This window comes from Lissotriton vulgaris, assembly GCF_964263255.1.
Source record: "Lissotriton vulgaris chromosome 12 unlocalized genomic scaffold, aLisVul1.2 SUPER_12_unloc_1, whole genome shotgun sequence".
Taxonomy (NCBI): Eukaryota; Metazoa; Chordata; class Amphibia; order Caudata; family Salamandridae; genus Lissotriton; species Lissotriton vulgaris.
This window is the reverse complement of record NW_028240611.1, coordinates 1,168,201-1,312,379: the sequence shown is the minus strand read 5'-3', so window position 1 is coordinate 1,312,379 and position 144,179 is coordinate 1,168,201. Positions and strand designations below refer to the sequence as shown.

At 51.9% G+C, this 144,179-nt stretch overlaps 1 protein-coding gene across 1 annotated transcript; it reads left to right on the top strand.

Annotated features, from left to right (window-relative positions):
• Nucleotides 1–25,421: 25,421 nt before the first annotated feature.
• Nucleotides 25,422–106,764, top strand: DIRAS1 (DIRAS family GTPase 1). Its single transcript, XM_086947831.1, has 2 exons — nucleotides 25,422–26,433; nucleotides 106,081–106,764. Exon 2 carries the CDS (start codon nucleotides 106,103–106,105, stop codon nucleotides 106,697–106,699), a length of 597 nt encoding a protein of 198 aa, XP_086803957.1. The 5' UTR covers nucleotides 25,422–26,433; nucleotides 106,081–106,102; the 3' UTR covers nucleotides 106,700–106,764.
• Nucleotides 106,765–144,179: the final 37,415 nt, after the last annotated feature.

Genomic DNA, 144,179 nt, shown 5'->3' with positions numbered 1-144,179 from the left:
CAGACTGATGGGACCTCCTTTCGAACCTCTCCACTCTTGTGAGATACAGTTCCTCACTTGGAAGGTTGCCTTCTTAGTAGCGATCACGTCGCTGAGACGGGTTAGCAAGCTGCAAGCCCTAACCATTTAAGAACCTTTTATACAGGTTCATGCAAATAGGGTGGTGCTCCGCACTAACCCTAAATTCATGCCCAAGGTAGTTTCTCAGTTCCACATTAATCAAACTATTGAACTGCTGGTTTTCTTCCCTAATCCAGACTCAGTAGCAGAAAGATCACTGCACACTTTAGACGTCAAACAAGCTCTCCTGTACTATATAGACAGGACGAGGGATTTCAGGAAGACTAAACAACTCTTTGTTGCTTTTTCACCGCAGCACAAGGGCAAACCCATTTCCAAATCAGGTATAGCCAGATGGATTGTTAAGTGTATTCAGATTTGTTATCAGAAGGCTAAACGCACACTAACAGTTCCCCCAAGAGCGCATTCCACATGCAAGCTAGGGGCATCCATGGCTTTCCTGGGGAACATTCCATTAGAGGACATATGTAGAGCAGCCACATGGAACAACATACATTCATTACCAATATGCATCTGTTCTTGGCATGTAGGGCCGCTAACATTCATATCGCCCACCCATCCTCCCCGGTGCCTGTCGCAGCTGTAGTAGTCAGAATTATTTGTAAGCATGGTCATCTTGTATTGTATTGGACTCCATCTCTGCCACAATGGCGAAAAACAATCTGAGGATGGAGAGGATGCCCATGCGCACTGTAGTCCAGGGGAGGAGCCACCTATCTCGTGATACTTCAAAAGACTCTTCCAGGACAACAAGGTGCAATCATCCGGACCCAACACTAGGCGGCGATCTATGCACAAGATATGAATGTTAGCGGCCCTACATGCCAAGAACAGATGCATACTGGTAAGTAGCATATTCCATCCTCTCCTTCTACTCCTTCCGGTACCTTAAGCACCCGGAGATTACATCTACGTTGGTTATTTTCTAGGGATTCTATTTTATCTTTCAATTGCTGCTCATTGCCCCTGTGGTCCCTTATCTCCTTTGTATTTACTGCAACCTGAGATGCCAAATCTGTCAATCCGATCTCCAGTTGTTCAGTTCTATCAGCTACATCATTCAGTTTCTGACCTAAGCTCTCACAGACAGTCCTAATTTCTCTCTGATTCAGCTCAGAAGTTTCAAACCTATTTATAACCTCAACTGTCAGTAGGTGTATCAACTCCGATACTGATTGCACCTGAGCTTGTGGCTGAGTCTGTATTGATGGTGAAGGTTGCACCTGACCCTGGGCTGACAGTTGAGGCAGTATTTGCGGTTGAAGATCATTTCCATTTTCAACTTGAACGACATCAGTTTCACCCTTTTTAGCTGCTCCATTAGGAGGCGGATCATTAGGGGGTCTAGACACAGTCACCGGGGCAGCGACCTGTGGTTGGGCTTGTACACAAGGTTGTACCGGTTGAGCCTCCATTTTCCACTACTGGGGTGTTTGGGTTCTAGCAAGTCCGGAAGTCCTGCCAGAACCTGTTGCTGTTCACTGTATCAGCCTCACTCAGTGTATCTATTTTCGGAGAACCTGTGGTGGGGTTCTTTAAAAGCAATGTTGTTGAAGCTACCTTAAAGAAAGTTCTCAAAGAAGGAGTGATTTTTAGATTCAATGTTTGCACGTCTCTATTCACTTTGGATTTCCTCCTCCTCTTTGGCGTTACCCACTCTCCTAAAGCTGTAGCTGTACACCCTTGTTGTAATAGAGGTGGAGATTTTACTTCGTTATTTAAATTTCAAGATCCCTGCCCCCCTTCATATGGGTTTTACTCAACCCACTTCTCAAGTGATAGCGGTTTTGTTCCGTTTTCACTACCACTTGCTAAGTTAAACGGGGCCCAGTTGTCTTTACCCTCTCCCCTAATCCTCTTCTTCGCCAAGAAAAGCTTGAAGTGCTTAAAACCACTTATAGGGCAGTTTGGGCTACAGAATCACCCCCTCCAACACCTCTCACAACTGAGACTGCTGTACCCTTAACCAGTACCTGCTCAACACCACCCTGTACATCGTTGCTTCTGCCAGCACTAGCTAGCTCCAAGGAGGATCTATCCTTCACCTCTGCTCCTGCGCCTGAAATGACACTTGCCCTGCTCGACCTCAAATTGTGAATATCTCTGTTTTAAGGTCTCGCACCTGGTGACGCAGCGCGAAGCACTGTCGCGAGTGAGACCTATAGTCGTCGACTGTGCTTTCAAGGGCAACAGGAGATGAGCACGCGCAGGCTCGGTGAACGTGCGCGTCCAGTTACGCGCTGTGCCCATCTCCTGTCTCCCTTGCAAACCTCCTACAGTTATTTTCACTTTCCCTCCCCCTCGGTTTCACGGCCCGTCAACGCGCCCCAAGGGCTCACCCACCCCACCGCCCCCCAGCACCCAGATCTGTCCCATCGCAGGGTCGCATCACCCACCCTATCGCACCCCAGCACCCAGATCTGTCCCATCCGCAGGGTTGCATCACCCACGCCACCCCACCGCCCCCCAGGACCAAGATCTGTCCCATCCACAGGGTCGCATCACCCACCCCACCGCCCCCCAGCACCCAGATCTGTCCCATCCGCAGGGGTCACAGCTCTCCTTACCTGTGTAGGTCTCGCCTTCCCACACCGCAGCCACAAGTCAAAGTAAAGTCCAGAGGATCGCAGCTAGTTCCTGCGCCATGGCTGCTGGCGGCAGCGGGAGGCGCCCCTGCATCCCGTTCTACCCGCGCGCCCTCCTGAGATTCCGGCTCCCTCTCGGCTGCCCGCGTGCCCCCCCCCCCCCCGCACACCTCCTTGGTCCGCCAGCAACTCTTTGCCCGCACGCCCGTCTCGCATTCCAATAGCCTCCAAGCCCAGGCGGCCGCGCTGCTGACGTCAGCCGCGCAGAAGCTCTTCTCCCACACCGGGCTACGAGAGGGCGCGTGCCAGCAACAACAGATGAAGGCAGGGCGAGCTCCCGCTGGGTACTGAGCGCGCGCGATCAAGTGGGAAAGAATAGACTGGAACTGGTTTAACCTGCTGTCCAATTACCTTCGCGGTAAATCCATCGTTTCTTTTGTTCTGCGAATTTGAAATGTACTTCTTTCATATTGACCAGGCTGCGTTTTTAATGCAAGGAGCCACATGTGAAAGACACCCCACCCTAAGCCAAGTCAAAGCACCATCTCACATTCACCATTCCCGGCTTTTAGAGGTAAGTTGATGGATATAGCACGTTATTTTTGCTTTCTTGCCCTGTTAATTAATGCTCTGTTCTCTGGGAAGCATGGGAAAGAGTATTAATTGGATCAGCAATATTTGTGCTCATATTTATATGTTATGCATTGTATAATTGCAAAAGGAATTTTGATATCCTTTTGTACTGGATGCAGTTAAGTCCACAATATGCTCAACAGAAATATAAATAAAAAGTTCTGTTTGAGCTCGCTGCATCTTCTCATAGTGGTTTTCTCACTCTTTTCTGACTATTGCTCAACTTGTTTTCCGCAGCACACATTAGTTGCTGGTGGCAGTGGTGGAAAAAAATAAAACAGCTGAAAATTCCCTTGCAGGGTGAATACAGCAGAGTTCACTGTACACCATATGAAAATGGCCAGCCATGTTTGTCTTGTGTAAACTATTCTCCATACATACACTCCAAATACCACCCAGTGCCACATAATTACACGCCACATAATTACACTGCACTCAATGCAACATACACTCTAAATACCACTCAGTGCCACATAATTACACACCGCATAATTACACTGCACTCAATGCAACATACACTCTAAATACCACTCAGTACCACATAATTACACGCCACATAATTACACTCTACTGAATGCAACACACACTCCAAACAATACCATTCAGTGCCACATAATTATATGCTACATAATTACACTGCGCTCAACGCAACATACTCCAAATACCACTCACTGCCACATAATTACACGCCACATAATTACACTGCGCTCAACGCAACATACACTCCAAATACCACTCAGTGCCACATAATTACACACCACATAATTACTCTACTGAATGTAACACACTCCACACAATACCACTCAGTGCCACATAATTACACACCACACAATTATATGCTACATATTTACAATGCGCTTAGCGCAACATACACTCCAAATACCACTCAGTGCCACATAATTACACGCCACATAATTACACTGCACTCAATGCAACGTAAATACACTCCCCATAATACCACGCAGTGCCATATAATTACACACCTCATTCTTACTCTACTCAATGCAACATAAATACACTCTGTCTATCTATTGCCCTCACTCTATCGCCATCTCTATCTATCGATCGCCCCCACTCTATCTATCTGTCTATCTATCACCCAGACTCTATCTGTCGCCCTCCCTCTATCCATCGCCCTCACGATATCTATCTATCGAACTCACTCTATCGCATCACCACTTTCTTACGCTTGTCTTCTCTCGTAGGTCAATCCATCTTTAGAGGTCAAAACATACGTTTGCCAAGCGTGGGTTATTCTGTATTACATCCACATATTCTTCCCCATTGAACAGGAGCCTCCGCGACCGCGAGTTAAGCGGCTGCCATGTTCCCCTCTCTCCTCGTACTTAACACCCTTTACAAGCCACTCCGTCGTAGAAGACCCTTTGCAAAGCTGGAATGTTCATGTGTTACATATTGCTAAATGTGGGTGTTAAATTGGTACTAATGGCGCACAAACCTCTCTTCTTTCTGTGCCTCTCTTGCCTCTCTGAATTTCTCTTGGATCTTTCTGCACTTCACTGTCTTGTTTCTGCATTTCACTGTCTTGTTTCTGCACTTCACTTGCTTCGTTCTGCACGTTGCTTGCCTCTTTCAGCACCTCTGTTGCTTTTTTCTGCAGATCTCTTGCCTCTTTCTGCAGATCTCTTGCCTCTTTCTGCACTTCTCTTGCTTCTCTGTACACCTCTTGCCTCTTTGTGCATTTCTCTTGCCTCTTTGTGCATTTTTCTTGCCTCTTTGTGCATTTCTCTTGCCTCTTTCTGCACTTCCCTTGCCTCTTTCTGCACTTCCCTTGCCTCTTTCTGTATCTCTCTTGCCTCTTTCTGTATCTTTCTTGCCTCTTTCTGTATCTCTCTTGCCTCTTTCTGCTTCTCCCTTGCCTCTTTCTGCTTCTCCCTTGCCTCTTTCTGCACCTCATTATCTTCCTTCTGCACTTCCCTTGCCTTTTTCTGTATTTCTCTTGCCTTTTTGCACTTCTTGACCCTCTTTCTGCGAGCCAGGATACTCTGTAGTAGCAGAGCGCGTAATAAAATGTTTTATAACATAACATAACATAACTTATATTGCCTCTTTCTATACCTCTTGCGTCTTTCTCTACCTCACTCTCTTCTTTCTGCACCTCTTGCCTCGTGTTGCGCCTCTCTTGTCTCTTCCTGCAACTCTGTTGCTTCTTTCTGCACCCTTCTTGTCTCTTTCAGCACCTCTGTTGCTTCTTTCTGCACCTCAAGTGCCTCTTTCTGTTCCCGTCTTGCCTCTGTGTGCACCCTCTTGCTTCTTTCTTCACCTCTGTTACTTCTTACTGCACTGCTCTTGCTTCTTTCTGTACCTCTTTTGCAAATGTCTACATCCCCTGTGCCTCTTTCTGTACCCCTCTTCCTGCACCCCTCTTGCCTCTGCACACTTACCTTTTCTGCACCCCTTTTGCCTGTTTCTGCAACTCTCTTGCCTGTTTCTGCAGTTCTCTTGCCTCTTGCACCTCACTTGCCTCTTTCTGCAGCCTCCTGCCTCTTTCTGCCACTTTCTGTACTTGTCTTGCCTCTTTCTGCACCTCTCCTACCTTTTATGCACCCCTCTTGCCTCTTTTTGTACCTCGCGAAAAAGGGGAACAAGGGGACCCTACTCACAACGGAACCAGGGCAATAGGTTTATCCAAAGAACAATGGTTCCTGTGGCATATTTATTTTACACAATATTCAATATAACCGCTTAAATAAGCACTATTGACTTATAACAGAAAGGGGTTTGGCAAGGAAAGAAGCATACATATATACCAATTTTTAAGAAATTACTTCTTGTATTTCAACTTAAGACACTCAGTCTAATACTTATGACAGCGACATATATACAAAAAAGGTGCAATGTGTCCCCAGTGATTTGTGAACAAAAAACAGAACATGAAACATTAAGTGGTCTGTACAATTTTGTTGTTATGGATATTTACAGAGAGAAAATGACCAAGCACAATAATAAAGCAATTCTTATCAGTGACTATCTACAATCATAGAACACTGTGCTTGAAAAGGTTCATTCCCTATGGCGTCGACGGCGTTTCGACCTGCTTGATAAAGGTCTCGTCAGGACTAAACAGTGAGGGACATCTCGTGGTGTCTTTAATTAATGCAACCCATGCGTGATAGAATAATGGAATTGACTTACAGTATACCCAGCCGGGCACACTGTTGATAGAATACGTGGTTATCCTAAGTATAGAGCTGACATTCAATATGTAGCAGCGGAAGACAGGAAAATGCCTGCTCGCAGAACTCGGAACGCACGGTCGCGTTTCCCCGGTCGTCTGTGCAATAACAGAGTATTGCACCTCACTTGCCTCTTTCTGCAGCCTCCTGCCTCTTTCTGCCTCTTTCTGTACTTGTCTTGCCTCTTTCTGCACCTCTCCTACCTTTTATGCACCCCTCTTGCCTCTTTTTGTACCTCTGCTGGTTCTTTCTGCACTGCTCTTGCTTCTTTCTGCATTGCCCTTGCCTCTTTCTGCACTTCTCTTGCTTCTTTCAACACCTCTGTTGCTTCTTTCAGCAATTCTTTTGCCTCTTTCTGCACTTCTCTTACTTGTTTCTGCAGCCTGTTGTCTCTTTCTGCACCCCTCTTGCCTCTTTCTGAACCTGTTAGTTCTTTCTGCAATGTTCTTGCTTCTTTCTTCACCTCTTTTGCAAATGTCTGCATCCCTCATGCCTCTTTTTGCACCCCTCCTCCCTATTTCTCCAACTCCCTTGCTTCTTTCTGCACTTCTTACTTTTTTCTGCACTGCTATTGCTTCTTTCTCTACCTCTTGCAAATTTCTGTATCCTTCTTACCTCTTTCTGCACCCCTGCCCCTCTTTCTGTATTTTTCTTACCTGTTTGTGCACCTCTCCTACCTCTTACGGCACCTCTGTTGCTTGTTCTGCACTTCTCTTGCTTCTTTCGGCACCCCCCTTGCTTCTTTCCGCACTGCCCTTGCCTCTTTCTGCACTTCTCTTGCTTCTTTCAACACCTCTGTTGCTTCTTTCAGCAATTCGTTTGCCTCTTTCTGCACTTCTCTTACTTGTTTCTGCAGCTCTGTTGCCTCTTTCTGCACCCCTCTTGCCTCTTTCTGTACCCCCCTTGCCTCTTTCTGAACCTGTTAGTTCTTTCTGCAATGCTCTTGCTTCCTTCTGCACCTCTTTTGCAAATGTCTGCATCCCTCATGCCTCTTTCTGCACCCCTCTTCCCTATTTCTCCAACTCCCTTGCTTCTTTCTGCACTTCTCTTACTTTTTTCTGCACTGCTCTTGCTTCTTTCTCTACCTCTTGCAAATTTCTGTATCCTTCTTACCTCTTTCTGCACCCCTGCCCCTCTTTCTGTATTTTTCTTACCTGTTTGTGCACCTCTCCTACCTCTTTCGGCACCTCTGTTGCTAATTCTGCACTTCTCTTGCTTCTTTCGGCACCCCTCTTGCTTCTTTCTGTACCCCTATTGCCTCTGTGCGCCTCTCCTGCACCCCTCTTGCCTCTTTTTGTACCTCTTCTGGTTCTTTCTACACTGCCCTTGCTTCTTTCTGCACTGCCCTTGCTTCTTTCTGCACTGCCCTTGCCTCTTTCTGCACTTCTCCTGCCTCTTTCTGCACTTCTCTTACTTCTTTCTGCACCTCTTTTGCAAATGTCTGCATCCCTCATGCCTCTTTCTGCACCCCTCTTCCCTATTTCTCCACCTCCCTTGCTTCTTTCTGCACCTCTTACATTTTTCTGCACTGCTCTTGCTTCTTTCTGTACCTCTTGCAAATGTCTGTATCCTTCTTAACTCTTTTTGCACCCCTGCCCCTCTTTCTGTATTTTTCTTGCGTGTTTGTGCACCTCTCCTACCTCTTTCGGCACCTCTGTTGCTTGTTCTGCACTTCTCTTGCTTCTTTCTGCACCTCTCTTGCATCTTTCTGTACCCCTATTGCCTCTTTCTGTACCCCTATTGCCTCTGTGTGCCTCTCCTGCACCTCTCTTGCCGTTTCCTGCAGTTCTCTTGCCTCTTTCTGCACCTCTTTTGCTTATTTCTGCACTTTTCTTGTCTTTCTGTACACCTCTTGCCTCTTTCTGCACCTCTGTTGGTTTTTTCTATACCTCTATCCCTTCTTCCTGCACTTCTCTTGCCTCTTTTTGCACCCCTCTTGCTTCTTTCTGTACCCCTTTTGGCTTCTTTGTGCACTTCACCTGCCTCTGTGCACTTCTCCTACCTCTTTCTGCATCCCGCTAGCCTCTTTTTGTTCCTCTGTTGGTTCTCTCTGCACTGATCTTGCTTCTTTCTGCACTTCGCTTGCTTCTTTCTACACCTCTGTTGCTTCTTTCAGTAATTCTTTTGCTTTTTTCTTTTTTCTGCACTTCTCTTGCATGTTTCTGCACTTCTTGCCTTTTTCTGCACCTCTGACACTTTCTACACCTCACGTGCTTCTTTCTGCACCCCTCTTGCCTATTTATGCACCCCTCTTGCCTATTTCTGCACCCCTCTTTCCTATTTCTGCACCCCTCTTTCCGCACCTCTCGCCTCTTTTTGCACCCCTGTTCCCTCTTCATGCACCTTTCCTGCCTGTTTCTGCACATTTCTTATTTCCTTACCTTTGTTGCTTCTTTCTGCGCCTCTCTCCTCTCTGTACCTCTCTTGCCAATCTGTGCATCTCTCCTACCTCTTTCTGCACCTCTCTTGCCTCACCTCTGTTGCTTCTTTCTGCACTTCTCTTGCCTCTTTCTGCACCTCTGACTTGGAGGTAGTTTTAATCCCCTGCCCTATTATATACTAGGGCCTTACAGGGGAGGTCATGTCAATCACAGTGGTACCCCAACCCATAGTGTACCCTAGTGTATGTAGGTGTTCTGACTGTATTCTAGGTAGGGTGTTAAAATATCGATTACAAAAATATAGCTGACATAAATATCGTTGCAAAAATATCGTTTACAAAAATATCGACACCCTATACTTAAACAGGTAAGTACATAAATATTGACTCCAAAATATTGTTGTAATTAATATAGATGTAAAAAATATCGACTTTTTAAAATAATTAAAATTACATTAAATAATAAATAAATATAAGTACTATTAACAAAATACATTACATTACTTTTATTTTTTAACTATTTCAAAAAAAATTACTACACTTTTTAATTGTAAACTTAATAAATGTGGACATATAAATTGATTTTACACATTACTTTATATAACAACAATAATACATACATATAATTAAAATACCCCTTTACCCAAAAACCCCAAACTGACCCTGAACCCTAAAAATACCCCTTTACCCAAAAACATTTTCACTAAAAAAATCCTGTACACACACCTAAAATTAATAAAAAAATTAACATAATTAATTACATAATTATTATTCAATTAACTAATTGAAATTAATTAACTATTATTTATTCCACTATTTATATTCATTTAAAACATTAATTAATCTATTATTTCATTATATTTAAATACCCCTTTACCCAAAAACTGAAAACTGACCCTGAACCCAAAAAATACCCCTTTACCCAAGAACTGAAAACTGACCCTGAACCCTAAAAATACCCCTTTACCCAAAAACTGAAAACTGACCCTGAACCCTAAAAATACCCCTTTACCCAAAAACTGAAAACTGACCCTGAACCCTAAAAATACCCCTTTACCCAAAAACTGAAAACTGACCCTGAACCCTAAAAATACCCCTTTACCCAAAAACTGAAAACTGACCCTGAACCCTAAAAATACCCCTTTACCTAAACACTGAAAACTGACCCTGAACCCAAAAAATACCCCTTTACCCAAAAACTGAAAACTGACCCTGAACCCTAAAATACCCCTTTACCCAAAAACTGAAAACTGACCCTGAACCCAAAAAATACCCCTTTACCCAAAAACTGAAAACTGACCCTGAACCCTAAAAATACCCCTTTACCCAAAAACATTTTCACTAAAAAAATCCTGTACACACACCTAAAAATAATTTAAAAATTAACATAATTAATTACATAATTATTATTCAATTAACTAATTGAAATTAATTAACTATTATTTATTACACTATTTATATTTATTTCAAACATTAATTAATGTATTATTTCATTATATTTAAATTACTTCCCACCCTACTCCCCTATAAACCCACAACCCGCTACGGAACTATTAATACTTAATTCAACTGAAAATACATTATTAAATAATAATATACTACTAAAAATACTACTTTGACTAAAAATATTCATTAAAAACACTACATTACTTATAATTATTTAAAAAACGATATTATTGTAAACTATGTTTTTGTAAACGATATTTATTACAACTATATTAATGTTAACGATATTACTTACCTGTCTGTCGATATTCTGGTCAGACGATATTTTTGTCATCGATATTTCTTCCTGTAGATATTTTTGCAGCGATATTTAGGTTAGTCGATATTTTTACGACGATATTCCTGCTCTGTACCTGTATTCTAAGTGTCTTTCATCGTAGCACCAGCTCCGGGCCTGGTTAGTCAGTCAGTTACCACCAGTACCAGTAAGCAAAAAGTTGATGGGCACAGAATGACTTTGCAACTAGGCCACTTTCTGCACCTCTGCTGCTTCTTTCTGCATGTCTATTGTTTCTTTCAGCACCTTTCTTCCTCTTTCTGCACATCTCCTAACTCTGTAGGCATAGTTAGAAATTAGCATTTAATAAACCTTTGAAATTCACTGAAAAAAACACAGGTTTCGCGGACGCTATAGTTAGTTGGGCATTTCACTCATACAAAACCAGAGAAATTCGGCTGTTCTAGTTATTTGAGGTAATTATAACTTGCGCCCCTGCAATGTACTGCTGATGACCTACCATATTACATCACTCATAACATGGTCGGTGACATCTCAAATTACATCACTGATGACATCTCAAATGACATCACTGATAACCTCATCCTCATGCTAATCTGATGCACCTCCTCGCACCCTAATATAACCTTAGATACACCCACTATAAAATTCAGACTATCAATTTCGAAACCAAAGACACACCAATACCAGTTAGTACATACCCACTCACTGATTCCTAGGTCTACACACACCTACTCATTCACCCATCCAGTCATTCATATATGCAGTTACTCATCAATACAGCACTATCATATCCACTCATACACCTATACAGACACTCGCCATAGAGTTACTCACACACATAGGCAGTCATGCAAAGAATCAATCACACTCCCATTTACTCATCTACACAATTATACACACACCCCCTCACTTATTCATACAGACACTAACACATACTGACTCTTATACAGTCATTGTCACAAGCACACACTCATCCATACAGGCACTCTCACAATCACTCACTCTCGTATATAGTCATTTATATACTCCAACACTCCCATATACTGCCTTTCACATATGTAGTTACTCACACATGTGCCATTGAGACATCTAAACACTAACCAACACCCCCCACCCATACTACCCTTCACAGATGCACTCTTGAACCCAGACACCCAAAGAAATACCCACCCACTCACACATCTATGCACAAAATCACACATTCCCCACCCACCCACCCAGACACTCGGGCACCCATAGAGATCTTATCTTAGGTGCAATTTATAAAGCGCACTGACACCGAAGCTTCCTGGCGCTCAGACAACCAATCAATAACCCATATAGACACCCATATAGCTACTCACCAACCCATCAGCTGCTTACACACCAACAGACAGACTGATACAGACATTCACACAGTTTAGTCATTAAACCATGCATTCAGTTAGACCTGTTTAATCACTCACTTATAGAGTCAGTCACGCATCTACGAAATCATCCATTCAGACAGTCCTACATCCACTCATTTTTAGGTCTCGCCTATTAATCCCGCAAGGGACAATAGACGAGAGTATAGAGGGCAAACCACAGTCTGAAACCATCGCGGATTTCGGACAGTTTGTGTGGTGCACTCGTGCGGAAAGCGCGTCCACATCAAAGCCATCAGCCTCCCTCCCACAGGCATCTGAAGCATCCACCAGCGTGCGCTCGGCCTCAGGCATTTCTCCTCCCCCCCCTAATTATTCACCCCTGCTGTTGCTGCCCACGGCTGTACTTTCACTTTCACGGCCGTCCGGCCGTGTCTCTTTCAACATCCTCCCCCCTCCCAGTGTTAGACTCTTTTATTTTTTTATTTTTGGTGCCTTTCTGCCCTCTGTTAGACTCGTTTTTTGTGCCTCGTTTTTTGTGCCTTTCTGCCCTCTTAGACTCGTTTTTTGTGCCTTTCTGTCCCGTTAGACTCGTTTTTGTGACCTTCTGCCCTCTTCATCACCACATCATCATCACTCAGCGCTACCCCAGCATCACTCAGCACCACCACATTATCACTCAGCACCACCATATTATCACTCAGCACCACAACAGCACCACTCAGCACCACCACAACATCACTCAGCACCACCACATTATCACTCAGCACCACCCCATTATCACTCAGCACCAGCACATTATCACTCAGCACCAGCACATTATCACTCAGCACCAGCACATTATCACTCAGCACCAGCACATTATCACTCCGCATCACCCCATTATCACTCAGCACCACCCCATTATCACTCAGCACCACCCCATTATCACTCAGCACCACCACATTATCACTCGGCACCACCACAGCATCACTCGGCACCACCACAGCATCACTCAGCACCACAACAGCATCACTCGGCACCACCACAGCACCACTCAGCACCACCACAGCACCACTCAGCACCACCACAGCACCACCCAGCACCACCACAGCATCACTCAGCACCACCACAGCATCACTCAGCACCCCCACAGCATCACTCAGCACCCCCACAGCATCACTCAGCACCACCACAGCATCACTCAGCACCACCACATCATCATTCAGCACCACCACATCATCATTCAGCACCACCACAGCATCATTCAGCACCACCACAGCATCATTCAGCGCCACCACAGCATCATTCAGCACCACTACAGCACCACTCAGCACCACTCAAGCACCACTCAGCACCACCACATAGCACCACCACAGCATCACTCGGCACCACCACAGCATCACTCGGCACCACCACAGCATCACTCGGCACCACCACAGCATCACTCGGCACCACCACAGCATCATTTGGCACTACCACAGCATCACTCGGCACCACTCAGCACCACTCATCACCACCACAGCATCATTCAGCACCACCACAGCATCATTCAGCACCACCACAGCAGCATTCAGCACCACCACAGCACCACTCAGCACCACCACATTATCACTCAGCACCACCACATCACTCAGCAGCACCACTCAGCACCACCACATTATCACTCGACACTACCACATTATCACCCGACACTACCACATTATCACTCTGCACCACCACAGCATCACTCTGCACCACCACAGCATCACCTGGCACCACCACAGCATCACTCGGCGCCACTCAGCACCACCACAGCACCCCTCCACACCACCACAGCACCACTCCGCACCACCACAGCACCACTCCGCACCACCACAGCACCACTCCGCACCACCACAGCACCACTCCGCACCACCACAGCACCACTCCGAACCACCACAGCACCACTCCACACCACCACAGCACCACTCTGCAGCACCACTCTGCAGCACCACAGCACCACTATGCAGCACCACAGCACCACTCTACAGCACCACTCCGCAGCACCACAGCATCACTCAGCACCACCACAGCATCACTCAGCACCACCACAGCATCACTCAGCACCACCACAGCACCACTCATCGTCACCACATTATCACTCAGCACCACCACATTATCACTCAGCACCACCACAGAACCACCCAGCACCACCACAGCACCACTCAGCACCACCACAGCACCACTCAGCACCACCACAGCACCACTCAGCACCACCACAGCACCACCACAGCACCACCCAGCACCACCACAGCACCACCCAGCACCACCAAGCACCACCAAGCACCACCACAGCATCACTCTGCACCACCACAGCACCACCACAGCATCACCACAGCACCACCACATTCTCACTCAGCACCACCACATTCTCACTCAGCACCACAACATTCTCACTCAGCAACACCACCACAGCACCACCACAGCATCACTCAGCACCACGACAGCACCACCACAGCACCACCACAGCATCACTCAGCGCAACCACAGCATCACTCAGCGCAACCACAGCATCACTCAGCGCCACTACAGCTTCACTGGTTCAAATATGTTCTCTCAATGTTTCAAGCTTTATTACAAATGTCACAAAAAGATGTTAATATTTCACTTCTGCTCTTGGATTTTAATCACAATAAAATACACTGAACATAATCTTCACAAAAGTTATTTACAAAAGTTTAAGCTATTGCCATTAGAAATTACAATCACTTTTTTTTAATATTAATTATTTTAAAAAAAATAAGCCAGTTATTTGTATTAGCAATACATGTAAGTCACGTAAATACAACACCTATTGCATTACAAATGCTATAGGTGTCACATTTGCGAAAGTTATAACTAGTGGCATTGTAAATGACAAAGCTATTAATTTCGCAATTTTCAAAACCAACACATAAATAAAAAAATTGTTATTTACAAGACCAATAGCTCAAACTTTCCTAATGCGAGACCTATTGCATTACAAATGCTTGTTTAATACACCTTGGCATATATAAAACATATTTAAACTTTACAGAAACACAGTCACTGGTTGATGTCATCAGTGATGTCAAAAGTGATGTAATTTGAGATGTCATCGGTGATGTCACTGACCATGTCATGAGTGATGTAATATATGACATCGTCAGCAGTGCTTTGCGGGGGCTCGAGTTATAGTTTGCTGAACTAACTATAACGGACGAATTTCTCTGGTTTTGTACGAGTGAAATGTCCGACCAACTGTAACGTCCCTGAAACCAGTGTTTTTTCTCAGTGAATATATATATATATATATATATATATATTACCTACTGGCGATAGCCAGTAGGTATATATAGTTAGGATTTTTTCCCTATGGGATTTTTGAAAATTCTATGTCTAATAACTTTGGCGTTTGTGGACGGAATTGGCTGAAATTTTCAGGAAAATGGCACATTTTGTTTCTGAGCAGCTCTTGGAAATTTGGGGGGGTTCGTCAAGGGGGGGCCGAGAAAAAAGGGGGGTCCCAAAACGCGTTTTTCCCATGTTAATTTCCATAGGGCGGTTGGACTCACTTTTAGCCCGAACGGCTGAATGGATTTCCACGAAAGTTGGCAAAATTGTAGGGACTGTTAGCCCGATGTGCCTTTGCTAGGTCTCAATATATGTGCTTCAGTGAATTTTGAGAAATTAACGTTTAAAACAAGATATATATCTGTAACAGCGCTCCGGGCAGCGCTCCGGTTCGCGTACTTTTCGCGTATCGGAACTTTGCGAAGCGAAGCTGATTGGCTCTCCGGTGTCTGTCAACATTCTAAACAGTCCGGTGCGGCCGCCATCTTGTCTCTCGGTAGGATCGAGAGACAAGAGGAGGCCAAAACAAAGGGGGAAATGAAGGAAAGGGGGCAAGGTAGACCCCTTCTGACCCCCTAGGATTGATGAGGGGATATTATAGAGCCACGCTGGGCCCAAAAAAAATTCCGCTTTTTTTCGCCGTAGAGACGCGTCTTGGTACGCGAACCGGGCAGCTAACCGGGAAGCTAACCGGCAGTGTAACGGGAGTCTGACGAGTAGCTGATTGGCTGTCAACATTGTAAACAGTCCGGAGCGGCCGCCATCTTGTCTCTCAGTAGGATCGAGAGGCAAGAGGAGGCCAAAACAAAGGGGGAAATGAAGGAAAGAGGGCAAGGTAGACCCCTTCTGACCCCCTAGGATTGATGAGGGGATATTATAGAGCCACGCTGGGCCCAAAAAAAATTCCGATTTTTTCGCCGTAGAGACGCGTCTTAGTACGCGAACCGGGCAGCTAACCGGGAAGCTAACCGGCAGTGTAACGGGAGTCTGAGGCGAAGCTGATTGGCTGTTATCATTGTAAACAGTCTGGAGCGGCCGCCATCTTGTCTCTCTGTGGGATCGAGAGACAAGAGGTGGAAAAAAAAAAAGGTGTAAATGAATAAAAGGGGTAAGGCAAACCCCTCCTGAACCCCTAGGATTGATGAGGGGGCTATTAAAGTTCCCTGGGGGGTGAAAAAAAAAAATTGCGATTTTTCGCGTTAAAGGTGCTTCCTGGTACGTTAACCGGGCAGCTAACCGGCAGCGTAACGGGAGTCCGACATATTGTGTTTTTTGAACGTTTGTGATATGTGCACGTGTGGATTTTGTCTAATTAAGGTTAAAAAAATATATATATATCTTTAAGCGTGTTCTGGCGCGCTTACGTTTTGGGTTTGGTTTGCGCTGCAGAGACGATACGTCACGGTTATGCGATGCATCATTAGTCGTCTCACGGGCAACGTGATACGTCACTTAATAAAGAATATATTTTACAGCTATAGATATTAGCTTTTAAAAAACCAATGAAATTCACAGAAAAAAACATAGGTTACAGACCATATATAGTTAGGAATTTGCATTTACAAAACCTTGAAAATTCACTGAAAAAACCATAGGTTATAGACCATATATAGTTAGGGATTAGCATTTAAAAAACCTTATTTTATTTGCACAAAACCATTGAAATTCCATATATAGTTAGTTGCACTAACTATATATCGCGGACCCGCAATCCACTGCTAATGATGTCACATATTACATCATTCATGACATGGTCAGTGACATCACTGATGACATCTCAAATGACATCACTGATGACATCTCAAATGACATCACTGATGACATCACTGACATCTCATTTGACATTACTGATTACATCACTGATGATATCATTTATGTGATAATACATCTTCAGACTCTAATATAACCTTAGATACACTCAGTGTAAACAGGCACTCACAGACTGTCACACATCCATGGAGTTACCCACACACCTAGTCAGTCATGCAAAGAATCAATCACACCTCCATTTCCTCAACTATACAGTTATACACACCTTACTTATTCAAACATATACTAACACATATTTACTCTCTTATACAATCCTTGATACAAGTTCACAATGATTCATACAGCCACTCACACATTCACTGGCTCTTATGTTCAGTTATTTATATATGTCAACTCTCACATGGAGTGTGTTTTACATATGTACTTACTTTGACATGTAGAACTGAGATATCCATTCACTCACCAATATACTCATGCACACAGTCAACTGTCCATACAGCTGTTTCTACATGCACTTTTGAACCCATACACCTAGGGAATCAACTGCTCACACATCTATGCACAGAGTTATACACCTCCCAGCCACCCACACACATACTCAGTCTCCCATACAAATACTTGGGCAACCATTCAATAACCCATATAGTTACTGATATAGCTACTGATTTAAACATGCAGCAGTTTACAGAAGAACATAAATAATGATTGCCAAATTAAGACACTTTAATCACTAACCCATGCACTCAGTGAGACACATTTAATCATTCTCTCATACAGTCAGTCATGCACCTACTAAATCCTTCATCCAGACACTTATACATCCACTCATTCTTCAATATGTAAGACATATTTTAACTTTACAGAAACATACAGTCACTGGGTGTTGTCATCAGTGATGTCATTTGAGATGTCATCAGTGATGTCATCAGTGATGTCACTGACCATGTCATGAATGATGTAATATGTGACATCATTAGCAGTGGATTGCGGGTCCGCGATATATAGTTAGTGCAACTAACTATATATGGAATTTCAATGGTTTTGTGCAAATAAAATAAGGTTTTTTAAATGCTAATCCCTAACTATATATGGTCTATAACCTATGGTTTTTTCAGTGAATATATATATATATGTGTGTATGTGTGTGTGTGTTATTTTTCTAATTTGGTCTCAGATTTATTATTGGCTTGTGTGTCTCATTGCCTCTGTGAGACAGACAACATACGCTTAGCACTACTCTCTGATAAGCCTGACTGCTCGTCCGCGCTATCACAAAGTGCGTTTGTGTTATCTACTTTACCCTCTAAGCCAATTGGTGACCCGCTGGACGCTGCACAGTGTACTTTCTTTTGGTACAGTATAAAGAGAGTCGGCTTTCTACAAGTTAACAAAGTGCATATCCATTTACAAAGTTCTTGGTGTTAAAATAAATATAACAATACACATTTTTCTAAATTGTTCTTTTGTTTCTTCTTGACTCTGCCTCGTTTATTGACTGATTGTGTGAGTTCAACACATGTATTAACACTCCCTTCTTCAGCCTAAACTGCTCGCCCACACCACCACAAAAGAGGGCATTTAAAAACAAAGCCCCCCACACCACCACAAAAGAGGGCATTTAAAAACAAAGCCCCCCACACCACCACAAAGAGGGCATTTAAAAACAAAGCCCCCCACACCACCACAAAGAGGGCATTTAAAAACAAAGCCCCCCACACCACCACAAAGAGGGCATTTAAAAACAAAGCCCCCCACACCACCACAAAGAGGGCATTTAAAAACAAAGCCCCCCACAACACCACAAAGAGGGCATTTAAAAACAAAGCCCTCAAATGGACAAGCGCCAAAAGAAATTGTGTGGAATTCTGCTGATTAATAATCAAGGAGCTGTGTCCGTTTGGGGTGTTTTAGACAAATCTCCTCCTTTCTTGACCCTACCTTGAGTTACCCGAAGTCTGCGTGTATCTCGAATCAAATCCCAGGACCAATGATCAGGGTCTCTGTGGGCCTTTAAACAGCCTTCTAAAGCAACAGTCCTTTATTTTCGAAACTTTACACCCATCTCTGAGATGGGGTATTAGCCGTGACCCTTCACCTTCTCCCTGCGCAGCAATGTACTCTTGACCTGAGCCCAAGCCAACATGGAGAGACCTCACTCGGAGGTGCCGCTTTCATTTCCTTGTAATCCAGTGTTTCACCAGAGATATGGGCCGGGTCAGCGACTTGCATTATCGCTCTGTGCCTTATGGTGCTTCGGTTCAGTCCCAGGAGACCGGCCTCCCAGGGGTGAGGGAGGACAGCTCCAGCGCAAAGGGTGCTGTGATATCATGCCAGTATGTGGCGAAGGAGGGAAGTCAGAGCGGGGCAAATGAAAGAGTAAAACCAGGAGAAGAGATAGGGCAGAAGAAGAGAAGAGGCAGGAGAGATGAAAACTAAGAGCGGGGCAAATGAAAGAGTAAAACCAGGAGAAGAGAGAGGACAGCAGAAGAGAAGAGGCAGGAGAGATGAAAACTAAGAGCGGGGCAAATGAAAGAGTAAAACCAGGAGAAGAGAGAGGACAGTAGAAGAGAAGAGGCAGGAGAGATGAAAACTAAGAGCGGGGCAAATGAAAGAGTAAAACCAGGAGAAGAGATAGGGCAGAAGAAGAGAAGAGGCAGGAGAGATGAAAACTAAGAGCGGGGCAAATGAAAGAGTAAAACCAGGAGAAGAGAGAGGACAGCAGAAGAGAAGAGGCAGGAGAGATGAAAACTAAGAGCGGGGCAAATGAAAGAGTAAAACCAGGAGAAGAGATAGGGCAGCAGAAGAGAAGAGGCAGGAGAGACGAAAACTAAGAGCGGGGCAAATGAAAGAGTAAAACCAGGAGAAGAGAAAGGACAGCAGAAGAGAAGAGGCAGGAGAGATGAAAACTAAGAGCGGGGCAAATGAAAGAGTAAAACCAGGAGAAGAGAAAGGACAGCAGAAGAGAAGAGGCAGGAGAGATGAAAGCTAAGAGCGGGGCAAATGAAAGAGTAAAACCAGGAGAAGAGAAAGGACAGCAGAAGAGAAGAGGCAGGAGAGATGAAAACTAAGAGCGGGGCAAATGAAAGAGTAAAACCAGGAGAAGAGATAGGGCAGAAGAAGAGAAGAGGCAGGAGAGATGAAAACTAAGAGCGGGGCAAATGAAGAGAGATGAAAAGTAAGAGTGGGAGAAATGAAAGGAGGAGAGGGTAAAACCAGGAGAAGAGAGAGAGGACAGCAGAAGAGAAGAGGCGGGAGAGATGAAAAGTAAGAGTGGGAGAAACGAAAGAATGAGGGTAAAACCAGGAGAAGAGAGAGGACAGCAGAAGAGAAGAGGCAGGAGAGATGAAAACTAAGAGCGGGGCAAATGAAAGAGTAAAACCAGGAGAAGAGAGAGGACAGCAGAAGAGAAGAGGCAGGAGAGATGAAAAGTAAAAGGGGGCAAATGAGGGTAAAACCAGGAGAAGAGAAGAGGCAGGAGAGAAGAGAAGTAAGAGTGGGAGAAATGAAAGGAGAGGGTAAAACCAGGAGAAGAGCGAGGACAGCAGAAAAGAAGAGGCGGGAGAGATGAAAACTAAGAGCGGGGCAAATGAAAGAGTAAAACCAGGAGAAGAGAAAGGACAGTAGAAGAGAAGAGGCAGGAGAGATGAAAAGTAAAAGGGGGGCAAATGAAGAGAGATGAAAAGTAAGAGTGGGAGAAATGAAAGGAGGGGAGGGTAAAACCAGGAGAAGAGAGAGAGGACAGCAGAAGAGAAGAGGCGGGAGAGATGAAAAGTAAGAGTGGGAGAAACGAAAGAATGAGGGTAAAACCAGGAGAAGAGAGAGAGGACAGCAGAAGAGAAGAGGCGGGAGAGATGAAAAGTAAGAGTGGGAGAAATGAAAGGAGGAGAGGGTAAAACCAGGAGAAGAGAGAGGACAGCAGAAGACAAGAGGCGGGAGAGATGAAAAGTAAGAGTGGGAGAAATGAAAGGAGGAGAGGGTTAAACCAGGAGAAGAGAGGGGACAGCAGAAGAGAAGAGGCAGGAGAGATGAAAAGTAAGAGCGGGAGAAATGAAAGGAGGAGAGGGTAAAACCAGGAGAAGAGAGAGGACAGCAGAAGAGAAGAGGCAGGAGAGATGAAAAGTAAGAGTGGGAGAAATGAAAGGAGAGGGTAAAACCAGGAGAAGAGAGAGGACAGCAGAAGAGAAGAGGCAGGAGAGATGAAAAGTAAGAGTGGGAGAAACGAAAGAATGAGGGTAAAAACAGGAGAAGAGAGAGGACAGCAGAAGAGAAGAGGCAGGAGAGATGAAAAGTAAGAGTGGGAGAAATGAAAGGAGGAGATGGTAAAACTAGGAGAAGAGAGAGGATGGCAGAAGAGGCAGGAGAGATGAAAAGTAAGAGTGGGAGAAATGAAAGAAGGAGAGGGTAAAACCAGGGAAAGAGAGAGGACAGCTGAAGAGAAGAGGCAGGAGAGATTAAAAGAGTGGGAGAAATGAAAGGAGAGGGTAAAACTAGGAGAAGAGAGGACAGCAGAAGAGAAGAGGCAGGAGAGAGGAAAAGTAAGAGTGGGAGAAATGAAAGAAGGAGAGGGTAAAACCAGTAGAAGAGAGACGACAGCAGAAGAGAAGAGGCAGGAGAGATGAAAAGTAAGAGTGGGAGAATTGAAAGAAGGAGAGGGTAAAACCAGGAGAAGAGAGAGGACAGCAGAAGAGAAGAGGCAGGAGAGATGAAAAGTAAGAGTGGGAGAAATGAAAGGAGAGGGTAAAACCAGGAGAAGAGAGAGGACAGCAGAAGAGAAGAGGCAGGAGAGATGAAAAGTAAGAGTGGGAGAAACGAAAGAATGAGGGTAAAACCAGGAGAAGAGAGAGGACAGCAGAAGAGAAGAGGCAGGAGAGATGAAAAGTAAGAGTGGGAGAAATGAAAGGAGGAGAGGGTAAAACCAGGAGAAGAGAGAGGACAGCAGAAGAGAAGAGGCGGGAGAGATGAAAAGTAAGAGTGGGAGAAATGAAAGGAGGAGTGGGTAAAACTAGGAGAAGAGAGAGAATGGCAGAAGAGAAGAGGCAGGAGAGATGAAAAGTAAGAGTGGGAGAAATGAAAGAAGGAGAGGGTAAAACTAGGAGAAGAGAGAGGACAGCAGAAGAGAAGAGGCAGGAGAGATGAAAAGTAAGAGTGGGAGAAATGAAAGGAGGAGAGGGTAAAACTAGGAGAAGAGAGAGGACAGCTGAAGAGAAGAGGCGGGAGAGATGAAAAGTAAGAGTGGGAGAAATGAAAGAAGGAGAGGGTAAAACCAGGAGAAGAGAGAGGACAGTAGAAGAGAAGAGGCAGGAGAGATGAAAAGTAAGAGTGGGAGAAATGAAAGGAGGAGAGGGTAAAACCAGGGGAAGAGAGAGGACAGCTGAAGAGAAGAGGCAGGAGAGATGAAAAGTAAGAGTGGGAGAAATGAAAGGAGGAGAGGGTAAAACTAGGAGAAGAGAGAGGACAGCTGAAGAGAAGAGGCGGGAGAGATGAAAAGTAAGAGTGGGAGAAATGAAAGAAGGAGAGGGTAAAACCAGGGGAAGAGAGAGGACAGCTGAAGAGAAGAGGCGGGAGAGATGAAAAGTAAGAGTGGGAGAAATGAAAGAAGGAGAGGGTAAAACCAGGAGAAGAGAGAGGACAGCAGAAGAGAAGAGGCAGGAGAGATTAAAAGAGTGGGAGAAATGAAAGGAGGAGAGGGTAAAACTAGGAGAAGAGAGGACAGCAGAAGAGAAGAGGCAGGAGAGAGGAAAAGTAAGAGTGGGAGAAATGAAAGAAGGAGAGGGTAAAACCAGGAGAAGAGAGAGGACAGCGGAAGAGAAGAGGCAGGAGAGATAAAAAGTAAGAGTGGGAGAAATGAAAGAAGGAGAGGGTAAAACCAGGAGAAGAGAGAGGACAGCAGAAGAGAAGAGGCAGGAGAGATGAAAAGTAAGAGTGGGAGAAATGAAAGGAGTAGAGGGGAAAACCAGGAGAAGAGAGGACAGCAGAAGAGAAGAGGCAGGAGAGAGGAAAAGTAAGAGTGGGAGAAATGAAAGAAGGAGAGGGTAAAACCAGGAGAAGAGAGAGGACAGCAGAAGATAAGAGGCGGGAGAGATGAAAAGTAAGAGTGGGAGAAATGAAAGGAGGAGAGGGTAAAACCAGGAGAAGAGAGAGGACAGCAGAAGAGAAGAGGCAGGAGAGATGAAAAGTAAGAGTGGGAGAAACGAAAGAATGAGGGTAAAACCAGGAGAAGAGAGTGGACAGCAGAAGAGAAGAGGCAGGAGAGATGAACAGTAAGAGTGGGAGAAATGAAAGGAGGAGAGGGTAAAACCAGGAGAAGAGAGAGGACAGCAGAAGAGAAGAGGCGGGAGAGATGAAAAGTAAGAGTGGGAGAAATGAAAGGAGGAGTGGGTAAAACTAGGAGAAGAGAGAGAATGGCAGAAGAGAAGAGGCAGGAGAGATGAAAAGTAAGAGTGGGAGAAATGAAAGAAGGAGAGGGTAAAACTAGGAGAAGAGAGAGGACAGCAGAAGAGAAGAGGCAGGAGAGATGAACAGTAAGAGTGGGAGAAATGAAAGGAGGAGTGGGTAAAACTAGGAGAAGAGAGAGAATGGCAGAAGAGAAGAGGCAGGAGAGATGAAAAGTAAGAGTGGGAGAAATGAAAGAAGGAGAGGGTAAAACTAGGAGAAGAGAGAGGACAGCAGAAGAGAAGAGGCAGGAGAGATGAAAAGTAAGAGTGGGAGAAATGAAAGGAGTAGAGGGGAAAACCAGGAGAAGAGAGGACAGCAGAAGAGAAGAGGCAGGAGAGAGGAAAAGTAAGAGTGGGAGAAATGAAAGAAGGAGAGGGTAAAACCAGGAGAAGAGAGAGGACAGCTGAAGAGAAGAGGCAGGAGAGATGAAAAGTAAGAGTGGGAGAAATGAAAGAAGGAGAGGGTAAAACCAGGAGAAGAGAGAGGACAGCAGAAGAGAAGAGGCAGGAGAGATGAAAAGTAAGAGTGGGAGAAATGAAAGAAGGAGAGGGTAAAACCAGGAGAAGAGAGAGGACAGCAGAAGAGAAGAGGCAGGAGAGATTAAAAGAGTGGGAGAAATGAAAGAAGGGGAGGGTAAAACCAGGAGAAGAGAGAGGACAGCAGAAGAGAAGAGGCAGGAGAGATGAAAAGTAAGAGTGGGAGAAATGAAAGAAGGAGAGGGTAAAATCAGGAGAAGAGAGAGGACAGCAGAAGAGAAGAGGCAGGAGAGATTAAAAGAGTGGGAGAAATGAAAGAATGGGAGGGTAAAACCAGGAGAAGAGAGAGGACAGCAGAAGAGAAGAGGCAGGAGAGATTAAAAGAGTGGGAGAAATGAAAGAATGGGAGGGTAAAACCAGGAGAAGAGAGAGGACAGCAGAAGAGAAGAGGCAGGAGAGATGAAAAGTAAGAGTGGGAGAAATGAAAGGAGGAGAGGGTAAAACTAGGAGAAGAGAGAGGACAGTAGAAGAGAAGAGGCAGGAGAGATGAAAAGTAAGAGTGGGAGAAATGAAAGGAGGAGAGGGTAAAACCAGGAGAAGAGAGAGGACAGCAGAAGAGAAGAGGCAGGAGAGATGAAAAGTAAGAGTGGGAGAAATTAAAGGAGGAGAGGGTAAAACCAGGAGAAGAGAGAGGACAGTAGAAGAGAAGAGGCAGGAGAGATGAAAAGTAAGAGTGGGAGAAATGAAAGGAGGAGAGGGTAAAACCAGGAGAAGAGAGAGGACAGTAGAAGAGAAGAGGCAGGAGAGATGAAAAGTAAGAGTGGGAGAAATGAAAGAAGGAGAGGGTAAAACCAGGAGAGAGGACAGCAGGAGACGTGGGAAAGGGAGTTGATGGAGAGGGGAAGCGCAGATAGGGACAGAAGAGGGGGGTTAAAGCGTGAGGGGATGGAGAGGGCGGTATGAGAGACCAGGGGAGAAGAGGGGGAGAAGGGGCAGAGGGGCAATAGAGCACGGAGATCAGAGGGGAGGGCAGAGGGGGGCGATGAGAAGAGGAGACGGAGAGGGACGGATGAGACCCGGGGATGGAAATTAGGGGGGTGGGGGGGCGGGATGGAAGAAGGGTACAGGATCAGATGGGGAGGGTCACAGACTTGGGGGGGGGGAGTGGGGAGTGAGAGGGTTCAGGGCGGGGGCCGGGGCTGCACCCACTGATGCATCTCTGAGAGCACCTAGAGAGAGAGAGAGAGAGAGGAGGGGCGAGCTGCAGCAGAGACTGCGGTGAATGAGAAGCAGCTGTGGGGGGGAGGGGGAGGTTTGCAGACACCAGGGGGGAGAGGCAGAGACTGCAGGAGGAAGAGACAGTAGGGAGGGAGAGACTGCAGAATCCGGGGGGAGAGACGGCGGGGACCAGAGGAGGTAGAGACGGGAGGGGGAGAGACAGAGACTGCAGCACGGAGGGAGAGCCTTCAGGAGGAAGAGACTGAAGGAGGGAGAGCCTGCAGGAGGAAGAGACTGCTGGAGGAGAGGCTGCAGGATCCGGGGCGGAGAGACAGGAGAGAGCTGGAGGAAGAGACAGGAGTGGAGAGGTCTGCAGACACCAGGGGGGAGAGGCAGAGACTGCAGGAGGAGAGGCTGCAGGAGAAGTGGCTGCAAGAAGGAAGAGACAGCCAGGGAGGGAGAGATTGCAGGAGGCCGAGACTGCAGCAGGTAGAGACTGCAGGATCCGGGGCGAAGAGACAGCTGGAGGAAGGGACAGCAGGGAGGGAGAGAGAGACAGCAGGGAGGGACAGACAGCCAGGTACGGAGACCCAGCTAGGGAGGGAGAGACAGCAGGAGTCCGTGGCAGACGAGCTACTACAGACCGGCAAAGGTGACAGCTAAGGTGAGGCGCGCAGAAAACGCAAAAGACCGCAGAGAAGGGGTGGTTGAGACTGCTTAGTCCAGAGTAGAACGTTTACAGAGACATCCAGACACCAGGAGAGAAGAGACCGCAGCGAGCAGAGGAGCCGCAGTAGAGACACACACAGGGAGGTGCCGGAGAGAGGCGAGGGTCCCATGCACCAGAAGAGACCGCAGCGAGCAGAGGACCCGCAGTAGAGACGCACACAGGGAGGTGCCGGAGAGAGGCGAGGGTCCCATGCACCAGAAGAGACCGCAGCGAGCAGAGGACCCGCAGTAGAGACACACACAGGGAGGTGCCGGAGAGAGGCGAGGGTCCCATGCACCAGAAGAGACCGCAGCGAGCAGAGGACCCGCAGTAGAGACGCACACAGGGAGGTGCCGGAGAGAGGCGAGGGTCCCATGCACCAGAAGAGACCGCAGCGAGCAGAGGACCCGCAGTAGAGACACACACAGGGAGGTGCCGGAGAGAGGCGAGGGTCCCATGCACCAGAAGAGACCGCAGCGAGCAGAGGACCCGCAGTAGAGACACACACAGGGAGGTCCCATGCACCAGAAGAGGACCAGGAGAGGTAAGGGGCGGGATGGGGCGGGTGGGCTTCGGCCCCTACACCTTCAAGCCTCTCCTCCTGGGGGGGTTGGACGCCCCACCTCATGGACACCCCACCTGCCCCCCCAACACCCTAGGACCTTTCTTACGGCTGCGTTCCTGCCCTGGGAGGGGGATAAACCACCTTGAAGGCAGTCCCACTCTCGGGGTCTTTTTTTGGGGGGGTCCCATGCCCCTGGGGCGGTTCCATGTCCCTGGTGGCGTCCCATGTCCCTGGGGGGGTCCCATGTCCCTGGGGACGACACTCCCCCAGGGGCCTTTTACTCTGATACTCCTCTTACTCCAGGCACCCCAAGCCTTGGATGCTACTCATTGCTTGGGGCCCTCTTACCCTGTGGCCCTTCATACTGTAAGTGCTCAAAGACCATGGGAAGCAGTCCTTCTCCAGGGGCCATTTTACTCTGGGGTCCCTTAGACTCTAGGGGTCCCAATACCCTTGGAGGCAGCCCTTCCACAGGGGCCCTTTTACTCTGGGGTCCCTTAGACTCTATGGGTCCCAAGACCCTGGGAGGCAGTCCTTCCACAGGGGCCCTTTTACTCTGGGGTCCCTTAGACTCTAGGGGTCCCAAGACCCTGGGAGGCAGTCCTTCCACAGGGGCCCTTTTACTCTGAGGTCCCTTAGACTCTAGGGGTCCCAATACCCTTGGAGGCAGCCCTTCCACAGGGGCCCTTTTACTCTGGGGTCCCTTAGACTCTATGGGTCCCAAGACCCTGGGAGGCAGTCCTTCCCCCGGGGGCCCTTTTACTCTGGCGTCCCTTATACTCTAGGGGTCCTAAGACCCTGGGAGGCAGCCCTTTCCCAGGGGCCCTTTTACTCTGGGGTCCCTTAGACTCTAGGGGTCCCAAGACCCTTGGAGGCAGTCCTTCCCCAGGGGCCCTTTTACTCTGGGGTCCCTTAGACTCTAGGGGTCCCAAGACCCTGGGAGGCAGTCCTTCCCAGGGGCCCTTTTACTCTGGGGTCCCTTAGACTCTGCGGGTCCCAAGACCCTGGGAGGCAGTCCTTCCCCAGGGGCCCTTTTACTCCGAGGTCCCTTAGACTCTAGGGGTCCCAAGACCCTGGGAGGCAGTCCTTCCACAGGGGCCCTTTTACTCTGGGGTCCCTTAGACTCCAGGGGTCCCAAGACCCTGGGAGGCAGTATTTCCCCAGGGGCCCTTTTACTCTGGGGTCCCTTAGACTCTAGGGGTCCCAAAACCCTGGGAGGCAGTCCTTCCCCAGGGGCCCTTTTACTCTGGGGTCCCTTAGACTCCAGGGGTCCCAAGACCCTGGGAGGCCGTCCTTCCCCAGGGGCCCTTTTACTCTGGAGTCCCTTATACTCCAAGGGTCCCAAGACCCTGGGAGGCAGTCCTTCCCAGGGGCCCTTATACTCTTGGGTCCCTTAGACTCTAGGGGTCCCAAGAACCTGGGAGGCAGTCCTTCCCCCGGGGGCCCTTTTACTCTGGCGTCCCTTATACTCTAGGGGTCCTAAGACCCTGGGAGGCAGTCCTTCCCCAGGGGCCCTTTTACTCTGGGGTCCCTTAGACTTCAGGGGTCCCAAGACCCTGGGAGGCAGTCCTTCCCCATGGGCCCTTTTACTCTGGGGTCCCTTGGACTCTAGGGGTCCTAAGACCCTGGGAGGCAGTCCTTCCCCAGGGGCCCTTTAACTCTGGGGTCCCTTATACTCTAGGGGTCCCAAGACCCTCGGAGGCAGTCCTTCCCCAGGGGCCCTTTTACTCTGGCGTCCCTTAAACTTCAGGGGTCCCAAGACCCTGGTAGGCAGTCCTTCCCCAGGGGCCCTTTTACTCTGGGGTCCCTTGGACTCTAGGGGTCCTAAGACCCTGGGAGGCAGTCCTTCCCCAGGGGCCCTTTAACTCTGGGGTCCCTTATATTCTAGGGGTCCCAAGACCCTGGGAGGCAGTCCTTCCCCAGGGGCCCTTTTACTCTGGGGTCCCTTACACACTAGGGGTCCCAAGACCCTGGCAGGCAATCCTTCCTCAGGGGCCCTTTTACTCTGGGGTCCCCTAGACTCTAGGGGTCCCAAGATCCTGGGAGGCAGTCCTTCCCTAGGGGCCCTTTTTCTCTGGGGTCCCTTAGACTCTACCGGTCCCAAGACCCTTGGAGGCAACCCTTCCCCCGGGGCCCTTTTACTCTGGGGTCCCTTATACTCTAGGGGTCCCAAGACCCTGGGAGGCAGTCCTTCCCCAGGGGCCCTTTTACTCTGGGGTCCCATAGACTCTAGGGGTCCCAAGACCCTGGGAGGCTGTCCTTCCCCCGGGGCCCTTTTACTCTGGGGTCCTTACACTCTAGGGGTCCCAAGACCCTGGGAGGCAGTCCTTCCCCCGGGGCCCTTTTCCTCTGGGGTCCCTTAGACTCTAGGGGTCCCAAGACCCTGGGAGGCAGTCCTTCCCCAGGGGCCCTTTTACTCTGGGGTCCCTTATACTCTATTGGTCCCAAGACCCTGGGAGGCAGTCCTTCCCCCGGGGGCCCTTTTACTCTGGCGTCCCTTATACTCTAGGGGTCCTAAGACCCTGGGAGGCAGTCCTTCCCCAGGGGCCCTTTTACTCTGGGGTCCCTTAGACTCTACCGGTCCCAAGACCCTTGGAGGCAACCCTTCCCCCGGGGCCCTTTTACTCTGGGGTCCCTTATACTCTAGGGGTCCCAAGACCCTGGGAGGCAGTCCTTCCCCAGGGGCCCTTTTACTCTGGGGTCCCTTAGACTCTAGGGGTCCCAAGACCCTGGGAGGCAGTCCTTCCCCAGGGGCCCTTTTACTCTGGGGTCCCTTGGACTCTATGGGGTCCTAAGACCCTGGGAGGCAGTCCTTCCCAGGGGCCCTTTTACTCTGGGGTCCCTTAGACTCTAGGGGTCCCAAGACCCTGGGAGGCAGTCCTCCCCCAGGGGCCCTTTCACTCTGGGGTCCCTTAGACTCTAGGGGTCCCAAGACCCTGGGAGGCAGTCCTCCCCCAGGGGCCCTTTCACTCTGGGGTCCCTTAGACTCTAGGGGTCCCAAGACCCTGGGAGGCAGTCCTTCCCCAGGGGCCCTTTTACTCTGGGGTTCCTTATACACTGCGGGTCCGAAGACCCTGGGAGGCAGTCCTTCCCCAGGGGCCCTTTTACTCTGGGGTTCCTTATACTCTAAGCGTCCCAAGACCCTGGGAGGCAGTGTTCCTCAGGGGCCCTTTTACTCTGGGGGCCCTTATACTCTAGGGGTCCCAAGACCCTGGGAGGCAGTCCTTCCCCAGGGGCCCTTTTACTCTGGGGTCCCTTACACTCTAGGGGTCACAAGACCCTGGGAGGCAGTCCTTCCCCAGGGGCCCTTTTACTCTGGGGTCCCTTATACACTGCGGGTCCGAAGACCCTGGGAGGCAGTCCTTCCCCAGGGGCCCTTTTACTCTGGGGTCCCTTAGACTTCAGGGGTCCCAAGACCCTGGGAGGCAGTCCTTCCCCCAGGGCCCTTTTACTCTGGGGTCCCTTAGACTCTAGGGGTCCCAAGACCCTGGGAGGCAGTCCTTCCCTAGGGGCCCTTTTACTCTGGGGTCCCTTAGACTCTAGGGGTTCCAAGATCCTGGGAGGCAGTCCTTCCCCAGGGGCCCTTTTCCTCTGGGGTCCCTTAGACTCTAGGGGTCCCAAGACCCTGGGAGGCAGTCCTTCCCCAGGGGCCCTTTTACTCTGGGGTCCCTTATACTCTAGGGGTCCTAAGACCCTGGGAGGCAGTCCTTCCCCAGGGGCCCTTTTACTCTGGGGTCCCTTATACTCTAGGGGTCCCAAGACCCTGGGAGGCAGTCCTTCCCCAGGGGCCCTTTTACTCTGGGGTCCCTTGGACTCTAGGGGTCCTAAGACCCTGGGAGGCAGTCCTTCCCAGGGGCCCTTTTACTCTGGGGTCCCTTAGACTCTAGGGGTCCCAAGACCTTGGGAGGCAGTCCTCCCCCAGGGGCCCTTTCACTCTGGGGTCCCTTAGACTCTAGGGGTCCCAAGACCCTGGGAGGCATTCCTCCCCCAGGGGCCCTTTCACTCTGGGGTCCCTTAGACTCTAGGGGTCCCAAGACCCTGGGAGGCAGTCCTTCCCCAGGAGCCCTTTTACTCTGGGGTTCCTTATACACTGCGGGTCCGAAGACCCTGGGAGGCAGTCCTTTCCCCGGGGCCCTTTACTCTGGGGTCCCTTAGACTCTGCGGGTCCCAAGACCCTGGGAGGCAGTCCTTCCCCAGGGGCCCTTTTACTCTGGGGGCCCTTATACACTGCGGGTCCGAAGACCCTGGGAGGCAGTCCTTCCCCAGGGGCCCTTTTACTCTGGGGTTCCTTATACTCTAAGCGTCCCAAGACCCTGGGAGGCAGTCCTTCCTCAGGGGCCCTTTTACTCTGGGGGCCCTTATACACTGCGGGTCCGAAGACCCTGGGAGGCAGTCCTTCCCCAGGGGCCCTTTTACTCTGGGGTCCCTTAGACTCTAGGGGTCCCAAGACCCTGGGAGGCAGTCCTTCCCCAGGTACACACTAGGGGTCCCAAGACCCTGGGAGGCAGTATTTCCCCAGGGGCCCTTTTACTCTGGGGTCCCTTAGACTCTAGGGTCCCAAGACCCTGGGAGGCAGTCCTTCCCCAGGGGCCCTTTTACTCTGGGGTCCCTTAGACTTCAGGGGTCCCAAGACCCTGGGAGGCAGTCCTTTCCCTGGGGCCCTTTTACTCTGGGATCCCTTAGACTTCAGGGGTCCCAAGACCCTGGGAGGCAGTCCTTCCCCCGGGGCCCTTTTACTCTGGGGTCCCTTAGATTCTAGGGGTCCCAAGACCCTGGGAGGCAGTCCTTCCCCAGGGGCCCTTTTCCACTGGGGTCCCTTAGACTCTAGGGGTTCCAAGACCCTGGGAGGCAGTCCTCCCCCAGGGGCCCTTTTACTCTGGGGTCCCTTATACACTGCGGGTCTGAAGACCCTGGGAGGCAGTCCTTCCCCAGGGGCCCTTTTACTCTGGGGGCCCTTATACACTGCGGCTCCCAAGACCCTGGAAGGCAGTCCTTCCCAGGGGCCTTTTTACTCTGGGCTTCCTTATACTCTAGGGGTCCCAAGACCCTGGGAGGCACTCCTTCCCCAGGGGCCCTTATACTCTGGGGCCCCTTAGACTCTAGGGGTCCCAAGACCCTGGGAGGCACTCGTTCCCTAGGGGCCCTTTTACTCGGGGGTCCCTTGGACTCTAGGGGTCCCAAGACCCTGGGAGGCAGTCCTTCCCCCGGGGCCCTTTTACTCTGGGGTCCCTTACACACTAGGGGTCCCAAGACCCTGGGAGGCAGTCCTTCCCCAGGGGCCCTTTTACTCTGGGGTCCCTTAGACTCTAGGGGTCCCAAGACCCTGGGAGGCAGTCCTTCCCCAGGGTCCCTTTTACTCTGGGGTCCCTTACACACTAGGGGTCCCAAGACCCTGGGAGGCACTCCTTCCCCAGGGGCCCTTTTACTCTGGGGTCCCTTACACACTAGGGGTCCCAAGACCCTGGGAGGCACTCCTTCCCCAGGGGCCCTTATACTCTGGGGTCCCTTAGACTCTAGGGGTCCCAAGACCCTGGGAGGCAGTCCTTCCCCAGGGGCCCTTTTACTCTGGGGTCCCTTAGACTCTAGGGGTCCCAAGACCCTGGGAGGCAGTCCTTCCCCAGGGGCCCTTTTACTCTGGGGTCCCTTAGACTCTAGGGGTCCCAAGACCCTATGAGGCAGTCCTTCCCAGGGGCCCTTTTACTCTGGGGTCCCTTATACTCTAGGGGTCCTAAGACCCTGGGAGGCAGTCCTTCCCCAGGGGCCCTTTTACTCTGGGGTTCCTTAGACTCTAGGGGTCCAAAGACCCTGGGAGGCAGTCCTTCCCAGGGGCCCTTTTACTCTGGGGTTCCTTAGACTCTATGGATCCCAAGACCCTGGGAGGCAGTCCTCCCCCAGGGGCCCTTTTACTCTGGGGTCCCTTAGACTCTAGGGGTCCTAAGACACTGGGAGGCAGTCCTTTCCCAGGGGCCCTTTAACTCTGGGGTCCCTTAGACTGTAGGGGTCCCAAGACCCTGGGAGGCAGTCCTTCCCTAGGGGCCCTTTTTCTCTGGGGTCCCTTAGACTCTACCGGTCCCAAGACCCTTGTAGGCAGCCCTTCCCCCGGGGCCCTTTTACTCTGGGGTCCCTTATACTCTAGGGGTCCTAAGACCCTGGGAGGCAGTCCTTCCCCAGGGGCCCTTTTACTCTGGGGTTCCTTAGACTCTAGGGGTCCTAAGACTCTGGGAGGCAGTCCTTCCCAGGGGCCCTTTTACTCTGGGGTCCCTTATACTCTAGGTGTCCCAAGACCCTGGGAGGCAGTCCTTCCCCCGGGACCCTTTTTCTCTGGGGTCCCTTAGACTCTACCGGTCCCAAGACCCTTGGAGGCAGCCCTTCCCCAGGGGCCCTTTTACTCTGGGGCCCCTTAGACTCCAAGACCCTGGGAGGCAGTCCTTCCCCCGGGCCCTTTTACTCTGGGGTCCCTTGTACTCTACGGGTTCCAAGACCCTGGGAGGCAGTCCTTCCCCAGGGGCTCTTTTCCTCTGGGGTCCCTTAGACTCTAGGGGTCCCAAGACCCTGGGAGGCAGTCCTTCCTCAGGGGCCCTTTTACTCTGGGGTCCCTTAGACTCTAGGGGTCCCAAGACCCTTGGAGGCAGTCCTTCCCCAGTGGCCCTTTTACTCTGGGGTCCCTTGGACTCTAGGGGTCCCAAGACCCTTGGAGGCAGTCCTTCCCCAGGGGCCCTTTTCCTCTGGGGTCCCTTAGACTCTAGGGGTCCTAAGACCCTGGGAGGCAGTCCTTCCCTAGGGGCCCTTTTACTCTGGGGTCCCTTAGACTCTAGGGGTCCCAAGACCCTGGGAGGCAGTCCTTCCCCAGGGGCCCTTTTACTCTGGGGTCCCATAGACTCTAGGGGTCCCAAGACCCTGGGAGGCAGTCCTTCCCCAGGGGCCCTTTTACTCTGGGGTCCCTTGGACTCTATGGGTCCCAAGACCCTGGGAGGCAGTCCTTCCCCAGGGGCCCTTTTACTCTGGGGTCCCTTAGACTCTAGGGGTCCTAAGACCCTGTGAGGCAGTCCTTCCCCAGGGGCCCTTTTACTCTGGGGTCCCTTAGACTCTAGGGGTCCCAAGACCCTGGGAGGCAGTCCTTCCCCAGGGGCCCTTTTACTCTGGGGTCCCTTAGACTCTAGGGGTCCTAAGACCCTGGGAGGCAGTCCTTCCCCAGGGGCCCTTTTACTCTGGGGTTCCTTAGACTCTAGGGGTCCCAAGACCCTGGGAGGCAGTCCTCCCCCAGGGGCCCTTTCACTCTGGGGTCCCTTAGACTCTAGGGGTCCCAAGACCCTGGGAGGCAGTCCTCCCCCAGGGGCCCTTTCACTCTGGGGTCCCTTAGACTCTAGGGGTCCCAAGACCCTGGGAGGCAGTCCTTCCCCAGGGGCCCTTTTACTCTGGGGTTCCTTATACTCTAAGCGTCCCAAGACCCTGGGAGGCAGTCTTTCCCCCGGGGCCCTTTTACTCTGGGGTTCCTTATACTCTAAGCGTCCCAAGACCCTGAGAGGCAGTCCTTCCCCAGGGGCCCTTTTACTCTGGGGTCCCTTTGACTCTAGGGGTCCCAAGACCCTGGGAGGCAGTCCTTTCCCAGGGGCCCTTTTACTCTGGGGTCCCTTGGACTCTAGGGGTCCCAAGACCCTGGGAGGCAGTCCTTCCCCAGGGGCCCTTTTACTCTGGGGTCCCTTGGACTCTAGGGGTCCCAAGACCCTGGGAGGCAGTCCTTTCCCAGGGGCCCTTTTACTCTGGGGTCCCTTGGACTCTAGGGGTCCCAAGACCCTGGGTGGCAGTCCTTCCCCAGGGGCCCTTTTACTCTGGGGTCCCTTAGACTCTAGGGGTCCCAAGACCCTGGGAGGCAGTCCTTCCCCAGGGGCCCTTTTACTCTGGGGTCCCTTAGACTCTATGGGTCCCAAGACCCTGGGAGGCAGTCCTTCCCCAGGGGCCCTTTTACTCTGGGGTCCCTTAGACTCTAGGGGTCCCAAGACCCTGGGAGGCAGTCTTTCCCACGGGGGCCCTTTTCCTCTGGGGTCCCTTAGACTCTAGGGGTCCAAGACCCTGGGAGGCAGTCCTTCCCCAGGGGCCCTTTTACTCTGGGGTCCCTTAGACTCTATGGGTCCCAAGACCCTGGGAGGCAGTCCTTCCCCAGGGGCCCTTTTACTCTGGCGTCCCTTATACTCTAGGGGTCCTAAGACCCTGGGAGGCAGTCCTTCCCCAGGGGCCCTTTTACTCTGGGGTCCCTTAGACTCTATGGGTCCCAAGACCCTGGGAGGCAGTCCTTCCCCAGGGGCCCTTTTACTCTGGGGTCCCTTAGACTCTAGGGGTCCTAAGACACTGGGAGGCAGTCCTTTCCCAGGGGCCCTTTAACTCTGGGGTCCCTTAGACTGTAGGGGTCCCAAGACCCTGGGAGGCAGTCCTTCCCTAGGGGCCCTTTTTCTCTGGGGTCCCTTAGACTCTACCGGTCCCAAGACCCTTGTAGGCAGCCCTTCCCCCGGGGCCCTTTTACTCTGGGGTCCCTTATACTCTAGGGGTCCTAAGACCCTGGGAGGCAGTCCTTCCCCAGGGGCCCTTTTACTCTGGGGTTCCTTAGACTCTAGGGGTCCTAAGACTCTGGGAGGCAGTCCTTCCCAGGGGCCCTTTTACTCTGGGGTCCCTTATACTCTAGGTGTCCCAAGACCCTGGGAGGCAGTCCTTCCCCCGGGACCCTTTTTCTCTGGGGTCCCTTAGACTCTACCGGTCCCAAGACCCTTGGAGGCAGCCCTTCCCCAGGGGCCCTTTTACTCTGGGGCCCCTTAGACTCCAAGACCCTGGGAGGCAGTCCTTCCCCCGGGCCCTTTTACTCTGGGGTCCCTTGTACTCTACGGGTTCCAAGACCCTGGGAGGCAGTCCTTCCCCAGGGGCTCTTTTCCTCTGGGGTCCCTTAGACTCTAGGGGTCCCAAGACCCTGGGAGGCAGTCCTTCCTCAGGGGCCCTTTTACTCTGGGGTCCCTTAGACTCTAGGGGTCCCAAGACCCTTGGAGGCAGTCCTTCCCCAGTGGCCCTTTTACTCTGGGGTCCCTTGGACTCTAGGGGTCCCAAGACCCTTGGAGGCAGTCCTTCCCCAGGGGCCCTTTTCCTCTGGGGTCCCTTAGACTCTAGGGGTCCTAAGACCCTGGGAGGCAGTCCTTCCCTAGGGGCCCTTTTACTCTGGGGTCCCTTAGACTCTAGGGGTCCCAAGACCCTGGGAGGCAGTCCTTCCCCAGGGGCCCTTTTACTCTGGGGTCCCATAGACTCTAGGGGTCCCAAGACCCTGGGAGGCAGTCCTTCCCCAGGGGCCCTTTTACTCTGGGGTCCCTTGGACTCTATGGGTCCCAAGACCCTGGGAGGCAGTCCTTCCCCAGGGGCCCTTTTACTCTGGGGTCCCTTAGACTCTAGGGGTCCTAAGACCCTGTGAGGCAGTCCTTCCCCAGGGGCCCTTTTACTCTGGGGTCCCTTAGACTCTATGGGTCCCAAGACCCTGGGAGGCAGTCCTTCCCCAGGGGCCCTTTTACTCTGGGGTCCCTTATACTCTAGGGGTCCTAAGACCCTGGGAGGCAGTCCTTCCCCAGGGGCCCTTTTACTCTGGGGTCCCTTAGACTGTAAGCGTCCCAAGACCCTGGGAGGCAGTCCTTCCCCAGGGGCCCTTTTACTCTGGGGTCCCTTAGACTCTAGGGGTCCCAAGACCCTGGGAGGCAGTCCTTCCCCAGGGGCCCTTTTACTCTGGGGTTCCTTATACTCTAAGCATCCCAAGACCCTGGGAGGCAGTCCTTCCCCAGGGGCCCTTTTACTCTGGGGTCCCTTACACAGTAGGGGTCCCAAGACCCTGGGAGGCAGTCCTTCCCCAGGGGCCCTTTTACCCTGGGGTCCCTTAGACTCTATGGGTCCCAAGACCATGGGCGGCAGCCCTTTCCCAGGGGCCCTTTTACTCTGGGGTCCCTTATACTCTAAGCGTCCCAAGACCCTGGGAGGCAGTCTTTCCCCCGGGGCCCTTTTACTCTGGGGTTCCTTATACTCTAAGCGTCCCAAGACCCTGGGAGGCAGTCCTTCCCCAGGGGCCCTTTTACTCTGGGGTCCCTTACACACTAGGGGTCCCAAGACCCTGGGAGGCAGTCCTTCCCCAGGGGCCCTTTTACTCTGGGGTCCCTTAGACTCTATGGGTCCCAAGACCCTGGGAGGCAGTCCTTTCCCAGGGGCCCTTTTACTCTGGGGTCCCTTGGACTCTAGGGGTCCCAAGACCCTGGGAGGCAGTCCTTCCCCAGGGGCCCTTTTACTCTGGGGTCCCTTGAACTCTAGGGGTCCTAAGACCCTGGGAGGCAGTCCTTCCCCAGGGGCCCTTTTACTCTGGGGTCCCTTGGACTCTATGGGTCCCAAGACCCTGGGAGGCAGTCCTTCCCCAGGGGCCCTTTTACTCTGGGGTCCCTTAGACTCTAGGGGTCCTAAGACCCTGGGAGGCAGTCCTTCCCCAGGGGCCCTTTTACTCTGGGGTCCCTTACACAATAGGGGTCCCAAGACCCTGGGAGGCAGTCCTTCCCCAGGGGCCCTTTTACTCTGGGGTCCCTTAGACTCTATGGGTCCCAAGACCCTGGGAGGCAGTCCTTCCCCAGGGGCCCTTTTACTCTGGGGTTCCTTATACTCTAGGGGTCCTAAGACCCTGGGAGGCAGTCTTTCCCCCGGGGGCCCTTTTACTCTGGGGTCCCTTATACTCTAAGCGTCCCAAGACTCTTGGAGGCAGCCCTTCCCCAGAGGCCCTTTTACTCTGGGGTTCCTTATACTCTAAGCGTCCCAAGACCCTGGGAGGCAGTCCTTCCCCAGGGGCCCTTTTACTCTGGGGTCCCTTAGACTCTGCGGGTCCCAAGACCCTGGGAGGCAGTCCTCCCCCAGGGGCCCTTTTACTCTGGGGTCCCTTAGACTCTGCGGGTCCCAAGACCCTGGGAGGCAGTCCTTCCCCATGGGCCCTTTTACTCTGGGGTCCCTTATACTCTAGGGGTCCTAAGACCCTGGGAGGCAGTCCTTCCCCAGGGGCCCTTTTACTCTGGGGTCCCTTATACTCTAGGGGTCCTAAGACCCTGGGAGGCAGTCCTTCCCCCGGGGGCCCTTTTACTCTGGGGTTCCTTATACTCTATGAGTCCCAAGACCCTGGGAGGCAGTCTTTCCCCCGGGTGCCCTTTTACTCTGGGGTTCCTTATACTCTGCGGGTCCCAAGACCCTGGGAGGTAGTCCTTCAAAACGGACTAGCTTACCCTTGGGCTCCTGTTACTCTGGGGGTCCCCTGTCACAGGTTGACAATCCTTCCTTGGGGCGCTTCAAATCTCTTGTCCCTCTTATTATAGGCGTGCTATGACCCTTTGTTTTATTAAACAACAAAGAGAAATGCCAATACTGATACTCAATTTACAACTAATGTTCGTAACCAATGTACGGACCCCAGTCCAATACATGTATATGCTATTGAATAGCTGTTTATTTAAACATATTTTGATTGTATACAAGTTTTTCGATCGTAGAATGCAGTTGAAACGATATTGTATGAACCACAATTAAAATCAGGACACAAAAAATGGAATAAAACCTCATACATGCCGTCACTCATCACTCTTTAGACATATCACAATCAAAACATCTTACATTCAAACATTCAAACTGAATACCCCACGCAATCTGGAGGGTCAATACACCAGTTGGTGAAGAAAGAGGGACCCCAGAGTAAGAGGGACCCCAGGGTAAGAGGGACCCCAGGGTAAGAGGGGTCCCAGAGTAAGAGGGATCCCAGAGTTAGAGGGATCCCAGGGTAACGGGGACCCCAGGGTAAGAGGGACCCCAGGGTAAGAGGGACCCCAGGGTAAGAGGGACCTCAGAGTAAGAGGGATCCCAGGGTAAGAGGGATCCTCAGGGTAAGATTGACCCCATGGTAAGAGGGATCCCAGGGTAAGAGGGACCCCAGAGTAAGAGGGGTCCCAGGGTAAGAGGGACCCCAGAGTAAGAGGGGTCCCATGGTAAGAGTGACCCCAGAGTAAGAGTGCCCCTAGGAATGGACTGCCTCCCAGCGTCAATGAATGCCCAGAGTGAGAGGGATCCTAGGATATGAGGGATCCAAGGGTAAGAGGGATCCCAGGGTAAGAGGGATCCAAGGGTAAGAGGGATCCAAGGGTAAGAGGGACACTAGAGTAAGAGGGACCCTAGAGTAAGAGGGATCCTCAGGGTAAGATTGACCCCATGGTAAGAGGGATCCCAGGGTAAGAGGGATCAAAGGGTAAGAGGGATCCAAGGGTAAGAGGGGCTCCAGGGTAAGAGGGACCCCAGAGTAAGAGGGACCCCAGAGTAAGAGGGACCCCAGAGTAAGAGGGACCCCAGAGTAAGAGGGGTCCCATGGTAAGAGTGACCCCAGAGTAAGATGGACCCCAGAGTAAGAGTGCCCCTAGGAATGGACTGCCTCCCAGCGTCAATGAGTGCCCAGAGTGAGAGGGATCCTAGGATATGAGGGGTCCCACGGTAAGAGGGATGCCAGGGTAAGAGGGATCCAAGGGTAAGAGGGATCCTAGGGTAAGAGGTACCCCACGGTAAGAGGGACCCCAGAGTAAGAGGGACCCCAGGGTAAGAGGGACCCCAGGGTAAGAGGGACCCCAGGGTAAGAGGGACCCCAGAGTAAGAGTGCCTCTTGGGGTGACTTCCTCCCAGCATCAATAAGAACCTAGAGTAAGAGGGATCACAGAGTAACAGGCCTCCTAGAGTAAGAGTTCCTCCTGAGAAGACTTACTACCAGCGTCAAGGAGTACCCAGAGTAAGAGGGACCCCAGAGTAAGAGGTACCCTTGGGAAGACTACCTCCTAGCATCAAGGAGTATCCAGAGTAAGAGGGATCGCAGAGTAACATGTGTCCTAGGGTAAGAGTTCCTCCTGAGAAGACGTACTTCCAGCGTCAAGGAGTACCCAGAGTAAGAGGGATGCCAGGGTAAAAGTGCCCCCAGGGATGGACTGCCTCAAAGTGTCATAGGGTACCTAAAGTAAGAGGTTCCTGAAGTAAGAGGGACCCAAAAGTAAAACCGCTTCACTGAAGACCTGCTAACTTGGGACATTAAACCCCTTGAGAAATAGGATCCCAAGAGTAAGGGGGTGTAGGTATTGACTGCAACCCAGAGTCATGGGGTCCCTAAAGTGAGAGGGACTCCAGAGTCAGTGAGCCCCAAAGAAGGACTCCCTAGGACACGGGTCCCAGATAAGGAGGGACACATGAAGGACTGCCTACTACAGTCATAATATATTTTACGGAACAGAGGACCCTAGTATTCAGAGATCAACTAAATGATAGACATATACTAAATAGTATATATGACTACTGTCCAGCCGGACAGAGTTTTTTTTATTTTCAGATATAAGGTTAAATGTGTCAGTATAGCATTTATACAAAAGTGGGCACAACCTGTGACCCACAAAGGACAAGACAAGACATATGACAAACCAATTACGTAAAAGCGCACAAGGCCGGTCTGTACTAATAATCCATTTTACAGACTGGAATTAAACCATAGCAACCCATTGTTTAACGCAATATGTGAATTGAAATAAAACATATGGTGCAATAAGGTCGACGACGTTTCGATGCAATTACCAGATACATGCATCATCATCAGGACAAAAGCTTGTGTGTCAAGTTTGTCTTGAGAGGTTTTACAAGTTCAATACCCCTTCACTATGCATAATAGCATTCTTGGGGGATTGTGTGATTTAACAGACTGTCCAAGCGTGTGGAGAATTAATCACAACGCCTTAACCATTGGGAGTTAAGGTAATGTAGCCATGCTCGCGTTCTCAGTGGTTCAGAAAGCCATGGTTAGTTTCTCAGGGGGAGCAGAGGTATTACAATGCCCATGAGTGTGAAGGAATAATCACAGCGCATCACCGTTTGTAATATAAGTAATGGAATCGCGCTCGCGTCCTTGGCGGTTCAAAGATCCATGATAGGGTTATTTTAAAAAAACGGAGTCGTGCTCGCGTTCTCGGCAGTTCAGAATTCCATAGTAGGGTTATAGTTTTGACATTGCCTGATAGCCGGACAGCTGGGTTCTAGCGGGGATCGCTTCGTCTGACGAAGCGATCCCCGCTAGAACCCAGCTTAATCTCCCAGATTAATTCTCCACACGCTTGGACAGTCTGTTAAATCACACAATCCCCCAACCTTATATCTGAAAATAAAAAAAACTCTGTCCGGCTGGACAGTAGTCATATATACTATTTAGTATATGTCTATCATTTAGTTGATCTCTGAATACTAGGGTCCTCTGTTCCGTAAAATATACTACTGCCCAAGGACCCCAGTGGCATTCCTTTTGGGTTTCCCTTGTCTTTTGAAAATATACTACAGTCATAAGGCACCTACAGTAGAGAGACTGCAAAGTAAGAGGGCCCCTGTGTCTGCCAGAGTCAAGTGGGGACCCAGAGGAGGAGGGCACTTAGGGATGGACTGCCACAAAGGGTCACCCTCTTACCCCGGGATCCCTCTTACCTCGGTATCCCTCTTACCCCGGGATCCCCCTTACCCTGGTACTCCTCTTACCCTGGGACCCCTCTTACCCTGGGACCCCTCTTACCCTGAGATCCCTCTTACTCCGGGGTCCTTCTTATTCTGGGACCCCTCTTACCCTAGGATCCCTCCTACCCTAGGATCCCTCTTACCCTGGGATCCCTCTTACCCTGGGTTCCCTCTTACCCCGGGATCCCTCTTACCCTGGGTTCCCTCTTACCCCGGGATCCCTCTTACCCTGGGACCCCTCTTACCCTGGGACCCCTCTTACCCTGGGGCCCCTCTTACCCTGGGATCCCTCTTACTCCGGGGTCCTTCTTATTCTGGGACACCTCTTACCCTAGGATCCCTCCTACCCTAGGATCCCTCTTACCCTGGGGTCCCTCTTACCCTGAGTATCCCTCTTACCCTGTGATCCCTCTTACCCTGTGATCCCTCTTGACCTGTGATCCCTCTTTCCCTGTGATACCTCTTGCCCTGGGATCCCTCTTGCCCTGGGATACCTCTTGCCCTGGGATCCCTCTTACCCCAGGATCCCTCTTACCCCAGGATCCCTCTTACCCTGAGGATCCCTCTTACCCTGGGATCCCTCTTACCCTGAGGATCCCTCTTACCCTGGGATCCCTCTTACCCTGGGATCCCTCTTACCCTGGGACCCCTCTCACCCTGGGGTCCCTCTTACCCTGGGATCCCTCTTACCCTGTGATCCCTCTTACCCTGTGATCCCTCTTGACCTGTGATCCCTCTTTCCCTGTGATACCTCTTGCCCTGGGATCCCTCTTGCCCTGGGATACCTCTTGCCCTGGGATCCCTCTTACCCCAGGATCCCTCTTACCCTGAGGATCCCTCTTACCCTGGGATCCCTCTTACCCTGAGGATCCCTCTTACCCTGGGATCCCTCTTACCCTGAGGATCCCTCTTACCCTGGGGTGCCTCTTACCCTGAGGATCCCTCTTACCCTGGGTTCCCTCTTACCCTGGGATCCCTCTAACCCTGGGATCCCTCTTACCCTGGGATCCCTCTTGCCCTGTGATCCCTCTTGCCCTGTGATCCCTCTTGCCCTGTGATCCCTCTTGCCCTGTGATCCCTCTTGCCCTGGGATCCCTCTTACCCTGAGGATTCCTCTTACCCTGAGGATCCCTCATACTCTAAGTGGCTTGTATGCAATTGGCTAGTGGCTCTCTTACTTTATCACCCTTCTTACCCTAGGGTTCCCATGCCCCTGGGTGTCAGCCCTTTATTGGGGTTCTCTTAACTGGGGCCTCTTTTACTGTAAGTACCCGTGACCCAGGAAGGAACCTTCCCTCGTGGCTTCTGATCCTGGAGTCTCTTTTACTCTGTTTCTCATGACTGTGAAAGGTGGTCCTTCCCTCGGGGCCCACTCCTCTGGTTCATATTACTCTCGGGGTCCCATAACCCTCAGAGTTAGTTCTTTCTCAGTGGCTCACCTACTCTGTCACCCCAAGTCCAAGGGTCCCACATCCCTCATTGAGGCCTTCTTACTCTGCGGTCCTCATAATTCAGGTCGTCTATGAATGATTTAGCATAGGGTGCCCCACGAACATGAGGTGCACTAAGGGCGATGGAGGCGGCCCCCTTCCGTCCGCGCTCCGGTCCCATGTCCCTAGATGGCAGACCTTTTTGGGGGGCACTTACCCTGTGATCCCTCTTGCCCTGAGTATCCCTCTTGCCCTGGGATCCCTCTTACCCTGGGATCCCTCTTACCCTGGAATCCCTCTTACCACGAGGATCCCTCTTACCCTAGGATCCTTCTTACCCTGAGATCCCTCTTACCCTGGGATCCCTCTTACCCTGAGGATCCCTCTTACCCTGGGATCCCTCTTGCCTTGGGATCCCTCTTGCCCTGGGATCCCTCTTGCCCTGGGATCCCTCCTACCCTGTGGATCCCTCTTACCCTGGGATCCCTCTTACCCTGGGATCCCTCCTACCCTGCGATCCCTCTGTCTGGGATCCCTCTTACCCTGGGACCCCTCTCACCCTGGGGTCCCTCTTACCCTGGGATCCCTCTTACCCTGTGATCCCTCTTACCCTGTGATCCCTCTTGACCTGTGATCCCTCTTTCCCTGTGATACCTCTTGCCCTGGGATCCCTCTTGCCCTGGGATACCTCTTGCCCTGGGATCCCTCTTACCCGAGGATCCCTCTTACCCTGAGGATCCCTCTTACCCTGTGATCCCTCTTTCCATGAGGAGCTCTCTTACCCTGGGATCCCTCTTACCCTGGGAGCCCTCTTACCCTGGGATCCCTCTTACCCTGAGGATCCCTGTTACCCTGAGGATCCCTCTTACCCTGAGGATCCCTCTTACCCTGGGGTGCCTCTTACCCTGAGGATCCCTCTTACCCTGGGTTCCCTCTTACCCTGGGATCCCTCTAACCCTGGGATCCCTCTTACCCTGGGATCCCTCTTGCCCTGTGATCCCTCATGCCCTGTGATCACTCTTGCCCTGTGATCCCTCTTGCCCTGTGATCCCTCTTGCCCTGGGATCCCTCTTACCCTGAGGATTCCTCTTACCCTGAGGATCCCTCATACTCTAAGTGGCTTGTATGCAATTGGCTAGTGGCTCTCTTACTTTATCACCCTTCTTACCCTAGGGTTCCCATGCCCCTGGGTGTCAGCCCTTTATTGGGGTTCTCTTAACTGGGGCCTCTTTTACTGTAAGTACCCGTGACCCAGGAAGGAACCTTCCCTCGTGGCTTCTGATCCTGGAGTCTCTTTTACTCTGTTTCTCATGACTGTGAAAAGTGGTCCTTCACTCGGGACCCACTCCTCTGGTTCATATTACTCTAGGGGTCCCATAACCCTCAGAGTTAGTTCTTTCTCAGTGGCTCACCTACTCTGTCACCCCAAGTCCAAGGGTCCCACATCCCTCATTGAGGCCCTCTTACTCTGCGGTCCTCATAATTCAGGTCGTCTATGAATGATTTAGCACAGGGTGCCCCACGAACATGAGGTGCACTAAGGGCGATGGAGGCGGCCCCCTTCCGTCCGCGCTCCGGTCCCATGTCCCTAGATGGCAGACCTTTTTGGGGGGCACTTACTCTGTGGTCTCTCTTCCTTTTGGGACCCCTGGCTGGCATTCCTTCCCCGGGGCCCTCCTACTGTGCGTTACCACCATTCTGGGAGGCAGTCTTGTCCTAGGCAGCGTACAACTCAGTGGTCCCTATTACTCTTGGAGTCTCATCAACCTGGGTGGCAGTCATTCCGTGGGGCCCTCTAACACTCTGGTCCCTCTTTCTTTAGGTGCCCTATGACACAGTGGCGTTACATTAGCCCTACTGTGCATGGACGGTGGACCTCTGGCCCCAGAGCTCCTGACTGGGTCCAGGGGGGCATGTACTGTGTAGGGGGACCCCTCCGGCACTGTGCATGGACACCCCTCCGGCACTGTGCATGGACGACAGACCTCTGGCCCCAGAGCTCCTAACTGGGTCCAGGGGGGGCATGTACTGTGCAGGGGGGCCCCTCTGGCACTGTACACGGACGGCGGACCTCTGGCTCTGGCCTCAGAGCTCCTGACTGGGTTCAGGGGGGGCATGTATTGTGCAGGGGGCCCCCTCCGGCACTGTGTATGAACACCCCTCCGGCACTGTGCATGGACGACGGACCTCTGGCCCCAGAGCTCCTGACTGGGTCCAGGGGGGGCATGTACTTTGCAGGGGGCCCCCTCCGGCACTGTGCATGGACACCCCTCTGGCACTGTGCATGGACGACAGTCCTCTGGCCCCAGAGCTCCTAACTGGGACCAGGGGGGGGCATGTACTGTGCAGGGGCCCCCTCCGGCACTGTACACGGATGGCGGACCTCTGGCTCTGGCCTCAGAGCTCCTGACTGGGTCCAGGGGGGGCATGTACTGTGCAGGGGGCCCCCTCCGGCACTGTGCAAGGACACCCCTCTGGCACTGTACATGGACGATGGACCTCTGGCCTCAGGACTCCTAACTGGGTCCAGGGGGGGCATGTACTGTGCAGGGGCCCCTCCGGCACTGTGCATGGACGGCGGACCTCTGGCTCTGGCCTCAGGACTCCTGACTGGGTTGAGGGGGGCATGTACTTAGCAGGGGCCCCCTCCGGCACCGTGCATGGACACCCCTCCGGCACCGTGCATGGACGATGGACCTCTGGCCCCAGAGCTCCTGACTGGGTCCAGGGGGGGCATGTACTGTGCAGGGGGCCCCCTCCGGCACTCCGCAAGGACACCCCTCTGGCACTGTGCATGAACGATGAACCTCTGGCCTTAGGACTCCTGACTGGGTCCAGGGGGGCATGTACTGTGCAGGGGGTCCCCTCCGGCACTGTGCATGGACGACGGACCTCTGGCCCCAGAGCTCCTGACTGGGTCCAGGGGGGGCATGTACTGTGCAGGTGGACCCCCTCCGGCACTGTGCGTGGATGACAGACCTCTGGCCCCAGAGCTCCTGACTGGGTACAGGGGGGGGCATGTACTGTGCAGGGGGACCCCTCCAGCACTGTGCATGGACGGCGGACCTCTGTCCTCAGAGCTCTCGACTGGGTCTGGGGTGGGGGGGCATGTACTGTGCAGGGGGCCCCCTCCGGCACTGTGCATGGACGGCGGACCTCTGGCTCTGGCCTCAGAGCTCCTGACTGGGTCCAGAGGGGGCATGTACTGTGCAGGGGCCCCTCCGGCACTGTGCAAGGACACCCCTCCGGCACTGTGCATGGACACCCCTCCGGCACTGTGCATGGACAATGGACTTCTGGCCCCAGAGCTCCTGACTGGGTCCAGGGGGGGGTCATGCACTGTGCAGGTGGCCCCCTCCGGCACTGTGCGTGGACACCCCTCCGGCTCTGTGCATGGACAACGGACTTCTGGCCCCAGAGCTCCTGACTGGGTCCAGGGGGGGTCATGCACTGTGCAGGGGGCCCCCTCCGGCACTGTGCATGGACGGCGGACCTCTGGCTCTGGCCTCAGGGCTCCTGACTGGGTCCAGGGGGGCATGTACTGTGCAGGGGGCCCCCTCCGGCACTGTGCATGGACGGCGGACCTCTGTCCTCAGAGCTCCCGACTGGGTCTGGGGTGGGGGGGCATGTACTGTGCAGGGGGCCCCCTCCGGCACTGTGCAGGGACGGCGGACCTCTGGCTCTGGCCTCAGAGCTCCTGACTGGGTCCAGAGGGGGCATGTACTGTGCAGGGGCCCCTCCGGCACTGTGCAAGGACACCCCTCCGGCACTGTGCATGGACACCCCTCCGGCACTGTGCATGGACGGCGGACCTCTGGCCTCAGAGCTCCTGACTGGGTACAGGGGGGGCATGTACTGTGCAGGGGGCCCCCTCTGGCACTGTGCATGGACAGTGGACCTCTGGCTCTGGCCTCAGAGCTCCTGACTGGGTCCAGGGGGGCATGTACTGTGCAGGGGGCCCCCTCCGGCACTGTGCATGGACGACTGACCTCTGGCCTCAGAGCTGACTGGGTACAGGGGGGGGCATGTACTGTGCAGGGGGACCGCTCCGGCACTGTGCATGGACGACGGACCTCTGGCCCCAGAGCTTTTGACTCAGTCCATGGGGGGGCATGTACTGTGCAAGGGGCCCCCTCAGGCACTGTGCATGGACACCCCTCCGGCACTGTGCATGGACGGCGGACCTCTGTCCTCAGAGCTCCCGACTGGGTCTGGGGTGGGGGGGCATGTACTGAGCAGGGGGCCCCCTCCGGCACTGTGCATGGACGGCGGACCTCTGGCTCTGGCCTCAGAGCTCCTGACTGGGTCCCATGTACTGTGCAGGGGGCCCCCTCTGGCACTGTGCATGGACAACCCTCCGGCACTGTGCATGGACGGCGGACCTCTGTCCTCAGAGCTCCCGACTGGGGGGGGCATGTACTGTGCAGGGGGCCCGCAAGTGCAGAGATGTGCAGTGATGGCATTCAGGGTAGGCCGATGATAATTTCAGTGCTATTATGTGACCTAGGATGGGACAGCGACTGCTCGCAGTGCAGCAATGGCGTCCACGGTGGGCTGGGACTCCTTGCATTTCAGTGCAGCAATGGCTTTCAGGGAAGATCTGTGACTTCTCTGAGTGCAGTGCAGTGGTGCCATCTGGGGTTAGCTGGTGACTCCTCACAGTTCAGTGATGGCATTCAAGATGGAGAAGTGACTCCTAGAAGTGCAGCATTGGGACTCCTGACAGTGAAGTGCAGTGTAGTAATGGTGTCCAGGGTGGGCAAGTCAATCCTCACAGAGCATTGCAGTGATGGCATGTGGAGTGGGCTGGCGCCTCCTCGCAGTGCAGTGTCGATGGTATCCAATGTGGGTTGGTGACTCTTCACAGTGCAATGTGGCAAGGGTATCCAGGATGGGCCGGAGACTGCTTGCAGTGCAATGCAACAATGCCGTTTAGGGGGTCAGTGACTCCTCGCTTTGCAGTGCAGTGATAATGTCCAGGTTAGGCCGGTGACTCTTGACATTGCATAGATGGCTGTCATGGTAGGGAGGCAAGACCCCTGAACTTCTGGTTGGAGTTCTGCTCTCCCTGCACACAGCTCCATGGCGTGTTGTCACCTCCCTGCACCCTGGCTGACAGCGGTTCGAGGCCTGTGCCTCGCCCGCTCCTATCTCTTCCGTCAGTGCCTTGTTTTGTTGTCCTCTGAATCTCATTTTCACTTTCTTCCTCTTCTTTCCTCTTTACTTTTTATTTCCCCCGCTTTCTCTTAATCTCATTTTCGCTGCTTCCTCCCCCTCATTTTAAATAACTTCCCCCTTTTTCTACAAACCTCTTTATGTTTTATTTCCCTCTGTTTCTGCCTACGTTTTTTTCCCGCCGCTGCTGCCCCGCAGTCCCTCCCACCCTTTCCCGCTCTCAGCTGTCCTACCCTCCCCCGACCCCTACTTAATGGCAGCAGCTGCGCGGCAGCGCTGGTGGCACTTCAAAGGTAAGCCCAACCGCGAACATCGCCAGGAACCCTGGTCCTCCGACACACCAACGCTACAGCTTCTCGGCTCTCTAAGCACTCAACACTGGCAAGAACAACAACTGCAATTCTTCACCTCTCAACACCCATGGACCCTTCACCTGCTGACACTGAAGCCACTCGTTCACCTTCAAAGAGACCCAGAACCCTCCTCCACCCTCCAGCAACAACCCTGTCGCTCCCCAAACCCTGCATTTCATCCTCCTCAACGTCCTCTTCCTCCATAGGCACGCTGTGAATATCTGGGACCTCCTTGACATCACCACCCCTAGCGTCGCCTTCCTCACCGAAACCTGGATGAACGCCGCCTCGGGACCTGACCGCTATCGCCACCCCGAAGACTACAAGATCCCCTGGAAGGACCGCCCCAACCGTCCCGGATGGAGCATCGCAATCGCTCACAAGTCCAACCTCCGCCTGACCACCCACACAGACTAGCCCACAGTCCTGATGAAACAACTCCACTTCAAGATACTGACCAACCCATCCACCACCCTCCAGGGCACCCTCATCTACAGACCCCCCCCAGACCCCTCACACCCTTCGCCGACTTCTTCACCGACATCATCACCCCGCAAGCCATCACCTCCACCGACTACAGCCTGCTGGGAGACCTCAACTTCCACCTCAACAACCTCCAAGACCCCTACTCCACCTCCCTCCTGGACAACCTCGGACTCAAACAGATCATACTAGAACCAACTTACTCATCGGGCCACACCCTCGACCCCATCTTCCCCGCAGGAACCTCCATCACCTTTAGCCACACCTCCGAACTCTCTTGGACGGACCATCGTTGTTTCCACTTCACCTTCAAAACCAACATCACCAGTAAATATCCTCACCAGCTCCAGTGCAGAAATTGGAACAAGATCTCCAGCGACCAACTCACCGCCTCTCACAGCAGCTCCTCTCCCACCGCAAAAGACGACGACCCAACCACCGTCGCCCGTAACCTACACAACTGAATCACCGACTGCGCAATCACTGTCTCCCCCTCAAGAAAGCATCCATCCCCCACACAAAGAAAACCAGCTAGTTCTCCACCGAACTCCGAGAATGTAGACGAACCTGCAGATGCCTTGAAAAGCTATGGAGGAACTCCAGAACCACAGATGACTTTGACAGCTTCAAGGCAGCCACACACCCCTCACCACAAACTCATTAGACACTCGAGGAAGAAAGTACTTCAAGAAAGAATATCCATCCATGCACACAACAGCAAGGAACTCTTCAGCATCATCAAAGAGTTCTTCCAACAGTGAGACTACAGACATCTCACCCTCCCAGGACCTCTGCGACAGACTCAGCGATTTCTTTCATCTCAAAATCAAGAGGATCTACAATGATTTCGATGACAACAAACCATGTGGAAACCACACCCACCAAGTCCCCCACAACACACAGCTGACTCTCGACAGCTGGACCACCCTCAGCACTGAAGACACCCTGCAGTCTATGTCAACCCACTCCGGGGCTCCAACGGACCCCTGCCCAAACCACATCTACTGCAGAGCCGCAGACATCATAGCCTGAGCTTCGTTGAATCTTTATCCGCTCCTTTGAGACCACCTCCTTCCCCATTGACTGGAAACACGCCAAGATCAGCCCTCTCCTGAAAAAACCCTCTGCGGACCCCATCGATCTCCTTACTCCTGTACCCAGCGAAAGTCATGGAAAAAGCGGTCAACAATCATCTCGCCTCCCTCATAGAAGAATACAGCATCCTTGACTCCTCCCTGTTAGACATGGCGGTCTCTAGTTGGCAGAGGTATACACTTCTGACAAATAGGGACTCACCTCCTCTAGTCAGGGCAAGGGGATCACACACTTAGATAACCCCTGCTCACCCCCTTGGTAGCTTGGCAAAGCAGACAGGCTCATCTCAGAGGCAGTGCGTTAAGCATTTATGACCACATACAGTAATAAAGTGAATACACTACAAATGGACACGACACAGTAGTATTATAAAAATAAGGATGTTTATATAAGGCTTAGCGCAAGACCAAATAACGACAAAAATATACCACAATCTTAATAAATACTTTTGGAAGGAAAAATAATAGTTCAAGTGTAGTTTCTTCTTAGCACAAAGTCTTTAGTAAAAAAAGCAACTCTTCTTCTTTAAAACACAGTTCTTTTTTTTTTTGTAAAAGCAGGTTTTATTGTTTTTGCCACAAAAGGGAACAAAAGCAAGACAAACAGAAAGAAAATGCGGGCAGCGTCACACAGCTATACAACCCAGGTCCCACAAGAGCAGCAAAGATAACCCTCAGGTGCTACATGAGTGGTAAGGCATAAGTAACAAGGCCCGTGGGAACGGGCGGACAAAGCCGCACTCAGTGGTTGCCATACCCCAACTCTGCCGAGAACACCCCAAGGGGGAAGAATGTTGGCAGGTGAAATGTCACAGAAGAGTCAAAGCGGGTAGAGTCCTTCCTCAGTGCCATAGAGCCGCAACATAGAAATCAACAAACCCTCAACGTTAACCCCCCCCCCCCCCCCCCCAAAACCCCCCCTCCCTCCCCCCTCCCAGGTGGTGGTGCCAACATACATTCAGAGTCCTCACTACGCCTTCAGCAGGTATTCAGTTAGATTTGGAAGAGATGTAGCGCTCTCAGTGTCGATGGACAGACTGCAGACGGCAGACCTTTCGACAGAAACCGCACTAGGGGACCCCAACGAAACATAAAGTTCTTAAAGTTGCCCAGAAAGACATCCGCCATTCTCTCCATGCTCAGCAGGTTCCACAACTTTGCATGCCATAAAGATATTGCAGGAGCCGTCTGTTTCTTCCAGGCCGCAGCGAGCGTCAATTTGGCCGCCCCTAAGCATAGCCACATAATGTGTTTATCTGCTTTTGTCTGGTGTTCCAGAAGTGGGTCTCGAAGACCCAAGATCACAAAGGCCAATGAGTCAGGAATTGGGTAACCCAGCACACCCCTGATGTGGGATAGGATTTCCGACCAAAAGGGTCTAATGGTGGGACAGTCCCACCAGATGTGGCGAAAATCGCCCAGTAGGCCACAGCCCCTCCAGCAACGATCCGAGGTCGCCGGGAATATGCGGTGAAGTTTCGAAGGATAGAGGTACCAATCAAACATGGTCTTGTAGTGAGCGTCCCTCAAGCCCGCCGAGTGGTTGTGGTTCGCAATGTCGCGCCAGAGACCCCTCCATTCAGCCTCCGGTATATCCCTACCCAGTTGGCTTTCCCAGTGGTCCATGTAGCGGGGACGGGGAGAGATCGCAGTGTCAAGCAAAAGTTTATATAAAAAAGAGATCGTACCCTTCATCTCGGCAGTGCGTAGCAAAAAAGCTTCAAGCCGCGTGGGCGGTCTAGTGGCAGCGTCTCTGATCCCAGGCGAGGTTGCCCAGTGCATCAGCTGGACGTACCGGAAGCGCTCCGTGGGTGGCAAGCCGTAATCACGCATGCAGTTAGCGAAGGTGAGGGGCTCCGTGCCATGGAAGAGATGTGTAAGGGCCCTACAGCCGCCTTCTCTCCAGGGTCTAAACGGGCCATCCTGCTGAGCCGGCGGGAAGGCAGGGTTAAAATGCAAGGGGGCGAAGGGGGAGGGGAACGACGTCCAGCGTTCGTCACCTGATACCGTGTCCCAAACCTTAAGGGCCGTGCTGGTGGGAGTGCTGATGTACGCATTTTTAGGTCTATCGGGCTTGGGTTTCCACGCCAGATCCCAGACCGACCGTCCCGCCACACTCCTGTCCATGTGCAGCCAGTGCTTGTCAGACTCTTGCTGCGACCACTCCACCAAGACCCTCAGCTGTGCGGCCTTATAGTACAGGTGCAGGTCCGGGAGGCCCACTCCTCCCTCCCCCCTGGGGCGCCGAAGAGTCGCAAAGGAAATGCGCGCCCGACCCCCCTGCCAGACGAATTTCAAGAGGAGGGTCTTCACACGCCGGAAGAAGTCCATCTCCATTGGTATGGGGAGGGCCTGGAAAAGATACAAAAATTTCGGAAGGAGGACCATTTTGATGGCGTGGATCCGGCCCAGCCAGGTTATATACTTCGGCTTCCATTTATCCAATTCCCCTCGCACAGCCCGCAACATAGGCGGGAAGTTCGCTGCGAAGAGGGAGCCTACAGAGGAGGTGAGGTGGACCCCCAAGTAGAGCAGAGAGGACGACGCCCATGCCAACGGTGTAAGCGACCGTAGGCGTTCAGCCTCAGCCGGCGAGAGCGTCAAGTTCAGGATGTAAGATTTATCAAAATTGACCTTGAAGCCGGCCACTGCTTCATAAGTAGACAATAACGATTGTATATGCGGTAACGACTGGGCCGGGTCCCCTACGGAGAGGAGCACATCGTCCGCAAAAAGAGATATCTTGTGTTGTTCTCCCGAAAAGGGGAGTCCCTTAATCTGCTCCTGGTTCCTCAGCGCAATGGCTAGGGGCTCAATGCTCAAAGCAAAGAGCAGGGGCGAAAGAGGGCAGCCCTGTCTCGTACCCCTGGTGTGGCCAAACCCAGCGGAACGGTGTCCATTCACCATCACCCTGGAGCAGGGATTGCTATAGTTCGCGCGGACCATGGTAATGAAGCGGCGCGAGAAACCAAAGGCCTCCAAGGTGCGAAACATAAAGGTCCAGTCCACCCGATCGAAGGCCTTCTCTGCATCCAATCCCACCAACACCGCCGGGAGGCGAAATCTTGTAGCCTTCTCGACGAGGTGAATCACCCTCCTCAGGTTATCATGCGTCTGGCGCCCCTTGATAAACCCCGACTGATCCGGGTGGATGATGGCCGGCATCAAATCCCGAAGCCTACGGGCAAGGATGGCGGAGTATAACTTGGCATCTATGTTTAAGAGCGCTATCGGGCGGTAGGATGCACATCGAGACGGGTCCTTCCCTGGCTTAGGGATCACCGAGATTCTAGCCTCTGCCATGGAGCACGTGGTACTCCCCTTGTCCGCCATCTCGTTAAAGAGAGGCACTAGGAACTCGCAGAGCTCCGCAGCAAAGGATTTATAGAATAGCGCCGTGTATCCGTCCGGCCCCGGGGCTTTGTGCAGCTTAAGGTCGCGAATCGCCTCCAGCACGTCGTCTCTAGAGATAGGAGCCGACAGAAGCTCGTTCCACTCATTCGACACACTCGGGATGGAGAGGTCAGCCAAAAAGCGGTCCTGAGCCTCGCGGTCAAGAGGGTCGCCCCTATAAAGCGCCTCATAAAACTGGCCAAAGAGGCGCGCCTTGTCAGCATCATTGTGGTGAAGCGTTCCGTGGGGGTCCAGGATGCCACCCACATATTCCCTTTCTCGCTTGTCACGTAGTTGGCGTGCTAGATGTCTACCAATCTTATTCCCCTGAGAGTAAGAGGTGCGGCGAAGCCGAAGCAGAGTAAGCTCCGCGCGATTAGCGTAGTGTGCCTTCAACTTACCCCTCACTGCGGTCAACGGTCTCAGAGTAAGCCTAGACGGGTTGGCTTTGTGGGCCTGCTCTAACGTGGCCAATTCCGTCTCCAGGCCCTCCCGTTCCTTCCTACGTAGCCGATTAAGGTTGGCATTTAGCTGAAGGCACGTGCCCCTGATGGATGCCTTACAAGCATCCCAGGTATTAAAGAGGGAAGTATCCGAGGGCGGATTGAGAGACCCAAACTCCCCAATGGCCTTCCGTAAAGCCTTACAGGAGGTGTCGTCCCTGACAAGTGCTGGCGGAAAATACCAGGTTTTCACGCCGTCCCCCCCGGACGGCCAGTGCAGCCCAAGTACCAGTAAGCTGTGATCCGAAATGGATAGGGGAAAAACACTAGCCGTCCGGACATCACCTCGGAGTGCCTGGCTCGCAAAGATATGGTCAAGCCTAGAGTAGGTGTGGTGAACATGGGAGAAGAACGTGTAGTCGCGCGAATGGGGATGCAAGAATCTCCAGCAATCAACCAATCCAAGGTCACCAATCAGCCCCTGCGTCTCCTTTGAAAACACCCCAGCCCCCGCCCTTTGCGACCTAGAACTGTCCACATCACCATCCCAGACCATATTAAAATCACCCATCAGCACCACAAGACCTTCGGCAAAGTCCCCCGCCCTGTCCAGCAGGTCCCGGAGAAAAGCATTCTGGCCCGAGTTAGGAACATACACCACTACAAACGTACAGGACACTCCGCCAAGCACCCCCTTGACCATAAGCCACCTCCCCTCCTTGTCACAGTTAATTCCCAGGGGCTGAAAGTGCAGAGAAGCTCGGAAAAGAAGCGCCACCCCTCTATGTTTGGTGGAGGCAGAAGCCCTATAGATCAGGGGAAATTGCCTATGGCGCAACCGAAGCTCGTCCTTGCGCGCCAGGTGGGTCTCCTGGAGCCCCACAATATCCAGGTGATGGTCAGTGACATACTTCCAAAGTTTTTGGCGCTTCTGAGGGGAATTAAGACCTTTGACGTTCCATGTCCCAATACTAAGCGGCATTAGAGGAACCCAACACCCCCCCCCCCAGCCCCACACTGCCATTACAATCTCGCACCAGCGTCCTTCAGATAGCCTCCCCGCATAGACCGGCAGACCCCCTACCAGTGTGGCACCCAGGAGTCCCGCAAACCCTGCAGAGGGCAACATCTCAGAGGCAGCCTCGACTTCCCCAGTGACCCCGACATCTTCAAGTATCAAGAACTCCAGACATCCAATTACTACAAGAGACCAACACATCATACAGTCGCACCAGGCACCACCACCCCCCGTCCCACCCCCTCCCCTCCCAAGAAGGCCCCCCCAACGGTCCCCGGAACCCACCCCCCAAACAAACCCCCAGACCAAAAACAAGCAAAGATACTTAATAGTCTCAGCAAGGAGTCCCAGAACAGTGCGGCGCACCGGAAAGTCACTGGGAGGGGGGTGGAAGACCTCAGGCGGGTCTCCCAGGGCCTCCGCCTGGGGTGTCTTCTCACAAAGTTTTTGCATACCCACAGGCCCAAGAACGTGTGCCCCTCCGGCCAGCAGCCCTCCAGTTAGGCCGCCCCAGAGCTCTGCTGCGAAGACGTCAACGTCGCCGAGGCAACGGAGGCCACAGCGTCTCCCATCTCCAGTAAGCTGGTCGCTCGATCGGGCCGCCTCCGACCCGTTTCTGATCCCACTCTGTGCCAAGAGGAGGATCGATGTCGCCGTCGCGGTGATGGGCTGCCGGTCCTCGGCGTCGGCGAGTCATCCTCGATGCCCAGCAAGTCTTTAGCCACTTGCAGCGAGCGAATCTGCTCCAATTTGTTCTGCCACCGGAAAACTATGCGGAAGGGGTGACCCCACGAGTAAGGAATGCTATGGAGTCTCAGGAACGCCGTCACTGGTCGAAACTCCCGTCGCTTCCGAAGAGTCGTAGCCGCCAAGTCCTGGTAGAGCTGCGGCCGGTGTTCACGAAACAGCACCGCAGGAGAGTCTCGAGCCTTCCGGAGGATCCTCTCTTTGAGCTGAAAATCGTGGACGCACACTAGTATGTCCGGGGGCGGTCCTCCCCTCCTCGGCAGGCCCACTCGGTGAACCCGGTCCATGCGTTTCTCGCGGACGTCTTCGTCGCCCAGAATCTGGAGGAAGAGGTCTTGCACGTAGCCCCGGAGGTCACCCGCTTCGCCGCCCCATGGAACCGCTCGTATGCGAATGTTGTTCCTCCGCGAGCGGTTCTCCAAGTCCTCCGCATGGGCCTGCAAGTCTAAGTTCTGTTCAGTGAGCCTCAGCACATCCTGCTGCAGCTGGTGAACGTCGTTCGCCATGCTGAGATCGTGGTCCTCCAACGTGGCTACTCTCTCCCCCACCGCATCCACATCTCTGCGCACCTCCCGGAGATCAGACGTTAGCTGCGCACGAAGGTCCGAGATATCCTCCTTGATAGATTTGAAGAGGTCGGTCATGAAGGCTTTAGTGGCCGGCGCGTCGTCATCAGAGGCCTTAGGAGAAGAGCTCGGGCCAGGGGACGCCGGCTGCTGGGAACTCTTCGGTTGGCCATCCTTCAGGGTCTTCCCCTTGCGCGCACCGCCAGACATCGCAGCCCCTTCGCGTCTTCGTGGGAGGCACCACGAACGGAGCTCAACCAGGCAGATTCGTCACAGGGACCCAGCCGTGCACCCCCCACTCCGGGTCCAAACCGCTACTTACAGCCCACTGGCGGAGGCAGCCAAGTCCATCATGTGCTCCAGGCCGGACCCAACCGCCAGGGAGTGGCCACAGGTCAGCCACCACACAGCCAAGAAACGGGGGGGCCAATGAAGATTGCAGTCCGACCTCGCTGAAATGGAAGGCGCCCAAGCGGAGCCGGAGAACGCCCCAGCACGGTCCCCCACACGCCGGAGCTCCAGGCCCCACAAGCAGCCCCTGCCACAGACCGCCTCAAAGCACTCCCGCAGCTCCGTTCACCCCTGGGGGTCCAGTCCTTCGTGCCGCCTCAGCCCCAGCTGCCGGCCCCAGCCGAGATCCCGGCCGGTCACGCGCTCGGAGCCCGGCCAACAGCCTCCGCACTCACCGCCAAAGTCCGGGCAGAAGCAGTCCCCTGGGGGCCGGTCCGCTCTTCCTCAGGGCCTGCGCCTTAGCAGTGCGCTGATCCAAGGCCCCTCACAGCACAGAAGTCCAGGGGGTCGCGCCGGGAGCACCCCCGACCAGGCCCCAGACCACGGCCTCGAGTAGGGAGTGAGCCGCCTTCAGCTCCGGGCGCTCTCCGCCGCAAGGCTCCGCCCCCCTCGGGGGGGGGGGGGGGTCCGGGAAGACGGCGGTCGTCCGGCTCTCCTCTGCCTCTGCACCGCCCCCGCGGCACCACACAGCACTGCCAGGGGGATACGCTGGGTCCCGCTCTCCTCAGCAAGAGTCCCCGAGCTGCCACTTCACTGCGCCACGCTCCTCGCCGCTCCGGGCCTCGGCACTGCACCCGATGCGGGCGCCGTGAGAGCAAGCGTCCGTCTCACCGGGCGTACACCACAGCTGACCACTGCTTCGCTGTGACGTCCGGTCAGCAAATTGCCCGCAGAGAAGCTCCGGGGACTGTGCTGCACAAAGCTATTCAGGGCCTGGGGCCGGAGGGGACACAAAGCACGTCCTACACCTCCGCCATCTTGGCCACGCCCCCTAAAACACAGTTCTTGGCAACAATGTAACCCACACGGGAGTCACACGACGTCGAGGCAAAGTTAATCCAAAGGTTCGGCGTCGACCGCGAGGAGCGCTACGTCGAGCCCGGAGTCGCACAGACCCCCACAACATAGTACCTTGGAAAAGCGAAGCACACGATGATCAGCGGCGTCGAGATGTCCGGCGTCGCGTCTTCGGCGTCGATACGGCCTCGGAGTCTGGGCGACCTGCAACGGCGTCGACAGATGTCAGGCAGGAGCAGCGCTCACGAGGCGAAGCAGGATACGGCGTTGTCGTCGATGTCGATGATGATGTTGCAAGAGTGAGCAGCGCTCACGGCGTCGAGAGGGCTCGGAGTCGATGAGATCAGTGGCGGTGCAGACAATGGGTTACTTGGAGCTGGAGCCAAACTCACTACTCATTGGCGTCGCTACTGGCGTCGATCGGGCCCGGCGGCCGGCGTCGAGGAAACGGGACACTGGAGTCGTTACTCACGATGTCGAGTTGGATTCGGCGGCGTCCGTCTGCGTCGAGACTGCTGGATTCTTTCAGAGGTGCTGGATTTTCAGGTTCCAGCAACAAGCACTTTTAGCAAATAAATGAAGTCCTTTAGCCCTGTGACTTCAACAGGAGGCTGGCACTCTTCCAGCCCTTGGAGATTTTCTTTAGCAAAGTTTGAGAGTACACACACAGTTCCTCTCTCCTGGTTCCTTGGCAAAAATAAAGAAGCAACTGCAGGATTCCCCCCAGCAAACAGCACTCTGGCAGAAGGTGTAGGCAAGTCCTTGGATCAGCAGGCTTCTTGTCCTTGGTTCAGGGTTCCTTGTCAGAAGTGATCTAAAGTCTTGGTTCAGGGGTCCTTCTCTTATACCCCTTTTTGGCTTTGATCCCTTTGTCCATGCAGGGGAATTCCCCTCATCCTGGGTTTGTTGTGGGTGTAGCCAGGCAGAGGCACCTGGCCTATTCACTGCGCAGGGCTGGGTCCTCAGTCGCCCAGCAGGAGGTGGAGCCAGTATTGTCACTGGCAGGAGCAGAGCTATCAGTCGCCAGGCAGGAGGTGGAGCCAGCATTGTAACAGTCAGGGCAGGCTATCAGGATCTACTCTTCCCCTACTCTCAATGCAAATGCACCACTCACCCCACACTGACTCATTCAGACCTCTGGAGCCACCCAGCTCCTGTCACACACACACCAGACCAGCAGAAACCAGAAATAGTTAGACAAGAAAATAGCCACTTTCTAAAAGTGCTATTTTCAAACCCAGAGTCCAAAAACCATCCACACAAACGGATGCGTTATTAAACCCCGAGATCAGGGATACCAAACTCGACATTGCACCATGCTCCCCGAGCCAGCTAGGATTATAGCATTAATAACCCCGGCAGCCCATTCTAACTAATGGAGAGCAGGTAACCTCACAATAGTGAAAAACGAATATGGCTGTAATTCACTATTAGGACATGCCAACTTGGTCAGGCTTGTCCTACCTTGTACTTACAATGCACCCTGCCCGCGGGCCTACCATAGGGGTGACTAACATGAAGTTAAGGGAAGGTTTAGGGACTGGCAAGTAGGTGTACTTGCGCAGTCTGCATGACAGTACCAGACTGCACGTAGGTCTAGCAATGGCAGACCTGTAGACATACTTTTACTAGGCCGCTCTTGTGGGTGGCACAACATGTGCTGCGAGCCCACGAGCAGCATTTGTATTTACAAGCCCTGGCACTCCTGGTGCACTAGACTAGGGACTGACAGTAAACCAAATAAGCCAAACATGGAATTCAATCAATACAGTAATTTTACATAGGGAGCACTTGCACTGTGGCACTGATCAGCAGTGGCACAGTGCCCAAAGCAATATACCAGCAAAAACATTGTAAACAGAGGAGGCAAACAGAAAAAAATGGAGGAGAGACTCGGGCCAATGATGTCAGGTCTAACACGTGTCCCCTCCAGCTGAAATGTGGGGAGAACTACCCTTGACCTAGGGAGTCCTCATCACTAAGGCGGAAAAATCTGGACAGACCATCAGCATTGGCGTGATCTGTACCAGGGCGGTGCTCCACCGTGAAGTCCATCCCCTGTAGGGAAATGGACCACCTCAACAGCTTTGGATTCTCACCCCTCATCTGCATCAACCATCTGAGGGGCCTGTGGTCTGTCTGAACCCGGAAGTGAGTCCCAAACAGGTAGGGTCTTAGCTTCTTCAGCGCCCAGACCACAGCAAATGCTTCTCGCTCTATCGCACACCACTTCTGTTCCCTGGGAAGTAACCTCCTGCTGATGAAGGCTACAGGTAAGTCTCGGCCCTCTTCATTCATCTGAGCTATAACAGCCCCCACGCCATGCTCTGAAGCCTCCGTCTGGACAACAAATTCTTTAGAAAAGTCGGGTGCCTGCAGTATGGGTGCTGTACACATTGCAGTTTTCAGGGTGTCAAAGGCCGTTTGACAGGCGTCAGTCCAGATCACATTTCGTGGCTGCTTCCTGGAAGTCAGCGAAGTCAAGGGGTGCACAATGTTACCATAATCCTTGACAAACCTCCTGTAGTAACCCGTGAGACCTAAGAAGGCTCTCACCTGAGTTTGGGTTTTGGGCGGTGCCCACGCCAGGATGGTATCTATCTTGGGTTGCAGGGGGCCACCTTGCCGCTCCCTAATTGGTGCCCCAAGTACACCACTGAACCCTGCCCAATCTGGCACTTACTGGCTTTAATTGTGAGGCCTGCTCTGCGCAGGGCCAACAACACTTCCTGGAGGTGGCGCAAGTGTTCCTCCCAGCTGGCGCTGAACACTGCGATGTCGTCCAGGTAGGCGGCACTGAAATCCTCCAGTCCAGCCAATACCTGGTTGACCAACCTCTGGAAGGTGGCAGGGGCATTCTTCATCCCAAAGGGCATAACGCGGAACTGGTAGAGCCCATCTGGTGTGCAGAATGCTGACCTCTCTTTTGCCCCATAAGTTAATGCGATCTGCCAATACCCAGACGTTAGATCAAACGTACTAAGGTACCGGGCAGCCCCCAACCAATCTATGAGCTCATCAGCTCTGGGGATGGGGTGCGCGTCAGTTTTGGTGACTGAATTGAGTCCTCAGTAATCCACACAGAACCGAAGTTCTGGTGAAGCACCAGGCGCTGCAGCCTTCGGGACCAAGACCACTGGGCTGGCCCAAGGACTGCTTGAGGACTCAACCACCCCTAAGGCAAACATTTTGGAGACCTCCTCCTTAATGTATGCTCTGACATTGTCAGTCACCCTGTAAGCCTTGTGCTTCACAGGAGGGCTGTCCCTGGTGTCCACATCATGGACACACCACTGAGTGACACCAGGAATCAAGGAGAACAGATCAGGGAACTGTCCCAACAGTTGGCGACAATCTTGCTGCTGCTCAAGAGTCAGTGTGTCAGAGAGGACAACACCATCCACTGACCCATCTTGCTCTTTTGCATACAGGAGGTCAGGAAGAGGCTCACTCTCCTCCTCCATTCCAGCATCTGTAGCTAGGAGCATGCCCACTTCGGACCTTTCTAAGTGGGGCTTTAACCGGTTGACATGCAGGACCCTCAAGTGGTTTCTGGGAGATTTCAAGTCCACCAAGTAGGTGACATCGCTCTTCTTCTCCACAACCTTAAACGGTCCAGTCCACCTGTCCTTGAGCGTACAAGGTTCCACAGGGGACATGACCCAAACTTCTTGACCAGGCTGAAGTTCGACCAGAGTGGCATTCCGATCGTACCACCACTTCATCTCTTCCTGGCTGGCCTCCAGATTTGCCTGAGCAAGATCTTTGAAGTGCCTAGTCTGGTTCCTAAAGGCCAGCACGTAACTCTATACATCCTGGGGAGGTTTCCTGGGAGATTGCTCCCAGCCTTCTTTGACCAGACTCAAAGGTCCTCTTACCGGGTGTCCATACAAAAGCTCAAAGGGGCTGAACCCTAGAGACTTCTGTGGCACCTCACGGTAAGCAAACAGCAGGCATGGCAAGAGGACGTCCCATTTACGCCTCATTGGTTCTTCAAGACCCATGAGCATGCCTTTAAGGGTTCGGTTGAATCTCTCAACCAGCCCATTACCTTGAGGGTGGTAAGGAGTGGTGAACTTGTAGGTTACCCCACACTCCTTCCACAGAGACTTCATATAATTGGAAATGAAGTTGGTGCCCCGGTCTGACACCACCTCTCTGGGGAACCCCATGCGGGAGAAAACACCCATCAGTGCCCGTCCCACCACGGGGGCCGTCACTGTTCGGAGAGGGATGGCTTCCGGGTACCGTGTGGCATGGTCCACCAAGACCAGGATGAACCTGTTGCCCAGGGCTGTCTTGGGGTCCAGGGGCCCAACAATGTCAATCCCCACCCGGTCAAAGGGGGTACTGACGACGGGAAAAGGTTGGAGGGGAGCCTTCTGCTTCCTTCCGCTTTTCCCACTTGCCTGGCAAGTTTGACAGGTTTTGCAATGGATGTCTACATCCCTTCTCATCTGAGGCCAATAAAAATGGGTGACAAGCCTGTCATAGGTCTTGTCTTGCCCCAGATGTCCAGCTAAAGGAACGTCATGAACCAAACCCAGTAGGAAGGCTCTGAAGTGCTGGGGTATCAGCAGCACACGAGCTGACCCAGGCTCAGCAGCCTTAGGCTCGCTATACAGGAGGTCATTCTCCCAGTAGACAAAATATGTCCCTGACTGATCACCTGCGGTTTGGGCTGAGGCCTGCTGCCTCATACCCACAAGAGAAGGGCACACTTTCTGTTCTGCACAAAATTCTTCCCTGGAGGGACCACCATCCTGCTGCCAGTGGGTCAGCTCGGGCAGGTCTCCCAGTTCAGCAACTTGTTCCCCTGTGGGCTCCAGGGCATCTCCCTCAGGGTCTGCCTCCTCCTGGACCACGGGAACTATGGGGGCCGGTTTCCCGCGCCTCCTGCCTCTTCTCTTCACAGCTGGGTCCTGGGCCATACTTTCAGGCTCCGGGACCCCATCAACACCCTTACTTGCTGTCATCGATCGAGTGGTTGCACACACCCACTCTGGCACACCCAACATTTTCAAATGTGTCTCTCGCTCCACCTTAGCCCAAGGGGAGTCTTCCAAATCATTGCCCAGGAGACAATCAACAGGCATGGCGGGCCTGACAGCAACCTGAAGAGTACCTGAAACTCCCCCCCCATTCAAAGGGAACCTGAGCTACCTCACACTCTTTCTGGGAGTTGTCAGCAGCTATCACAGGGTAGAATGCGTGGGGAACCACCTGCTCTCTGGACACCAAGTGACACTTGACAGCTGTCACACTCGCTCCGGTGTCTGAGAGCTTCCACTCTATGGCCATTAATGGTCACCCACTGCCTATATTTATTAGTATTACTAGGCAGAGGGGGTGGAGGGACCATTTCCATGTCTCCTAAAGAGACCAGGGACATATCTGCGGGACCCCTCCCACCAGGGGCAACCATCTCCTCCCTCCCAGGGCTACACTTGCCAACTGACGGGGGGGTGCACGTGGTGGTGCATTAGAGTCCCTCATGGGACACGGGGGATCATAAAAACGATGTCCCACCTGCTTACAAGCATAGCAGGTCATTGGGCCCCTATGAACAGGTTTACCTGTCGGGGCCCTGGCTTCTTCTCAGGGGGAGGCTGGGAACCTTTCCCTTGGTTCCCTTGGGGATTACTTTGGGGCCTTTTCTGGAACTCCCTCTGTTTACCCTTGTCCCCCCCACTCTTCTGCTGGGGACCCTGCCCACCTTTGGCTGAGTCTCCCACTGGACCCTTGTGGACCCTGGTACTGACCCAGCGGTCCGCCTCCTCAGCAAGTTTTCTAGGGTTAGATATCTTGCTATCAATAAGGTGCTGGCGCAGATCTGGAAAACAGTTATTAGACAAGTGCTCCCAAGCAAACAAATCATAAAGAGCTTCATAACTTTCCACTTTGCTGTCCTTTACCCAACCATCCATAGCTCTGCAAAAAATGACACACATTCAACCCACGTAGTACCAGGCAACTTCTTACATTCTCTAAAGGCTTGTCTGTACTTTTCTGGGGTTAGGCCATACCTCAACATTAAAGCAGCTTTCATATGAGCATAAGACATCCTATCCTCAAAAGGCATGTCCAACAGGGTATCCCTCCCCTCATTCACAAAGCGACCCCACAACCCGCTCCCCAATCCTTCTCAGGGACCCGGTGGGCCAACAATGCTAACTCATATGCTTTAAACCATTGACCAATATCCTCATTCTTCTGAAAATCTTTGATCACATCTTTGGGAAAATAAAACCTACTTTCTGCAGGCACAGATGGGACGCTGCCACCAGAGGGATTCAATTCTAAACTCTTAGCTTGGAGCTCCATTTCCCTCACCATTTTCTCACGCTCAAAAGCTAATTTTTCTCTTTCAAACTCCAACCTTTTTACCTCCATATCAGCTTCTCTTCTGCCTTTTGCATTTTCTAACTCCAACTGCCCATTTATCTTAAGTTTTGCCATTTCCATGTTGTATGCACGCTCCTTCTCCCTTTCTTCTCTTTCTTCAGGAGAAAGACCTTTAGAGGAAACACTACTACCGGGAGGAGACACGGGCCCATTCACTGGCACCTCCTCCTCCCCTTCCCCTGGCGGTACCACCACCGCATCAGAGGGATTTCTGGCCTCTAACCAGGCTTCCAATGCTTTGCGATAGTTTTCCTTAACCTTGAGGCCTGTGGTAGGGACTTTAAACTGTTTGCAAAATGATTTCAGGTCCTGTAACCTGTAGTCGTTTATCTTTGCCCTATCAAATTCCTCCACAACAACAACAGGGGTCGTGACTCCGGCATCACTCATGGTCAAAACTGGCAGTGTTAAAAAAATCAAGCTCCAGGAAAGCGGAGAACAAAAATAGAATATCCTACCAAAAATAGATTGTGGCTGCGCAATGGTCTGCTTTCACTATGTAGCGCACACTAATCACTGCACATGGGTCATAAATGCAAAGTTCAAATCCCCACCGCTGACCCACCAATGTTAGACTTGGCGGTCTCTAGTTGGCAGAGGTATACACTTCTGACAAATAGGGACTCACCTCCTCTAGTCAGGGCAAGGGGATCACACACTTAGATAACCCCTGCTCACCCCCTTGGTAGCTTGGCAAAGCAGACAGGCTTATCTCAGAGGCAGTGCGTTAAGCATTTATGACCACATACAGTAATAAAGTGAATACACTACAAATGGACACGACACAGTAGTATTATAAAAATAAGGATGTTTATATAAGGCTTAGCGCAAGACCAAATAACGACAAAAATATACCACAATCTTAATAAATACTTTTGGAAGGAAAAATAATAGGAAAAATGTATTGTTCCCATCAGAAGCCACACTGTACCGCCCTTGTTGTCATCATTTGGGATCTCCTTACCCAGGAGACAAGACGGCCGGTAAATGATTACCGTGACCGAGATGTGATGTGAGGGCAGAACAGAAGGGTATGATAGTGGCTAATGACAAAAGCAGTGTATGGTGATTGGAGTGGAAAAGTGAAGGGTGTGAGAAGTTGGCCCGATATGCAACGTTCGCTATTCTAGCGACCGCTATGTATCGTTCCAACGACCCTTATGGTGTTTGGTCGTAAGTCAACCTATAGACCAGCTATCCTAGTAGCGTGGATACGAGCAGTCTAAGGCTAAAGACTCGAGAGGGCGTGTTAAGCCAGCTGTTTACCACACATGTACCCCTTGAACACCCAGTGAAAGGACACCACACAAGTGTTATGAAAATAAACAGTATATTTATTAAGAATCACAACAGCCCTGTACTCTTTATGAGGACAGGGTACTAAGCACAAACCAAATCTCTTTAGTAAATACTTCAAGTGCACAGTTTAAAACAAGTGTCCGGGGACACGGAAAGGCAAGTCGGAAGCGAGGGACTCGGGACCCTAGAGTAAGGAGGCTATGCAGGCACCGAAATGCCGAGTTACCTAGCCACGAGGGCTGCGGCTGCACAAGTCTTACAGGCGTCGGGGTCTTCGCTGACGAGCCAGGAGCCGGAAGAAAAGGAGTTGCTGGCCGGCGACCAGTGCTGAATAGTTCGTAGGGATCCAAGCCTGGATCGGAGATTGATGAAACCTGAAAGCAGAGGGGACCAAGTTCGTACTACTAGCCAGTAGTCAGAGGGTACCAGGAAGGCACCGGTTGGCCGTCACCTCGACCAGGTGAGTGGGCGACGCTAGGCTCTGCAGTCTCTCGGACCAGGAGGCGTTGTCGGCGACCACGGTGGAGGTGCGAGCTGTCCCACGACGGATGTCGCTGTCGGTGTCTGGAGTGGACCAGGAGGGTCCGGGGTGCTTCTCGAAAAGATGGAAGCAAGGGCCAGTCTGGAGCAACCAGACCGGCAGTGTTGATTCTCGGATGTCGTCACAGAAGGACACGAGCCAACGGCTAGTGACCAGACAACGTGCTGAGCGGCGAGCAGAAGGGCCCCACGCAGATCGTGGAGATGCTGGGAGACTGCACTTCGGTGCTGGAGCGGCTCAGGGTCGGGGCTTCTCGGACCCCAGAGCACTCACCAGAGAGTTACCTCGATGGTCGTGCTGGTCTTTAAGAGCGTGCAGGTTCTGATGATGGCCGGTCCCTCGAGGTCTCGTCGCACCCACAGATCACAGCTGAGCTGATGACGTGGGTAGAGGTCAGAGGTGCCAGGGAAGCCGGTTCTCGTCGAGCTGGGCCGTCGGATTCCTTGAGGAAGGACTTACAGCAAACCGCAGAGTTCTTAGATGGTGCCCGCTGATGCAGGGTGACTACTCCTTAGCCACAAGGGAGAAATCTTGAGAAGAGTCTTGAAGGTCCTTTCGTAGAAAGTAGTTCTTGATTCAAAGATGATCTAATTTGGAAGGGTCCCCGCTCTGGCCTTTATCCTAAAGAAAGGGGTGGGTACATGACTAGGTCCTGCCCTAAGGGTGGGACCAGGAAGGGGGGTAGTTACGCCCCTCTCCCCCTGCCGGGCTTTCCCCAGGCCAGGGCTGTCGCCCCTGGAACTGGTTCTAACCGGCAGATGCGTAGTGAGCACCGGGGTGCCACTCCGCAGTCACCTTCTCGCCAAAGCCCTACCTACCCAGAATACACAAACCCTGTCTGGGACGGTGCGAACACCGCCCTCGACAGGAAACCCTTTGTCCAAGCGCTCCTCGCTGGAAGGACTCCCAGCAGCAGGAGGTCAGACTCGTGTCTGTGGTGGCAGCATCCATTTTGTGGAGCTGAGGCTTCAGTTAACTTTAACCGGGGTTCACAGTTACGTGCATGTCGTGTCCCTCTAGAAGGGTGGAATGCTAACCTCGTCGCCAGAATTGATGAGAGGGCAGCACCCCGATTCGTATGACACCTTACTCGACATGCCTTGATAACGCGACACCGAAGTTACCGATGTGGTACGCGTTATCATGGAACAGCCATTGGGTCTTGATTCCGCAAGCTGCAACCGGGCTCGGCTCGGGCCTGAACCTAGGTCACACGAGCCCACGCACTCTGCCTTCAGGATTGTTAAGGCCTGCCATAGGAGTGACTGATAGGAACTCGAGTGTCCATTGTATGGTTAGATATAGAGCTACTATACCTAAAGCAAAGGGTGATTACACGACTTCGCCCCAGCTGTCATGCAGCCAGTTGTGTCAGATTTAGGAGGCCAGCCAGGGGTGGCATAATACATGCTGCAGCCCCTGGCGGCCCTGGGTACACCTATGCCCTGGGTTACAGGGTCTGATAAGGTGGCCCAGTACCAATTGGTAAATGCACCTAGGGCACATCTCGTAATTTAGAGAGAGAACAGCCAGGCTGTGGGTCTGATTGGCAGGCCCACAGCCAGAGAAAGTCGTAAACCAGTGAAACAAAAGCAAAAAATCTGGGTGATCATAGGATTGCAGACCCTACTCTCCTACATGACCCCCCCCCCCAAACGTCGGAACAACTAGCTAACCTTGACCAGGTGAGTCTTCTTGTTCTAAGTGGAAATATCTGGAGAGCCCATCGGCATTGCCATGATCAGTACCAGGTCTGTGTTCCACTGTGAAGTCCATCCCCTGTAGGGAAATGGACCACCTAAGCAGTTTGGGGTTTTCACCCTTCATCTGATTTAGCCACAAGAGGGGCTTATGGTCGGTCTGAATCTTGAAGTGAGTGCCAAACAAGTATGGCCTCAGCTTCTTCAGGGCCCAAACCACAGCAAAGGCCTCCCTCTCAATAGCTGACCAATTTTTCTCTCTAGGGGTCAGCCGTCTGCTTATAAAAGCAATGGGCTGGTCTTGACCATCAAAATTCAGTTGAGAAAGAACAGCTCCCACACCCAACTCAGAAGCATCTGTTTGGACAATGAATGGTTTGGAGTAGTCCGGACTCTTGAGGATAGGCGCCGTGCACATGGCCTGCTTTAGGTCATCGAATGCTTTTTGACAGCTCGCTGTCCACTGAACCTTTTTTGGCATTTTCTTACTTGTCAGTTCATTTAATGGTGTCACGATGGAACCATAGTTCCTGACAAACTTCCTGTAGTAACCAGTCAGGCCCAAGAAAGCTCGAACCTGAGTCTGGGTGGTTGGAGGAGCCCAGTCCCTGATTGACTGTATCTTGCTCTCCAGTGGCTGAACCTGACCTCCACCTACAAGGTGGCCCAGGTATACAACCTGTGTCTGCCCTATCTGGCACTTGGTGGCCTTGATAGTGAGGCCTGCCGCTTGCAGCGCCTCCAATGTCTTCCGCAGGTAGACCAGGTGATCCTCCCAGGTGGAGCTAAAGACAGCAATATCGTCAAGATACGCCGCACAGAAGTCATCCAGCCCAGTAAGGACGTGATTCACCAACCGTTGGAAGGTGGCAGGTGCATTTTTCAGACCAAAGGGCATCACCACAAACTGATAATGCCCACCAGGGGTTGAAAATGCGGTTTTAGGCTTGGCGTCCTCAGCTAACCTGATTTGCCAATACCCAGCTGTCAGGTCAAACGTACTTAAGTAGTTGGCCGAGGCCAGCCTATCAATAAGCTCGTCTGCCCTTGGTATTGGGTGGGCGTCAGTCTTAGTGACTGCATTGAGACCCCTGTAGTCTACGCAGAACCTCATCTCTCTCTTACCACCCTGGGTGTGAGGTTTCGGCACTAGAACTACGGGACTAGCCCAAGGGCTATCCGAGGGTTCAATGACTCCCAGCTCCAACATTTTCTGCACTTCACTTTTGATGCAGTCTCTAACGTGATCAGGCTGCCTGTAGATTTTACTCTTTACGGGCAAGCTGTCACCAGTGTCGACCTCATGGGTGCACCAATCGGTCTGACTGGGTGTCAGAGAGAACAGATGTCGGAACGACTGAAGAACCTGTTTACAGTCGCTCTGTTGATGTTCGGAGAGGCTGCCACAAAAGACAACACCATCTACCGAGCCATCGTCAGGATTCTGAGAGAGCAGGTCGGGGAGAGGGTCACTCTCCTCTTCCTGTCCCTCATCTAGGGCCATGAGCAAACTCATGTCCTTCCTGTCGACATATGTTTTTAGCCTGTTGACATGAAGCACCCTGTGGGGGCTCCGGGGAGTTCCCAGGTCGACCAGGTAGGTGACCTCTCCCTTTTTCTCCAGGATGGTGTGGGGCCCGGACCATTTGTCCTTGAGTGCTGCTGGGGCCACTGGCTCCAACACCCACACCTTCTGTCCGGGCTGGTAAACAGTCAAGACAGCCTTTTGGTCATGCCAAACTTTTTGGAGTTCTTGGCTGGCCTTAAGGTTTTCGGATGCCTTCTCCATGTATTCAGCCATCCGCGAGCGGAGGCCGAGCACATAGTCCACTATGTTGGTTGCAGGCTTTTTGAGAGGTCTCTCCCATCCTTCCTTCACCAAACACAGGGGTCCTCTTACAGGATGCCCGTACAAAAGTTCAAAAGGGCTGTAGCCAACCCCCTTCTGTGGGACTTCTCTGTAGGCGAACAAGAGGCAGGGGATCAGGACGTCCCATCTTCGCCGAAGCTTTTCCGGTAGTCCATGAATCATCCCTTTTAGGGTCCTGTTGAATCTCTCAACAAGCCCATTGCATTGTGGATGATAGGGTGTAGTGAACTTGTAGTTGACACCACATTCCTTCCACATAGCAGTTAAGTAGCTCGACATAAAGTTTGCACCTCTGTCGGAGACGACCTCCTTAGGGAAGCCCACTCTGGAGAACACTCCAACTAGGGCTCTTGCCACAACAGGTGCTGTAGTGGTCCTAAGGGGAATAGCTTCAGGATACCTGGTGGCATGATCCACTACCACCAGTATAAACTTGTGCCCTGATGCTGTCGGTGGTTCCATGGGACCGACGATGTCGATCCCCACCCGTTCAAAGGGCACCCCCACCACAGGCATTGGTATAAGGGGGGCCTTTGTCGTGCCACCTGACTTACCACTGGCTTGGCAAGTGACACAGGAGCGGCAAAACTCCTTGGTATCTTCGTTCATGTGAGGCCAGTGAAAGTGCGAGACAAGCCTGTCCCACGTTTTCGTCTGGCCTAAGTGACCTGCTAAGGGAATCTCGTGGGCCAAGGTAAGTAGGAAACCACGCTGAGACAAGGGGACGACCAGCCTCCTGGTCATGCCAGGCTTGGGGTCTCTTGACTCAGTGTACAGGAGTCCATCTTCCCAGTATACCTTGTGGGTACCTGTGGCGTTCCCAGCAGCCTCAGCAGCAGCCTGCTGTCTGAGGGGTTCAAGAGAAGGGCAGTCTAACTGGTCCTTCCCCAGATCTTCCCTTGAGGGTCCCCCTGAGCCCAAGAATTCAACTTGATCAAGTTCGAACTCTCTCGGCTCAGTTTCCCTCAATTCCTGTAGGTCAGCCTCCTCTGAGACTTGATCCTCGACCTGGGGCAAGGGGGAAGGCGCAGCCTTAACCCTACTGCTCTTTTTCTTGGGAGGTGTCTGGTCCGTTGTTCCAGGATCCAGCACCTGTTCAGTGGGGCATCTCCTGACCTGTGACCTAGTCACAGCGAACACATGTGCTGGCAACCCTAACATTTCCATGTGAGTCCGGTGCTCCACTTCTGACCATTGTGACGACTCCAAATCATTGCCCAACAAACAATCCACTGGGAGGTCTGGACTAACTACAACCTTCTTTTGGCCAGTTACCCCTCCCCAGGAGAAAGCTACAATTGCCACACTGTGATTGGTAGTGACATTGCTTGCATTGGTCACCAGGAATTCTGTACCTGGCATGATCTGTCCAGGGTCCACAAAGTTAGGCGTCACCATGGTGACGCTGGCACAAGTGTCCCTATAGGCCTGAGCCATCTTTCCATTTATGAAAGGCGTCTGTCTGTATTTGCCCAAGGTATTGGGGCTTACGTCAGGGGACACGTCCACGTCCCCTGTACTGACAAGGACAGCCTGAGTGAGCGTGCCAACTAAGTTGTCACGCCCCTCAGAACCCAGGGTTAACCCTACTAAACCCTTGGGAGGCGCACTACCACTGCTGTCTGTACTAGGGGGCACAGGTGCCTTAGGGGCTGCAGTGGCAGGAGTCTGCCCTCCTCCTTTCTTGGTGCACTCACTAAACCAGTGAGATTTACTTTTACAGTACTGGCACCATCGTTTGGATTGGCCTTCTTTCTTCTTTTGGGGAGCCTGACCCCCACCCTCTTTGGGTTGTTGGGGACCTGTCGAAGACTTCTGGTCATTTTGTTCCCCTTTAGAATCTTTACCCTTTTGGTCTGCTTTCTTCTGACCACCTTGATTCTGGCCCTGGTTCTGTTTAACTCTCGTACGAACCCATTTGTCTGCCTTCTGCCCCAATTCTTGAGGAGAGGTCAGATCCGAGTCGACAAGATGCTGATGCAACAACTGGTTCTGACAATTGTTTAAAATTTGTTCTCTCATCATCAAATTGTACAATCCTTTGTAATCAGTAACCTTACTGCCCAGCAACCAGCCCTCAAAAGCCTTAGTGGCACAATCGACAAAATCAGACCAGTCTTGAGCCTGCGTTTTCTGGGTATCCCTGAACAGCACCCTGTACTGCTCAGTGGTTAGGCCGAACCCTTCAACGAGTGTATTCTTCAAGACTTGGTAATTGTTAGCGTCCTCTACCCTTGTGGTGAGGAGCTTGTCTCTTCCTTTACCTTCAAAGGAGAGCCACAAGATAGCTGCCCACTGACTCTGGGGAACACCTTGCACAGTGCAGGCCCTCTCCAAAGCAGTAATCCATTTGTGGATGTCGTCCCCTTGTTTAAAGGGGGGCACTATCTTCCCAAGGTGTTTCGTATCGAAACTCTTTTCCCTATTACTAGGTACATTGCTGCCACCAGTGGGGACTGCCCCACTTAACTGTTGCTCTCTAGCAAAAGCAAGCTTTTCTTTGGCCAGGGCAAGTTCTTCCCTTTCGATCCTCAGATTAGCTTCGTACACTCTCCTCTGAGGGGACGTCATCCCTCTTTGAGAAGAGTTGCGAGAGCCATTGGTTCGAAGGGATCTGTTAGAGCCTCTGGATAGAGACCTAACTCGTCCATTCCCAATGTTAAGCGCACCTGACAGTAGCGCCGGGGGTCCCCCAGTACCACTATCATGTCTGCTTAAGTTGGACCGTGTCAGTCTGACGACTTCTACCTGTCCCTTATCTGCCTCGTCCCCAGAGAGATCCTCATCCTCATCCTCCTCGTCATCTTCGTTCTCAGTTGCGAGGTGAATGAGGTCAGGATCGTCCCGGGTTCCCTCGAGGGGAGGCATGCCTCCTTCTGGATTAGAAGGGCTAAGAAGCTTCTCAGCCTTTCTGGCATCATAAGTCTCTAGGAGACCAATCAGAAAGGAGGTGGTGGGGTTAGCCCCTTGCTTAATCTTCCTAGAGGTACATACTTGTCGTAACTCATGGAAGTTAAGCGCAGTATATCTTGACGGGATGACCTGTGGAGGGTCAACTGACACAAGGGGAGACTCAGAGTTTCCACCTTTGTCCGACATACTGGTTCTAGTGTGGTGTAAGTGATGCACCTACCTACACTATGTGTTTACCTACTTTTCCCTTGCTAAGAGCTGTAGCCAAGGTGTGCTAAGCCTTGAGGAGCTACAACAGCTGGTTCAGTAGAACTCAGAGTATTCTAAGCTTTAGTTATATGTACTAACAGTACTTGTGCGATCTTTCAACAAGATATTCTTAGGATACGTGTGGTAAAACAACAGCAAGCTCAAATCCCACCGCTGCCACCAATGTGAGAAGTTGGCCCGATATGCAACGTTCGCTATTCTAGCGACCGCTATGTATCGTTCCAACGACCCTTATGGTGTTTGGTCGTAAGTCAACCTATAGACCAGCTATCCTAGTAGCGTGGATACGAGCAGTCTAAGGCTAAAGACTCGAGAGGGCGTGTTAAGCCAGCTGTTTACCACACATGTACCCCTTGAACACCCAGTGAAAGGACACCACACAAGTGTTATGAAAATAAACAGTATATTTATTAAGAATCACAACAGCCCTGTACTCTTTATGAGGACAGGGTACTAAGCACAAACCAAATCTCTTTAGTAAATACTTCAAGTGCACAGTTTAAAACAAGTGTCCGGGGACACGGAAAGGTTAAGGCAAGTCGGAAGCGAGGGACTCGGGACCCTAGAGTAAGGAGGCTATGCAGGCACCGAAATGCCGAGTTACCTAGCCACGAGGGCTGCGGCTGCACAAGTCTTACAGGCGTCGGGGTCTTCGCTGACGAGCCAGGAGCCGGAAGAAAAGGAGTTGCTGGCCGGCGACCAGTGCTGAATAGTTCGTAGGGATCCAAGCCTGGATCGGAGATTGATGAAACCTGAAAGCAGAGGGGACCAAGTTCGTACTACTAGCCAGTAGTCAGAGGGTACCAGGAAGGCACCGGTTGGCCGTCACCTCGACCAGGTGAGTGGGCGACGCTAGGCTCTGCAGTCTCTCGGACCAGGAGGCGTTGTCGGCGACCACGGTGGAGGTGCGAGCTGTCCCACGACGGATGTCGCTGTCGGCGTCTGGAGTGGACCAGGAGGGTTCGGGGTGCTTCTCGAAAAGATGGAAGCAAGGGCCAGTCTGGAGCAACCAGACCGGCAGTGTTGATTCTCGGATGTCGTCACAGAAGGACACGAGCCAACGGCTAGTGACCAGACAACGTGCTGAGCGGCGAGCAGAGTGGCCCCACGCAGATCGTGGAGATGCTGGGAGACTGCACTTCGGTGCTGGAGCGGCTCAGGGTCGGGGCTTCTCGGACCCCAGAGCACTCACCAGAGAGTTACCTCGATGGTCGTGCTGGTCTTTAAGAGCGTGCAGGTTCTGATGATGGCCGGTCCCTCGAGGTCTCGTCGCACCCACAGATCACAGCTGAGCTGATGACGTGGGTAGAGGTCAGAGGTGCCAGGGAAGCCGGTTCTCGTCGAGCTGGGCCGTCGGATTCCTTGAGGAAGGACTTACAGCAAACCGCAGAGTTCTTAGATGGTGCCCGCTGATGCAGGGTGACTACTCCTTAGCCACAAGGGAGAAATCTTGAGAAGAGTCTTGAAGGTCCTTTCGTAGAAAGTAGTTCTTGATTCAAAGATGATCTAATTTGGAAGGGTCCCCGCTCCGGCCTTTATCCTAAAGAAAGGGGTGGGTACATGACTAGGTCCTGCCCTAAGGGTGGGACCAGGAAGGGGGGTAGTTACGCCCCTCTCCCCCTGCCGGGCTTTCCCCAGGCCAGGGCTGTCGCCCCTGGAACTGGTTCTAACCGGCAGATGCGTAGTGAGCACCGGGGTGCCACTCCGCAGTCACCTTCTCGCCAAAGCCCTACCTACCCAGAATACACAAACCCTGTCTGGGACGGTGCGAACACCGCCCTCGACAGGAAACCCTTTGTCCAAGCGCTCCTCGCTGGAAGGACTCCCAGCAGCAGGAGGTCAGACTCGTGTCTGTGGTGGCAGCATCCATTTTGTGGAGCTGAGGCTTCAGTTAACTTTAACCGGGGTTCACAGTTACGTGCATGTCGTGTCCCTCTAGAAGGGTGGAATGCTAACCTCGTCGCCAGAATTGATTAGAGGGCAGCACCCCGATTCGTATGACACCTTACTCGACATGCCTTGATAACGCGACACCGAAGTTACCGATGTGGTACGCGTTATCATGGAACAGCCATTGGGTCTTGATTCCGCAAGCTGCAACCGGGCTCGGCTCGGGCCTGAACCTAGCTCACACGAGCCCACGCACTCTGCCTTCAGGATTGTTAAGGCCTGCCATAGGAGTGACTGATAGGAACTCGAGTGTCCATTGTATGGTTAGATATAGAGCTACTATACCTAAAGCAAAGGGTGATTACACGACTTCGCCCCAGCTGTCATGCAGCCAGTTGTGTCAGATTTAGGAGGCCAGCCAGGGGTGGCATAATACATGCTGCAGCCCCTGGCGGCCCTGGGTACACCTATGCCCTGGGTTACAGGGTCTGATAAGGTGGCCCAGTACCAATTGGTAAATGCACCTAGGGCACATCTCGTAATTTAGAGAGAGAACAGCCAGGCTGTGGGTCTGATTGGCAGGCCCACAGCCAGAGAAAGTCGTAAACCAGTGAAACAAAAGCAAAAAATCTGGGTGATCATAGGATTGCAGACCCTACTCTCCTACAAAGGGTAATTATAAAATTAGGTGAATTGGGTGGAAAAAAAGGAATTTTATTAATATCCCCCAATCCCTAAGATTAAAAGGCAGGTGTGGGTGCAGGTTTTAAATAATAACCGCACGTAATGGTGGTCGACATGTTTCTGCATTTCACAAGAAAAGATTTTCTAATGCATTCCTCAGGACCTAAAAAGATACACTACTGCTTTGTAAATATAAATAAGATAAATAATAAAGATATCACCTGGACATCCAGGCGTACTCAACCGTATACTGTCAGTGCATAATGGTAAGGGATCCAACATGTAAAACAAACAGACAAACAAACGGAGAAACAAATAGGACACTTAATGTTATACACATTGTTTCTGTTTGTAATCATAATGACATTGCAATATGTTCATTCATACTAGGACATCATCTCAAGTATACACTCACCCTTATGTGTAGGTTGAGAGGCTTCACCCCACCTGGCTGCAGCGCAGGTAAAAGGAGCACCGCTCTGGGAATAATCATATTGTATTTGCAGAGCGGTTAGTTATGTGACACTAGACAAAACAAAGTGAAAATAGAGTGTACTTCGAGACAAGAGGTAGTCTAGACCTCTTATAAAATCAAGTGGTGACCAGGCTAGGCGTGACCGCCGTAATCTATCACAGTCAGTGGGGATGACCACCCAGCGTTGGTATCTTTTGAGTCTATCGCATTATGTATAAGGGCGAGATAAAGTACTCACTGAGCGCTCAGAACGGGCGTAAGAATGAGTCGCTCTAATGATTTGCCCAACATTCGTTAGTCGTGGGCTTATTAACACGGAGAGGGATGGATAACATCACAGGAAGGACAGTATCTGGTAACAAAACACCCTACGATTCCATACTTCTACTGCCTCCCTAAAGTGCATAAGCCACTAAGGCCACCACCCGGTAGGCCTATTATTTCAGGCATTGGGTCGGTATTAGAACCCCTCTCGACCTTTGTCGATCACTTTCTTAACCCAATGGTTAAAGCAATGCCTACCTTTCTCCAAGACACTAAAGATGTCCTAAGACTCCTTCCAACGATACAATATAACATCGAAACTGACATCCTAGTATCGTTCGATGTTGAGTCCCTTTACACATCGATCCCCCAAACTGAGACCTTAGAAGTAGTGGGTACACTTCTGGAGCAGAATAACCATCAATCCATTACTCCAATACCCTTCATCATGCATTTAGCAGAAATTGCTATGAAGGAAAACTACTTCCGCTTTGAGGACACATTCTACCTGCAAACGTCCGGGACCAGCATGGGCAGTGTTTTCGCGCCGAGCCTGGCGTACTTGTACGTGCACCATTTTGAACAACAAAATGTCCTAGCAACCACCAATCCATATCTATCATCAATATATATATGGAAACGCTATATTGATGACATCCTGGTGGTGTGGCGTGGCACGGAAGAAAATCTCATGTCATTTCACGGTTGGTTGAACGGCAAGAATGCATATCTTAAGTTCACCATTGAGCACAGCAGAACATCTCTGGCTTTCCTTGACCTGAAGTTGAACGCAACTCCCACCGGCATTGAATCGGAGCTATATCGCAAACCCATGGCCAAGAACGCACTTTTGCGATACGACAGCTGCCATCCGCGAGCCCTGAGAGACAACCTACTTTTTGGTCAGTTTCTCAGGGTACAGAGGAACTGCTCCAAAAAGGAATCCTTTGAGGTGCACTCCAGAAATTTGGAGGCTCAACTGAAGGAGAAACAATACCCCAAGAAAATCATCCGCCGGTCAAAAAAGAGGGCCTCAAATAACAACAGGGAGGCCCTACTTGAAGTCCACCCTCCTAAGGAGAAAACGGATTGTATTGCTTTCGTTAACACCTTCAACAGCCGATCAAACCAGTTGCAAAAAATCATAAGGAAACACTGGTCTATCCTCAAAACCGGAGGTGACGACATCCCCCAGCCCATGTTTGCCTACAAGAGAGGACCAAACTTAAAAGATCAACTGGTCCACACACGCCCACGCAGTAAGGAGGTGAGACAAGTGGGTACCCTATGGGACCTACCACCCGTGGTGGGACACCATCCGTGCGGGAGTTGCACTGTCTGTCCCCAGACCAACAAGTCCACTGAGATTGACATCGGCACTAACCGCCCATGGACACAAAACAAGTTCACGAATTGCAACAGTAGTAACTTGATTTACTTGATCAAATGCCCATGCCAATTACAGTACGTCGGCATGACAACCAGAAAGATACGGACACGTATCCAAGAACACAAAAGCACAGTGCGGTGCCGGAAACAAGCTACCCGACTCACCGCACACTTTCTGGAGAAGGGTCATGGTCCTGAAGAGTTTTACTGGACAGTCCTTGAGCAACCGCACATCCCTGATTCATGTGCGGATGTCAGCCGGTTCTTGTTTAAAATCGAACAAAAATGGGTGTACCGCCTTAACAGCGACAAGGAGGGCCTCAATGAGCCTATACCCTGGATGTCTCTCTGAATGGTGCCCTGTATAATGTCCCTCTGAATGGTGCCCTGTATAATGTCACTATGCATCGTCCACTAATACTTGTCAGAAAGCCATCTAGCACCCACGCTCCAGTATGCATACACTTTGATACTAATGCCGCGGAAGTTGTGATCTTAAATACCACGGAGTGTGTTTTAAGCAATGTACATATATACACACTGTTGTGCAGCTTTAGAGCATATTTTTTCCATCGATTAGAGGCTGAAATGGGTAGTGAACTACATCTCCCATAATCCTAAGCATCACGTGACTGCTTTTGTCACGTGATGTCTGAAGAATTACAACCATACAAAACATTACCTCACTCCGCGATCGGCGCCCCCCCAAGCAGTACTGAAGACTGCCCGGAGACACCGACGGAGAGGTGAGTGAACGCGGCGCGAACTGCTTTTTCAATGCGTGCGGCGTTTGTTCTTTCCCTGCGCAGATACGGAGCAACACACGCCGCTAGAGGCCACTCCGCTCTCAAAGATACAAAGTGTTGCAGGTATCGCATTGACTTCGTATTGCTTGTGCGCTTTTAAATAATGCTCACACGGAGCGTTTTCCATGCATAACAGTTCTCCGTGTTAATAAGCCCACGACTAACGAATGTTGGGCAAATCATTAGAGCGACTCATTCTTACGCCCGTTCTGAGCGCTCAGTGAGTACTTTATCTCGCCCTTATACATAATGCGATAGACTCAAAAGATACCAACGCTGGGTGGTCATCCCCACTGACTGTGATAGATTACGGCGGTCACGCCTAGCCTGGTCACCACTTGATTTTATAAGAGGTCTAGACTACCTCTCGTCTCGAAGTACACTCTATTTTCACTTTGTTTTGTCTAGTGTCACATAACTAACCGCTCTGCAAATACAATATGATTATTCCCAGAGCGGTGCTCCTTTTACCTGCGCTGCAGCCAGGTGGGGTGAAGCCTCTCAACCTACACATAAGGGTGAGTGTATACTTGAGATGATGTCCTAGTATGAATGAACATATTGCAATGTCATTATGATTACAAACAGAAACAATGTGTATAACATTAAGTGTCCTATTTGTTTCTCCGTTTGTTTGTCTGTTTGTTTTACATGTTGGATCCCTTACCATTATGCACTGACAGTATACGGTTGAGTACGCCTGGATGTCCAGGTGATATCTTTATTATTTATCTTATTTATATTTACAAAGCAGTAGTGTATCTTTTTAGGTCCTGAGGAATGCATTAGAAAATCTTTTCTTGTGAAATGCAGAAACATGTCGACCACCATTACGTGCGGTTATTATTTAAAACCTGCACCCACACCTGCCTTTTAATCTTAGGGATTGGGGGATATTAATAAAATTCCTTTTTTTCCACCCAATTCACCTAATTTTATAATTACCCTTCACTTTTCCACTCCAATCACCATACACTGCTTTTGTCATTAGCCACTATCATACCCTTCTGTTCTGCCCTCACATCACATCTCGGTCACGGTAATCATTTACCGGCCGTCTTGTCTCCTGGGTAAGGAGATCCCAAATGATGACAACAAGGGCGGTACAGTGTGGCTTCTGATGGGAACAATACATTTTTCTCCATGTACTCTTGAGTCTTGACTTGACCGTTCACTAACTATTATTTCTCACTGATACTGTCTTGCATGCATCTGGTGTAGTGGTCCTTCCTGCTAGACTTACTGACTCTCTCTTTTTGACCCCCAGATATTATTTGTTGTTGTACATTGAGTCCGGGGCTTATATCTGGTTGGTCGGTAAACCTGCCCTTAGACCCTCCCTAACTTTTTGTTGAACAGGAAAAATAATAGTTCAAGTGTAGTTTCTTCTTAGCACAAAGTCTTTAGTAACAAAAGCAACTCTTCTTCTTTAAAACACAGTTCTTGGCAACAATGTAACCCACACGGGAGTCACACGACGTCGAGGCAAAGTTAATCCAAAGGTTCGGCGTCGACTGCGAGGAGCGCTACGTCGAGCCCGGAGTCGCACAGACCCCCACAACACAGTACCTTGGAAAAGCGAAGCACACGATGATCAGCGGCGTCGAGATGTCCGGCGTCGCGTCTTCGGCGTCGATCCGGCCTCGGAGTCTGGGCGACCTCCAGCGGTGTCGACAGATGTCAGGCAGGAGCAGCGCTCACGAGGCAAAGCAGGATACGGCGTCGTCGTCGATGTCAATGATGATGTTGCAAGAGTGAGCAGCGCTCACGGCGTCGAGAGGGCTCGGAGTCGATGCGATCAGCGGCTGTGCAGACACGGGGTCACTTGGAGCTGGAGCCGAACTCACTACTCACTGGCGTCGATCGGGCCCGGCGGCCGGCGTCGAGGAAGCGGTACACTGGAGCCGTTACTCACGATGTCGAGCTGGATTCGGCGGCGTCCGTCGGCTCAAGACTGCTGGATTCTTTCAGAGGTGCTGGATTTTCAGGTTCCAGCAACAAGCACTTTTAGCAAATAAATGAAGTCCTTTAGCCCTGTGACTTCAACAGGAGGCTGGCACTCTTCTAGCCCTTGGAGATTTTCTTTAGCAAAGTTTGAGAGTACACACACAGTTCCTTGTTGGACAGGCCTCATGGAAGGCCCGATCCCTCCCCGCATGGCGAGTCGCAGACCCCTGCACCTCCTGGGTCCCGGACAAGAACCACCCCCGCAACCCGCCTGGACAACCCACGGCCCTTCCCCGACGGCCCCCTGGCTCCTGAACACCACCGTATCGGCTGGCCCGGGTCCCTTCCAGAACCCCAGCCGCCATTTTTGGACACTACATGACCAGGCCTCGTGGCCTCGGGCCCAGCCAGGCCCCAACATCGAGGCACCACCATCCACCCAGGGGGTAAAGAGACCACTTGGCAGGTCAATGGAAGGCGGAGTGTCGATGGCTCCCCTCCGCCAGGTTTCGATCGCCCCAGCCTCCCTGGGCGCTGGCTCCACCCCCCTGCTGGGTGTCTGGACTCCCTCATCCCGGACCTCCCGACCTCCAAGTGCGAGAGTCCGGACATCAAAGGACGCCAGACCTATAACTGGGGCAGCTCCAGAGCAGGAAGTCAGTTGTATCCTGGAGTCGAGAGACACCGAGACGAACTCATCCTTGAAGGCCTGCTGGCGCTTCCGCGGCTCATCCTTTCGTGAACCATCTTGAAGGCCTGCTGGCGCTGCCGTGGCCCCTCCTTTCGTGAACCATCTTGAAGGCCTGCTGGCGCTGCCGCGGCCCCTCCTTTCGTGAACCATCTTGAAGGCCTGCTGGCGCTGCCGCGGCCCCTCCTTTCGTGAACCATCTTGAAGGCCTGCTGGCGCTGCCGCTGCCCCTCCTTTCGTGAACCATCTTGAAGGCCTGCTGGCGCTGCCGCGGCCCCTACTTGCGAATCTACCAGCTCGAGGATTGTGAGCTCTACACCGGCTGTCCCCGGACCTGTCCGGTACTGAGACTGTCCCGCTACCCTTTTCCCAAAGAGACTAGAATTGACAGGATCCTTGTATCCTGGTCCTGCTGTACCGTAAGTTACCTTGCCTAAAGATACCTATAAAAGTGTGCAGAACTCATCTCTGTGTGGTGTCTATCTATGGGGGGGAAGTTACTTGTCTGTACGATCACCGGAGAGGGCCCTCCCCAGGAGGCCTCTCCCCCTTTACTCGGCCGACCCTCCAGGTCCCCGTCTAACATTCCTCTCTCCTGGTTCCTTGGCAAAAATAAAGAAGCAACTGCAGTATTCCCCCCAGCAAACAGCACTCTGGCAGAAGGGGTAGGCAAGTCCTTGGATCAGCAGGCTTCTTGTCCTTGGTTCAGGGTTCCTTGTCAGAAGTGATCTAAAGTCTTGGTTCAGGGGTCCTTCTCTTATACCCCTTTTTGGCTTTGATCCCTTTGTCCATGCAGGGGAATTCCCCTCATCCTGGGTTTGTTGTGGGTGTAGCCAGGCAGAGGCACCTGGCCTATTCACTGTGCAGGGCTGGGTCCTCAGACGCCCAGCAGGAGGTGGAGCCAGCATTGTCACTGGCAGGAGCAGAGCTATCGGCCTCCTGGTAGGAGGTAGGGCTAGGATCATCCCTGGCAGGCACAGAACCATCAGTCGCCTGGCAGGAGGTGGAGCCAGCATTGTATCAGGCAGGGCAGGCTATCAGCAACTACTCTCCCCCTACCCTCAACGCAAATGTCCCACTCATCCCACACTGACTCATTCAGACCTCTGGAGCCACCCAGCTCCTGTCACACACACACCAAACCAGCAGAAACCAGAAATAGTTAGACAAGAAAATAGCCACTTTCTAAAAGTGCTATTTTCAAACCCAGAGTCCAAAAACCATCCACACAAACGGATGCGTTATTAAACCCCGAGATCAGGGATACCAAACTCGACATTGCACCATGCTCCCCGAGCCAGCTAGGATTATAGCATTAATAACCCCGGCAGTCCATTCTAACTAAGGGAGAGCAGGTAACCTCACAATAGTGAAAAACGAATATGGCTGTAATTCACTATTAGGACATGCCAACTTGGTCAGGCTTGTCCTACCTTATACTTAAAATGCACCCTGCCCGTGGGCCTACCATAGGGGTGACTAACATGAAGTTAAGGGAAGGTTTAGGGACTGGCAAGTAGGTGTACTTGCGCAGTCTGCGTGACAGTACCAGACTGCACGCAGGTCTAGCAATGGCAGACCTGTAGACATACTTTTACTAGGCCGCTCTTGTGGGTGGCACAACACGTGCTGCAGGCCCACGAGCAGCATTTGTATTTACAAGCCCTGGCACTCCTGGTGCACTAGACTAGGGACTGACAGTAAACCAAATAAGCCAAACATGGAATTCAATCAATACAGTAATTTTACATAGGGAGCACTTGCACTGTGGCACTGATCAGCAGTGGCACAGTGCCCAAAGCAGTATACCAGCAAAAACATCGTAAACAGAGGAGACAAACAGAAAAAAATGGAGGAGAGACTCAGGCCAATGATGTCAGGTATAACACTCCCAATCAGGTTTCAGGAACAAACAAAGCACCAAAACTGCCCTTCTCGCCGCAACAGACTACATCCGCTCCCTCCTCGACATAGGATAAACTGCGGCCCTCATTCTCCTGGACCTCTCCGCTGCCTTCGACATTGTCTTACACCGCACCCTAGCCTGCAGACTCCATGACGCAGGTATCTGGAACAAGGCCCTCGACTGGATCCGCTCATCCTCTGTGGCAGAACGCAGCGGGTCAGACTCCCCCCTTTTCTCTCGGAACCCACAGCGACCAGTCCCACAAGGATCCTCCATCAGCCCCACCCTGTTCAACGTCTACATGGCCCCGCTCGCATCCATCACCAGATCACACTGACTCAACATCGTACGGTACGCCGACGACACCCAACTCATCATTTCCCTATCCAATGATCCCAACATCGCCAAACACATCTTTCAAAAAGGAATGTAAGCAGTCGTCAAGTAGATGAAGAACAGCTGTCTACAACTAAACACAAACAAAACCGAAATATTCAACATGGGCCACACCCCGGCGCCTGGAACGACACCTGGTGGCCCCCTGCCCTGGGGAACCCACACTCCCCCACGCGCGATCAGCGCCATCACCTTCTCCTGCTACCACTCCCTCCACCTCCTCTGAAAGACCTTCAAATGGATTTCCCTTGAACACAGGAAAACAGTCACCCACGCCCTCATCAGCAGCAGACTGGACTACTTCAACGCACTATACACCGGTATCAACAACCACCTCACCTGCAAACTCTAGAGCATCCAGAACGCTGCCGCCAGGCTAGTACTCAAACGACTGCACCACTCCCACACCAGCCAACACCTACGGACACCACACTGACTCCCCATCAGGAAGAGAATCACCTTCAAACTCCTCTCCCACGCCCACAAAGCCCTCCACAACACCAGACTGGCCTACATGAACCACCACCTCTCGTTCCACGCACCCCAAAGATCCCTCCGTTCATCCCAGCTCTCTTGCAACAGTACCACCCATCACGAAGACCAGAACAGGAGGACACTCCTTCCTCACGGCCAAGGCATGGAACAGCGTCCCTCTCCACCTCCAAAAGACACCATCATTTGCCAAGTTCTTGAGGGGACTCAAGACCTGGCTCTTCGACGACGCACTGTAACACCCTGAAGCCGCGCACCTACAAGGCACCTGCGACCCTTTCGGGTGAGTTGTCGCTCTTAACAAACCAGCGATTGATTGATTGACGGATGGCTATTCCTTGCAGTGCAGTGATGTTGTCTACGGTAGGCTGGTCACTCCTTGCAGTGCAGTAATGGAGTCTAGGGTGGACGGGTGACTCCTCGCAGTGCAGTAATGGAGTCTAGGGTGGACTGATGACTCCTCGCAGTGTAGTAATGGAGTCTAGGGTGGACTGGTGACTCCTCACAGTGCACTAATGGAGTCTAGGGTGGACTGGTGACTCCTCGCAGTGCAGTAATGGAGTCTAGGGTTGACTGGTGACTCCTCGCAGTGCAGTAATGGAGTCTAGGGTGGGCTGGTGACTCCTCGCAGTGCAGTAATGGAGTCTAGGGTGGACTGGTAACTCCTCGCAGTGCAGTAATGGAGTCTAGGGTGGACTGGTGACTCCTCGCAGTGCAGTAATGGAGTCTAGGGTGGACTGGTGACTCCTCGCAGTGCAGTAATGGAGTCTGGGGTGGACTGGTGACTCCTCGCAGTGCAGTGATTTTGTCTACGGTAGTCTGGTGACTCCTTGCAGTGCAGTAATGGAGTCTAGGGTGGACTGGTATGGTAATTCCTCGCAGTGCAGTAATGGAGTCTAGGGTGGACTGGTGACTCCTCGCAGTGCAGTAATGGAGTCTAGGGTGGACTGGTGACTTCTCGCAGTGCAGTAATGGAGTCTAGGGTGGACTGGTGACTCCTCGCAGTGCAGTAATGGAGTCTAGGGTGGACTGGTGACTCCTCACAGTGCAGTGATGTTGTCTATGGTAGGCTGGTGACTCCTTGCAGTGCAGTGATGGAGTCTAGGGTGGACTGGTGACTCCTCGCAGTGCTGTGATGTTGTCTACGGTAGGCTGGTGACTCCTTGCAGTGCAGTAATGGAGTCTAGGGTGGACTGGTGACTCCTCGCAGTGCAGTAATGGAGTCTAGGGTGGGCTGGTGACTCCTCGCAGTGCAGTGATGTTGTCTACGGTAGGCTGGTGACTCCTTGCAGTGCAGTAATGGAGTCCAGAGTGGACTGGTGACTCCTTGCAGTGCAGTGATGTTGTCTAGGGTGGGCTGGTGACTCCTCGCAGTGCAGTTATGGAGTCTAGAGTGGACTGGTGACTCCTTGCAGTGCAGTTGGCTTCCAGGGTGGGCTGATGACTCCTCACAGTGCATAGATGCCATACTGTGTTAGCCAATGACAAATCAGAGAGCACTGCAGCATTGACGTTGCGAGTGGGCTGATGACTCCTTGCAGTGCAGCATTTGCAGTGGGCAGGTCAGTCCTCACAGAGCACTGCATTGATGGTGTTCAGGCTGGGCCATTGCCTCCTCACATTGCAGTCACAACATCCAGGATGAGCAGGCGTCTCTCTGCAGTGCAGTGATGATGTCCAGGCTGGACCTGCAGTGTAATGATGGCGCCCAAGGTTGACCAATGACTCCTTACAGTAAAGTAATGCCATCCAGGGTGGGCAGTGACTCCTCGCAGTGCCATGATGGTACCCAGTTTGGGATGGTGACTCCTTGCAGTGCAGTGATGGTACCCAGTTTAAGATGGTGACTCCTTGCAGTGCCGTGATGGTACCCAGTTTGAGATGGTGACTCCTTGCAGTGCAGTGAAGGTACCCAGTTTGAGACTGTGACTCCTTGCAGTGCTGTGATGGTACCCAGTTTGAGATGGTGACTCCTTGCAGTGCCGTGATGGTACGTAGTTTGAGATGGTGACTCCTCGCAGTGCAGTGATGGTACCCAGTTTGAGATGGTGACTCCTTGCAGTGCCGTGATGGTACCCAGTTTGAGATGGTGACTCTTTGCAGTGCAGTGATGGTACCCAGTTTGGGATGGTGACTCCTCGCAGTGCCGTGATGGTACCCAGTTTGAGATGGTGACTCCTTGCAGTGCAGTGATGGTACCCAGTTTGAGATGGTGACTCCTTGCAGTGCCGTGATGATACCCAGTTTGAGACGGTGACTCCTCGCAGTGCTGTGATGGTACCCAGTTTGAGATGGTGACTCCTTGCAGTGCCGTGATGGTACCCAGTTTGAGATGGTGACTCCTCGCAGTGCAGTGATGGTACCCAGTTTGAGATGGTGACTCCTTGCAGTGCCGTGATGGTACCCAGTTTGAGATGGTGACTCCTCGCAGTGCAGTGATGGTACCCAATTTGAGATGGTGACTCCTCGCAGTGCAGTGATGGTACCCAGTTTGGGATGGTGACTCCTCGCAGTGCAGTGATGGCCTCCAAGATGGGATCCCCACTTTCCACAGTTGGCATCCCAGGGTGGGCTCATGACTCCTCACAGTCGGGTGCAGTGATGACATTCAGGGAAGGTTTGAAACGCTTTCTGGTGCAGTGCTGAGACGGTGTCTAGGATGGGCTGGTGACTCTTTGTAGTGTGGTGCAGTGATGGCATTCAAGGTGGGCTGATAACTCCTTGCAATGTCAGTGCTTAATTTTTGCTGGTGCACGGCACAGCCACTTATTTGTAAAGTGAGGTCTGTATTAATGAGAGCCTGCCACATGGTGGCACGGTGTCTACTCTTTTAGTCCAGTGCAGCATTGAACTATTTAAAATACCTTAACATGATCAATCGAGGAGTTCCAGGCCATCCGTACAATTGAAGACGACATTTGGGCGGTGCCAGCTACAGTGGACTTGTGGGAAGTTCCGTTGGCCCCGGCTCTTCATTTTCAACAAATCAAGCAGTGCAGCGATGACTTTGAGGGTGGACTGGGCATTCCTCGCAGGGCTTCTTAAACGAAGGCAAACTCTCTGGGATGAGTTGGACAGACAGCTTTAAACACTTTGGGCAGATTTACTACTTCTGGCACATCTCTGCTAATCAGCAGGGATGCGCCAGAAAAGTTGCGACGAATCTGCCCACCAGTGCGCCACCCCTGATGCGCCGCATTTACAATGCGGCGCACGGATGGGCATATCGCATCCCCCGGCGGAAAGGCGGTGCATTGCTGGAGTTGCGTTGCAAGCGCGACGCAGCTCCAGCAAGGCTCGGGGTGCCCTATCCCTAACATGCTGCATCGATCCTTACCCCTGCTTCAAGCAGGCAAAGGGTTTTGAAGCAGCATGGCCTTAAAAGTGACTGAGTGAAATCTTGTAGGTTTCACTCAGCCACTTTTATGAGTCGTTCCTGTGCCACCCCCCCCCCCCCCCACACCCCCACTTGCAGGAATGCCCACATGTGGCGCAGGGCTTTACAACGTGACGCATCTCCCTAGATGCGTCATATTGTCAATAACCCGCGGAAATCTGGCGTAAGGGGCTTGTAAATTTGCCCCTATGAATAACTGACATTGGAAGATGTGTTTATCTGCCCCACATGAGTCTAAACACACCCACAGCCTCCTCTAAGGGACAGAACCACAAACCTGAGCTATGTTAGGGTAGAGTCGGTGACATTAACCGTAACTGCCTTATTTCAGAGCTTTTTATTGACCATCATATCCCTTAACGTGATGTTTTTCAGTGCAGATGCCTAGCCACAGAAGCAATATTTTGGCACCTTGGTGTAACTACCCTAGTGGGCTAGTAACAGAAGTCTGAGTAAAAAAAGGTGGGGCGTGCTCTGCTCAGCAAAGATCAGGGAATGAGGTGGGCAAAACTATGCCAGGTATAGTGGCCCCCACCCCAACAGAAATTGGTCTATTTTAAGGAAGCGTCAATCAATCAATCATGGGTTTTAAAGCGCACTATTCACCTGTGAGGGTCTCAAGGCACTGGGGGAGGGGCGTGGGGGGAGTGCAAGCAGCTCCGTAGTTCATGCGAATAGCCAGGTCTTGAGGTCCTTTCTGAGTTGGTGCAGTGTCGGGCTTAGTCGGATGCGGGGGGACTTCATTACAGGCCTTGGCCTCCAAGTAGGAGAAGGATCTACCACTTTCACTGGCCCTGTGAATGTGGGGGACCGTGGCTAGGAGGCGAGGAAGGAGATTGGTTCTTTGAGGTATTGGGGTCTGGTGTTGCAGAGGGCTTTGTAGGCGTGTGTGAGCAGTTTGAAGGTTATTTTTTTTTCGACGGGCGCCAGTGGAGGTCATGGAGGTGTTTGGTGATGTGGTAATGTCGCGGTATGCCATGGAGAAGTCTGGCTGCAGCGTTCTGGATGGTCTGGAGTTTGTGGAAGAGTTTTTGGTTGATTCTGGCATAGAGGGCATTTCCGTAGTCCAGTCTGCTGATGATGAATGCATGGGTGACTGTCTTCCTGGTGTCGGGGGGAATCCATTGAAGGTTTTGCAAAGTATGCGGATGGTGTTGAAGCAAGTGGAGGACACAGCATTGATCTGGCGGTTCATGGTGAGTTAGGAGTAGAGTATAATGCTGAGGTTGCGTGCGTAGTCTGTTGGGGTGGGTGGGTGTCCGAGGGCAGGGGGCCAACAGGTGCCCATGCGGAGGGTGTGGAGCTGAGTATGAGGACTTCTGTTTTCTCCGAGTTGAGCTTCAGGCAGCTGCTGCTCATCCAGGTTGCGAGGTCTTTCATCCCTTCTTGGAAACTGCGCCTGATGATGTTGGGTTACTTGGTGAGGGAGAGGATGAGCTGAGTGTCGTTGGCGTATGAGCCTATGTTGAGTCCTTGTTTTCTGACGATGGTTGCGAGGAGGGTCCTGTTGACATTGAAGAGCATGGGGCTGAGGGAGGATCCCTGGGGTACTGCACATCTGATCTCTGTTGGTTCGGAGAGGAAGGGCAAGAGTCTTATTCCTTGTGTTCTGCCGGAGAGGAAAGATCAAATCCAGTCAAGGACTATTCCCTGGATGCTGGCATCGTGGAATCTGGTGCCTAGTGCACGGTGGGAGACGGTGTTGAAAGCTGCTGAAAGTTCCAAGAGGATAAGAACTGTTGTGTGGCTTTGGTCGAGGAGGGTGCAGATGTCGTCTGTGGCAGCTATGAGGGTGGTCTTGGTGCTGTGGTTGCTGCGGAATCTGGATTGAGAGGTGTCTAGAATGTTGTTGGTTTCTATGAAGTGTGCTAGCTGGGTGTTGGCTTTCTAGATGACTTTGGCGGTATAAGTATACTTTTTGTGGGGCTCATCACAAGTATATGTATCCCTCTCACTGAATGTACACTCCATCCTACTTTTTGAATTATTATTTACTGAGGGTGGACCATCACCAGTTCAGAGCTGGCGATTGTTGTGTTCTACTTTACAGTACACCAATACACCATCTGATAGAGAATTCTAGCCACAGATTTATTACCTTTGAATTATACCCAGGCGTTCGAATGAATCTGGACATTTTTCAGTGAGCAGTTCACCTGTGCACTGGTAAGTGGTATTGTTCAGCTCTGCATGGCGTTGTCGCGCTGGAAGTAACTTGTGATGCCTATATCGGCGTGACCCCAGCACACTGACGTCCGTTCTTTTCTCTCAATGCCAGTCAGTGCAGATCCAGAGAGCGCTACCCGCAGTCATTTTTTGACTGACCTTTTTTGACTTTTTGCCAAAGTCTTTTTTGGAATCAGGATGTCAACTACGAAGATTGGCTTCTAGCCCTGCGCAACTTCTCGCCGCTCATGTCTGTTGCAGACCTTCACATTGTTTGCTTCTGGTGCCTCACGCGCGACCATGACATAAAGACCTGCTTTGACTGCCAAGCCATGTACCCTAAGGCATTAAGGGAGTGCTCCCTCAGGCTCCTTGCCGCTGGATATGCGACAGCACCATTGTCTCGATCCCAGTCAAGAGGAAGGCTCTGAGATCAGTCGCAGCCGTCCTCCAGTAAGTCCCATATAAGAAAAAAAGTAAGAAGTCGAAGAGGTCTTCGACTTCACCCTGTTAGTCGAAGTCATCTGACGAGACGAGTTAGTGTCATCATTCCAGGCCTGGCTCCGCAGATAAGCCTCCGCTGGCTTCGTGCCTCTCCAAGTTTCCAAGACCCAGAGTAACCCCCTACCAAGTTTGTAAGCTCTATGAGGCGCTGCACTTCATATTTGCCCCCTCTGTTCCCCTTGGAACTCCTCCAGGGCCATGGGGTTTGGGAGGGGCCCCGTCTGGTTCTCCACCGGCAGATCCGTCCCCTGCTCCATTTGGGCACCTTGGATCCATGGATGGATCCGGACTGGTGCTGGTTGTAGCACCTCAATCTTCCCCGGTGCCGGTTCTGATGCAGATGCTTCTGGCACCGCCGATACCCTCTGGCAGCGCCGTCCCCATTCTCATCCCCAAATCCAATACGGAGTGGGAGGGGCGTCGTCGGGCTCTGACTAAATTGGCAGCCGGCACAGGGAAGCGCTGTGTGCCAGGCGCGGCGGGGACAACGAGTGAATAGGCATTATTTATTCAATTATACCTATTCCGTCGTCTGTCGACTTCCCTCCTCCCACCTTGCCCCACCCTACCATGCTTACCTTTACCAGCTAGGCTGGCTGACTATAGCCATGCTTTCCAGGTCAGAGTCTGAGCCCTATTCCTATGGGGTGGGACTCAGGAAGGATTGGGAGGGGTTTCTGGACCTTGAAGAATACCAGCCCATAAACCCTAACTTGGACTGGTGTTAGGAATTAGCGTATGCCAGCGGACTGGACACCTCTCCAGATACTAGCATGGTCTCTTCTCCTACTGTGCCTCGTCTGATGTGGTGGTGAGATGGGCGGCCAAGGTCCTGGTATCCTGTGTGTCATCTAGACACTGGCGCTATAGCTGGGACTAATCCCCTCAGAATCGCTGCTAACATTTAATGAAGCCCTCACAGACGTACAGCCTGGGTCCAAACCCTGCACAGGGGCACTTGTGAGCAGGACAATTGCCCACTACCTCCCCAGGAGACCCCAAATTCCTCACTCAACACCCTACGCTGGGGAGCTTGGTGGTCCAAGTATCCACCTCCTGTGTAAATCCTGGTGCATTCCCTACCACTTAGCCGGATAGGGTATTCCAGAGGCTGGATACTTTATGTAAGAAAGTGTTTTCTTCGACCAGTCTGGCACTGCGGTCCGAAAACACTGCTTGCCTTTTGGGCCGTTACCCCTATACACTGTGGAATTCAGTTGCGCAAGTGCTGGTCATGGTCTGGGAGGAGGCCCAGGCCCTACTTCTTCAAGCTACTACAGTAGGGAGAGATGCAGCAAAGGCCACTATCTGATGTGGTCTGGACACAACCAACTCACTGGATAGAGAAGTTTCTTAGTTGGTGGCCTTATGGTGGAGAAGTGTGGCTCAATGGTTAGAGCAAACAAAACAGGTGATGGACCGAATGTGGATCAATATCACACATTCATCCCAGTCAAAAGATCTGGGCCCAAATCCATTGTTTTTTTGCACTCCACACCACCCTGGGTTAGACAATGGCGATATGCAAATCAGCTCTGACCCTGTGCCCCATGGGAACAGTCCATTCCGAACTACAAAAGCCATGTCCTTCCCAGAACGGAATCAAGCATCCGAGGACCGGACCGGTTTCGAGGTAACACCTCTCATCAGCCCGGCTAGCTTGACTCCAGTGGTGTGGAGTGCCTGGGACCCACGTCTGAGCATCCCCAGCGCACTTATGGCGGTATTTGCAAACAAAACAGGTGATGGACCGAATGTGGATCAATGTCACACATTCATCCCAGTCAAAAGATCTGGGCCCAAATCCATTGTTTTTTTGCACTCCACACCACCCTGGGTTAGAAAATGGCGATATGCAAATCAGCTCTGACCCTGTGCCCCATGGGAACAGTCCAGTCCGAACTACAAAAGCCATGTCCTTCCCAGAACGGAATCAAGCATCCGAGGACCGGACCGGTTTCGAGGTAACACCTCTCATCAGCCCGGCTAGCTTGACTCCAGTGGTGTGGAGTGCCTGGGACCCACGTCTGAGCATCCCCAGCGCACTTATGGCGGTATTTGCAAACAAAACAGGTGATGGACCGAATGTGGATCAATGTCACACATTCATCCCAGTCAAAAGATCTGGGCCCAAATCCATCGTTTTTTTGCACTCCACACCACCCTGGGTTAGACAATGGCGATATGCAAATCAGCTCTGACCCTGTGCCCCATGGGAACAGTCCAGTCCGAACTACAAAAGCCATGTTCTTCCCAGAACGGAATCAAGCATCCGAGGACCGGACCGGTTTCGAGGTAACACCTCTCATCAGCCCGGCTAGCTTGACTCCAGTGGTGTGGAGTGCCTGGGACCCACGTCTGAGCATCCCCAGCGCACTTATGGCGGTATTTGCAAACAAAACAGGTGATGGACCGAATGTGGATCAATGTCAATGCATATCGCCATTGTCTAACCCAGGGTGGTGTGGAGTGCAAAAAAACGATGGATTTGGGCCCAGATCTTTGGACTGGGGTGAATGTGTGACATTGATCCACATTCGATCCATCACCTGTTTTGTTTGCAAATACCGCCATAAGTGCGCTGGGGATGCTCAGACGTGGGTCCCAGGCACTCCACACCACTGGAGTCAAGCTAGCCGGGCTGATGAGAGGTGTTACCTCGAAACCGGTCCGGTCCTCGGATGCTTGATTCCGTTCTGGGAAGGACATGGCTTTTGTAGTTCGGACTGGACTGTTCCCATGGGGCACAGGGTCAGAGCTGATTTGCATATCGCCATTGTCTAACCCAGGGTGGTGTGGAGTGCAAAAAAACGATGGATTTGGGCCCAGATCTTTGGACTGGGGTGAATGTGTGACATTGATCCACATTCGATCCATCACCTGTTTTGTTTGCAAATACTGCCATAAGTGCGCTGGGGATGCTCAGACGTGGGTCCCAGGCACTCCACACCACTGGAGTCAAGCTAGCCGGGCTGATGAGAGGTGTTACCTCGTAACCGGTCCGGTCCTCGGATGCTTGATTCCGTTCTGGGAAGGACATGGCTTTTGTAGTTCGGACTGGACTGTTCCCATGGGGCACAGGGTCAGAGCTGATTTGCATATCGCCATTGTCTAACCCAGGGTGGTGTGGAGTGCAAAAAAACGATGGATTTGGGCCCAGATCTTTGGACTGGGGTGATTGTGTGACATTGATCCACATTCGATCCATCACCTGTTTTGTTTGTCAATGGTTAGAGCGGCAGACCCTGATGCAGAGGTCTGGCCCGGGACCAGGGTTCAATTCCCGCCTCGGCGGCTCTTGGGCTCAATTTCCCCGGACCTGATAATTGTCGCCTCAGTGCCTATTCTAATCATGGGTCCCACTCTGCAACTCTGGGCAATAGCTTGCTTAATCTCCACAACGGCCCCAACAACGCTAGGATGCCTGGCTTCACCTTAGGGTTGCCCAGGAGTGGGCACTTCACAGGGTAAGGCCAGGAAGGGTTCCTCAGTGGTATTCGTACAAGCGCCGAGATGCCTCATGGTGATGCGTGCGCTATACAAGTACCATTACATTACATTACATGGTGCCACGTCTGGTTGAGAAGAGCTGGCTTTTCTGGGGGCTGTCCGAACTTCGCTTGAGGGCATGCCCTTTGATGGCTCTTGCCTCTTTGGAGACAAGGCAGCTTTGGAGTGGTTCAAGGGTAGCATTTTTACGGCCAGGTCCTTAGGCCCTTAGATAACCCCAGGCCGCCTTTTGCTCCTTTCAAGGTCATGGAAGGGACTTCCAGCCAAATGTTTACCTGCCCAGCCACCACAGCTCACAATCTTCTACGCCTCTGCATGGCTGAGGACGTGGTACTCGGTGGCCAGAGGTCGGGCCAGTCACACACCCGCAGCAGCAACTAAACCCCTCTAGTTTGCCCTCTTACCATCATGGGAACCCAGTGGGAGCAGTATATGCTATTGCTTGCCCCACTGGAGGGCAATAACATCAGACTTCTGAGTTTATCAGATTGTCCGAAGGATTTCCTCTCCTTCGTTACCTCCCCTCCACCATGACCCACTTGCGACAGGCTGACGGAGGACCATCTCTTCTTACTAGGAAGTGAAGGCTCTGTTGGCCAAGGGTGCCATGGAGAGGGTTCCGACACCAGAAGTAAGCTGTGGTTATTATTCCTGCTACTTTCTGGTGCCCAAGAAGACCGAAGACCCTTGTCCTATCCTATACCTGCACCATCCCAATTTCTTCCTCAAAATGAAGAAGTTTAAAATGCTCACTCAAGTCCTGACTGCCATGGGCCCGGTAGACTGGATGGTAGCTTTGGACTTGCGGGACGCTTCCACATTCCGGTCCTGCCTGCCCACAGGCGTTATCTATGGTTCACGATGGGCCACGAGCACTTTCAGTTTGCATACTCTCTTTTGGCCTTACCAGCGCCCCTAGGGTTTTCACCAAGATGATGGCGATGGTTGCAGGTCACCTGCTGAGAAGTGCCCGTCTTCCTCTATCACGATGACTGGCAGTTGAAGGGGGACTCCCACCTCCAGACTACAGTGGACCTCTTGCACTGGCTGTGGTTCACTATCAGCGTGCCGGAGTTACACCTCACTCCCTCTCGGATGCTCCCTTTCCTTGAAGCTGTTCTGGACACTGTGCAGTTTTGGGCATATCCTTCCGAACGGCGAGTCTAGGATATTCAGGCAATGATACCAATGTTTGCGCCTCTATCCTGGATTTTGTTGAGACTGACTCTGAGGCTGCGTGGCCTCCTGCATCCTGCTTGTGACACATGCCTACTGGCATAGGTGTGCTCTGCAGGGGGACTTGAAATTTCAGTGGGTGCAGCATTGGGGCAATCTCTTCAACATGGTCCAGAGATCGGAGGGTACTGCAAAAGATCTGCAGTGGTGGTTAACAAACCACAATTAGGTCAGTGGTAGACCCTTCCCCATCTGGTCTCCCAGTGATTACAGATATGCCACTCCTGGGATGGGGCAACTATCTGGGAGAGATGAAAACCGGAGGCCTCTGGTCTCCGGCAGAATTCAGACTACACATCGACCTTCTGGAGCTCTGGGCAATCTAGCTGGCATAAAAAGCCTTTCTACCCTCCTGTCAAGGGAAGACTAGGTGTTTGTGGACAATACCACCGCCATATGGTACTGCAACAACAGGATGGGTGGTGTCATAGACCCTTGGTCAAGAGGCACTGAGTCTCTGGACATGATTGGAACGTCAGGGTATATCCCTGGTGGTTCAACATATGGCGAGCTCTCTGAACGCCAGTGCGAACAAACTCAGCCGAAGATGCCTAGGGGATCACAAATGGCTTCTCCATCCAGAGGTGGTGCAAGGTCTCTTTCAGCAGTGGGGAGAGCCATGATTAGATCTGTTCTTCACCGCCGAGAACGCCTAATGACAGCAGTTCTGCACGTGAGTTTCCAAGGCAACTCTAGCTCGAAACACTTTTTGTCTTAAGTGGAGCTGCGACCTCCTATCCACCTTTTCGTCGCTAATAACACTCCTGCACAAAGTTCTCAAGAAAGTTAGGAATGACCAGGCCCAAGCCATCCTTGTGGCTCCGGACTGGGCTTGGAGCGTTTGGTATCTCTAGCTGTTGATCCTCCAGTCAGGCTGCCCTTCAGGAGGATCTTCTGTCGCAGCAGCAGGGGGGGAAAGGGATTCTCAACCCGAACCTGTCAATACCCCCTCTTCAGGCATGAAGATTCAGCGGCAGGAGTTGACAGCTTATGACATCACTCCCAAAGTCTGCAATGTTATCTTGGCAGCCAGGCATCCCTTCACCTAGACTGTGCATGCCTGCTATTGGGGCAAGTTTGTGGCATGGTGTGAAGAGAAAACAGTCTTGTTCTGCTCCCCTTTCTCAGGTCCTTTTCTTTAACCACTCTGCTTTGGGCACCTTATAGGGCTATCTTTCTGCTATCTTAGCCTTTCTGTGGTTGCCAGATCAGCCACCTTCTTCAAATCCCCCGTTGTAAAGAGGTTCTTGGAAGGTGTGCAACACATTTCCACCTTGGCCCTTCATCATGCCTCAGTGGGACCTTGATCTAGCCCTAACCTTTCTGATGTGTGCAACCTTTGAACCATTGCACAACTGTCCTCTCAGGCTCCTTCCCATCAAGACAGCCTTCCTGGTGGCAATAAGATCTGCTCGTAGGGGCAATGAGCTTCAGCCTTTGTCATCCAGTCCTCCAAACCGGGCCATCTACCCAGACCTGATGGTTCTACGCACTAGAGCTTCCTTTCTGCTGAATGTTTTCACTCCCTTTCATGTAGGCCAGTTCATCACCCTGCCTACATTTTACGCTCCGCCACTTCCCTCCAAGGAAAAAGAGTTACTTCACTGTCTGGACCTAAAAAGAGCATTGTCATCTGTGACAGGGTGTGCAGACAGGACACAACTACACCCACGGACTGGTGGTCCGCCACCCCCCTCTCAACTTGTCCCTTTTCCCAACAGCTACCAGAATGCACTTAGACCGAAGAACCAGAGTCGGGCTGGCCGGCTGATGTCAAAACACACGGCCCCTTTAACTGTCCGGACCACGAGGAAGAGTCCACGCCCCTCGGCAGCGTCGGAACGTCAAAAGGAGGAAGTAGGAGAGAGGCGACGGACGGCGTTTCCCTGGAGGAGGCTGGAGTAGGAGTCGGAGTCTGAGTCGGAGAAAGGCGAGACCAGAAGGATACTGAGGAGGAAGAAGAGACTGGGACCGAGAAGCCAGGAGGCCAACGTTTCCGCTCTTCGCCCCGCCACGTTCCCACGGGAGGAGCGTGGCTTCAAGAGGTACGGGGTCGTGTGGCGGGTTGAGTGGGGCGGAGGAACCAGCCCCGTGTGTAAATTTGTAAAGCCCTGTATAAAGCTTCCCCTTCCTTCCCCTCACGTGCACTCTTACCTCACGGACTGTATATAATCCTCGAGACGCTCTATCACTGCTTCCCCTCACTCCCGGCCCTGACTAGTGCACCGCGGTCATACCAGTCACCTGATCCGATTTTCCTTTCTTTCATGCACCGGAGCTGAGGAGAATAGAGGGGAGAGACGTCCCCCTTCCGGAGCCCACCGGTACCCGTCGCAATCACTGGAAGAATAAAGCCAAGCTGGAGCAAGCTACCTTTCCCTTTGATCCCGCAGCTCATTCCAGGGACCGAGCAGCACCCCTACTAAGAAAGACTTATATCCCAATAAAACCCTCACTTAAACCCTTACTCAAGGCACCAGTGTTTCTCTTTACTCCTAAACCCCCTGTCAGTCAGAGTATAGTAATGGAAAACCCGAGTATCCCGGTCCCCTTGGGACATCATCATACCTTGACCGCACAGGAAAGTTCCGGGTGGATGACTGTTAGAATTGGGGGTCTCTGGTTGGCACAGGTATGCACTTGTGACAAACAGGGACCCTCTCCTCTAGTCAGGGCAAAGGACTACTCCCAGAAAACACCCCTGCTCACCCTCTAGGTAGCGTGGCGCGAGCAGACAAGGCTAATCTCTAGAGTACATATGGTAAAGCATTTGTCATAATACCCACAGTAAGTTGTCAACCCACCACATAGAGACACAAGACTGTTGTACTGTAAAAATATACTCTTTATATTTGTAACGTTCAAGCAGGCTTTAGATATAGGCTTAGGACTTCAGAAATGGTTCCAGTTACTCTCAAAATGCCACAGTTCTTAAATGTAATGTTCAAGACTTAGATTGGGTTACAAGACTCTCAAAAACGGCTTCCCAGTACTGCATGCAATGTCTCAAGCGTTGTCACGCTGTTCGCGAAGGCCTGAGCGCTTCGTAGTGCTCCTGTACGCCTCGTACGATTACCAAGGGAAAGGCCTACTAAAGCTCACGCGCCTCGCGTTAGACGCGTACGACGCAGTCGATGCAGAGAAAGAGTATGGGTTGTACGATGCTTGTGCAGCCCGTACCTCAGTGTTAGGACACCAGTGTTGCACAATGTGCGGTGCGAGTCGTAGTGTGAGAGTGCGACTCGTACGGCGATGCCGTTTACAGTACCTTTGTTCTCGGGGGTTCGGGGCGGACAAAGCAGGTGTAGAGGTGACGTCTCACGTCGTGGTGCCTTCTTCCTTCGTGGCGAGCTACGGCTCGATGGCTCAGTAGTTTCCGCTCTCGGAGGGCAGCGATGCATTGTGGGGTGGCTCTTGACCTTGGCGTCCGTCCCGGTCCTGAAGGGGAGGGTCACGGTGGCTTGATGCGGTGTCAGCGGCGAGGCGCTTCCAGCAGGATGTCGCACGGGGGCGAGTTGAGGCGAAGTCTGACTTTACTTTGCACTCCACGGCTCGGGGGCCACAGAGTCACGATGCTTAGTCCGGACCGGTCCTGTACTTGTCGTTGTGAGCTACGGCTCGGTGGTAGAAGTCATGGTGCAATTGGCTGGACAGGGGAGGTTTACCCAGACTCTTCAGAGTGCGCGATGGTGGCGCACAGCATACTCCGTCTTCCGTGGGTAGCGCTGCAAAGACAAGCAGCACTGTCACCAGCTCTTCCTTCAGGGGGGTAGCGCCCAATATTCCTGGGGCGCAGTTCAGGGGGCAAGTTCACCAGCAAGCCCTTGGAGATTGTTCACAAAGATGCACAAGTAGATTTAAAAAGTCTTTCAGTCTTTTTCTCCTCTCTCCTTCTTGCAGCAAGGCAACCACCACAGGCCAGTCACTCAGGCTAGAGACAGTAGTCCTCCATGTAGCTTTCCCAGGTCCTTCTCTTCGGGCAGAGTTTCTTCTTGGCGTAAACAGGATCTGATTTCTTAGGCGCAGGGCTCCTCCTTTTATACACAGTTTCTTTTGTTCTTTCAGGCCAGGGGGGCCTTTGCCTAATCCAGTCCAGTCCCTGAGCACTTTGTTTTGCAGACTCTGGTTTCTCCTTTCAGTGAGCAGGGCAGGGACATCAGACGCTCCGCATGAGGTGGAGCCAGCATTGTGTTGAGAAGTACAGTCCAGGAGCACTCTGTTGACAGTCTTCCCCTCTCTCTTCACAAGGTGCAGGGCAGAGTCATCAGTCGCTCCCCAGGGGGCGGATCCAGCATTGAGGTGGCAGAGCACAGCCCTATTCAGAGTCAAGGGGCACTCCCCCCACCCATCCTGGTGTAATCCCTCTATTCACCACCGGTCATCCCCAGCCCTGTCAATCACAGAAACCAGACAGCAGATACATATCCTAGCAGAGGCGGGCTGAAATGGTTAGGCAAGCAAATACAAACTTTCTAAAAGTAGTATTTGCAAACACAGGATATTAAAATAAACTTTACTAAAAGGGGTATTTTATTATTCTGAGTTCAGACATACTAAACTTGACTTTCTTCCATGTTCCCTGAGCCTGCTGGGATTATAGAGTGTAATAATTCCAGCAGCCCATTCTGGCCTATGGAGAGCAGGTAGCCTTACAATAGTGAAAAACGAAAATGGCTGTAATTCACTATTATGACATGCCACAATCATCAGGGCTTGTCCTACCATATGCTTACAATGCACCCTGCCCTTGGGGTGACTAATATGAAGTTAAGGGAAGGTTTAGGAACTGGCAAGTAGGTGTACTTGCGCTGTCAGCATGACAGTACGAGACTGTACGCAGACCTTAGACACATTTTACTAGGCGGCTTCTGTGGGTGGCACAACCAGTGCAGCAGGCCCACCAGCAGCAATTGTATTTACAAGCCCTGGCACTCCTGGTGCACTTTACTGGGGTCTGACAGTAAAACAAATAAGCCAATCATGGACACCAATCAATCTATACACTTTTACAGTAGGGAGAGCATATGCCCTTTAGCACTGGTCAGCAGTGGTAAAGTGCCCAGAGTCATTATACCAACAAAAACAGGTCAGAGAGAATATTGGAGGAAGGCAAAAAGTTCAGGGATGACCCTGCCAAGAGGGCCAAGTCCAACAATGACCAACTCTTTGTGGATTATGTCAGAGCACAGAAGGGAAAGCTGTGCAGAAATGGACCATATCCTGATGAATCGTGCTTCGCATTAAGATCTGCTACAGATTGGCCTGAAGCAACCTCCTTAGGGCTTGCATGCAGCTAGGGCTGCGATCACTGCATTAGCATTCGGAGTTCCATGTTCTGAATATCTGCCAGGCAGCAACATGGGCTTCTCTACACATGTTCACGAAGCATTACTCTGCCTGGACAGTCAGGTCCGTCGGTCATCGGGACTTTCTATTGATAAACAGTTTTGTAGACCCACCTCCATGGAGGTATTGCTTGGGTATCTAATCTAAGGTAAGGAATCAAAGGCTCAAAGTCTCGATCAGATGAACAAGTTACTTACCTTCTGTAATGCATTTTCTGCTAGAGACTCTATCTAGCCCAGATTCCTTATCCACCCACCCATCCTTCCTGCTCTGCTAACGGATATCTAGGGACATGACTTGTCCCCTTTCAGCACCCTGGTTTTCCACACCAGTGGTCAGTGTTCTTTGTGGCTTCGTGCTCTTGGCAAAAAGAAACAGACATCCGTGCACTGGGATGGCACCTATATAGGCACCGCGCACGTCACTTCTGGCGTTGACGACGCCACGTGAAGCTGAACGATGCCACCTACCTGTGCACAGGGGTACTGCTCACTAATTTTTTTTCGGATCCAGTCTGACGCCTGTGGATATTTCTAAGGTAAGGAATCTGTAACTAGATGGAGTCTCTAGCAGATAAGCTCTTACCGAAGGTAAGTAACTTGTTTGTTAGGCTTCTCCACCTCTGCTAGTTATATTTTATTTGTTTATTTCAGCAGTTGTGTTTATTGTCACAAAGGGGGTTGTCTTGGTTTGGGCACGTTTCATGGCTTGTACGACATGATAGGTGGGCAAATATCCCTTGCATCTGTCTACTCCAAACACTTCTTTGCAGCGGTAGTGTTGGGACCAGAATGCTCCCTGCATGGTGAATGCACAGGTACCCCTCTCCTGAGTGCCAGGCTGCAGGTTAACGTAGGATCTTGACTTTTATTTTGTCCCTGGTATCACACCACTGTAGTATGTGCACAGAGGGTTTGACCGGTCCCTGGCCCTGTAAGGCCTAGAACCTATTCTGAGAATTGGAAGGATGCACTATGCATGCCCTCGTAATGGAGACAGTAGTACTGCCCATGCCCTCGTGCATCTCGCACAGCAGTGGGCGCTGCGCTCTATGCTCTCCATACCATTGTAAGTTACGCTGATTTGTAACACCCAGAGTCTTGCGCCGCCGCCCTTTGTGCTTTTCAAGTGCATGCATTTGCAGTGCACACATAGCACATAGGTGGTAGTACGACTATATGGGCCCAATTTAATAACTGTACTAATACGTAAAAAAGTGATTGAAAGAAACATTTATACTTCTAAAATGAACGTAAAATAAATAAATGATGTTTAATTAAATTTAGTAAATAGTAATGAAATATTGATCAGCTAGTTTGAGTATTATTTCCAGAATGTTTAAAAATATTATATATAGCATATATTATATATTTCAATTATGTAAATATTTGTTAAATTATTATTTTGATGAATAAATGAGCTGTAACATTTTATTTAATGAGTTCTAGGCTACTAATAATTTTAAATACATTTTTATATTTAATTTACATTACACTATGTTTTAAAAACATTTTTTTATTTGCTAAGCACATTTATAAACCTCCTTAACTTTCCCTATACTTTACCAAAAGGAGATGTCGATTCCGGTGGCAGAGATCTTTTCCTATGTGTAAAAAGTTACTAATTAATTTACTGTTATATTCTCCACCCACTGGGGTGAAAGTGGTGGAGACATTTAAATCTATACTCTTACGTGGGGAATAGCATAAAAGTGTAGATTTGCATTGTTTGTTTCTTTTAGTGTGAGGTTTCTTTTAGTGTGAGGTCTGGTCTCCACTAGACTCTCTTCATCTTTAATTTTATTTTTTTTGTTTTTTTATTATATTTTATGTGCCTTGTAATTTTATGGAATCATATTTGTAATGTATTTTACATGTTTGCAACTTTTATGGTTTTCTCTATGTGAAACCGAATAAAGTGTATTTGATTTCATTTGCACCCAAATAGAGCAATAAATAATAGAAGGGTGACCAGTCAACCTTTGCAAAAGGCCTTCCACTGTGTGCCAACACTTGATGCTGCCTTTTTTTTTAACTCTTTATTGGCTTTTTATCATCTGGGTTGTACAGTCATTAGGGAAAGTGTCACATAGCATATACATGAACATTAGTCTTTGCAAATAGAAACACCTCAGTAAATCATACAGGCCACTTTGTGCAGGATAGACGTATAATGAGCATATCATCCGTGGGTAGGTAAAGTCCATCAAGTGAACCCATTTCTCGTGCACTGTCTCTGGTTGTAGTACATATGTAAATCAGTGCCATCAGAGAAAAGTTAAACAGCGACCCCTCACTCTCCCCCCTCCTCCCTCCGCTCTCTGCTCCTGTGCCCCAGTATATAATAATGCATTGACTTTTCGAATTCATGGGCTAGCTTCTACGTCAGAGAGTATTGGCGGAGGGTCACATGGATTCCCCCGATAATCATTCCATTTCCCCCATATTCTTGACCATTTTTTGGGACATCCCCTATGAATATATGCCGCTCTTTCAGCCACCATTGCTGCATCCATGTCGTGTTCCCATTGTGTTCGTGTGGGTACTATTCCCGAGCCCCAGTTTTTGGCAATATTCCGTTTTGCGAGCGCCAACCCGTGTATTGCCCAAGTTTGTAATCCCCGAATGAGGTCTGTGGGTTCCAAATGTTTAATAAGCAGCACCTGGGTTCTGGCTGAACCTCCACCTCACTCGCTTCGGATATGCAATTTAGCACACGCTCCCAATAGGTTTGTATTTTGGGACAGTCCCATATTATATGGAAGTACGTGCCAGTGAGTCCACATCCTTAAGGCATCCGGGATCTAATGTGTGATCTAATCTGTGTAATAGGGTGCGAGAATAGTATACTCGGTGTAGTATCTTGAGTTGCACTAATTTTAACCGGGACGGGATTGCTGCCTCCCGAGCCGATGCCAGCGCCTCCATCCAGTCTGAATCGTCTATATCCCCTAGTTCTACCTCCCACTTGCTACGGAGTACTACCGTGGGGTCTGGGAGATTATTTACCAGCTTACGGTATGTTAGCGCTATCGCTTTCTTTTCTAAATGGTCGGTGAGAAGTCTATCCTCCAGGGGGGATGAGTCAGCCAGTTCTGTCCCTGGTGGGATAGCACTTTGGAGTGCGTGTCTGATTTGGGTGTAACAGTATCGCTCAGTATCTGTCATACCGTATGTCTCCTGTAACGCTGCAAAGGTAATGACCTCTCCCCGAGTCCAAAGGTCCCCAATTTTGGTAATGCCAATGAGATCCCATTGCCTAAATCCCTTAGAGTTAGCCAGGGTGCCGAGGCGGCGCGTGTCCCAGAGCGGGGTAACTAATGTGAGCACTCCCTCCCATCCCAAGGCCCTCTGCGCCGTGTGCCATATTTTCACTGTGTGGGCCGTAGGGCCTGTAAGTGTGTGTTGTCGTTTGTTAGTGTAGAGAGCCTTCATCAGATGTTCTGGTGGTAGGATATCTCTGTCGAGTCTATACGCTGGGTCATGCTGTGGAGTATGTAGCCATTGGTTAATAATCATTAGTTGTGCGGCCCAATAATACAATTTTACACTCGGTAGGGCTATTCCTCCGTCATACCAGCTACGGATCAGTTTAGAGTGCACTATACGGGCCGGCTTTCCGTCCCAAAGCAGGGAGGAGAGTTCTGCGTCAATTGATTTAAAATAGGAGATCGGGACCGGGAATGGGGTGTTCTGTAGCGCATAAAGGAACCTGGGGAGAGCAAGCAATTTGAAGAGCGCTGCCCGTCCCAATAGTGTTAGTGGGAGGGTTCGCCAATGGGCCACATCCGATTTGAGCCTCTGCAGTGGTTTCAATAAATTTTCCTCCTTAAAAATCGAGTCTTGTGGGGTGACATAGATTCCCAAGTATTTGAATCCCCTGGTCACTATTTGTAGCGCGCAGTCGGGGCAGTGTAGGCGGTGGGCCACGTAGTGGGTAGAGAAGTGATTTTGTCCAATTTATGGTGTACCCTGACACAGTTCCATATCGCTGGAGGACGTCCATTAGTGCCTCCAATGAGGCAGTCGGGGACATTAAGTATATCAGTACATCGTCTGCGTAAAGCAAGACTCGGTCCTCCCAGCCCTCCTCCAATGTTATCCCACGAATCAGTGGTTCCGTGCGAATTATCATCGCCAGCGGTTCTAGTATGAGCGCGAACAGAAGCGGGGATAATGGACATCCCTGCCTTGTTCCGCGCCCTAGCGTGATTTCACGTGAGATATGTCCATTGGCCACCACTTGGGCTAGGGGTTCTGTGTATAGTAGCCTAACCCATCCGCAGAATTTGGGTCCGAACCCCATCATTCTAAGCACCGCAAATAGGAATGGCCATTCCACCAGATCAAACGCCATTGTGGCGTCCAAGGAAAGAATGGCTGCATCTTCCTGCAGCAGAGGTGTACGGTGCAGTACCCCAGTAAGGCGCCTCAAGTTAAGAGAGGTATTTCGCCCGGGCATGAAGCCCGATTGGTCCGGGTGTACCAATGTTGTGAGATGTGTCTGGAGCCGGCGTGCTAGCTGTTTCGCCAATATTTTTGCATCCGCGTTCATTAGTGAGATCGGGCGATAGGAGGACGTTAGATCTGGGGGTTTCCCGGGTTTATGAATGGTGACGATGGTAGCTAGTCTCTGATCCCTGGTCAAGTTGCCTTGCGTTAAACATTCATTATACATGGGGAGTAAATGGGGTGTGATCTGCCGTGTTACTTTTTTGTATAATTCCACCGGCAGTCCTTCGGTCCCATCGCCTTTCCAGTGTGTAATGCTGCTAGCGATTTCCCTAATTTTTCCGCCGTTATATCTTCCTCGAGTGTTTGTGCGTCTTCCGGTGATAACGTTGTTAAGGGTACGGCCTGTAAGAATTGCAGACCATCTTCTTCCATAGCGGTGCCCCGTGGAGATTACACCCTTTCATAGTAGGTGGCGAGTTCTTCTACTATTAGCTGGGGATTGGTTGTGCGTGTGCCGTCTGCGAGTGTTATTTGGGCTATCCATCTATCTGCTTTTTCCTTCTGCTCTAATCAAGCGAGCATTTTCCCGGTCTTGTCTCCTAATTCGTATATCCTATGTAACGTGACTGTGTGCCTTGTTTTCGCCATGTCCTCCGCATATGCCCTATATTCGCGGGTTGCTAGTGCGAGGGATTTTGTGGTATTATCAGTAGGATCTAGGGCGTGAGCTGCCTCCGCTCTCTGGACTGACATTTCTAGTGAATCAAGGTTTTCCCTATGTTCCCTTTTATGCCTGGTAATTGTGGAGATGGCCTGTCCTCTAATCGCCGTTTTGTATGCCTCCCTATGGATTGATGGCGATTCTACTGTTGATGAATTTTCTCCAAAGTAGTGCGAGGTGGAGGTTGTTAATGCTTTCGCTATCTTGTGGTTTTTTAGGAACCCCGGGTATACTGGGTAAATTCGCTGCCGTCTAGTGAGTTGTGTAGTGTATGTGAGTTGAATTGGGGAGTGATCTCTTCATCTTTATTAGTGCATTGTGGGAGGAGCTGTATCAGTGTGTGGTTTAGCTTTCTAAAGATATTCTCTCTCTCACTGAATGCGCATTGCATGGAGGGGGTACTTGCTGTTTGTTTCAGAGTGTGTCCTCTACATTCCCGCAGATACACACTGTGCCTCTCTGAATGCGCAGTGCATGGGGGGTGTGCTTGCTGGTTGTTTCAGAGTGTGTCCTCTACATTCCCGCAGATGCACCCTGTGCCTCTGTGAATGCACAGTGCAGGGGGTGTGTGCTTGCTGTTTGCTTCAGATTGTGTCCTGTAAATTCCCCCAGAAACATCCTGTGCCTCTCTGAATGCGCATTAGGTGGGGGGGGGGGGGGGGGGGGGGTTGCTCGCTGTTTGTGTCGGAGCGTGTCCTCTACATTCCCACAGATACATCCTGTCCCTCTCTGGGTGTGCATTGCGTGTTTGGGGGGGGGGGGGGGTGCTTGGTGTTTGTTTCAGAGTGTGTCCTCTACATTCCCGCAGATACACCCTGTGCATCTCTGAACGCGCACCGCGCTGCATGGTAGTTGTGGTTGCTGTTTGTTTCTAAGTGTTTCCTGTAAATTCCCGCAGTTACACCCTGTGCCTCTCTGAATGTGCAGTGTGTGGGGGGTGCTTGCTGTTTGTTTCAAAGTGTAAATTCCCCTAGATACACCCTGTGCATCTCTTAAAGTGCATAAAAGAGTAAGCCCATTTCTATTCACAAACAGCACTTGTAACACTACAGACAAAAAGAACCCAGAAGAGTTGTTAATGTACTCTAGCCATGCTTTGTGTTTGTTATACTCAATTTAAAATTACTTTTTACGTGAAATAAATTATTTCATGTTTTTAAAAAATACTTATATTAAACTTAAAAAATAAAAATAATTTAATAGATATGCTTTAATAAAATGAACCTAAATAATAAGTATTATTTTTTTTATAGAAAGTTGGGATTTATATTGTATTTAGTTAGTTATTAACCATTTAATTTGATGAGTTAAAGTACAGTAACCTTTCATATTTTTTAAGGTTTAGGTTAATAATTATTTTAACAACTTTTTTTTAAATTAAACTATTTTTTAAGATATATTTAAAATAAAGATTACACTTTTGTTTTTCTCTATACTTTACAATAATGATATCTCTGCCTTGGTGGTGGAGACCTCCCCTACGTGTGAAAAGTTACCAATAGTAACTTAACGATCATAAATCCTGACCTAGCATGCTCTACCCCTGCTGGTTAGGGGTGACGTATAAATCTGTACTTAGTATATTTACACTTGGAAATGGTGAATAGCAAACAAGTTACTACTAGGTACAGTTGCAAGGTTACATGTACGTAAATCTATATGTGTAAATGTATTTTTGTGAATACACCCCTCTCAGTTTGTCTCCGTATGTTTTGTGAGGTTTGTGCTTGCTGTTTCTTTCAGTCTGTCCTGTAATCTTGAATAGACATTCTGTTTCTCTGCCTCTTCCAGGGTGAGAAACACAACTCTTGAGATGCCTGAGCAGAGTAATGACTATCGAGTGGTGGTTTTTGGCGCTGGAGGTGTGGGCAAGAGCTCCTTGGTCCTGCGTTTCGTGAAGGGGACGTTTCGAGACACCTACATCCCAACCATCGAAGACACATATCGGCAGGTGATCAGCTGTGACAAGAGCGTGTGCACGCTGCAGATCACCGACACCACCGGAAGCCACCAGTTCCCAGCCATGCAGCGGCTGTCCATCTCCAAGGGTCATGCCTTCGTCCTGGTCTTCTCGGTCACCAGCCGCCAGTCCATGGAGGAGCTGAGACCCATCTACCAGCAGCTCTTGCAGATCAAGGGCAGTGTCGACAGCATCCCCGTCATGCTAGTGGGAAACAAGTGTGATGACACTCACCGTGAGGTGGCTGCCCCGGAGGGTGAAGCACTGGCCAAGGAGTGGAAGTGTGCCTTCATGGAGACCTCAGCCAAGATGAACTACAACGTGAAGGAACTCTTCCAGGAGCTTCTGAGCCTGGAGAAGAAGCGGAGCATGAGCCTCAGCATTGACGGCAAGCGATCTGGCAAGCAGAAGAGGGCGGACCGCATACGAGGCAAGTGCAGCATCATGTGACTGCCCTGGGGTTGTCTGGAGCGAACCCTACTGCACAGGCTCACCTAACTCCATCGCACGGGCTCCTCAGCTGGGTCCATCTCAAAGGGGCCTCAGCCAGGCCCATCATACAAGCTCCTCAGCCAGTTCCATCACACAGGCTCCTCAGCCAGGTCCATCGCACAGGCTCCTCAGCCAATTCCATCACACAGGGCCCTCAGCCAGGTCCATCGCACGGGCTTCTCAGACAGGTCCATCGCACAGGCTTCTCAGCCAGGAGCATAGCACAGGCTCCTCAGCCAATTCCATCACACAGGGCCCTCAGCCAGCTCCATCGCACAGGCTTCTCAGTCCGGTCCATCGCACAGGAGCCAAAGCCAGATTCATCATACAGGAGCCCCAGCCAGGAGCATCGCACAGGCTTCTCAGCCAGGAGCACCGCACAGGCTTCTCAGCCAGGACCATTGCACAGGCTCCTCAGCCAGTTCCATCGCACAGGCTTCTCAGCCAGGTCCATCGCACAGGCTTCTCAGCCAGGACCATTGCACAGGCTCCTCAGCCAGTTCCATCGCACAGGCTTCTCAGCCAGGTCCATCGCACAGGCTTCTCAGTCCGATCCATCGCACAGGAGCCAAAGCCAGATCCATCGTACAGGAGCCTCAGCCAGCTCCATCGCACAGGCTTCTCAGTCCGATCCATCGCACAGGCTCCTCAGCCAGGTCCATCGCACAGGCTCCTCAGCCAGGTCCATCGCACAGGCTCCTCAGCCAGGTCCATCGCGCAGGCTCCTCAGCCAGGTCCATCGCACAGGCTCCTCAGCCAGGTCCATCGCACAGGCTCCTCAGCCAGGTCCATCACACAGGGCCCTTAGCCAGGTCGATCGCACAGGCTTCTCAGCCAGGAGCATCGCACAGGCTTCCCAGCCAGGAGCATCGCACAGGCTTCTCAGCCAGAAGCACCGCACAGGCTTCTCAGCTAGGATCATCGCACAGGCTCCTCAGCCAGTTCCTTCACACAGGCTTCTCAGCCAGCTCCATCGCACAGGCTTCTCAGTCCGATCCATCGCACAGAAGCCAAAGCCAGATCCATCGTACAGGAGCCTCAGCCAGTTCCATCGCACAGGCTCCTCAGCCAGGTCCATCGCACAGGCTCCTCAGCCAGGTCCATCGCACAGGCTCCTCAGCCAGGTCCATCGCGCGGGCTCCTCAGCCAGGTCCATCGCACAGGCTCCTCAGCCAGGTCCATCGCACAGGCTCCTCAGCCAGGTCCATCGCACAGGCTCCTCAGCCAGGTCCATCGCACAGGCTCCTCGCCAGGACCATCGCACTGGCTCCTCAGCCAGGTCCATCGCACAGGCTCCTCAGCCAGGTCCATCACACAGGGCCCTCAGCCAGGTCCATCGCACTGGCTCCTCAGCCAGGTTAATCGCACAGGCTTGTCAGTCCGCTTCATCACACAAGCTCCTCCTCTGGCTTTAGAACATATTTCCTTCGAACCTTTGGCACCCGCGTGTGGCTGCCTGATATCACTGTGTATCACTGTGTATCACTGTGACAGCATGGCCGTATGGCCTGCTTCTTCTTTTACAGCACCTTTATGTTGATGCCTGCAGGGGTCTGTCCCAGTCCAAGGATAGTTGAAGGGGGCTGTGAACCAGGAAGAAGAACTTGACATAAAGTGCCCTCTGTAGGTAGTTATGTGGATTGGGAAAGTGGCCCTTTCCTTGGTGTACCTAGACGGTTCCTGAGCACAGCCATTTCTCCAGGTGGACACTGATATAGGGGCATCAAGTAATCTGCATTCAGTCATGTTTACATTTCTCTGGGATCGTTAACTATCTCAAGGGAGCAGGGCTTGGAGGAAGGCAACCCATTGTTATACATTCCACTGAGCACAAGGAGTCATCTTGCCTTCACCAAACACCAGGTTGACCAAGCGGCTGCCTTCCTGGTCCTGCGGGCACTTCCATGTCAGAATGTGCCACCAAAGACACCCAAACTCCCAACTTGCATGTGGTCACCCGATGGCTGGACTAGACCAAGGAATCGTACCAGGAAGAAGCACATAAAATCAAGAGAACATAGCACGAGCTCCAGGCCTGTCCACAAGCAACAAAATGTGTTCAGTGGCCAAAGGTGAAGAGATTCTTTGGAGAAGCTTCAAGTATATGTTCTCTGCAATACAGCCTATGACTAAATAACCTAATCTAGATGTGTAGGTATTTATTTGCCTTTTGTACATAGGCGACGCTGAAACATAATGTGTAAAATAGTCAATGTGAAGATATGATGAAGCCAACTGCACTTATGTTCACTCATAGAGTGAAACTGCAAAGCAGAGTCATGGGTCCTTCTGCTGGAGAAGAAATGCATGCTGCAAAATATAGCAGTGTATTCAGGTAACAGGCGTGTCTTGTGTTGGTGTGCCTTACTACAGATCTTCTGATCCTTTCTCATGGTGCCCTGGTCCAGGGCGGGGAGCCTTAAAAGTAAGCACCTGGGTTCTGTCTGCTGGTTGAAGAGCACTAGCATGGTCCCTTAGAGCCTGTTAAGACTGTCGGACAGGAACAAGAGTCTAAGGGGGAGCTGCAATCAGAGAGATGGCCTTGTCATTGGTGTGGATCACTCCTCTGGCCATTCATCCTTAGAGCCCTTGGCTTCTAGTGGTGTAGGCTAACGTGGGACTGAGGGCTCCACTGAGCGTCCTTCGAACATGTGTCTAATGGTGGGACAGAGAGCTTCTCTGGACATGCTTGGAGCTGGTAGCAAATGGTGCAAAATAGGGCGCTCTCTGCATCCTCGAAGCCTGTGGCTAATGGTGGGACACAGCCTTTCTCTGGGTTTCCAACTCCCACAGCCCATGGCTAATGGATGACCATAGCTCACTGTGCTCCAGGGGGCCCCTCAGGGGTCCAGGTCCATCTCTGGCATACAGGACTCTTCAAAATATAGCCTTCCCTAAGGACTCTATCGCTGGGGTCGGTGCCTCATTACAGTATGGAAAGCCCTGGGGTGTTCACCTCTGGGACCAATGGTTCATCATGGTGCAGAAAGACATTGGGGATTATGGTTCTGAAGCCGTTGACTGTGGTGGTTTGTAAAGCTTCTGTGTTGATTCCATTGCTGCATTGTTTGGTTCTTTGTTGGTCAGAGGGCCCCTCTGGGGTCCCACCTCCTCAACGCTTGATACATCAGAGTATGGAATACTTCTCAGGGGAGGTATGTCCTCAATTCTTGTGTCACTGTGGTATAGAGTGCGCTTTTGGGGACACCATCTCCTAAATCCATAGTTGATAGTAATATGGTGGACTCCCCTGGTGGTCTTCTCACCTCAATCCTTGGCCCATCCATAGGGATCTTCTCTGAAGACCCCCCCCCCATCTCATTAATCCTTGGCGCATTATGATCTAGAGGCCTCCTGGTGTGTTTCCATCACTGCAGCCCTTTGGCTCATTGTGATTAAAAAGAGACCCCGTCCCCTCAATCCGTGATTCACTGTGGTATAGACGGCTCCTCTGGTGGTCCCTTCTCCTCAGTACATGGTTCATCATGGAATAGAAGGCTCCTCTGGAGACCCAATCTCCTCAATCTTTAGTTCAGTGTGGTATTAAGAGCTCTTCTGCTGATGCCTTCACCTCAGTCCTTGGTTCATCGTGGTATAGAGTGCTACCCCAGAGACCCCATCCACTCAATCCTTGGTTTGTCATGGTATGGAGAGCTTCTTTGAGGATGTTGTCTCCTCATTTCCTGCTTCATGGCCTGGAAGTCTCGTCTGTGGGTGCCATCTCCATAGTCCTTTGTTTGACATTATCAATCAGGATTTATAAAGCGCGTCTAATCACCCGATAGGGTATCCAAGTGCTTGCACTCTCCAGAGGTTTATTTAAACAGCCCGGGTCTTGATGGTCATTTGGAAATCTGGAAGTGAGGTGACCGTTCAGAGGTGCATGGGGAGGCTGTTCCAGGTCTTTGCTGTGATTTGGGAGAAGGAGCGTCCTCCACCTCTGCTTTGGTAGATTTGGGGAGAATGGGCAAGTGGAAGGGAGGTGGAGCATAGTCTTCTTGATGGTTGGTAGAAGTTCAGGTGGTGGTTAATGTAGGCGGGTACTTGGTTGTGTAAAGCCTTGTGTGGGTGGGTCAGTAACTTGAATTGGAATCAGGGAGCCAGTGGAGTTTCTTGTGGTGGGGTGTGATGTGGGTTCGTCGGGGAAGGCCAAGGAGTGGTCTGGCTGCAGCATGCTGTATAATCTGGTCTCTGTATAAGGGTTGCGGAAATTCCTACTTGGAAGGAATTGCTGTAGTCCAGTTGGCTGGTGATGAGGGCTTGTGTTACATGCTTCTTGTTTGAATGGGGTAGCAATTTGAAGATCTTACGCAGCATCCGTAGAGTGAGAAAGCAGGTCGAGGAGACGGCGTTGATCTGTGATTTCATGGCGAGACTTTTGTCCATGATGATTCTGAGGTTTCCGGCATGGTTAGAGGAGTGAGTGTGGGTCCTAGGTCTGATGGCCACCAGAGTCCTTCTATGTTTTGCCGTCTTGTCTGTGTTCAGCTGCAGGCAGTTGTTCTTCATCCAGTTGGCGACGTTTGTCCTGCATCAGTGGAAGTTGGTTCTGGTGGGGTAGCCTGTGAGTAAGAGGATGAGTTGGTTTTCATCTGCATAGGAAATTATGTTGAGACCGTGGGATCTGACAATGTTGGCCAGCAGGGCAATATATGCGTTGAAGAGCGTGGGGCTGAGGGGGGAGCCATGGGGGACACCGCAGGTGATCTCCTTGGGTTCAGTGTGTAAGTTGGCAGGTGGATCCCCTGGGTGCTTCCTGTGAGGAAGGAGGTGATCAATCCTTCCATCTACAGGTGATCGATCTCCTTGGGTTCAAAGGTGGGAGGTGGATCCCCTGGGTTCTTTCTATGAGGTAGGAGGTGATCCATCGGAGTGTGTTCACTTGGATGCCGATGTTGAGGAGTCTTTCACTCAGTATGTGGTGGGATAAAATGTTGATGACTGCCGAGAGGTCGGGAGGGTCAAAGCTGCTGTTTCTTTTCGGTCAAGGAGGATTCTGATGTCATTGGTGGCTGCGATCAGGGTGGTTTCACTGCTGTGATTGCTGCGGCAGCCTGATTGGGAGGAGCTGAATAGCTGGTTCTGCTCCAGGTGTGTCATTAGTTGATTGTTGATGATCTTTTTCAGTACCTTCGCTGGGAATGGGAGTAGGGAGATTGGCCGGTAGTGTTTGAGTTTGCTGGGGTCGGCAAAGGATTTTTTGATTAGAGCCTGACTGTGGCGTGTTTCCAGGCATCGTGAAATGTTGCAGTGGTGATAGAGGGGTTAAGTAGGGTGGTGAGTTCCTAGCCAATCCTTTGTTTTCCGAGGTTGAAGATGTGGTGCGGACATGGTGCTCTGCGGGCTCCCGAGTGGAAGGATGTAATGGTGGAGGTGGTGTCCTGGGTGGATAGGATGTTCGAGGTGGTCAATGTGTGGTACCTGTCAGTTATGGTGGTGGCGTATCTGTCGAGGAAGTCATAGGAATGGGTTGCGGTTCAAAGTTTCTGTATATGGTTGCAATCTTGTGGAAGAAGTGGGCGAGGTTGTTGCAAAGAACCTGTGAGGGTGTGAAGTTGTTTTTGCTGGAAGTCGGGTTGGAGGATTCCTTAACGATGTTGGAAAGTTCCTTGGTATTGTTGGTGCTGGTTTCAATGCATGCAGCAATGGCTGTCTTCTTGGTTGCCCTCAGCAGGTGGTGGTAGAGGTTGAGGGAGGTCTTGATGGCTGCCCTGTCAGAGGTGTCCTTGCTGGTGCACCATCTCCTCTCCAACTGTTTGCTGTCTTGTTTCACTGTTTTGAGTTTGTGTGTGTAAGAGTTGGGTTTTTTAGAGGATTTTCTCTGGATGTTGCTCTTGATGGGGACAAGGCTGTCTCCGCGATTGGTGATCCAGGCATGGATTTTTTTCACTCCCTGTTGGAGGTTGGTGGCAGTCCCTGGGTTGGAGGTGTTGAGGGTGGTCGTCCAGCTGGTCTCCAAGATTTTCTTCCACCTCCAGTGTGGAACGTTGGTCATCTTGGAGGTGGCAGTGTGTGGGTGCTGGAGATGCTGAAGTGGAAGATGGAGTAAGCGGTCCATGTGAGTTCTATGACATGGCTGTATTTGACGCGGTTGCCTGAAGTGAAAATTCAGTCCAGCTTGTGACCTGCGGTGTTTATAGGGTCGTGGACGATCTGGGTCAATCCGAGGCTGCTCATACTGCCGAGTAGGTCTGCGGTGTTTTTGTCATTGGGTTTGTTGATGTGGATATTTAGGTTGCAGAGAAAGATGTATTCCTTGGAGTCTAAGGCTAGGGGTGCATTGAAGTTTGCAATTATGTTGCAGAAGCTGGAGCGCAGGCTTTGGGGGTCGGTATGTGAGGGTGCCTCTGATGGTTCTCTTGTGCGTGTGGAGATTGCAGTTGAGATGTTCCATAGGGGTAGTGGTGTCAATGGTGGTGGTACACTGTATGGTCTCTGTGCTTGACAGCTGTTCCTCCTCTCATCTTTTTGGTGCCGTCCTGGTGAGTGATTTTATGTCCGTCAGGATTGCTTTGGCAATGTCTAGGGTGGATGTGGGGTTGCGCCAGGTCTCATTGAGGAAGACTATGTCATATACGAGGGTGACAATGAGGTACCAAAATTCAGTGGAATGCTGGAATAAGGAGCGTGTGTTGAGAAGGGTGCTTGTGAATTGGTGTTTTTGTTCAGTTGGTGTCTGTTGTGTGGTCGGGTGAGGTTGGTCGGTGGACTGGTGTGCGTGTTCAGTGGGAGGTGTAGTGGTGTGGGTGCATGTGAAATGTCGTCTGTGGAGCGTGGGTCAGTGCAGTGGCAGTGTTTGTTGCAGCACCTGGGGTCCGGAGGGCCAGGGGTCGTGACGCTGGGTGTAGTCCAGGCACGTTCAGGAGCAGACGGGCCTGTCTTTGGCAGCACATATGCTGCGCGTTCATGCTGCGGCCTGCATTAAGTAGGTCCTCTGGGGTCCCTTTTCCCCAATCCTTTGCTCATCCTGGTACAGGCAGATCCTCTGGGAGTCCTATTTCTTATCCCTGGTTCATGGAGGTCCAGAGGACTCTGCTGGAGTGTCATCTCCCTGGTCCGTAAGCTCCTCTGGGGTTCCCATCTCCTTGATCCCAGGTTTGTCTTGATCCGGAAGGACTCTCTGGAGTCACATCGCCCATGTCCCTGCTTGATGATGACACTGAGAATTTTTTTTTTTGGGTGCGGGGGTAAACTTCTGAGTCCTTGGTTCATCGATGTATGGTGGTCCCATCTACTTACTCCCTAGTAGGTGTGATCTGGTAGACTCCTACCGTCTTTCCTCTGTGGCCCGCAGTGTGTTGTGTCACATTGGGTTCCTCCAAGGGTCCCAGTAACAGAGTCTATTGGTGGAGGGCAGGTCATGATCCCCCAGGGCCTCACACAGGGGTCATATGTCCTTCAGAATGGGCCGTTGGAAGAAGGTTGTGCTGAGAGTGTGGGGCTAGGATGGCCAATAGTAGCCAACAACACTGAGGATCTGACTGCCAGAGTCTCTACACTAGGGACACTGGCCGGAAATCTGACCCTTCAAGGTACAATGCCCATGGTCCAGCCCCCATGCATACGATGCCACCGGTCACTCTGCCTTGGGCATACTGAGGGACTGGGAGAGCAGAGGTCCAACATCAGTATGTGTAACCAAGGTGCCATCTCGCACGCTCCCCTGGGCACTGAGACCGGGTACAATGCTACATGTAAGTTGCCATCTGTCACTCCACCCCAGGCACACTGGAGACTTAGACAAAAGGTACAACGTTGTTTTGTACGGGGCCATCTAGCTCCCTGTGCTGGACACATGGGGCACTAAAAGACAAGGTACAATGTCCATGGGTACGATGCCATCTAGCAGCCTGCGCTGGGCACACGTCACTGAGAGACGAGCATTAACATCCATGTGTAGAGTGGCACAAAGCACATGAGCCAGGCGCACAGGGCACTGAGAGGCAAGGTACACCGTCCAAGTGTATGGTGTCATCAAGCACCCTGCACCGGGCACTGAAAGACGAGGTCCAATGTTAATATTTACGGTGCCTTCTACCACCCTGCGCTGGGCACGGAGGGTACTGTGGGGGCAAAACACACTGCTCATGTGTACTGTGCCACCAATTACCCTGCACCAGAGTAAAGAGGGGCAAGATACAATAGCCGTGTGTGAAGTGCCAGATATCTCACATGTATCAAGACAGTAACAGATAAGAGAAAAGGTACTGTGTATGTGTAAGTTATCATACAACATCCTACACAAAGGTGTCCTGATACACTGGGAGAGAAGGTTCCAGGTGCATGTGTACAATGGCAAGCATCACCCTGCAGCAGGGCACTGTAGGGCTCTAAGGAACAGGGTACCATGTTTAGGGTGCCAGTCATCACCCTGCAACCTGGGGCGGGTACCACACATCACCCTGCATCCTATGTATCCGAGGGACAGGGTACCTTGTCCATGAGTAATGGGTCATGAATCACCCTGCACCGGTGTGCCCTGAGCCTCTGTGGGACAAGGTGCCAGGTGCATACATCACCCTCCACCAGGGCACTGTAGGGCTCTCAGGAAAAGGGTACCATGTATAGGGTCAACGATAATGCGCTGTCCACAGAAAACAGCTCTCAAATAACAACTTTGAAATGGAATTATTCAAAATGTGTAGAGTTAATCACAAGAATTATTGTCTTGTTTATTTTCTTTCCATGAACTGCATTCTTATTCACTTTGTAGTATCCATTTTAATTGATTTTAATAAAAACTCAAATGTCCATAACATAAATACGCCCAATGCATTTCGAGCAGCGCCCTTCATCAGGGGGTCAATCCTAGGAAAATAGAAGAAACTTGAGCTCCGTTCAATATTGTACAATATTTTAATCCCAAGAATCAACCATGGTATTGTTGTTGATGTGGAATGAAGGCTCATATATCTCCAATAGATCAGGCGTCTTGTTAATAAACCGTCTGAACATTTTTGAATGTTGCAACCAGTGAATTCATACCACTTACATGCTCCTAGAACCAACGAAGAAACCGTGTATTGGTGATTTTGTAAAGTACAATGTCTGTGAGATTAAAAAAAATCATTACCCAAAAACTGCTGTTAGTGACGGTGCTTGGCGTGCGAAGTGTGTGAAACCAACCTTTCTATTTTTTATTTTTTTTTATTTTTGTGAAGTTTTTTATTTTATGCAAGGAAAAAGACAATACATACAATCAAAAATGTGTCAATGATACAAAGTAATTACATAAGTTCATCAAAATAGTGAGAATTGACTAGAGATCAGTGGCAAACAAGCTGATACAGGAGAGAAAATAATAAATAAAAATAATTTAAAAAAAGGAAAAAGCATACATCTCAATTCAAATAATATATTTATCTTAAATCCATTCAGAGATGGGTGCCCAAATCTTTAACCCCATATCTCTCCTTTTTACCCCTTTGGTTTTATAAATGGGCGTTTCCAACATATACATTGATATTAATCTTTCACGCCAACCGAAAAAGGTGGGGGGCTCAGCATTAATCCACTCTCTTGTGATACAGGCTCATACCACCGCCATGCAAATAAAGAGAAAACTTGTCAAAGCATTCGATCTTGCTTGGCCCACCACATCTAAGCTACATCCGATCAATACCATCTCGGCTGTTAAGCTTATCTGCCGTCCCAAAATTATACCTAGAAAATCTTCAATGTGCAGCAAAAATTCAGAGAGTTTAGAGCATTGAAAGAACATATGAACTGCATCTGCAGCAAATTGGCCACACCTGTTGAATTTAGTCCCTGTTGTCATACTCCATTTAGCGACCTTCCTAGGGGTATAATATAGATCATGTACAGACATAAAGTGTTGTGACTTCATCATCCCCGTTATGAGGACTCGATTAGCCAAAATAATAGAATCAACAATGTTAATTTCAGGTATCCCTAACTTATTGGCCCATTTTAATTGACAGTTTCCAACCTCATCCGGGAATCCCTGAATCAGACAAGAATAGAATAAACCAATAGGCGTTTTTTTTGCCATATATTCAATAAGAGGGATTTTGTTCATATGATGCTCTATTGATGGGCGTACATTCTGTAAAAAGCTGCGTAATTGTAAATATTTTAAAAAATCATTTTTTGATAGAGCAAAACTATTTTGTAGATCATTAAATTTGAGTAAATTACCTTCTTTAAACAAACATCATAAACAACTAATGCCTTTAGCCTCCCACCTAATAGCCACTTGATCCCTAAAAATATAAGGTAGTAAGTTGGGTGCGGAAAAGGAGTGTAAACATTTAGTTTTGATATACACATATGTCGCCTAACTACTTTCCACGCTCTAAACTCAGCTTTTTGAACTGTCCCTAATGTCACTAGGGTTGGGTAAGGCTGTTGGCCCTGATGCTATACCCCTTGAGTTCTTTCGAACCTTTTGAAACATTCTTAAAATGAAATGATTGAATTTTTTAGGGAGGCTCAAAGGGGCAAGGCTCCACCATCTTGGCGAGGCTTGATAATTACTGTCTTTCTTAAAAAGACAAAACTCCTCTACCCCGTCTTCTTTTCGCCCAATCTCATTGATAAACGTGGATAGCAAGATATATTCCAAGATTTTAGCTTCACGTATCTCAAGAGTTATAACACCTCTCGTTTCAAAATACCAACATGGGTTTATTCCCGCACGTGATACTGCCGATCACATCCGCCGTCTGATTACATTCCTGGATTGGGGCCAGGTAACTGGCACTTCCGTCGCGGCAACCCTGTTGGATGCTGAGAAAGCATTCAACAGGGTTGCCTGGGCATATTTATGGGATAGCTTAATTAAAAGGGGATTTGGCCCAGGTATACTAACAGCCATTAAAACTATGTATTGCTTGTAGGAAGGTAGATACCTGACTATGGTTATCCCCGACTTTTTGCCTGGTGTTTTGCTGGTTTTCCGACTTAGTTGACCTGGGGCCCTGCCAATCAGGACCCCAGGCCTACTGCTCTCTCTCTAAAATGGATTCCATGTACCTTAGGTACATTTCCAATTGGAACTGGGCCACCTTATCAGACCCTGTAACTCAGGGCATCGGTGTACCCAGGGCCTACCAGGGGCTGAAGCATGTATTATGCCACCCCTGGATGGCCATCTAAATCTGACACAACTGGCTGCGCGACAGCTGGGGCAACGTGGCGTACCCGCCTGTTGCTTTAGGTATAGTATCCCTATATCTAACCCTAGAATGGACACCCGAGTTCCTATCAGTCACTCCTATGGCAGGCCTTGACAATCCTGAAGGCAGAGTGCGTGGAATCGTGTGAATTGGGCTCTGGCACGAGCCGAGCCCGGTTGCAGCTTGCGGAACCAAGACCCAATGGCTGTTCCATGATAACGCGTACCATATTAGTAAGTTCGGTATAGCGTTATCAAGACATGTCGAGTAAGGTGTCATACGAATCGGGATGCTGCCCCCTCACCAATGCTGGAGACGAGGTTAGCATTCCGCCCTTCTAGAGGGACACGACATGTACGTAACTGTGAACCCCGGTTGAAGTTAACTGAAGCCTCAGCTCCACAAAATGGACGCTGCCACCACAGACACGAGTCTGACCTCCTGCTGCTGGGAGTCCTTCCAGCGAGGAGAGCTTGGACAAAGGGTTTCCTGTCCGGGGCGGTGCTCGCACCATCCCAGACAGGGTTTTGTGTATCCTGGGTAGGCAGGGCTTTACAAGAAGGTGACTGCGGAGTGGCACCCCGGTGCTCACTACGCATCTGCCGGCTAGAACCAGTTCCAGGGGCGCGCAGCCCCTGACCTGGGGAAAGTCCGGCAGGGGAGAGGGGTGTAACTACCCCCCTTCCTGGTCCCACCCCTAGGGCAGGACCTAGTCATGTACCCACCCCTTTCTTTAGGATAAAGGCCGGAGCGGGGACCCTTCCAAATTAGATCATCTTTGAATCAAGAATACTTTCTACGAAAGGACTTCGAGACTCTTCTTAAGATTTCTCCCTTGTGGCTAAGGAGTAGTCACCCTGCATCCGCAGGCACCATCTAAGAACTCTGCGGTTTGCTGCAAGTCCTTCCTCCGGAATCCGACTGCCCAGCTCGACGAGAACCGGCTTCCCTGGCACCTTTGACCTCTACCCACATCGTCAGCTCAGCTAAGATCTGTGGGTGCGACGAGACCTCGAGGGACCGGCCATCATCAAAACCTGCACGCTTTCTTAACCAGCACGACCACCAAAGGAATCCTCTGGTGAGTGCTCTGGGGTCCGAGAAGCCCCGACCCTGAGCAGCTCCAGCACAGAAGTGCAGTCTCCCAGCATCTCCACGATCTGCGTGGGGCCCTTCTGCTCGCTGCTCAGCACGTTGTCTGGTCACTAGCCGCTGGCTTGTGTCCTTCTGTGACGACATCCGAGAAACATCACTGCTGGTCTGGTTGCTCCAGACTGGCCCTTGCTTCCATCTTTGCGAGAAGCTCCCCGGACCCCCCTGGTCCACTCAAGACGCCCTCTTAGGCCCACCACGTGGCCCTGAGAACTGCCAAGGCTTGTTGCCCCATCCTGGGCCCAGCGACGCCGACAGCATCATCCTTCGTGGGACAGCTCGCACCTCCGCCGTGGTCGCCGACAACGCCTCCTGGTCCGTGAGACTGCAGAGCCTAGCGTCGCCCACTCACCTGGTCGAGGTGACGGCCAACCGGTGCCTTCCTGGTACCCTCTGACTACTGGCTAGTAGTACGAACTTGGTCCCCTCTGCTTTCAGGTTTCTTCAATCTCTGATCCAGGCTTGGATCTCTACGAACTATTCAGCACTGGTCGCCGGCCAGCAACTCCTTTCTTCCGGCTCCTGGCTCGTCAGCGAAGACCCCGACGCCTGTAAGACTTGTGCAGCCGCAGCCCTCGTGGCTAGGTAACTCGGCATTTCGGTGCCTGCATAGCCTCCTTACTCTAGGGTCCCGAGTCCCTCGCTTCCGACTTGCCTTATCGGGTCCGCCCGAGACCTTAATCTTTCCGTGTCCTCGGACACTTGTTCCTAATTGTGCACTTGAAGTATTTGCTAAAGAGATTTGGTTTGTGCTTAGTACCCTGTCCTCATAAAGAGTACAGGGCTGTTGTGATTCTTAATAAATATACTGTTTATTTTCATAACACTTGTGTGGTGTCCTTTCACTGGGTGTTCAAGGGGTACATGTGTGGTAAACAGCTGGCTTAACACGCCCTCTCGAGTCTTTAGCCTTAGACTGCTCGTATCCACGCTACTAGGATAGCTGGTCTATAGGTTGACATACAACCAAACACCATAAGGGTCGTTGGAACGATACATAGCGGTCGCTAGAATAGCGAACGTTGCATATCGGGCCAACTTCTCACACCCCTCTTATACATTTTGCAAATGATTAAGATGAGAAAGATTCTACAATGAACACAACTTGAATAAACTGAATGACACTTTTGCTAAAGATCCCACTCCCAAGAAATATATATCCTGTTTGTCAAACCTTAAAATTAACAATTTATAGGATACATCTTAGATTTAACTGTATCAAGGTGGTTAATCCAGTAGATTTCTCTTTGAAGCGAAAATTGAGGGCGTTGTAATTCAATTATCAAAGGCAATATCATGTTACACCCTAGTTGGGGGTCCATCCTTAAACTCAAAGTAACGGCCACGTGTGACAGTAGTTACGTTGTTTAGAAGTTGAAATGTCCATGTGGATATGCATATGTGGGGAAAACAGAGAGGAAAATGAAGATACGCCTCAATGAACACAAAAGTAATATTTGAACGAAAAATCAGCAATCTACAGTTGCAACTCACTTCAACTTCAATAATCATAATATAAGCCAACTTAGGTTTTTGATCCTTGAACAAGTTCTGATTACACCAGGTAGGGATCTTTTGCAAAAGTGCCATTGTAAATGTATAGGCACTTATATAGCGCACTACTTACCCGTAGGGTCCCAAGGCGCTTCGACCGCTGCGAAACCCTTCCTGGCTTCCCTGAAAGATGGTCCCTTAATGGGTATCTCCAGGGTGAGACCAGGCATCCCCGGCGGTCTGGTGGGGCCGTTAGTGAAGATGAGGCAAGCTAATGCCCAGAGTTGCCGAGTGTGATCGCTGATCAGAGTGGGCACCGGGGCGAGAGAATTATCGAGTCCGCTGACCCAGGTCCAGAAACCTGCCGCGCCGGGAATCGAACCCTGGTCCCGGGCCGTCCTCTGCTCTCGGGTCTGCCGCCTCTAGCCAGTGAGCCACACTACTTCACTCTGCCGCCTCTAGCCAGTGAGCCACACTACTTCACTCTGCCGCCTCTAGCCAGTGAGCCACACTACTTCACCACACCATTCAGTTTATTCAAGTTGTGTTCATTGTAGAATCTTTCTCATCTTAATCATTTGCAAAATGTATAAGAGGGGGAACAATGTGAATTTGGAAAGCCTGTGATTTACTAGGATTACCATCACATATGTTTAGAACAATTTTATTTTCCTGTCAAAGCAGTATATAATTGATGATTTGTTATTACCTGGCTATTATCTAATGTACTCACCACATTGAGAAAATCCAAGTCCAGGTAGGGATGTTTTAAATAGCGCAGTATTACACCTAGACGGTCATTCAAGGTATGATACCTTGTTTATTACACAAGGGGAACTAACAGAAATCGGGATTATCGGAGCCTTCTTCCGAAAGTCACTTATTTGCCAGGTCATTTGTAAAAAATACTTTTTTAACATCCGTTCATACTGTCCGACACTTTTTGCCATATAGTAGGAGTTTGTTTTTTCACTACTTTCGCATTACACGTGTCATTCACTTACTGGTGAAGGAAGGATTTATATCCGGTTCACCGTATATCGGAGGACATGCACTATGGCACCACGGGAACCGGTTTTCGCAATACTATGTTTTTAAATGGGTAAGTTCATAGTCTCAGCACGGTTGAGTGCGCCCATAAGTATTTGTATTACTATTGCTCGGTAACATTAATTACTTCACGTTATTTTTAAAGGTAAAATTCTGGGACCATTGAAAAGGTGGAAACGGGTCCACAACCTTTCGCGAACAATATAGAGCGCTTCAATAAGTTTCACTAATGTCGTTTTCACAGTCATTAGCATGGTTGATATATATGTGTCGCCAGATTTATTAAAGGTTGGTTTCACACATTTCACTCACTGAGCACTGTCAATTACGGCAGTTTTTGGGTAATGATTTTTTTTTATCTCACAGACCTTTCACTTTACAAAATCACAAATACGCTGTTTCTACGTTGGATTTACGAGCATGTAAGTGGCATGAATTCACTGGTTGCAACATCTAGAAATTTTTCAGACGGTTTATTAACAAGACACATGATCTATTGGAGATGTATGAGCCTTCATTCTATATCAACATCAATCCCATGGTTGATTCTTGGGATTGAAATATTGTGCAATATTGAACGGAGCTCAAGTTTCTTCTATTTTGCTTTTGCTGGTGTTAGCTGCTCAGAGCACTGTGCCAGTGCAAGTGCTCCCTATGAAAAATGTATACATTGATTGGTTTCCATGATTGGCTTATTTGGTTTACTGTCAGTCCCCAGTAAAGTGCACCAGGAGTGCCAGGGCTTGTAAATACAAATGCTGCTGGTGGGCTTGCGATACAAAAGGGGATGATGGACGGAGCGTTTGAGCCAATCAAACACTCACCCCCAGTCAACTGATCTGGGTTTAATCAATCAGCATTCTTTAGCTCACTCAGCCACCCCAGTTCAGACATGGCCATATGCAAATCAGTCTGACCCTGGGCCTCATGGGAACACTCCAGCCCGAACTGCCTAGCCATGTCTTCCCTGGACCGGAAACAAGCATCCTGGGGCCGGTTTCGGATTCATAATCCTCATCAGCCAGGCTATCTTGAATCCAGTGGCCAAGTGAGCAAGGGACTCACGTCTGAGCATACCCTGCCATCTTAGGGCGAACAAAGCAATACAAAAGGAAAAGAATCACATCACAGCCATATTCGCATCACAAGGAAGGCACCGCGATGAGGGACCTCTGACCGGCCTTCACATCGTCCGCCCCAACTCCTCAGCGAACCAGGTACTGTGCACTGTACCCCCTGGGAGACCAAAAGCACCTGGTACACACTGTCCTGTTCACCGCGCCCCGGACTGAAGTGTCCGCGAGGCGCATACAATTTGGCAAAGCTGTTCTTCAACCAATGCGGTACGAGTCGCATTGAAGCCTACGACTCGCACCGCCTGTTTGTCTCCACAAGCCCCTGGTACGCTCTGCAGCGTGCGCCGCGCACCGGACTACAGTGTCCGCGAGGCGCGTGTTACTTTGAAGGCCAATTGTTTGTCCACAAGGTACGAGTCGCACAGGAGTGCTACGACTGGTATCCCAGTATATCCGGCAGCTCCGTACGGTCGTACCGCGAGGCGCGTGAGACTCAGCAGGGCCTTTCATTGTCAACCACACGAGGCGTACCGAAGCGCTACGAAGCGCACAGCATTGAAAAACATTGCCAATCAGACCTGAATCTTGATTTGTGTATTGTGGAACCTCGTTTAAAGCTACTGGAACCGTTTAAAAATGATTACGCCTGTAAACTAAGCCTGCTTGAAAGTTAAATATAAAGAGTATATTTTTCCATAAGAACAGCCTTGTGTCTCTGTGTGGTGGGTTGGCAGATTACTGTGTATATTATTAGGAATGCTTAACCATATGTGCTCTGGGGATTAGCCTTGTCTGCTCGCTCCACGCCGCCTAGATGGGGAGCAGGGGTTATTTCTAGGAGTGGTCCTTTGCCCTGACTAGAGGAGAGGGCCCCTGCATGTCACAAGTGTATACCTGTGCCAACCAGAGACCACCAATTCTAACATTGGAGGCAGCGGAAAGGATCACAAATTTGCATTTTTAGTACATATACAGTGATTGTTGACCATTGCACAGTGAGTACAGTCCAGTAACTCAGCCACATACTCTTTTTAATTTTTGCTTTGTTGGAAGAGATCCCTTGTGTTTGAAGTCATGCCTGGCTCAAACAGCATAGAAAAAGCAGCATCTGAAACCTCTTAAGTGGTAGAGGTAGAATGGGATGAGTCAAAACTGAACAGCTACAAGAAATCAGAGTTGAAGAACTTCTGCAGGAAGTTCAAAGTTCCACATGTAGGATGCAAGACCAAACCAGATCTCAACAATGCCCTGAAAGCCTGGCTTGAATCAAGGAATGTGTTGGACAGGCCTCGTGGCCGGGCCGTCCCCTCCCCGCATGGCGGGTCGTGGACCCCTGCTCCTCCTGTTCCCCGGACAAGAACCACCCCTGCAACCCGCCGGGGCTACCCCCGGCCCTTCCCCGACGGAACCCTGGCTCCTGAACACCACCGTATCTGCTGGCCCGGGTCCCTTCCAGAACCCCTGTCTCCGGCCCAGCCGCCATTTTGGACACTACACGGCCAGGCCTCGTGGCCTCGGGTCGACCTCGGCCTCGGGCCCAGCCAGGCCCCGACATCGAGGCACCACCATCCACCCAGGGGGTGAAGAGACCACTTGGCAGGTCAATGGGAGAAGGAGTGTCAATGGCTCCCCTCCGCCAGGTGTCGATCGCCCCCAGCCTCCCTGGGCGCTGGCTCCACCCCCCTGCTGGGTGTCTGGACTCCTTCATCCCGGACCTCCCGACCTCCAAGTGCGAGGGTCCGGACATCAAAGGGCGCCAGACCTATAACTGGGGCAGCTCCAGAGCAGGAAGGCAATTGTATCCCTGAGTCGAGAGACACCGAGACGAACTTATCCTTGGAGGCCTGCTGGCGCTGCCGCGGCTCATCCTTTCGTGAAACATCTTGAAGGCCTGCTGGCGCTGCCGCGGCTCATCCTTTCGTGAACCATCTTGAAGGCCTGCTGGCGCTGCCGCGGCTCATCCTTTCGTGAACCATCTTGAAGGCCTGCTGGCGCTGCCGCGGCTCATCCTTTCGTGAACCATCTTGAAGGCCTGCTGGCGCTGCCGCGGCTCATCCTTTCGTGAACCATCTTGAAGGCCTGCTGGCGCTGCCGCGGCTCATCCTTTTCGTGAACCATCTTGAGGGCCTGCTGCCGCGGCCCGTACTTGCGAACCCATCAGCTCGAGGATTGTGAGCTTTACACCTGCTACCCCCGGACCTGTCCGGTACTGAGACTGTCCCGCTACCCTTTCCCCCAAAGAGACTAGAATTGACAGGATCCTAGTGTCCTGGTCCTGCTGTACCGTCGAGTACCTTGCTTAAAAGATATATAAAAGTGTGCAGAACTCATCCCTGTGTGGTGTCTATCTGTGGGGGGGAAGTTACTTGTCTGTACGATTACCGGAGAGGGCCCTCACCGGAGGCCTCTCCCCCCTGTACTCGGCCGACCCTCCGGGTCCCCGTCTAACATTGGTGGCAGCGGTGGGATCCGAGCCGACGCATAATCGTACAGAGAGTAACTCACCCCACGACACACAGCCATCATGACGACAAAGGAGAGTGGAACAACAGAAAAATTTCAGATGGAAAAGCTGGAAGAATACAGCCACAAAGAACTAAAGCAATTTTGCATAGAGCTGGGCATTGCTACCACGGGACTAAGCACGAAAGATGACCTCAAGCACGCCTTAGAATCTTGGGTGGAGACGGAAACATCCCCACCCCAAAATCAAAGCCTCGAGACCACCGAAACAAGTACCACCCCTGCAGACGAAAGAAGATCGGGCCTCTCGTCCGAAGAGGCCCGAGAACGGGAGAAAAGCCGGCTCCACGAATTGGAGCTGGCTCGACTCCGCTTAGATGGAGAACTCAAATTGGCAGAACAAAAAATAACCCACGAACACTTGCGGCTCAGGAAAGAACAAGAAGAGAAAAAGAGCCAGAGGGAGCTGGAAGAAAAAAGACTAGCATACGAGCATAAGCGCAACTTGAAGGAGCTAGAAATTCGACGGCAGAACAAAGACCTCAGCATCTCAGGGCACCAGAGCCCCACTGCCCCTACGGACCCCAAGGTCCACATCCCCAAGGACGTCGTCAGGGAATACTACCGGAACGATGATATCCAGCAATGGTTTAAAGCCTACGAGGTAGCAATGATCTCCCACCGAATCCCACGGAGCGACTGGGGAGCCGGGCTATGGGGAAAATTCGTTAACGAAGGAAGAGACGCCCTGCTGCAACTCCCCGACCACCAGATGACATCCTACGATCACATGAAGGCCGCCCTCCTCACTCGCTATGGGCTCACGCCCGAGATGTACCGGCAGAGATTTCGGGACTGCAAACGAATCCCTGGTACAACCTGGGTGGAGTACGTGAACTTTTTTAGCCGAGCCTTCGAGGGATGGATCAAGGGCAGCCAGGTCACCACCTACGAGCAATTATTCGACCTTATTGTATGGGAGCACCTCTCCAATAATTGCTTCGTCGAACTAAGACAGCACCTCCTTGATAGTAAACTGACCGAACCTCGGAAACTCGCCATCGAAGCAGACCGATGGGAGAGCACCCGAGTCCCTCGAAGCTGGCCCAGCGAACAGAACAGAGCCTCCCAAGGGCCCCACCGCCCACGGGGGGGAGGAGGAGGCCAGGGTCGGGGCCGGGACACCGTCACGGTGCCCTCCACTAGCAACCCCCCGCCCCCGGCCGGAAGAGGAAGCCCTTCAACGCGACCAGGGTTCCGCTCCAACGTTACCTGCCACAAATGCTAGCGACCCGGCCACTACGCCAATGATCCCAACTGCCCAAAAAATCAGAGCCCCATGAACCGCCAGATCACCGCCGCCGCCCTGGGAGAAGAGCCGGGCCAAGAAGACGCCGAAGAGTACGAGCAGTACCAGCCCGAGTGGGAACCAGCCGCCATGTCCCTGGTCTGTCTAGGGGAGAGGGACATGGTCCCGCGGGCGCCCATCCCCGCCAACACGCAGAAATACAGCCAGTAGTTCACCATCAATGGACGCCGGGCTGAAGCCCTCCGTGACACAGGGGCCAGTGTGACCGCAGTCCGCTGCCATCTGGTGACCCCTGACCAGATCCTACCGAATGTACTTTGTCCAGTGCGGTCGGCAGACAACTCCGAAAGCCTGTGCCAGATGGCCCGCGTCCCCTTCGAGTGGGGGGGGGGGTGTCCGGCATGCTAAAAGTAACTGTCCGCGACGATGCCCCGGTGGACTGCCTTCTGGTCAGCCGTTGAGCGGAGGGAGCACCTGGGGATGCTTGGTCTACCTGAATGGGTCTGTGTAATGACCCGATCCATGGCCGCCCGCGCCATCTCCAGCCCAGAGGAACCGGAGTGGCCCGAACCTCCTCCGCCGATCGTCACCGAAGAAACCACCCCTGAGCCTGGTCCTCCGGGGTCCGACAACGAAGAACTGGATCAACTCCAAGACCTCCCGGAGCTGGCCCAGTGGCGCCAAGAAGGTGGCCCCACTCAGGAACAGTTCCGCCAGGAACAAAGAGCGTGTCCCTCCCTCGAGGGACTCCGACAACAGGCCATAGCCCAGAGCGCAGGGGATGCCTCGGGGGCCCACTGGATCTACTGGGACAACCAGCTGCTCTACAGTGAGCAAAAGATCTCCGAGCTTGGAGCCAGCCGGGTCCTGGTGGTCCCCCTCCGATTCAGAGACTTCCTATTGAACTTGGCACACGATGTGCCTCTTGCCGGGCACCTGGGGCAGGACAAGACGTACAGCCGCCTGGTGACCCACTTCTACTGGCCTAAGATGCGGAACGATGTAGCGAACCACTGCCGGGCCTGCCCCACCTGCCAGGCCAGCGGGAAAAGCGGCCGAAAACTGAAGGTCCCCCTTCAACCCTTTCCCATCGTCACCACCCCCTTTGAGCGGGTGGGAATAGACATTGTGGGGCCCCTGGAGCCCCGGACTGCACAGGGACACCGGTTCATCCTTGTCCTGGTAGACCATGCCACCCGCTATCCCGAGGCCATACCTCTCCGGACCGTGACGGCGCCCGTGGTGGGCCGAGCCCTGATGGGGATATTCTCGCGGGTGGGCTTCCCCCGAAAAGTCGTCAGTGACAGGGGCACAAACTTTATCTCCAGGTACATGAAGCCCCTATGGCAACAGTGCGGGGTCACCTACAAATTCACGACCCCCTATCACCCGCAAGGGAACGGACTAGTAGAGCGATTTAACCGCACCCTCAAGGGGATGATCATGGGCCTGGAAGAACCCCTACGTCGCCAATGGGACGTGCTGCTCCCGTGCCTCCTGTTCGCTTACAGGGAGGTCCCCCAGAAATCCCTGGGCTTCAGTCCGTTCGAACTCTTGTATGGACACCGTGTCCGGGGCCCCCTCAGCCTGGTCAAAGAAGGGTGGGAGGTGGCCCCTCAGAAGACTCCCCCTGATGTATACAAGTACCTCTTGACCCTCCGTAACCAGACCCGGCGGTTCAGGGAACTCGCCAAGGCCAACCTCGAAGCCAGCCAAGAGGACATGAAGCGCTGGTATGATCAGAATGCCTCATCCATCGAGTTCGAGCCGGGACAACAGGTCTGGGTGATGTCCCCGGTTGAACCTTGCGACCTCCAGGACAAATGGACAGGACCCTTCAAAGTGGTGGAGCGCAAGGACCCCGTCACCTACCTGGTAGACCTGGAGTCACCCCGAAACCCCCTGCGTGTCCTCCACGCCAACAGACTCAAGCCCCACTTTGTACGCTCTGAACTTAGCCTCCTGATGGCTACCGACAGTGGGGCTGAAGAAGACTCCGAGCCACTCCCCGATCTCCTGAAAACGCTCGAGAAAGACGGCTCCGTGGAGGAAGTCCACCTCTCCGAGGCCCTGTCCCCAGCGCAACGCCAAGACTGCCAAGAACTGCTACTACAATTTGCCGACCTGTTCTCCCTCATCCCTGGGGTCACCCCCTGGTGCCTCCACGACGTTGACACCGGGGATAGCCCCCCTATCCGACACAGGGCGTACAGGGTGCCTGATCGAGTACGCGCCTGCATCCAGTCGGAAGTCTCCAAGATGCTAGCTCTGGGAGTGATCGAGCCGTCCGACAGCCCCTGGGCCAGCCCAGTCGTGCTGGTCCCCAAGGCCGCCGCCCCGGGCGTCGCCCCCGAGCTCAGGTTCTGTGTAGACTATCGGGGTCTGAACGCCGTCACCAGGACCGACGCTCATCCCATTCCCCAGGCAGATGAACTGATCGACCGCATGGGGGCCGCCCGCTACCTGAGCATCTTCGATTTGAGGCGGGCTATTGGCAGATCGGCCTCACCCCAGGTGCCCAGGAGCGATCCGCCTTCTCCACCCCGGATGGCCACTACCACTTCAAGGTGATGCCATTCGGAATGAAAAACGCACCCGCCACCTTCCAGAGACTAGTGAACAAAGTCTTGGCGGGTCTGGAGGAATTCAGCACCACCTATCTGGACGATATTGCTGTGTACAGCCGCCACTGGGCAGAACACCTCCACCACCTCCGGGAGGTCCTGAACGCCCTCCGGCAGGCCTGGCTAACCATCAAGGCCAGCAAGTGCCAGATCGGCCAAGGGTCCGTGACCTACCTGGGACACCAGGTGGGAAGTGGCCTGGTGGCCCCCCTCCAGCTCAAGATTGCCGCCATCCAGGCCTGGGAGCCCCCGGTCACCCAGACAGAGGTCCGAGCCTTCCTGGGGCTCACCGGTTACTACCGGTGCTTCGTAAAAGACTATGGCAGCATTGTAGGGCCACTCACAGAACTCACGTCCAAAAAGAACCCCCAGAAAGTCAACTGGACTCCTGAATGTCAGGCGGCCTTCGAGAACCTGAAGTCCGCCATGTGCACCGCCCCCGTGCTCCAAGCCCCCGACTACAGCCGGGAATTCATAGTACAGACGGGCGCCTCAGATCATGGCGTAGGGGCCGTCCTCTCCCAACTCAACACCGAGGGGGTCGATCAGCCAGTGGTCTTCATCAGCCGACGCCTGCTGGCCCGAGAACAGCGCTGGAGCACCATCGAGCGGGAGGCCTTCGCCGTAGTGTGGGCCCTCAAGAAGCTCCGGCCCTATCTCTTCGGTACCCACTTCCGGGTGCAAACAGATCACCGACCCCTGCAATGGCTGATGCAGATGCGGGGAGAAAACCCAAAGCTGTTGCGTTGGTCCATCTCCCTGGAGGGGATGGACTTCACTGTGGAGCCCGGGCCAAGATCACGCCAACGCAGACGGCGTGTCCCGCTTCTTCCGCCTCGGCGAGGAGAGTACCCAAAAGGATGGCTGACTCTCTCTGCCTTCAGCTGGGGGGGACGCATGGCGGGTCGCGGACCCCTGCTCCTCCTGTTCCCCGGACAAGAACCACCCCTGCAACCCGCAGGGGCAACCCCCGGCCCTTCCCCGACAGAACCCTGGCTCCTGAACACCACCGTATCGGCCGGCCCGGGTCCCTTCCAGAACCCCTGTCTCCGGCCCAGCCGCCATTTTGGACACTACACGACCAGGCCTCATGGCCTCGGGTCGACCTCGGCCTCGGGCCCAGCCAGGCCCCGACATCGAGGCACCACCATCAACCCAGGGGGTGAAGAGACCACTTGGCAGGTCACTGGGAGAAGGAGTGTCAATGGCTCCCCTCCGTCAGGTGTCGATCGCCCCCAGCCTCCCTGGGCGCTGGCTCCACTCCACTGCTGGGTGTCTGGACTCCCTCATCCCGGACCTCCCGACCTCCAAGTGCAAGGGTCCGGACATCAAAGGGCGCCAGACCTATAACTGGGGCAGCTCCAGAGCAGGAAGGCAGTTGTATCCTGGAGTCGAGAGACACCGAGACAAACTCATCCTTGGAGGCCTGCTGGCGCTGCCGCGGCTCCTCTTCGTGAACCATCTTGAAGGCCTGCTGGCGCTGCCACGGCTCATCCTTTCGTGAACCATCCTGAAGGCCTGCTGGCGCTGCCGCGGCTCATCCTTTCGTGAACCATCTTGAAGGCCTGCTGGCGCTGCCGCTGCTCATCCTTTCGTGAACCATCTTGAAGGCCTGCTGGCGCTGCCGCGGCTCATCCTTTCGTGAACCATCTTGAAGGCCTGCTGGCGCTGCCGCGGCTCATCCTTTTCGTGAATCATCTTGAGGGCCTGCTGGCGCTGCCGCGGCCCCTACTTGCGAACCCATCAGCTCGAGGATTGTGAGCTCCACACCTGCTACCCCTGGACCTGTCCGGTACTGAGACTGTCCCGCTACCCTTTCCCCCAAAGAGACTAGAATTGACAGGATCCTCGTGTCCTGGTCCTGCTGTACCATCAAGTACCTTGCTTAAAAGATATATAAAAGTGTGCAGAACTCATCCCTGTGTGGTGTCTATCTGTGGGGGGGAAGTTACTTGTCTGTACGATTACCGGAGAGGGCCCTCACCGGAGCCCTCTCCCCCCTGTACTCGGCTGACCCTCCGGGTCCCCGTCTAACAGAATGCACCTGGGGATCTTGTGATAGCTGAACCAGCGGAGAGCCAGAGGAGCTGGCAGACAGACAGGCAACCCGGGATCATGAAATGAAGATGGCAGAGCTGAAATTAAATGGCCAATTGGAGCTAGAAAGCAGAAAGATGGCTCTGGAAGAAATAAAAATTCAGATGGAGCATGAGAAATGAAAATGAGGGAGCTGGAGCTGAAAACCCTCCCTCTGGTGGCAGCACAACGCCGGTGAAGGTAGAGTCAAGGGTGTACATGCCAAAGGATGTGGTAAAAGAGTATTTTAAAAATGATGACATAGGGCAGTGGTTCAAGGCCTATGAGATAGCCATGTCCTCCCACCGGGTCCCTGAGAGAGATTGGGGAGCGGGGTTGTGGCGGCGGTTCCTTAGTGAGGGGCGGGACACACTCTTAGATTTGCCCTCTGAAGTCTATAACTCCTATCCCCACATGAAGGAAGCTTTGATGACCAGGTATGGGTTAACTCCTGAATTGTATAGGCAGAGGTTCAGGGGGTGTACAAAGATTCCTGGGGGTACCTATGTTGAGAATGTAACCTTTTTCTGCAGAGCACTGGATGGTTGGGTGAAGGGTAGCAAAGTGAATGATTTTCAAGGTTTCTTTGATTTAATTGCATGGGAGCACTTGTCCAGTAATTGTTTTCCTGAACTACGCCAGCACCTGATTGATAGCAAGCTGACTAACCCTAGGAAGCTTGCTGAGGAGGCGGACCGCTGGATCAGCACCAGGGTCCACAAGGGTCAAGTGGGAGACTCAGCCAAGGGTGGGCAGGGTCCTCAGCAGAAGAGTGGGGTGGACAATGGTAAAGAGAAGGGGTTCCAAAAAGGCCCCCAAAGTAATCCCCAAGGGAAAGGTTCTCAGCCTCCCCCACCCCAGAGGCAGACCGGGGCCCCGACAGGTAACCCTGTTCCAAAGGGGCCCCCAAAATGTTATAAGTGTGGTTAGCTGGGTCATTTTGACAGTGTCCCCAGGTGTCGCCAGTATGTGAAATCAGCACTCACTGGTTCCGCCCCGGCAGATGGCTAGTGTAGCCTTTGGGGAGGAAGTGGAAGCCCTAGGTGGGTGGGACCCCGTTCAGATTACCCTAGTCTCACTAGGAGACAGTGAGATGGTCCCTGAGAACTACTTACCCTCCAACACTAAGAAATATGGGCAAGTGGTGACCGTCAATGGGAAGAAGGGGTAGAGGCTCTTAGAGACACAGGCGCCAGTGTGACTGCAGTCTGGCAGCACCTGGTATCTCAAGAGCAGGTTGTACCCCATGCCTACTGCTGTGATGTCAATGCTGACAACATAGAGAGTCGTTGTCCAATGGCTCAGGTTCCCTTTGAGTGGGGGGGTCTCTGGTACTCTGCAGGTTGCTGTGAGGACTGCCATGCCTGTAGACTGTTTGCTAGGGAATGATTTGGAGAGCTCCCCTTGGGAAAAGGTGGAGAAGACAACTCACCTGCGGATGGTGGGTTTACCCGACTGGGCGTGCGTGACCACCTGGTCAATGGCAGCCAGTAGGGGTGTTCAAGAGGTCCTGGAGCCTGAGGGAGAAGCCCAGGAACCGGCCTTAGAAGGAGGGCGCAGGGGGCGCGGGAAACCGGCCGCTGAAGTTCCCACAGCCCAGGAGGAAGCAGACCTTGAGGAAGCAGACCTTGAGGGGGATGCCTTGGAGCCTACCGGGGAACAGATAGCCGATCTGGGGGACCTGCCTGAGCTGACCCAGTGGCAGCAGGAAGGAGGCCTCCCCAGGGAGGAATTCTGCAGGGAGCAGAAAAAATGCCCTTCTCTCGTGGGTATGCGGCAGCAGGCTGCGGACCAGGCCAATGGTGATCAGTCCGGTACACATTCCATTTACTGGGAGAATGACCTCCTGTATTCAGAGCCTAAGGTTGCTGAACCTGGGTCAGCCTGTGCGCTGCTGGTACCCCAGAAGTTCAGAGCCTTCCTACTGGGGCTGGCTCACGATGTGCCATTAGTAGGACATTTGGGGCAGGACAAGACCTTTGAAAGGCTTGCTGCCTATTTTTATTGGCCCCAAATGTGTAGGAGCTCAGTTGCTCATTGTAGGACCTGCCAGACTTGCCAGGCAAGTGGGAAGAGTGGGAGGAAGCAGAAGGCTCCTCTCCAGCCCTTCCCTGTAGTCAGTACCCCATTCCAGCGAGTGGGAATTGATATTGTGGGGCCACTGGACCCCAGGACAGCCATGGGCAACAGGTTCATCCTGGTCCTGGTGGATCATGCCACCGGGTACCCTGATGCCATCCCTCTGTGGACAGTGACGGCCCCCGTGGTGGGGCGCGCACTGATGGGAATTTTCTCCAGAGTGGGATTCCCTCTAGAGGTGGTGTCTGACAGGGGCACCAATTTCATATCCAAGTATATGAAATCCATTTGGCAAGAGTGTGGTGTAATCTATAAGTTCACCACGTCTTACCACCCCCAAGGAAATGGGTTGGTTGAGAGATTCAACGAAACCCTAAAAGGCATGATTATGGGTCTTGAGGAACCCAAGAGGTGTAAGTGGGACATCCTCTTACCATGCTGTGAGGAGGAACTCACCGATGTATCTCCATGGGCGGTTAAACCCAGTTGTTCATCAACGGATCAAACATGTCGGTCGGACACCGAGAGTCCCGATCCCAACTTTGAAACTCCATGCCGTATTTCCGTGTTTCTACAGGGAGCCAACGGTAGTCAGGACCCGGAAGGGGTTGGACATGACCCGGGAGGTACACCTAGAGAACCAATGAAAAGCCGAGTTTGCGTGGAAGAAGACGCGTCGGGTTGGAAGGTGGAATCAACGGAGAAGACGCCAGCGGAGGAGACGGAAACCATTCAACGGATCCAGACCAGCGTGCCAGGGCTCCGGAACGAAGACGGCGCCGAAGAGGAATCGGACGAACCGTGGTGTGAGGACTGGTGGAGTCCCCCGGAGGATGCTGGAGAGCGGCCGTGACTCTGGAGAGTTACGGCAGGGCCGGTGAGTGGGGTGTTACAAGGGACTGAGGGTAGAATACGGAACGATGGTGTTAGAAAACCGGTATTCTGATTAATGAATGTGCAACTCAGTTATCCTGACATATTGTTTTTCCTGAACCTAGAAGTTTGGTTTAACTGGTGAACCTTTTGTATTTCGAGACAGTCGAACATCTTCTTAAAGTGGATATTGGTTTATTCATATAAACGTCGATTACGCATCCAAATAGGGTGTGGTGATCACGTTCCTTGATTTTTGTACCTATTACAGACTGTAACAGTTTATGACCATTGTAGGTCGTGACAGCCCACCCTTAGTTCAATAATTTTTAAGTTCCCGTAACTTTTGGTTAAATCACACGGATCTCCCAAGAAACAAACACTGTGGTGTGGTGACGGTAAAATCCTGTACCTTTACATAGAATCAGTGATCTGACGGCCCCTTTCTTTTCCGCTTCTTTTATGAGCTTCCGGGGAAATCCTGAGAACTCCGAAGACGAGGAGCCGGGAAACACACCTGCAACAGCCCTCCTTCGAGAAGAAGAAACGCTAGAAGATATTCATACTGATTCACGAACCTTTGTTCCTCAATCTGTTATTATTAAACAACCTATTTGAAACTATCTTCAGCCTCCACGCCTGTTTATCCGACCTGCGCTCCCACACATGCCTTCTCTTTGCATACCTTGAGGTGCCACAGAAGTCTCTAGGGTTCAGCCCCTTTGAGCTTCTGTATGGCCACCCAGTCAGAGGACCTCTAAGTCTGGTCAAGGAAGACTGGGAGCAACCTCCCCAGAATGTATACAGTTACATGCTGGCCTTCAGGAACCAGAGTAGGCGTTTCAGAGCACTTGCTGAGGCAAATCTGGAAGCCAGCCAGGAGGAGATGAAGCGGTGGTACGATCAGAATGCCACTCTGGTTGAGCTTCAGACTGGTCAGAAGGTGTGGGTCTTAGCCCCAGTGGAGCCTTGTGCACTTCAGGATAAGTGGGCAGGCCCCTTTGAGATTGTGGAGCGCAGGAGTCCTTTCACCTATTTGGTGGACTTGCAGTCTCCCAGGAACCCCTTAAGGGTCCTGCATGTCAATCGCCTGAAGCCCCACTTGGAGAGGTCCGAAGTGGGCATGCTCTTGGCAACAGATGATGGGGCGGAGGAGGAGTCCGGGCCTCTTCCTGACCTTCTGGTAGCCTCAGAGCGAGATGGATCAGTGGATGGAGTTAACCTCTCACCCACCCTGACTCCTGAGCAACAGGATGACTGCCGCCAACTGCTGGGGCAGTTTCCTGATCTGTTCTCCCTGGTTCCTGGTGTCACGGATTGGTGCGTCCATGATGTGGACACAGGAGACAGCTTGCCTGTAAAGCACAAGGCTTACAGAGTGACTGTCAGGGTCAGAGTCTGCATCAAGGAGGAGGTCTCCAAGATGCTTGCCCTTGGGGTGGTTGAGTCCTCCAGCAGTCCTTGGGCCGACCCAGTGGTGTTGGTCCCAAAGGCTGCAGTGCCGGGAGCCACGCCTGACTCCGGTTCTGTGTGGACTACAGAGGACTCAACTCAGTCACCAAGACTGACGCGCACCCCATCCCCAGAGCTGATGAGTTCATAGATCGGTTAGGGGCTGCCCGGTACCTCAGCACATTTGATTTGAGGTCTGGGTACTGGCAGATCGCCTTGACCGATGGGGCCAAAGAGAGGTCAGCATTCTCCACACCAGATGGGCATTTCCAGTTCCGGGTTATGCCCTTTGGGATGAAGAATGCCCCTGCCACCTTGTCTAGTCTAGTCTAGTCTGGATATTTGTATTGCGCAACATATCACTTCCCAAGGGAGTCTCATGGCGCATGCGGACAGTCCCAGAAGAAAAAGGTAGGTCTAGAATGGAATTCTTAACTGAAGAGCCATGTTTTCAGTTTTTTTCGAAAGCACATGAGTTCAGTAGTTGTGCGTATGTCTAGGGGGAGTTTGTTCCATAGAGATGGCGCCATAAAGGAAAAGGCGCGTCCGCCGTTTCTAGCAGTTAGAACTCTCAGTGGCGTAAGTTGTGACTTGGAACTTGATCTCAGTTGTCGACCGGGCTGGTACCATGTCAGTTTTTGATTCCAATATTTTGGTCCTGTGCCGTACATGTGTTTATGAACCAAACACATGGTTTTAAATATGGCTCTTTTTTTAACAGGGAGCCAATGTAGACTTTTTAGGCATGGCATAGAGGGGGATCGTCTGGGTAAACCCAGGATCAGGCGAGCAGCCGTGTTTTGCACTACTTGCAGTTTCCTAATATGGCACTCATTTATGGCAAGAAGAAGAGAGTTACCATAGTCTAGCCTATTTACTATGAGGCCCTGAACCAAGGTTCTGCGTGCTTCTGCTCGTAACCATTTGAAGACCTTACGTAGACTCCTCATGATTCCAAAACAGGTGCCTACAGTATGATTTACATGGTCCTTCATGGACAATGTGTTGTCCATACGAAATCCTAGGTTACGGACTGATTCTTTTGGGACGGGGCACTCCCCCAGTTCTGGGGGCCACCAGTCATGAGTCCAGTGTTCGCTTGCTTGCCCAAAAGTCATAATTTCAGATTTGGTGCCATTCAACTGGAGATGGTTTAGACTCATCCAGTTTTTTACCTCTGTCAGGCACATTTGAAAACGCTTTTTGGTGTCATTTACATCCGGGCCAAGGGTAACCAGTATTTGCGTGTCATCCGCATACGATAACACGTCAAATCCGTATGTCCTGATCAATTTGGCCAAAGGGGCCATGTAAACATTAAAAAGCGAAGGGCTAAGAATAGAGCCCTGCGGCACGCCTCTTGTAACAGGCCGAGTACTGGCCAAGGTCTCACCTATTTGTAGTGTAGTTGTTCGATTTGACAGATAACTGATAAACCATTTTAAAACCTGCCCTTTGACACCACACTCCCACAGTCTTCTAATCAAGATCTGGTGGGAGATGGTGTCAAAGGCAGCCGACAGATCCAAAAGCACCAGAATGCAAGATTGACGTCTGTCTAGAGCAAGTCTGATGTTGTCGGCAACCTCGACCAGAGCTGTTTCCGTGCTGTGAGCAGCACGGAAACCCGACTGTGAGGAGTCGAGTAGGTTGTTTTTCTCAAGATATGTTACCAGTTGTTCGTTTACAAATGCCTCCAGTACTTTTCCTGGGTAGGGCAGCAGGGAGATGGGGCGGTAATTAGATAAGATGTTTACATCGGCACCGGGCTTTTTCAATAAAGGTTTGACTCTGGCTGCCTTCCAAATTTTGGGAAATTCCGCTTCTATCAGGGATGTATTTAAAAGGCAGGAAAGAGGAGCTACTAACACTGGTGCAAGAATGGCAAATAGTTTTGAGGTCAACTGATCACTAGGGGAGCCTGATTTGATTTTACGTCCTAATAACATAGTTTTTTCACTATCCAGCTGATCAAATGTGGACCAGCTCGGGGATGAATCATGCGTATATACCGCTTAAGTCGCGTATAGCTCCTGTTCCAGGTGTTGGAGGGATATATTCTCTGTTTCAAAGGATTTACATATTATCATAATTTTATCGTCTAGAAATTTAGAAAGGTTTTCCGTCCATTCACTAGTTTTTGGCATTTCTTGCGGACTTTTAAAGGAAGTAAATTCCTTTAGAATGTGGTAGAGCTCTTTAGACGAGTTCTCGGCTTTGTTTATTCGTTCAGCTATGTGTGTTCTCTTCGCTGATTTTATTTCCCTCATGTACTTAGTATGTAGGGTTTGATAAATTTTACGATTATTAAGATCTTTGTGTTTGCGCCATGTTTTTTCGGCATTCCTTGTTAAGGTTTTAAGATGTTTTAGTTGGTCAGTAAACCAAGGCGAAAATTTCTCCCTACAATACACCTTTCGAAATGGAGCTATATTGTCTAGTGTCTTGTGGACAGCAGACTCCAGATACATGGCTCCAAGATTGACATTTTCATTTACGTTTTTTTGATCTGTGACAAAATTCTCGGAAAAGGCAGCTAAAGTTATTTTTTTCATATTTCTACATGATTTTTGGTTTTGATTTCTTGCAATTTCTGATCTATGGCTGCTTATAGAAAATTTTTATAAGAAAATGGTCAGTCCATAATAGTGGAATGGGAGTAGTTAGTGAGACATTAGGGGAATTGGTAAATAGGAGATCAAGCGTATGCCCAGCTTGGTGGGTAGGGCCTGTAATCTTTTGTGTCAGATTAAGGGTGTTCATAGCAGAAATTAATTTTTCTGTATCAGTGTTGGACAGATCGTCGGCGTGATAGTTAAAATCACCTAATAGTAAAAAATAGTCTGCTGTCAGTGCATGAGGGGCTATAGTTTCTAATAGAATGTTGACAAAGTCTCCTTTATTCCCTGGGGGACGATATAATAAAGCACCTTTCCATATTTCTTCTGTTCCTAGCCTATTTGCTTTGAAAATTATGATTTCAGAGTCATTTACCACAGGGCTTTCTATGATTTGGACATTTATATTCTCCTTGGCTGCTATGAGTACTCCACCACCTTTTCCCTTTGTTCTATCAAGCCTAATCATGGAGTACTGCTGGGGAAAAGCTGTTTGAAGATCAGGGATGGCGTGCTCGTGTAGCCATGTTTCAGATATAAAACATAGATCTGGTTCTTCAAAATTAAGCAGACTCCATATCTGGAGAGCATGTTTTGGAATGGATCTAGCATTAAAATATATGGCTGTGTATTTTCCCGGTGGGGGGCTGGCAAATTCGGTTTGGGCATCATCTCTCTTGACGCAGGCGCAGGGGGCTTTCTCAAGATCAGTTAGTAGTTCTTCTGATATTTTAGAGGGGAGGCGATTTAAATCTAACAAATCATTTCGTTCGTACCTGATGTGGAGTGGAGTGGTTGTGTCCATTCTCAGGGGTACGGATACAGTAGAGGGACCAGATTGAATAGAAGATGGTGGCAAGGCAGCTGGCGGCGTTCTGGCGCGGACGGGCGCAGACGGGCTTGCCTTTGGCGCGCCTTTGGTGCGCCGCTGCGCGCATCCGCGCCTCCCTCAGTGTTAAGTAGGGAGAGGAGGCCAGATCGACTAGAGCGCTGCCTTTGCTTCCCTCTGGGTGAGTAGTGCGCTTTATAAATGCGTTGATTGATTGATTGATTGATATAATCAATGTTACGGCGCAAAATACAAACAGTGATCTATGATATTTAAAAATGATTCTGCAATCAATGGGCAACTAAAAGATAGTCTCCGACAATTTTAATGAGGATTAAATGCACGCTGCTCCCAAAAGTGACTCACCCTCTTAATCAGGGTGCCGCTGTGCGCGTCCGCGCCTCCCTCGGTGTTAAGTAGGGAGAGGAGGCCAGATCAACTAGAGCGCTGCCTTTGCTTCCGTCTGGGTGAATGGAAGTGAGTGTGCTGCCAAGATGACCCTCCGCAACAAACGGCATACGCCGCGACGGACCGGGGTCGGGCAGGGTTACCAATGAATCATTCGTGAAGTCAGTGACTATTGTGAACAAAGCAATTTTTAAAAGAGATCATATAATGTGACCATCGTCCCTCAGGGCCGGTCACCCCACACACCGTGCGCACTCCCCGTAAGTGAGCCTGTTCCCGCCTAGTGCCGCCACTGCTCGCAGCTGAGCTCGGCCCTCGACCGCCGGAGCTACGTCCGCCGCATTTGCATTTCGTACTCCTGCTTTTGCCTCCGTGTTTCTCTGCTTTGCTCTCCCCTCTTGTTGTGCTTTCTTCGCCGTGTGTGTATTTCCGCTGTGTTACCCTTCGCTGTTTACCCCTTGTCTGCTGCGCCCAGTCCCTGCAGCGTTTCCCGCCACCTCCCCGCCGCTGCCCCCCCTGCGGCCCCGCCCCCTTCCCTCGCTCATCCTTCCCATTCGCCACCCCGCTCCCGCCTCCCAGCTGGCCTCCCTCCCACTGGACCATATATGGAAGAGTGAACACGGTGGTGAGCAGTGACCATCGTCCCTCAGGGCCGGTCACCCCACACACCGTGCGCACTCCCCGTAACTGAGCCTGTACCCGCCTAGTGCCGCCACTGCTCGCAGCTGTGCTCGGCCCTTGACAGCGGGAGCTACTTCCGCCGCATTTGCATTTCGTACTCCTGCTTTTGCCTCCGTGTTTCTCTGCTTTGCTCTCCCCTCTTGTTGTGCTTTCTTCGCCGTGTGTGTATTTCCGCTGTGTTACCCTTCGCTGTTTACCCCTTGTCTGCTGCGCCCAGTCCCTGTCGCGTTTCCCGCCACCTCTGCCCCCCCTGCGGCCCCGCCCCCTTCCCTCGCTCGTCCTTCCCATTTGCCACCCCGCTCCCGCCTCCCAGCTGACCCTCCCTCGCTCCGCCCCCCCACTCTCCACATATGGCAGAGTGGCAAACGCGCCGAAGGTGTGCCAAAGGTAAGCCCGTCTGTGCCCGTCCGCGCCTGGACCGCGCCCAGTGCCAGGACCCCTGGCCCCTACAGACCCCAGCCCGCCCGCCGGACGTACGACGCCGCCACCCTCAACGCACTCAACGCCGGCCGATTCCCGTCCTGCTACCGAGCCATCCCGAGACGCACCCACGGACCCTTCCGCTGCAACTCCTGCAAGTTCATCTGCATCCGTACCTGCACTACTCCAGCACCAACCAAGACCAAGATGAGCAACAGCAGCAGCCACCTGAAGTGCATCCTGCTCAACACCCGCTCCGTCCACAGGCACGCCGTCGAGCTCTGGAACCTGCTCGACACCACAGCCCCAGATGTCGCCTTCCTCACGGAAACCTGGATGAACACCTCCTCAGCGCCCGACATCGCCATCGCCATCCCAGACGGCTACAAGATCATCCGAAGGGACCGCATCAACCACACCGGAGGAGGCATCGCCATCGTCCACAGGAACACCATCCGCATCACGACCAACACCGACGACACCCTCGCAACCGCCGAGCACCTGCACTTTCAGGTCCACATCAACCCAAAGACCACCCTCATCTACAGACCCCTGGGACAACGCACACAATTTAGCAAAGACATCGCCGACTTCATCAGCCCGCACGCCCTCTGCTCCGCCGACTACATCCTCCTCGGCGACCTCAACTTCCACCTGGAGAACAACAACGACAGCAAACACCACCACCCTGCTGGACAACCTCGCCAACCTGGGACTCAAGCAGCTGGTCACCACCCCCACCCACTACGCCGGATACACACTCGACCCCGTCTTCTCATCCAGCAAGGACATCGCCTTCAGCCACGCCACCTGACTCCACTGGACGGACCACAGCTGCGTCCACTTCAGCTTCGGAATTACCACGATCCACCAGCAACAGGTGGCACGCAGGAGCTGGAACAAGATCACAGCCGACCAGCTCGCAACCTCCCTGAGCATGAACCCTCCCACCAGCACAACGAACCCCAGCCAGGCGGCCACCAACCTCACGAAGTGGATCAGCGACTGCGCAGACGAGCTCGCCCCCCTGAGGACCCCGCCTAGCAGACCCGGTAGCAAGAAAGCCCCATGGTTCACCGACGAACTCAAGAGCTCCAAGAAGAACTGCCGAGCCCTCGACAGAACCTGGCGCAGAGACCCAACACCGGACAACATGACTGCCCTCAAGCTCGCCACCCGAAAACACCACCAACTCATCCACGCCACCAAGAAAACTGCATTCAAGGAACGACTGGACAACAACGCACACAACAGCAAGGAACTCTTCAACATCGTCAAAGAGCTCTCCAACCCCAACGCCGGAAACAACGACATCACCCCTTCGCAAGACCTCTGCAACTCCCTCGCCTCCTACTTCCACAACAAGATCGCGGACATACACAACAGCTTCAGCACTCAACCGACGAACGCCACGACCGAACCACCGCCCCCCACCACCACCCTCCACGCCTGGACTCCGATCAGCACCGAAGACACCGTCCGCACAATGAACTCCATCCACTCCGGATCTCCGACCGATCCCTGCCCTCACCACGTCTTCAACAAGGCCGACGCTGTCATTGCACCCCACCTGCGGGACATCATCAACACCTCCTTCGACACCGCTACCTTCCCGGAGAGCTGGAAGCACCCCGAACTCAGCGCCCTACTCAAGAAGCCATCGGCCGACCCCACCGACCTCAAGAACTATCGCCCCATCTCGCTGCTCCCGTTTCCTGCAAAAGTCATTGAGAAGACCGTCAACAAGCAGCTGGCCGCCTTCCTCGAGTCGAACGGATCCCTCGACCCCTCGCAGTCTGGCTTCCGGGCCAACCACAGCACCGAGACCGCCCTGATCGCAGCCACCGATGACATCCGAGCGCTGCTCGACAACGGAGAAACAGCGGCCCTCATCCTCCCCGACCTCTCCGCGGCCTTAGACACTGTCTGCCACCGTACCCTAGTACAACGCCTCAGCAACGTCGGAGTCCAGGAGAAGGCACTGGAGTGGATCATCTCCTTCCTCGCCGGAAGGACACAGAGAGTCCGCCTCCCTCCGTTCAGATCTGAAGCCACCGAAGTCATCTGCGGCGTTCCTCAAGGCTCCTCGCTCAGTCCAACCCTCTTCAACGTCTACATGAGCCCCCTCGCAGACATCGCACGCCAGCACAACCTCAACATCATCTCCTACACCGACGACACCCAGCTGATCCTCTCCCTCACCAACGACCCCGCCACCGCCAGAGCCAACCTACACGAAGGGATGAAAGAGGTAGCCGAATGGATGAAGAACAGCCGCCTGAAACTGAACTCGGACAAGACAGAAGTCCTCATTCTGGGATCCTCACCCGCCGCTTGGGACGACTCCTGGTGGCCCCCCGCCCTAGGCAGCGCACCCAAACCAACAGACCACGCACGCAACCTGGGCTTCATCCTGGACTCCTCCCTCTCCATGTCCAGACAAGTCAACGCCGTCTCCTCGTCGTGCTTCAACATCCTGCGCATGCTACGTAGGATCTTCCGGTGGATTCCCACCGAGACCAGGAAGACGGTCACCCAGGCCCTCGTCACCAGCCGTCTGGACTACGGCAACTCCCTCTACGCCGGAACCACCGCCAAACTCCAGAAGAGACTCCAGCGGATCCAGAACGCCTCAGCACGACTCATCCTGGACATCCCCCGTCGCAGCCACATCTCCGGACACCTGAAAGACCTGCACTGGCTCCCGGTCAACAAGAGAATCACCTTCCGTCTCCTCACCCACGCACACAAAGCCCTACACAACCAAGGCCCAGGATACCTCAACAGCCGCCTCAACTTCTACGCTCCCAAACGCCAGCTTCGATCGACCAGCCACGCCCTGGCCGCCGTCCCCCGCATTCGAAGAGCCACCACTGGGGGACCGTCCTTCTCCTACCTCGCCGCCAAGACATGGAACTCCCTCCCCACCCACCTCCGCCTGACCCAGGACCACCTCACCTTCAGGAAGCAACTCAAGACCTGGCTGTTCGAGCAGTAGCGGACCCCCCTCCCTCAGCGCCTTGAGACCCTCTGGGTGAGTAGTGCGCTTTATAAATGCGTTGATTGATTGATTGATTGATATAATCAATGTTACGGCGCAAAATACAAACAGTGATCTTTGATATTTAAAAATGATTCTGCAATCAATGGGCAACTAAAAGATAGTCTCCGACAATTTTAAAGAGGATTAAATGCACGCTGTTCCTAAAAGCGACTCACCCTCTTAATCAGGGTGGCGCTGCGCGCGTCCGCGCCTCCCTCAGTGTTAAGTAAGGAGAGGAGGCCAGATCGACTAGAGCGCTGCCTTTGCTTCCGTCTGGGTGAACGGAAGTGAGTGTGCTGCCAAGATGACCCTCCGCAACAAACAGCATACGCCGCGGCGGACCGGGGTCGGGCAGGGTTACCAATGAATCACTCGTGAAGTCAGTGACTATTGTGAACAAAGCAATTTTTAAAAGAGATCGTATACGTGAAGTAGTGTGGCTCACTGGTTAGAGGCGGCAGACCTGAGAGCAGAGGACGGCCCGGGACCAGGGTTCGATTCCCGGCGCGGCAGGTTTCTGGACCAGGGTCAGTGGACTCGATAATTCTCTCGCCTCGGTGCCCACTCTGATCAGCGATCACACTCAGCAACTCTGGGCACTAGCTTGCCTCATCTTCACTAACGGCCCCACCAGACCGCCGGGGATGCCAGGT

Bases quoted from the DNA above. Each gene is read 5' to 3' on its own strand.
- DIRAS1 (XM_086947831.1), top strand. From the start codon at position 106,103: ATGCCTGAGCAGAGTAATGACTATCGAGTGGTGGTTTTTGGCGCTGGA.